Source organism: Crotalus tigris, unplaced genomic scaffold (assembly GCF_016545835.1).
Source record: "Crotalus tigris isolate CLP2741 ecotype Arizona unplaced genomic scaffold, ASM1654583v1 scf7180000017639.5415321, whole genome shotgun sequence".
Taxonomy (NCBI): Eukaryota; Metazoa; Chordata; class Lepidosauria; order Squamata; family Viperidae; genus Crotalus; species Crotalus tigris.
The window spans coordinates 625,106-752,576 of NW_024096532.1; the positions used below are offsets into that span (position 1 = coordinate 625,106).

Below are 127,471 nucleotides of genomic sequence, written 5' to 3' on the forward strand. Positions count from 1 at the left end.
TAGGTTTATTGGTCAAGCCCATATATAAGAATCTAGTCAACTGAAGTTCAAACTTGAATCAATGTCAATGCAATTCAAGGGTGACTGGATTTGGTTCGGTTGTAGCAATGTAAGGACTCTAAGCTGATGATGCATTTAACTCCACCCTCAGCTCTGGCTGCTCTTTTCCTCCACTTTTGTTGCCTTTCCCACTGCTGCACTGAAGCATATCGCACTCACTTGATTTGACAGAAAACTCTATCAACATGAATTGACTCTCCACATTACATCTATCTTGTGTCTACTGCCTCTGTTCCCAGTCACCACAGCCATCTGGAAACCTTCCAAGATCTTGGATGACCATGCCCAATGCAGCTTGCTTAACTGGAGGACACTTTTGGAGGCGGCTGGACTCAGGAGGAACAGGCTGCTATAAAGCTGGAACAGTTGAGGGCAGCCTCAGCTTGAATCACTCATGGGCTGGGGAGGAGATGAAGAAGCTTCATGGGAACATAGTAGGAAGAAGCAGGTTGCCAGTGCAGGTCTGCTTTGTGGTTAGGTTAAGGCCCTTTAGGAATGACAGCTATGATTTTGGAATAACTGTGGCCATGGCTTAAAAATAAAATGTGTGCCACAATGGTTTGCTAATGCTTGACCTGGAACATGAGACTCAGCTAGTAGGTTCAGATTACAAGGAAGCAAATTTAGGCTAAACATTAGGAAGAACTTTCAGCTGGCCTGGATAGGAGAATAAAGACTTTAGAAGTCATCAGAAGATTGCATATAAGTCAGTTAACTGAATAACAGAATTGGAAGGGACCTTGGAGGTCTTCTAGTCCAACCTCCTGCTCAAGCAGAAAACCCTGTACATTTCAGACAAATTTGTCCAGTGTCTTCTTAAAAATTTCCAGTGTTGGAGCACCCACAACTTCTGGAAATAAGTCGTTCCACCAATTGTTTCTGTCAGGATATTTCTCCTTAGTTCTAGGGTTATTCTCTCGATTTGTTTTCCTTGATTTTTTTACAGTGCTGTTGAAATGTCGAACACTCACTAAATGAATGGTTGTTGAGGACTATCAATATTATTTCTTAGCCAAGCACCCAGACAATGTTGTCATCTGACCTAAAACAAGGGTCTCTCTGTTCTGCTAGCCTCCAAGTCAGCACACAAAGTCAAGGACCAGAACTTTATATGCTATTGCTTTTATTGCATAAGATGTTTTTGCTTTGCTGTTGTTTTACGGAGTTGAAGAATATTCACTTTAAACATTATTTAGCTGACAGGCAACACAGCAGAGGCAGCTGGAGACAAAATGTTTAAACTCTACAATACATTCAGACAGATAAACATCCCAAATTACTCCCCCCCCCCTCCAATCTTGTGCCGAGGACAAGATTCTCACAGCTGGAGAATCAGAAAGATGCCTTGGCTAAAAAGGAAGGGGTGGTGGTCTGAGACTGGAACAGCCTCCATTACACAGTTGATGACTCTCTAGGAAGGAGATGGAGTAAGGCAGGAGGAACTAACAGACAAGGCTGAATGCATCAAGGGACAAAAATAAATAGATGCTGTGGAAAGAGAGAATTATGCCTCTAATTAAGATGTGTCTATCCTGACAGCACCATATTCCGGATTTTACAGTGAAGGTTTTGCAGTGAAGGGCCAGAAACTCAAAAAGCAGAATTTGCTAATGGAAAGAGATGTACTGATGCCATTCCCTCCTTTTTTTTTTTTCCTCACAGTTTCTAAAGCAGCTTGGTACAAATTCTTGGCATCTTCAAAAGTTGGCTAAGCCACCTGGAAGCCAGAAAAACTTCTGTGGTTTTTTTTCCTTCCAGATAATGCAAACAACAAAGCCTTAACACAAACCAGGGCTACAAACAGGCAATTTAAATGTCTGACCTAGAAAAACATTACAACCCATAAACAAATAAGCAACCACTCCATTAAAAACAGGCAATAAGCAGTTTGCCAAACCCAGTTGGAAGTTTATTCTACCGACGTGAGATCATGACTGAAAAACTGTGTTTTCAACTTGACCCTTCGCATTGCTGACCCTCAAAGCCCTGGAGTTTATATTCCAGGCAGAAAAAAAATAGGGGCATCCTTTGCAACTGATGGGGTCTGAATGTTGGCTAAAATTGGTAAGCCAAAACTAGTACTTAAAATTGAGCTACAAATGAAACAGCCACAATATGGAGGTTTTGTTTCCATATTGTGTCTAAAGGCTGCCTCAGAAACAAGAATTATATATAGTAATCTAATCTCAGTGGGAGCATTGTATTCCAGAGCCTAAGCAAAATTGGAGATGGGGCAAAAATAAAAATCTTTTACCAATTGAAGATGAGGGAAAAAGTCTTTTAGGCTATGCCATGGGTAGGCAAACTTGGCTCTTTTATGACTCATGGACTTCAACTCCCAGAATTCTTGAGCCAGCCATGCTGACAGGTCAGGGAGAGGTTTCCAAGCTGAGCCATGCTGGCTCAGGAATTCTGGGAGTTGAAGTCCACAAATCATAAAAGAGCCAAGGTTGCCTACTCCTGGGCTATGCTAACCAGACAGAATTGCATCAGAAATGTAAGCTTTTTCCGCTGTCGAAAGGGTAAGATAAAAGAATAAGAAGATTGTGTTTATTTGTGACCATTTACAAAACCTCTGCAAACAGAAAAGGGCACAAGCCAAGTTTTAATTCACACAAACTTAATACGGCCATCCAAAATGGAAATGACACTGTCAGTGTGGAAATGTTTCCTAGGGGTGGCAGTGGGATTGCAAGAAAACATTTCAAATGTCATCTACTGAGACAGCTGAAAGGAACTAAGCTCACTTCCTACTCACAAAAACTACATTTCCCAGCATACACTGCAACCATAAAATTCTAGCAGCTGTCAGCAGAGCTTGGGTTTGAGCCATTTTATTATTTTTACAATGTCTTCTATTCCAACTGCAAAGTATAATATAACCAGCTAAGTATTTGGCCACCCTTTTAATCTATATTTCCTCTTTTTTCTTGGGGGTGGGGATGAAAAATTATTTCTATGAGATATCCTATTCTTCCCCCTTTTTCAACTTTGCTTAATTTCAGCAACCGTGGAACACAAAATCACAAGTGGGGTCATACCAATGCTGCGGTGTGTGTGATAAACATGAAAACCACCCAAGTAATGAGACAGTCTGGAATAATTTGTGCAAGGAGACAAATAAAAACTTCAAAAAAAAAAAAAAAAAAACCCACAGAGAAACAGTTTGGTGCAGGGTTAAAACATCAGGCTAGAAACTGGAAGATGGTTAAGTCCTGCCTTAGCCACAAAGCCAGGTGGGTAACCTTGGGCCAGTCATAGTCTCTCAGCCCATAATCATGCCTAAGGTGGGACTAGAATTCAGTCTTCTGATAATTAATCCAAAGTCACCTAGTTGGTTTTCATGCCTAAGGCAGACCCATATGATGGCCCTCCCATTCTTTTTTTAAAAAAATCCCTCAGCCATCTTATAAAATAGATGAGACAGAAAAAAAGAGTGAGGGGCAGAGTTTATCCATTCAAATAATGAAATATTGAATTGGGATTTAATTCTCTCCAGTAGAATAGAGCCAACATCATTCTTTCTACATAATTGTTCTATCACGGCTGCGAAAAAATTCTATGTTGTTGAGCAACTGATCACTCAAGTCTAACTACATTTTTCTTAATGAATTAACATTTCCTTCAAATAACCAGGATGAAAACAAAACAATTCACTGGAAGACTTGCTAAGGATTCTGGAAGCCCCTTTACAGAATTAATTATCGGGGTCTTCTGATCAGGGATCTTGACAACTAGGGAAAAACTGGTTTAAATGTGCAATGTAAATAAGCATTGATGGTGCAAAATAAAGGTTTTTAATCAAATAATAAATTAATTTAAATTAAAAATAAGCCTTCAGATGGTCCCTACCCCATTACCAATTGCAAGTGTTGCAGGATATTTTTTAAAAAATATGATTCACATTTTTGCCATTTCCCAAAGCTTGTGAAATTGCCAAGAGGCAGGAACATGAATAAGCTCCATGTTGCCTGTGTATCAATTTCAAGTGGTCTATAAGGGATGGTCTCTGGGAAGAGAATTTGGCTGGGAAAACAAAAGATGGAAAGGGAGAGAGGGCTCAAAAAGAAAGAAAGGACATATAAAATGAAAGGAAGGGATTATGAAGAGAATGGTTGGGAGGGAGGGGATCGAAGACATGGAGGAAAGAGGAATGGAGGGAGGAAAATAGGATTTCACGTAAAACTGTAAAAATGGCTTTCTTGGGAAGCTAAATTTTACAGCAAATCCCAGACGAAGATACACAGCCTTGCCTATTATCATCTTTATTTTGAACTGGGCTCTTACTCTGCCACAAGACCAAGGTAGGAGGGGCTTATAAGGCTAGCAGCAAAGAGAAAGGTATTTTCTCACCTTCTAGACTTCCACAAAATTCTTCATTAGGCTAGGGCAAGTATCAGCACCCAAGCACAGATATATACATACTGTAGAAACAGGAAAAAGTGAGAAAAGAGGGGAAAAGGTGAATTCAGCAATTCTACTGGCTTCAAAATTAATCAAGCAATCCAAGAACTACTCCTATGTGCATATATAAGTGACAAGCTGTTAATATGATGACTTTGAGAGAGCACGTCTAGTAAACTTTTCAAGACAGTTAACTGAAGGGGCCAAACGCCAGCACCCCATTCTTCCTTCAGCAAAGTATTACTTACAAATACTTTGTGGTAAGTAATTCAACCCGTTTTCATAGCCAGGCTCAAGCTAAGGAACTTTTGTGCATTGTGCAATATTATTTATAAATATTATTGCAGTTGCTAAAGAGCAGCAAGCAGCTGAGCGGGCAATCGTTCTTAATATCTGCCCATGAGGTTAGCAACAACTATAATCTTTAAAAGGGGGAGGGGTTTTCATCCATGGGAAGGACATGCTCCGACTTGTCACCTGGAGTCCACCAGCACTGACTTTCTGCCATCCTGCTCCCAATGCTCTATTTTATATATATATATTTTGGATACACTTTGAGCTCCTCTCTACATGGTCCAGCAGAGAGAGGGATTCAGATGTGCATTACCCTTTCTTTCGCCTTCCATCAAGCATGTCTGTTAGCAGAAAATCAAAGCATCAATTAGGATGCAACTTAAAAGGCAGGAATTTGTGATGGCATTCAGAAATGAATATACACGGAGTCCTCGACTTAAGACCAGTCACTTAGCGACTGTTTGAAGTTACAACAGAGTTCGAAAAAGCTAATTGCAACCTGGATTTCAAGTTCTAACATCTGCCTCCCCCAAGATCATGTGACTGTATTGTGCGCATTAACAACCAGCCTGCATGTAGTCATTTGCAACCTCCTGCAGTCACGTGACCACAATTTATATCATATTTGTTGAAAACCAGCCTTTATTTCTAGTTTCTGGCAAAAAAACAGCCATAGCAAACAATGGGTTTGCTTAACGACCATAGCATTCACTTAACGATCTCCCCTCCGCAAAAAAAGCTTGTAAAATTGTCCGTGATCATGTGGCAATCCAATTTATGACCATCACAACTAAAATTGCAGGCTCAATTATGGTCCTAAGTCGAGGACTACCTGTATGGGTCACTCTCCATCCAAAAAAATCCATATTATGCTCGGTTCACTTCACTTCCAGCAAGTGGCTATTTTGTTCCTGTTGCTGCTGCCACCAACATTTAACAAGGACTCCCTCCCCCATCTACATTTGTTCAATGGATCCAAATCTACTTTCTGCTCATCCTTGCCATAGACCCAGCAGCATCAGGATGCTTGCAACTGAGGCAAAGTACAAAGCCATACTATGTTTACTGCATGGTGGCAGTGGTAGGGATAGAAACTAACTCATAAGAGTAAAGATTGAACTGGGTCTTGAAAAGACAACATGGAGCAGGGATCTAGTAGCTCTCTTCAAATGCCCAAAAGTATCACGTAGTATAAAGTCAAGACCGCCTTACTCGCATTTCAATCTGCTGGACAGGGGGTAATAGATATAAAGTATAAGGAAGCAGATTTCAACTGAACACGAGAAAAAGAATTCTTAACAAGAGATAATCAGCACTGAAGCTTATGACGAAGGAAGGTGATGGCTCTTCTTTGTAGATAACTTCAGCTGGACCGTACACAGCCTCCTATAAGGGATGTTTAAATTTGGATGTTTTGCACTATGGAAGGGTGGGACTCGGGAGGGCCTAAATATCTAAGCTTCTATGATCTAGTTAACAAAATACATCCCAAGGTATCAGCTTCTGGCCTTGTCCTCTTGTTTTTATGGGCCGGATTCTGTGCTTTCATAATTGGCCCCTCTTTTGCTTCAACATCCTTTTTGCCAGTTCAATCCTCTTGTAACTCTCCCAGAAGACAGACAAACCATGAGGAACAGCCATCTTTACATACTGCTTCTTCACTCACATGCTTTCTTCCAGCTTGGAGCTAGATGACAGAGCCGAGAAAGGCTAGAGCAATAGGATATGTCCAAATTTGCATGACACATGTCCCAAAATGTCCACATGAAGGAGAAAGTCTCAGGCCTTCACATTTATCTTTCCCCATGTTTACAGCATAACCCACGCTCAGATCAGGGAAGCCAAAAGAAAAGGGTTGATTCCTGCAGTGTTTATGTCCACAAAGTTTTCTTGGAAGCATTACAGAAGCAGTTTGCTGTTTTATTCCCAGATTCAGGATATTTTTTACAGCTTTCCTAAAGTTTTGGCTTTCCAAGTGTTAATCAGGCACTCCTGCTCAGCTTTTTGAGATCAGCCAGTTCCTACTAAAGTTGGCATAGAACCTGAAGCAAGTTGAGACTCAATCTAAGCGATTACTTGCTGTAGGGATTATCACTGTATATGAACTTGGGAAAAGTTAGACAAGAGAGATGTTAACCAACTTGGTCTCGTGGTTTGAAATTAGTTACAACAGAGAAAGAGAGGGAGAACACATATTATAAGCTTTGTCACATATGCAAACACTTATCTCTTACAGTTTTGGATCAATTTAATTAATTGGTTGTTAGCCCCCACATGGTGAGGAGGGGAAAAACAACCACCTTAACACAATTCTTCCCATAAGAAAAATCCAGTTACATTCATCCAGTGTATTCCTAAAATGAAGCCAATTTCAAGTCATGATATGAAAGGGAGATAGTATTTTAAGCTCCCTCTAGCATACCATAAGCTGGTTAGAAATCAGCAGTTGTAGGTTGCAGAAAATAGAGTCCTCTTCCTTTCCTTATATGGCTTTGGTCATCCATGGAGAGGAAGAATAGCAGGACCACCCAAACGCAACCCCCTGTAAACCAGGAGAGAAGACAAAACAATTGGCCTTAATTAACTTATCTGGGAAAAAAAACCCAGAGATAAAACACTCCAACAAACAGTGTTTAGCAAGTTATCCATATATTCAAAGTCCAGTTTCAGGGGCCTTCCCTTGGCCTGCATTTAGGCTGGGAAGCCAGGGAAACCTGTGGTCTTCAAATATTGTTCCTTTGCCCCAGCCCATCTGACCAGCAATCAGGGATGGGTTTTGTAGTCTAGCAATATTTGGAGGCACCTACGTTTCCCAACTCCAGTTTATATGGAGGACAGGTGCAAGAGTGCATGTCAAGAGCGGAACTGTCAGGGCCTCTACAGTAAATGAGTCTACCTTGCTCAGTCCCCATCCTCTAGTTCAGTGTTTCTCAACCTTGACAATTTTAAGGCATGTGGACTTCAACTCCCAGAATTCCACAGCCAGCATTGCTGGCTGTGGAATTCTGGGAGTTGAAGTCCACATGCCTTAAAATTGTCAAAGTTGAGAAGCACCGCTCTAGTTCTTTTGAAATGTGAGCAAAAGATGGGCGAGACCTTGGCATAGGGGACTGACCGGCCTCTTGGAGAAAGGGGGCAGAGGAATCCCACTTCAGCAGTGGAACGTCAAGTTTTGCTTAAAGGCAAAGTCCAGTGTTTTAAACCAAGTGCTGAAAAATCAGGCTAATTTGAGTTCGAAGGACTAAAGGGCAGAGGAAGCCTTAATGGTCAATTCCTCTGGAACCTCTCGAGCTAAACCACCATCCCAGCCCTACAGCTTTAAGTAAGCCAGGATTTTTAAGGGACTGGCAAAAATATAGGGTAGATAGACAACTGCTTACTGTCTCTAACCATCAATAGTGAGAAAGATGCCTCTAAGCTAAGGTGACCAACTGTCCTCCTTTTGTGAGTTCTGTCCTCCCTCGAAAAATGTCCTCCTACATGTCCTCCTTTTCGATATTTGAAGACTAATCTGCAGGGCTTTTTTTCTCATAGAACACTCAGAATGGCGTTCCGGCACCTTTTTTTGATGTTTTTTTTTCCAACTTTTGCATGAGCTGTGCTACTCCCACTATCTCAGGGGCTGCCATCAAGAAGAGGGAATCAAGCTATTTTCCAAAGCACCTGAAGACAGGACAAGAAGCAACGGATGGAAACTAATCAAGGAGAGAAGCAACCTAGAACTAAGGAGAAACTTCCTGACAGAACAATTAACCAATGGAACAACCTGCCTCCAGAAGCGGTGAATGCTCCAACACTGGAAGTTTTTAAGAAGAGATTGGACAGCCATTTGTCCGAGATGGTGTAGGGTTTCCTGCCTGAGCAGGGGGTTGGACTAGATGACCTCCAAGGTCCCTTCCAACGTTACTGCTATTATATTATATTGGCTTTCAAAAGCCAATAGGAATTGCTGCTGAGCACGCCAAAACACTGGGCCGGCAAAATTTGCACATATAAGTTGTCTGCAGCGAAGACAAATTGGCAGGAACTTTGCACCCCTCCCTGCTACTCAACTACACCATCTCCTAGTTAATCCTGAAGATACCTGGAGGAGACTGGAGCAGCAATGCCACAGTAACTTTCTCTTGATCTTCGGCCCTGATAGGGCAATAATGGCTGTGGGCGCAAGAGGCAGGGGCGGCGGGACTGCTGCGGGCAGGTGTGAGGGGCGGTGGTGGCCGGCTGCCCCCCGTGCTGTGGGAGCTGCGGGGCCTGCTCTACACGGGGCTGTGCAGGGTGGGCAGTGTGCTGGTGGGGCGGCTGCAGGCAGGGTGTGTTGATGGCGGGCTGCCCCCTGGGGCTGGAGCCGGCGCAGCTGGTGCTTTGGGAGCTGCGGGGCACACTCTACATGGCGGGGCAGCTGCAGGTGGGGGCGTGGCATGTAAGCATAATTACAATATAAAATGTTATTGTTACAAATGTTTTTTATTATGCATTTATCATATTATGGTTTATTCTATATTATTGTTGCAATGAATAAAATGTTTTATTTATGATATTTTTTTTCAATTTATTTGTGTCCTCCTTTTCATTGTAAAAAAGTTGGTCACCTTACTCTAAGCCCTATTGGGAAGATGCCTCTAAGCCCTAGAGGAAGAGCTAATTTAGGGTTGGAAAATTATGACAGAAAGAAATGCTAGGTGGAATTATGGAAACCTCAGGTCAATAACTGAGACATTAAAAATATGTATGAGGGCACTACATTTGTGTTCCACCTCACTCAAACCAAGAGACTTGGAGCCCAGGGGCTTCTGAGTGATGGAAAATCTTGAGGCAGCCTGTCTAGGCGATGAGTTGAAGGAAGGAAGTCATCCTTCAGATTACTGCATCTCTTGGAAAGCAATGGCCAAAACAATCTATAGATGCATTAATAGGATATAAGATGTATGTGCTCAAATGCCTAGAAGGGTAATGAGTCATTTTAAGCATCTTGCCCTCTAGTGGCTGGAGAACAGATCAAAGGAAACAGAAGTCAAATTAGAACTGTTAGTCTCTGCAAGACAATTAACACAATCCATCAGAAGGTAGTCAGCTTAGACTGGTTGATCCCAGTAACTAAGTTGGCAATCCCGTGATGGATTTGTCCCTGAATGGGCCCATATTCCACCCGTTCCCCATCAATGGTAATGATTCCCTTGTGAGTGAGAGGTTCTATGCGGAAAGCTCGGACAGGCAGGTGTGTAAAATAAGGACAGTCATGCTCAAAATGAGTGCCTTTCTCCATAGCTAAGAAGAGGCGAATCATGCTTGCCCGGGAGATACCCGCCCTGATAAAGCAAAGATGGATAAGACCATCATTAAAGCCAGCGATGGGCATGGTGAAGAGGTCTGCCCCTAAGTGAGTCTGATAAATGGCCAAAATCAGCACAAAATCGTCCTCCACCGTCACCCAGGACTTGGGCACCGGTTGTTCAAGTGGGGCCAGAAAGTCATCCAGAGGGCCATGCATTTGCCGGGCAGAAGGCAACCGGTTTGATAGAACTTTGGGCAGATCGGTGTGCTGGGACTCCTTGTCAACTGTCACTTCTGACAAGGTTTCAAAACTGAAGTTGGATGCTTGGAAGCTGGAAGAAGAAGGTGGAGAGCTAGGTGAGGGGGTGGGCTCCTCAGTTGACTCCATCTCACGATGGCAGAAGGCTTGGCGCTCCTCGCAAAGGCCCATATCAGAGACTGTGCGGTGGAGGGGCAGGTGCTGGAAGGGAAGCCTCCGATCGGCGGCTACGGTGATACTGCGCAAAATCGGCCGATGAGTTGCACAACCAAGAGCAGGAAGGTAGGAGAGCCGGCCCCGGTAAGTGTTGAGGGAAACCAGGCGAACCATGGTTCCCAAGGTGAATCGGGCTGGGCCCATGTGCCGGTATTTCTCACTTTCGATGTCCACATCTGAAATGAAGCCCCAGGCCACACTTAGGAAAGAGAAGACACGGGCGCCTGATGCGGTGGTGATGGAGACTAGGTCCAAGGGAGAAACTGCCCCATGGCAGAGCAGAAGGGTACAGTTTGTCAGCAGCTCCTGGCCCAAGACCTGTTCAAACCTGGCCAACGGGACAAAAAAACAGAGACAGAACAATCAAAACTGCTCTGAGTCATTTGCCAAGTGGATGGCAGTCCAGTCCAGTCCAATCTATCAACCTCCATGTCTTTGGAAGGACAGAAAGGGCAGGACAGCATCACTGAATAAGCATTTAGAAACAATACATAGGTAGTCCTCGACTTACAGCTACAATTGAGGCAAAAATTTCTGTTGCTAAGCGAGAAAGTTGTCAAATGAGTTTTGTCCCATTTTGTGTTCTTTCTTGCCACAGTTGTTAAGTAAATCACTGCAGTTGTTAAGTTAGTAACATAGCTGTTAAGTGAATCTGGCTTCCCCGTTGACTTTGCTTGTCAGAAGGGGATCATGTGACTCCAGGAAACTGGAACCGTCATAAATATGAGTCAGTTGCCAAGCATGTGGATTTTGAGCATGTGATTATGAGAATGCTGCAACAGTCATGGGGAAAGTGGTCACAAGAACAGTCACTAAGCAAATGGTTGTATGTCAAGGACTATCTGTACAGGAAATCTACTTTTACCTGCAAATTTAGGAAATAAACTAGGTCAGGGGTAGGCAACCTTGGCTCTTTTATGACTTGTGGACTTCAACACCCAGAATTCCTGAGCCGGCATGACTCAGCATGGAAACCTCTCCATTTCTCCTCAGCATGACTGGCTCAGGAATTCTGGGAGTTGAAGTCCATAAGTCATAAAAGAGCCAAGTTGCCTACCTCTAACCTAGATGGACAATTGTTTTACAGCTGGAGGATGCACTTGGGGTTTTAATTTTTAGTTTTTATCGCCTGGAGGGCTGCCTGCAGTAGTCACTGACCGACATAATTCAATATTTGTCATAATATTTGATTCAGATATGTATCACTTGCTGATAGTTCTCAAGACATACATATCCCTACAGGGAGAGAAATCTGCCTTCATTCCAGTCTCGCAAGCATTGGGAAGTTATTATTATTATTTATTATTAAATAAGAGGGGATTTTCAAAATGCTAGATCTTAGAAACAATTGCTGTGCATAGGGTAGTGGTGGCTAACCTATGGCACGCGTGCCAAAGGTGGCACTCAGAGCCCTCTCTGTGGGCACACGCACCATGCCCCGGAGATGGCAACCGTTCCTCTTCAACCAGCTGCCTGCTAACTCGCTGAGGTCCCATATGGCCAGATGCATCCCAGCACCTGTGTGCTCGCTGACCTGTGTGTGCAGGACTGTTGGTGTCAGGCAGCAGCAGCGCCGGCCCCTGCCTCACCTTGTCCTGTGACAATGACACCCCCACCCTGCCTCACCTTACCCTGCAGGATAAGCCTCCTGCCCACCGCCCCACCTGCCCCCTGGATCTCCCCCAACCCTGCCCCCACAGGCATCCCTCCCCACGAGCAACATAGAAGTGATCACGCCCACCTTGGCCACGCCCACCCAATCTGCCATGACCACCACAGCCACGCCCACTCAGTGGGCCATGCCTACCTGGCACCCAGCGATAAATAAGTGGGTTTTGGGTTGCAATTTGAGCACTCGGTCTCTAAAAGGTTCGCCATCACTGGCATAGGGGCTGAAAAGGTATATATCAGTTCTTAATCACAAGATTTTCCTGGGGGGGGGGGCACTTAAGCCTGTGTGAGCTTTTTCTATTCAAATCTAAAGGAATAATTTTTATTGTAAACAGCTCAGAGTCAACAAGGTAAGATGGGTGGAGTAAAAAATGTTATAAATACATAGATACATGGAGGTTAGGACCAACATTTTCATCCTTTTTGGCTTGGGAGGAGAGTTGGGTAATTACAAGGAAAACATGAAAATGTTGAATTCTTCTAGAGCAGTGGTTCTCAACCTGTGGGTCGGGACCCCATTTGGGGTCGAACGACCATTTCACGGGGGTCGCCAAACAATGCAGTCCGCCATTTTTTTTCCCCTTTTCCTTAGCTGTGCTACTCCCGTTTATTCTATTGGCTTTTGAAAGCCAATAGAAGAGACTCTCTTGAATAGAGTCTAATTCTATTGGCTTTCGAAAGCCAATAGGAATTGTCCAGGCTGTCTCTGCCCTGCTGAGCCCATCAAAAGTCCCATTCTGCAAACGGTGCTGCACCAGTTGAGTAGTCCTCGACTTACGACCTGTTGAGTAGTCCTCGACTTACAACTGGTTGGGGGTCGCGGCATTAAAAAGGTTGAGAACCACTGTTCTAGAGACTTAGCCCATCTATTTTTTTGTCTTTTTTCAAACTCTAAAAAAGGGGGGGAGGCGGGGAATCACATGTTTTTATAAGTACAGAATGAAAGGGAAAGTCTCTGGATCAAGCTCAACTTCTGGTAACACACTTTTTCTTGGTTATATTTCAGAAGTGGGTTGTTTACCACCTTCGTTCTGGATCCTGTTTGAACATTACACTCCAGCCCTGCTATTTCTTGGCAATCTCCCATCCAAGTAGGAGCCAGGCCTGATCCTCCTTAGCTAAGGATCCAAGACATGATCAGCCAGGTATTACTCACTGTCAATGTCCTTACAAGTTACCAGTATTAGGAGGGTGAAACATGGGTGGGGCAGGGCAGGGCATGAGTTTTGCAGGATAGAAACTTAGCAAATGGTTATGATGTTCATTATCCCACACCATAAAGAGGGCCCATTGATGCAAGTGGTTTTCTTTGCCCTCCTAAAAGCAAATGTACCTTCTCAAATAGAGCACTTTTATCTAATTAATTACAGGGCCAGTTTCAAAGCTGTGTACTGCAAGCTTCACTTGTGAATGGCAGGCACACAGAAACTGAAAGTTATTATTTGTGGGAGAAGAAAGAAGACCCTCTGTGCATGCTTCCTGATACTCGTACATGGTTTAGCTTCTCCTATCCAAGGACTGAGCCTTAAAGAACACAGGATACAAATGCTGCCACTTTCTGGCTTGGGTCAGAAGTGCAAGGCTAGGATCATGGTAGGCAATGGCCACCCCTTCCCAGGATTTTAGAACAGAATAGAATAGCAGAGTTGGAAGGGATCTTGGAGGTCTTTTAGTCCAACCCTCTTTTCAGGCAGGAAACCCTATGCCATTTCAGACAAATGGCTGTCCAGTCTCTTCTTAAAAACTTCCAGTGTTGGAGCACTCACCACTTCTGGAGATAGATTGTTCCACTGGTTAATTGTTCTAACTGTCAGGAAGTTTCTCCTTAGTTCTAGGTTGCTTCTCTCTTTGTTTAGTTTCCATCCGTTGCTTCTTGTCCTGCCTTCAGGCGCTTTGGAGAAAAGGTTGACCCCCCCTTTTTTGTGGTAGCCCTTGAGATATTGGAGCACTGCTATCATGTCACCTCTAAGTTCTTCTTTTCATTAAACTAGACATACCCAATTTCAGCAACTGTTCTTTATATGTTTTAGCCTCCAGTCCCCTAATCATCTTTGTTGCTCTTCTCTATTCTTTCTACAATCTGTTTTACACTGTGGTGACCAAAACTGGATGCAGTATTTCAAGTGTGGCCTTACCAAGGCTTTATAGAGCGGTACTAACACGTCATGTGATCTTGGTTCTGTCCCTCTGTTAATGCAGTCCTAAGCTGCATTGGCTTTTTTGGCAGTTGCAGCACACAGCTGGCTCATATTTGATTGTCCACTAGGACTCCAAGGTCCCTCTCACAGTTACTATTATTGAGCCAAGTACCACCCCCTATACTATACCTGTACATTTGGTTTTTCTTGCCTAAATGTAGAATCTTACTTTTTTCACCACTGAATTTCATTTTGTCAGATAGCGGCCCAATGTTCAAGTTTGTCAAGATCCTTCTGTATGTTAGAATAGAATAATAACTTTATTGTCACTTTGAATGCACACTAATCGGCATGCATCAAAATGAAATTTTGTTGCATTCAGCTCTCAAGGGGTCACCACCTACAATATACACTACATAAATATGACAGAAATAAATAAATAAATAAATAGAGAATTATGCATATACCCATATATATTATATGACACAGAGAAATAACAGCCTATAGTAGTTCAGGTTATGTATACATGTGTATGGCAAGAAAAACAAATCTTGCGAGTTTACCAGACGGATGGCATAGGGAACAAAGCTATTGGGTAGTCCTGCTAGAAATACTCTGAAACCTCCTCCCAGAGAGGCGTAACAGAAACAGACCATAAAGTGGATGTGTGAGATCTCTAACAATGCTTTGAGCTCTAAACACATATTAAGCCTGTCTTCTGGAGGGTTGGCTACTCCTGCCAGCTTGGCGTCATCTGAAAATTTGATGAGTTCCCCATCTGTCCTCTTATCCAAATCATTGATGAAGATGTTGAAGAGTACTGGGCCTAAACTCCACTGCATTATATTTTAGAGAGGGTCTCCCACTTACCCAGCACTACAATTAATAGCTGCTGCCACGGCATTCCCAGATCCGCAGGGAAGAATCCCAAGAGGCATTTTAACTGCTTCCTTCCAGTCAGGACGCTCCATCAAACCATTAATAACCTGAAAGGAAAATGGAGGTGAATATAGGTAGCCCTCGACTTATTTATTTATGAGACTTATATACCGCTTTAAGTTCAAGCACTCTCTAAGCGGTGTACACCAGTAAGCAATGTATATATATATATTTACATTGCCCCCAACAATCTGGGTCCTCATTTTACCTACCCCGGAAGGATGGAAGGCTGAGTCAACCTTGAGCCGGTGAGATTTGAACCGCTGACCTGCTGAACACAGTCAGCTAAAGTGGCCTGCAGTACTGCACTCTAACTGCTGCGCCACCTCGGCTTATGACTGGTCCCTTAGTAACTGTTCGAAACTATGACCTATCAAGGGGTACTTATGATCCAAATTCAAAATTACAATGGTTGCCCCTCCCATACTTTGGGGGCTTAGCAACTGGGTCACATTTATAGTCATTTTCAGTGTTTTCTGGTCATAGTGACCAGATTTTACAATGGTTTTGTGAAAACCAGCCTCTACTTCTGGTTTTCTGCAAATCCAGCCCATGATGAACCCACTCAGAGTTAATGACTTAATGAAAATGTTCATAAAATTGTGTAGCCATCATGACTTACAACCATAATGTAGCAGGTTCCATTAACTTGAAGATTACTTGTACTTCTAGTGCAGCTCTTCATCCAAAAAAAAAAAAACAAAACCAAAAACCAGAGGAGTCCATATAAGCATAGTAGGAAATCCAGCACTGCTGTTTTACAGTATTCTTCCAAGGAATCCTATAGGGTTTTTTTTTTTTGTAAAACCCTCCTGATCAATCAACAGGATTCCAAAACGCAACATTGTTCTCTGCGGCGGATATGCAACAATTCAGTGCTTCTTTCTCTGATCTTATGCCCTTCCATTACATTGACTTGACTTGACTTCTATTTAACAATCATTTGAAGTTAGTATGGTGCTGAAAAAAGTAAAACCTGTCCTTGCACTTATGACCGTTGCACTGTCTCCACGGTCACATGAACAAAAGTCACGTGTTTAGCCACTGGCATGTAAAGGCACCCCCTGACTTAGGACCACAACTGAGCCCAAAATTTATATTGCTAAGTGAGACATTTGTTAAGTGAGTTTTTCCCCATTTTATGACCTTTCTTGTTACAGTTGTTAAGCGAATCACTGCAGTTGTTAAGTGAGTAACATTATTGTTAAGTGAATGTAGCTTCCCCATTGACTTTGCTTGTTGGAAAGTCACAAAAGGGGGATCACATGACCCCAGGGCACAGCAACTGTCAGAAATATGAGTCTGTTGCCAAGCGTCTGAATTTTGATCATGTGACCACGGGGATGCTACAACGGTCCTAAGTGTGAAAACGGTCATAAGTCACTTTTTTCATGCTGTTGTAGCTTTGAACCGTCACTAAAGGAATGGTTGTAAGTCAAGGACTACCTGTATTTACAACAGTTACAGAGTCCCACATTATGCCCTTTACGACCTTTTCAAGGGGAACTTCTGACAAGTAAAACCAATGGGGGAAGCTGGATTCATCTGACCACATGATTCATTTAACAACCACAGCAAAACAAAAGCTGTGAAATCAAGCGTGACTCACTTAATGTCACACAGCTCAGAGATGAAAATTCCAGTCCCAACTGTGGTTGTTAAGTTGAGGACTTCTACATACAGAAATTATAACCCAACATATCTGGAGGGAAAGGTGGAGCTAATGTAGGCAAACACCTATCTCAGGAATATTTACATACGATCTCTCGATAATATTTTTTAGGAAGAGGATATCGGGAAGAACATATAAAAAAAATCAAGGAAATTCCAATGTTCTCAATTAGCCTCTTTTTTTCTATCCCCATCTAGACAGAAGGTGGAAGGAGAGAGGCCTTCTCTTCCCCAAACCCCACCCAAATAGATCAGAAAATTTTATTTTTTTCCAGTTTTAAGAGAAGCAACAAAGGAGCTCTACAGGTAACTGGAAGTGAGTATGAGCAGGTGTCTTTTTGAACTTAGAATAGAATTGAGCTGGAAGGGACCTTGGAGGTCTTCTAGTCCTCAAGCAGGAGACCCTTCTAGCTCAAGCAGGAGACCCTATATCAGGGGTAGGCAACCTTGGCTCTTTTATGACTCATGGACTTCAACTCAGAATTCCTGAGCCAGCCATGATGAGGGGAAAGGGAGAGTTTCCAAGCTGGTGGCTCAGGAATTCTGGGAGTTGAAGTCCACGAGTCATAAAAGAGCCAAGGTTGCCTACCCCTGATATAGGGTCTCCTGCTTGAGCTAGAAGGGTCTCCTGCTTGAGGACTAGACAAGTGGCTGTCCAGTCGCTTCTTAAAAATCTCGAGTGATGAAGCACCCACAACATCTGAAGGCAAGCTGTTCCACTGGTTAGTTTTGTTGTTGTTGCTGTTGTTTAAACAATACCTCATGAAGAAGTCCATCTCCTGAAATGACCACAATACCATCCCATTCATCTAAACAGATGCTCTGCACCAGCTCCCGGGCGTGGTTCTGTCTCTCTGGGGAAGACAAGGACAGGCATAACATTAAGTAGCTGAGCTCCTCCAAGTCTCTTTTCTGACCTGACAGCTTGCTTCAGTGTCTGGTGTCTTGGCGACAACTGTGACTTGTCTTCTGTGAGAAGGAAGTGGCTATTTATAAGTATATGGAATGAAGACGCTGTTGCATTAATTACTGAATGGCTGAAGTTATTGCACAAGAGTGTGTGACTGGCACTGTGGATGAAAATCTGGGGCTATAAAGTAAATGGCTGTAATTTCCACATTTTGGTGAACAATTAATTCTAATTGTATTTTAGTGATTATGCAAAGCTTTGGGTGAGGAGGTTTGCGTTTATGACTGCATGCAACGTCAGCAGCAGGAAGCATAATTATTTTCAGTGGTACAGAAAGCTGGAGAGAAGGACAGAGGCGGAGGGGAAATTGTGTTTTTTTAAAACGTTTCTTAGGGAAGGCTTGGCTGGAGAAAGATTTTCCACCTTCCCCCAAAACCTCACAGTTTCCCCCCTCTTGTATACTGTAAGTGTTCTTATGGACACGCCTGTTCTCAAATGTTGCAAGAGCTTCATATTTAGTAAAAACTGGTATAGCTAGAAGATCATTCTGCAGATGCTAGTCAATCCTGACCTTTGGAGAAGCCTGAAGCAAAGGCAGATATAGCAAATTCTAATACCTCATCCTGAATTTTGAGATTTTTTTCCGTTAACCTAATTCACAGATGTTTATGGATTATGCTCCACAGAATTGTCTATGATGATCGTTTCATTGTTTTCTACAAGAAACCACAATACACCAAGCAGGTCATCTTGAAAAAAAAAACCATTTTAACAAAATTTCACTGAATCCAATGGATCCTCTGGCTGTTAGTTTTCTCTATATCTTTTTTAAATATGTGGGTGGCTCTAGAAGACTTTCACTCCCCATGGATGAAAACAGTATTGAGTTTAGCAGCTGGATTTCAAATTTTCAGAAATGGGGCATCAAAACTAAAGAGGCTTTATTTCTTTAGAGAACTGTTGGTTGCAGCCACCACTTCTACACAAAACATGATCTAACTTTTGTTTGGAGATTGATTCCACTATCTTTCCAAGATTAACCTGATGAAAACATGAATAGTAAATACATGTCTATTCTTCCGTTTGGATGAATTTTGAAGCATCGTGGTTTAATTTGCCAATAAAGTAAGTGCACTAACCTGAACTCCCAAAAAATAGAATGCAGCTAATCCTCGATTTACAACAGTTCATTTAGTGACTGTTTGAACTCACAATGGCACTTAAAAAGATGACATGACTGTTTTTCATACTGACGCAAAATTGATGCCTGGCAACTGACTCAGATTTATAATGGTTGCAGTGTGCCAAGGTCATGTGATCACCTTTTGCAACCTTCCGACAAGCAGGGAGAAGCCAGATTCCTTTAACAATTGTCTTCTAACTTAACAACTGGAGTGATTCCCTTAACAACTGTGGCAAAAAAAAAAAAAGGTTGTAAAATTGGGCAAAATTCATTTAACAAATGTTTCGCTTAGCAGAAATGTTGGGCTGAAGTATGGTCATAATTTGAGGGCTACCCATAATAGATTTTATTTCAGTAATGTTGGGTTTTCCTCTCCACCTCATGGTAAACATGGGATGTTAAAAGTTAACTCGATTCACATTACATTTTGTACAACCCACACTTAGTTTTCCCTACTTCTAACTTTCTCCTTTCAGTAGTGTAATCCAGTCAAATTTGGAGCACTTCTGCTGTTCTCGTGGTTAAAAAACTGGAAATGAGAAATCCTTACCACTTGACTTAACATCACCCAGATCACGAGTGTCAAACTCGCCTTGTCACGGGACATGTCACGATGTATTGCGACTTTTTTTCATTGCTGGAGCTGGGGAAAACCCAGCCTCTCTCCGTGTGATGCCACCGGCAGATTGACACCCTTTACGGTCACTCAACTATTTTCTTCAGTTCCTAGAGAGCTCTGTGACCATAACTGCCCCCAAAATGTTATTTTTCACTACTTTGATATATAAAAGAAACAAACACATAATATAAGCAGGATTTTGTATGTGTGTGTTTTTGAGACTTGACTTGACTCCTAGTGACTGCCTAGACAAGTCCCTGACATTTTCTTTGCAGAGATTTTGGAAGTGGTTTACTGTTGCTTGCTTCCTAGGATAATCACCAGCCCACGGTCACCCAATTGGTTTCATGTTTAAAGTGATACTAGAACTCACAGTCTCCTGATTTCCAGTCTGCTGCCTTAACCGCTATAAGAAACTAATTCAAGGTAGGATTACTAGTTAAAAAAAGAGCAAAGAGTATCATTATCCTCACCACCATCGGTATCCTGGAAAATCACAGTCATTGAATATATCCACAAGTCAGCTTTGCATTCTTGTTCCACCCATGATGGCTTCAAAACATCAACTCTTAAAAAATAGGTTATGGTTTGTTTCCCGGGCCAACTTCTCCCATTCTGCTGGCCTTCTGATGCATATGGACTGTGACTCCCAGAATTCCAACTTGCAGGGCCAGTGAGATTCTGGAGGACACCAGCGTGGGGAAGGCTGTCAAGAGATAAAGTCATCCACTATTCTTAAAGTCACTTTTTTCCCATTGGAACTTTTACCTGTTTGGATCAAGTTGAAGCTGACATCTGCCTCAGTAATCATGGGAAGGATGTGACTCTGACACCACTGCAGTGCGTTACCTTTGCCCCCAAAGGGGTTGAGCAAGAGGAGCAGGCGGCGGGAACGTGGCAGTAGATTACGGCTAATCTCTGAAGGGAGGAAAAGACAACAAGAAGATTAAGCATTTGCACTGAGCAAATTATATATATTATATACATACATTAAAAATGAAATTCTGCTGCCTGCCCTCAAAAAAAAGTGTGTGTGTGTGTGTGTGTGTGTGTGTGTGTGTGTACCAGTGGTTCTCAACCTTTTTAATGCCGCGACCCCCCAACCGGTCGTAAGTCGAGGACTACTCAACTGGTGCAGCACTGTTTGCAGAATGGGACTTTTGGCGGGCTCAGCAGGGCAGAGACAGCCTGGACAATTCCTATTGGCTTTTGAAAGCCAATAGAATTAGACTCTATTCAAGAGAGTATATTCTATTGGCTTTCAAAAGCCAATAGAATAAAAGGGAGTAGCACAGCTAAGGAAAAGGGGGGAAAAAATGGCAGACTGCGTTGTTTGGAGACCCCAGTGAAATGGTCGTTCGACCCCAAATGGGGTCCCGACCCACAGGTTGAGAACAATACTGCGGATTGTACACGAGCAGTATATATGCCATGTCCTAGATTAGAAGGAAGTGAACTACCAATAACCTTTTCTGCCGTTATCACCGGGATAAGTAATTATGGACTTATGTTCAATCTAGTGCAAAACTAAAATATAAAATACAAGGTCCAGTCCTATAATAAAATCAGCTTCACATACTGTACACAATAAGGGACTATAAGCAAAAGCTCCTGATATTCTAATCTGTGCATGTACCAAAGATAAGTCAAGTGGATCCTCATACAAGGGTGGAAAAGGCAGAGAAACTAATTGTTATGAGAAAAGAATAGCAACTTTCTAAAATTTGATCACAGTCAACGTTTAAATTTTTAAGAAAGCAATCCTACCGTAGGTGCATGTCTGAAAGGGAAAGAAATTTAGTCAGTTATGAGGCTGAATTGATGAAAATCTGCATACAGGCAGTCCTCCACTTGGGGACACAAGTTTCCAATGCTAAGTGAGACAGTTGTTAAGTGAGTCTGGCCCCAATTTACAGCCTTTCTTGCCATAGTTGTTAAGGGAATCTCTGCATTGTTAAGTTAGTAACACAGTTGTTAAGTGAATCTGACTTCCCCGTTGACTTTGCTTGTTGGAAGCTAGTTGGGAAGGCTATAAATGGTTATCACATGAAGCAGGGACACTGCAACTGTTATACAGATGTGCTAGTTGCCAAGCAACCAAAATCCGACCACGTGACCATCAGGATGCTGCAATAGTTGTGAGTGTAAAAATAAGTCATTTTTTTTCAGCACCAATGTAACTTTGAACAATTACTAAACAAGCAGTTGTAAGTCAAGGACTCTCTGTACAGTATTGCATTCACTATGGGATATCTTCCTAGAATGCAAGGAAAAGCATCACATCACTTCAGCCTTTGCTCAGCTAAACTAGCTAAATTCACATTTCAGGAAGCAGAACCTGCTGTCTGGTTTCTCATGAAGGAATCCAAAAATGTCAGTCCAGTAGTTATAATAATCCTTCCACACTGTGTAAGCTTCCTGCTCAGAATTCCACCCACGAGATAAAAGCAGCTTTTCCTAATTGCAGGCAAGAAGGAAAGACAGATTAATGCTGAAAAAGGAAGCCTGCAGTTCCAAATAACTGATTGATCTCAGGATCTGCAGTTAATCTGCTAATTTTAGGTCACAGACACTCATCTTGACAGCACTAAAACCTCACAGCATTTGAAAGCTGTCTGAATGGTATTTTCAATACTCTGCCCTAAATAATGATATTTCGTGAGGGGGGCTTGATCTCTGAGGATGCTACAAGGCTGGCTGCAGGCGCCGAATTGTATCGTATTTACACACATGGATCTATATATCTACCTACGTACTGATGTATCTGTATGCATAACTATTAAAAAAGTCAGCCTATATCCAGTGCAAAGTGAAGGCATCTATACTGAGAATTGTGAACTTCAATTCCCAGAATTCCCCAGCCAGCTTGGCTGGCTGGGGAATTCTGGGAGTTGAAGTTCACAGGTTTTAAAATTGACAAGGTTGGACACCTATGCTCTAGAATCTGTGTTTCCCACATTCTTACTGTCCCCACATCCATTGCAACTGTTGGTTTAATTCTTCCAACTTTTATTATCATGATCTTGTATTAGTCTATTACTGATTTTAGGGAGGAAGGCAAATCTCCTCTTTTTTTCTCCACTACACTAACCATTAGTACATATTCTTAAACCCAAGAAAAAAAAATTACCACCTTCAGTTCTTTGATGCCTAATATGAATTTGCTAAGAGCCAGTAGGGGTAGTGGTTAGGTCATCATGCTAGAAACCAGGAAACTGTTCAGTTGAAGTCCTGCCGGAGGCAAAACACTAATGCTATTTTGATTTCAGCTGTCATCTATTCCAGTCCTGCCCTTTTAAGATTATATTCAGTATGCAACTCAGTAAACATGAGGTTGAGGTGTGCCCTCATTTCATTCCCTTCCCTAAACCATCCATTTCTCCAAATTCAGTTGTTAGCGTATGTTCTTTTTCCATAAAGAGCTTCTTCATAAGAACAATAAAATCTCCCAATAAGTTCAACTAGCCTTACAATAGTCCGCATTTTAATATGATCACAATTCTTTCTGTGCCATTTTACATCTTGGCTTTTGTATTTATATATCAGCTGTTTGTGGTTAGTTTTTAAATTATCATTAATATTGATAACTTGTAAATTTTAATGTTTTTTAATTTTGTTTTTAACTGTGCTTTTAGTCATGTTATATATTTCTTTATTAACTTGTTTGTAGACTGTCCAGAGTCACTTAAGTGAGATGGGCGGTGTAGAAACTTGACAAACAAATAAAAATATTATTCTATGTTTATGTTGTATGTTGCCCAGTCACACTGCCTGAGTAGGGCAGCCTTATACATCCTTATAAGGATGTATATGGCTGCCTTTTTGTGAAGAAAACAAAGATGAATCTTCTATGTTTTCTTGCTCTTTATTTATCCTGTGTTAGCTCTCTGTTCTTACATTTTTCTGAATCTTGTCTGGCTATTTAGAATTTCTTTCTCAGTACACTGTGTATTCTTCTTTGCAAGTTCTTCACTGAAACTTGATTTTTAATAACGTGCATACTTTTTTTGCATCTCATTTCTTTGGTATAGATATGTAAGATAGTATTATCCAATTTCTTGGTTGCATGGACTTAATTCACATTGGTTGATATAGAGAAGTTAAAAAAATTAACTCTCTTTTGCACTGATGATGTTACCTAGTTTGGGTAAGGAAACATCTGCAAGAAAACAACCAAGCTCAGAGAGTACCAAGGACTCCAAAACTCTTTTCTTGTAACTTTACAAATTCAATAGTAATTCATCTGAGCTTAGTGATTTCTTATTTGATAATAATTTGATAATTTACTTCATTCTTATATGACAATAATTTGACATTAGAGCAATTGTCTATACTACCTTATTGTCTAAGAGTTGTCACTACTTCAATATAATATCTCTCTGCATATGATTCTGTCATTTTTTTGTGAAGTATTTTATAGTCTAGTAAAGGTAGTCCTCAAGTTACAACCATAATGAAGCCTGCCATCATTGCTATAAGTTATGAAGGTTGTAAATGGTCATGTAACCAATCTAACTTTATGACCTTTTTTGTGGTGGTCATAAAGCAAACCAATTGTTTGCTACGAGTGCAGTTTTGCTAAAAGCTGGAAATAAATTCCAGTTTTTGGCAAAACCATTGTAAACCACGGTCACATCACCATGGGACACTGTGATTGGCTGTATATGCGACCTGGTTGCCAAGTGTCTAAAGTATGGTCACATGACCATGGGGTAACCATTGGAACTTTGAAGCTGGGTCATAAGTACCCCCCCAACAGGTTCAACAGAACTTCAAATGGTTGCTAAGCAACTGGACATAAGTTAAGGATCATCTTATTTTCATCTTTCATTTGCTTCTATAGAGAGAGAGTTTTCTTGAGATTCTTTCTCGGCTGAAGTATTTTTAACCTTGAAACCATCCTATTTTTCTCTATTTGTTGACATTTTTGATTGAGATTTCTTTTCTTCTCCTTTGTTACTTTCTGTTGGAAGTCTACACTGAATCCTCAATATCCTGTTCTGGTTTATTTAAGGCTTGTGCTATCCAAATTTCTTCAGCTATCATAATAGCTCATTCTAAAACTCACTTGAATTTATCCTCTTTGAAATTGATGAGATTCCTCCCTCCTCACTTTTTAAAGAGTGCCCAATCTGTTCCAGAAGCGTTCATCTCATAATTTAAGTCTAGTGAATCTGCTTTTAATTGATCTTAGATTCTGACTAGACATCTTCCAAGACAATACTTGTTTAATCAGTTTAGTAATAATAATTTATGTCTATTTCAATCTGCACCTGAAAATATTCTGACTGACTTGCACTTCCAAATTTGGATCCCTATTTGATCTCATTATACGTAGTGTCAAATATTTATGTTGTTTGAAGAAAGTATTGACTATATTGCATTTATGTAATCTAAATTTTCCTGCTCAGCACTTCCAATTTCTTCCATTTCTACTCCAGTCACCACTAGTGGTACTATATGTTTTCCTGGTGTTTCGTTTATTTATACTTGCAATTTGCCATATAATTCATCAGTATGCACCATTATTGCTTCCATAATACACTGTGGATGTTCAGTAGATATCCACTAATTCTAATAGTCCTGTTTTTTATCGGGTTAAAACCAAGGGCTGTACATATTTAGTAATGCTAAATTTTTGAGTTTCACTGCCACACCCTTTCTTCATAGTGCAGGATGACATATCCTAAATAATGAGTCACATAATCATCTGATTTAAAGTAATCTAATCTGCTCTATCAGCAACCACTTATTTCTAAAATATCCATTCATTTTTATTTTGCCAATTCAATGAAGCTGAATACTCCATTTTTCTCTTGCATGAGTTCTCATAAAGCAAAAAATTCCTCTTTTCATATAAGCACTCTTGATGGACTTCCTTACAGCTTTGGTCTAAGGCAGGGGTAGGCAACCTTGGCTCTTTTATGACTCGTGGACTTCAACTCCCAGAATTCCTGAGCCAGCCATGCTGAGGGGAAAGGGAGAGGTTTTTAAACTGAGCCATGCTAGCTCAGGAATTCTGGGAGTCCATGAAGTCCATAAAAGAGCCAAGGTTGCCTACTCCTGGTCTAACCATACCATTACTTGTACACTCACTCCTCATTTAGTGACTACTTCAGTTAGCAAATCATTCGTAAATACTGTACTAAAAAATCATTTTCTGACCAATGCGTGTATTTATGGCCAAATTTCCTGTGCTTGACATGCAGTTGTATGAGAGTAACACTGGCATAGCTGTACAAGAACATTTTATCGGAATGCAAGAGCAACTGGTAGGAGCTCAAGGGAGGGATCAAGTACATCATCCGTTTCTAATCCCTTCACGCTCACAAAAGATCTAAGTCCAGCCCTCCTTGAATTCTGTTGACTCTTATTACTGCCTATTTGTCTTGACCAGGGGTCTTCAAACTTGGGCCTTTTATGACTTGTGGACTTCAACTCCCAGAATTCCTCAGTCAGGCATGCTGGCTTAGGAATTCTGGGAGTTGAAGTCCACAAGTCATAAAAGAGTCAAGTTTGAAGACCCCTGGTCTTGACCATTAGCAGTTCAGATTCTTGTAGAGAGATAGCATGGAATAAACTTGCACTCAGTTGTACAAGTTGTACTCGCTTAGTTCCTGATTTCTTGTGCCTGACACAACCAGTGATTTTCACAGTGTCTTTCTCTTGCTCAATTATGTGTTCCCTCAGTGAACACATTTTCACCTAACAACGTGATTACTGGAAAGAAGTCAGTTGCTAAATGAGGAGTGGGTGTATTTCCTTATGAAAATTCAGTATTTTTTCCTCAGTAATTAGAGGAGTGCTTCCTGATGTGAAGGTCTTCTCATCTGATACCCAAACCTGTCTAAATAATTTAATCAGACAGTTTTCTTGCTAATGGGCTCTGTTGTCTAGGAAGCTACATCTGGTAGTGGACCTTTTTGATTGTGACATACACATTGTGGAATATTCTATCTCACAAGGAGAGGATGGCCTCATAGCTTCTGAAGGTCCCTCAAGACCTGATTACGCCAGCAGACCTGAGGACCTCAAAGGACAGGTGAATTAGTGAGGTGGCTATAATGCACTGAGAGCAAGTATGCCACAAAGCATGACATCATTTCATTCCCCAAAACTATCAGATGAACCTCAGAGAAGGGCAAAAGCTTTCTAGGATGATGCTGGTTTGTGGAAGAAACTCTTCCCAATATTTATTCTGCATGCACACAATGGCACAATAGGGGTGAGATCTGAACAGGTACTTACTTTGAGAAGTAAGCTTAGGTTGGTGCTTCAAATAGTGGGCAGGGCCAAGACAAAGAAATGGGTGAGGCCATACAGAATAGTAAATCTGACCTCCAAACATTTATTGATATTATAATTATTATATATAATTATTCTGTTTATTATGTTTCCCCATATCTACAGTTAGGCAATCATTTCTGTAGTGTTTTGGCTCAAAACCAGTAACCACAATTTAAAATACAATTCTCTGTTTGTTTTCACAAAGCAAACATGCAATGAGGACTAGAGACATTGTGTTCTACTTTGACTTTCATCAGAGTATAATTGGGACAAACCTTTATCCAAGAAGCGCCAAGTAAAATCCACCCTATCATTTCTACATGACATCTTCTGCTGTTTCTTAAAGGTGACCTTACTCAATTTCCTATTTTCCAAATATACAGGTAGTCCTGGACTTACAACCACAATTGAGCCCAAAATTTCTGTTGCTAAATGAAACATTTCATTTCAGTGAATTTTGCCCCATTGTATGTCTTTTGTTCTATAGTTGGTTAAGAGGTGTCCTTGATGCTCTATGAGCTTTGTTGTTTTCTTGCAGAAGTTTCATTACCCAAACTATGATATATCCAAACTATATATTGCCTAGTTTGGATAATTAAACGTCTGCAAAAAATCAACCAAGCTCAGAGAGCACCAAGGACCCTTCATTTCAACCCTGAACTATATAAATATTCTCCTTTATTAGTACAGTTGTTAAGTGAATCATTGCAACTGTTAAATTAGTAGCACGATTGTTAAGTGACTCTGAATTCCCATTTACTTTGCTTGTCTGAAGGTAACAAAAGGCGATCGCGTGACCCCAGGACACTGCAACCGACACAGATACAAGTCAGTTGCCAAGCGTCGGAATTTTGATCATGTAACCATGGGGATGCTGCAGCGGTCGTAAGTATGAAAAATGGTCATGTGTCACTTTTTTTCAGTGCTGTTGTAGCTTTGAATGTCACTCCCAGCCTGGCTCTAATGACAGAAACCCAAGCAGGAGAAACTTACTTAAAGCAAAACTAAGTGCAGAGATGGAATACAGGAAGTCCTCAACCTACAACCATTCATTTAGTGAGTGTTCAAAGTTACAACGGCACTGAAAAAAGTGACTTAAGATCGTTTTTCACACTTATGACCACTGCAGCATCCCCAGGGTCACATGATCAAAATTCTGACACTTGGCAGGTGGCATGTATTCATGACAGTCCCAGTGTCCTGGAGTCATGTGATGCCCTTTTGCGACTTTGTGACAAGCAAAGTCAATGGGGAAGCCAGATTCACTTAACAACCGTGCTGCTAACTTAACAATTGCAGGGAAGAAAGCTTGTAAAGTGGGGCAAAACTCGCATAAGAACTGTCTTGCTCAGCAACAGAAATTTTGGGCTCGGTTGTGGTCGTAAGTTGAGGACTACCTTGCTGAGAGGAAGGAATATCGTCCTTTCCTTTTTTGGCCTGCTTTGTTGGCTGGAGAGGGGGCACTCCTGCAAAAGAGAAAGTCTCCAATTCAAAAAGTGAATGGGGTTGGGTCCCCATAAAAATACAGGAGGATGCCTGTTTAATTTATCCTTTACACCGTGGGAAAGAGCCACAATCAAGAAAGCAGCTCCCTGCATTGAAAGACTGGTGACTCTGCAAATGAGTGTCTGGCTCCACTCTGCAGGTCTCCCGTGGAGTTTCTCACCATTAAACTGCAATACCAGCAGCTCTGTCTGGGATGCACAAAATTAGGATTCTAGGGTGGACAACTACACTTAGCTTATGTCACTCCCAATGCATCTGTGCCTTTTGATCATGGACTCTGTTGCCTAACAGTGGGGAGTGTAGTGCAACACTTTCCCAAAGGAAGAACAAACTGTTCTTGTCTATGGAGATTCTCAGTCATCCAGGTCGTGATTGTCCCAAAGATGCTTTTTCAGGAGGCAACTGGACTTTGTTTTTTCTTTGAAGACATTTAGCTTCTCATCCAAGAAGCTTCTTCAGCTCTGACTAGCTCAGTGGTTCTCAACCTTTTTAATGCTGCGACCCCCAACCGGTCGTAAGTCGAGGACTACTCAACCGGTCGTAAGTCGAGGACTACTCAACTGGTGCAGCACCATTTGCAGAATGGGATTTTTGGCGGGCTCAGCAGGGACAGAGACAGCCTGGACAATTCCTATTGGCTTTTGAAAGCCAATAGAATTAGACTCTATTCAAGAGAGTCTATTCTATTGGCTTTCAAAAGCCAATAGAATAAAAGGGAGTAGCACAGCTAAGGAAAAGGGGGAAAAAATGGCGGACTGCGTTGTTTGGCGACCCCCGTGAAATGGTCGTTCGACCCCAAATGGGGTCCCGACCCACAGGTTGAGAACCACTGGACTAGATGGTGGGAAATGGAAGGATTTATACTCCTTGCAGACAGCTGGTCATTTGCATTCTTTTAGAAAGTCCACATTTTGGACAGAGAGGACCGCTGGTTTGAAAGAGGGTTCAAAGAGGCCATCTATGTCAAAATTGAACAGCCCTCCCTCAACAGAGGGGGAGGGATCAGCCATCATCTATCTCCAGTCTGCAACGTAGTCCTTTCAGCTGTTCCAAGAAGGCTCCACACCCATTTGCACCACTCGGGTGACCCTGAAGACACAGAGAAGCCTCCAGGTAGCTTTAATGACTCTCTAAAAGAATGCAAAGGACCAGCTGTCTGCAAGGAGTATAAATTCTTCCATTCCCCACCATCCAGTCAGAGCTGAAGAAGTTTCTTGGATGAGAAGTGAAACATCTTCAAAGAGAAACAAGAAAGTCCAGTTGCCTTGTAAAAAAGCGTCTTTGGGGAAACTGTTCATGTGTTTGTTTATAGATTGTCCTCAACTTATGTCATATCACCCCAAGCACTTGGTCACATTTATGGCCATTTAAAGCACTCTTCGGTTATGTGACTGCATTTTACAACGGGTTTGCAAAAAACTGACATTTCCACTCTTCGTCAAACTGGCCCACAGCAAACCATCAACTGCTGCAAGAAAAGGTAGTAAAATCAGATCAGCCATGTGATTGATCTGATTTGCGACCATCATAATTTAAAACTGTGGTGGGCAGGCACCATTAAGGTCGTAAGTTGAGGACTACCTGTATTATTACCATTAGTTATACTCCTGTCCCTCTTTTTTAAGACCCTGACTTTCTACAGTAAAGAGCAATGGCAATACATGAACAGACATCTCAATCTAAGTAGCAAATGACATCCTTTAGCTGCCCTCCAGAGGGAAGCCAACAGAAGACGGTTTTATAGAGCCAGGGGGGTTGTCCCGTTGCAAAAGGGGGTCCACATTTTCCCTATCTTGGGGCCATTCCTGACAAAGGACTCTGGGCGCTGCTTTGAAGGCGATGGAAAAACCTGAGGGATCACTAACAAGGAATCAAGTACTCCTAATTACATTTGCAGCTTCTTTGAGCAATAAAACATGTAGCAATAGTACTAAGACTTATATACCACTTCACAGTGCTTTACAGCACTCTTTAAGCGGTTTACAGAGTCAGCCTATTGCCCTCAACAATCTAGGTCCTCATTTTACCGACCTCGGAAGGATGGAGTCAACCTTGAGCCAGTCAGAACTGAATTGCTGGCAGTCGGCAGAGTTAACCTGCAATATGGCATTCTAACCACTGCGCCATCTGTTGTGGTATTATTTAATTCAAAATTTATTTACTATTCAATTCAAGATTTATTTGATATATTTCTAGGGCCTTTAAAGGCTATGCAACCTCAAAAGGTGGTTCACATGACATTATAGAATTAAGTCATAGGATAATAGCCTAAAATGCACAGTCCGTAGAAAAGAACTGAATAACTGGACTCAAAACTTCCAGATAATGTTTGCCAGCTGATTCGTGCAGATGTTCAAAACCAGAGAAGCTAAAATAGAGATCTGAGGCAAAGTCCAGGAGCATGAGATGATATAAAAGTTCAATGACTTCTCAGTCACTGGTGTTTCACCTTCTGGTTACCTGAGGAAATTTCGTAAGAGATTTTATATAGGGGCGAAAGAATCTTCAGAAGCCTGGTTCTGACTGAATGAGCTTTATTTTTATTGATTTATTAATCACATTTACATGGCTGTCCCCCTCACAAGAAGCGACTCTGGGTAGCTTTGTCACAAGATATAAGAAATATATGGAATGGGGATGAGGGGCAGGGGCAGAAATAACCTGGATCAAAAATGAGGGTAAAATCTCACAGTAGGAACAATGATGAGAGGATTCACACACCCCAGTACATCTGAACTAACAGAAGGACAGACAAAGCAGCTGTTTTCTGCAATAATTTTACTCCTTCCTTGGACATTCCTTATCATGGCATCTTACTAAACAGAGAATAGAACTACAGAACTTGCTGAACTCACAAATCATAATAAGTACTAAATCACAATAATGATTTGCATGTGAGCCACAACCCACTGTGATTTACAGTATGCCATTAAATCCTATTAAAACCTCAAGTGATTTAATAACACCAGGTTAAACAGTTTCCTACATCACATTTTGCAACCTACACTGCATGCCCAAAGAATGCCACTGAAACTCATTGGCAAAGCAATTTCCATGCAAGGCAACTTTTTGTAGCTCTCTCACAAAATCAGGAGACAAGCTTCAAAGTGCTTAATTCCTATACAGGGAGTCCTTATCTTACCACCATTCGTTTAGTGTCCATTGGAAGTTACAAAGGCACTGAAAAAAGTGATTTATGATCATTTTTCACACTTATGACCATTGCAGCATCCCCATGGTCACGTGATGAAATTTGGTTGCTTGGCAATTGACTCGTATTTACGACGGTTGCAGCGTCCCAGGGTCATGTGATCCCCTTTTGTGACCTTCTGACAAGCAAAGTCAATAGGAAAGTCAGATTCCCTTAACAAACATGTTACTAACTTAACAACTGCAGTGTTTTACTTAACAACAGTGGCAAGAAAAGTTGTAAAATGTGACAAAACTCACTTTAACAACTATCTGAGCAACAGAAATTTTGGGCTCAATTGTGGTCACAAGTCAAAGACTTTATGTAATTTATACTTTTATATCAGGGGTCTTCAAACTTGGCCCTTTTATGACTTGTGGACTTCAACTCCCAGAATTCCTCAGCCAGTGCTGGCTGAGGAATTCTGGGAGTTGAAGTCCACAAGTCATAAAAGGGCAAGTTTGAAGACCCCTGTTTTGTATCCTCCTCAATAGATCAACAATTTATTACTCAGAAAAAAATGTGTTTTCCTCCACCCTCCACCTAATATGATGTGCACAACCAAACAATGTTTCCACTTCTGGTTTCTTTTCCCAAATGCCTGCTCCATATAAATTGGCATCACCATCTCTTGCCCTAGGCTGATAGGCCAATAGGTCTGGATAACGTTGCAGCCCAAACACCATTATCCCTGAACCCACCAATAAACTCTCTCAAGTCCCAATATACAAAGCACGAGCAAAGAGTTTTATGGATCGATACCAAAGGATTCAGCGATTCTTCCAAGGACAGAAGATGCACAATAGATGCAAACCCTTCAAAGGTTGGCAGCAACTAGTAGCTCTTAATGGGACAGAAATGGAAGCTCTCCTGGAGACTATGAGAATTCCATCAATAATGCATTGGATTCAGTGCAATCAATTTGATCACCCTCAAGTAACTGATCTATCCCCATGTATTATATAGAGACTATTTAACTATACTGATCCCCATAGACAATATGATTAAATACGATTGAATTTAAATGCTGTTTCCTCTTCATTCTGGCACTGCCCACATCTTTCCTGCTGGCCTCTGCTATTTCTCTGCATGCCACACAAAGATCAAGAACGATCCTTGTGGGGTGTGTTTGGAGACTAGAGAAAGAAGATGCAAACAGCCCTTCTTGCAAGCATTCTTTCCACCAAAATTCTGCTTTATGCTCCATAAATACAGTTAGTCCTCATTTAATGACTATTCGTTCAGTGACTGCTCGAAGTTATGATGTTGCTGAACAAGTTGTATTTATGAACAGTCTTCAAACTCCAATAAATCCAGTGGTCACATGATGGTTATCTGGGCACTTGGCAACTGGCTTGCACTTATGACAGTTGCAACATCCCACAGCCAAAGGATTGCCATTTGTGCAACCTTTCCCCTCAACCAAAGTCAATGGGGAAGCCAGCAGAGAAAGTCATAGGTTGTTCTAGTCTCCTCCAGTCTTCCAGCACTTTGCCAGTCACCTAACATCCTCCCCTGCCTGATAGCAGCCATTACCTGTTTGCTGTCCAAACCATTTAGGGCAGTGTTTCTCAACCTTGACAATTTTAAGGCATGTGGACAATTGCTGGCTGTGGAATTCTGGGAGTTGAAGTCCACATGCCTTAAAATTGTCAAGGTTGAGAAACACTGATTTAGGACTTGCTTCATGATCTACAATCCTTGCTTAATAAGCGCAACAGAGAATGCCAGAATTGCTGTCGCTAAGCAATGGGGTCATGCGATGTTGTGCTTTATAACTATATCACAGAGCGATGGAAATCCCAATCCCAATTACTGATGTTAACCAGAGAGATCAGAAAAATAGCCCTGTGTTCTAAGCCAGGAGTCTCCATGGCTGGCTGAGGAATTCTGGGAATTGAAGTCCACAAGTCTTAAAAGTTGCCAAGTTTGAAGACTCTGTTCTAATCTTTTGGGGTCCAATCTCCAGTATGGGACTTAGATACCAGTTGTGCAGTGTTAAGGACTTACCATTCCTTAGGCTTTGCCATGATGATGGGAACCCATGTGGAAAAATATTGATAATCAATCTCTCTCTCTCTCTCTCTCTCTCTCTCTCTCTCTCTCTCCCTCTCCCTCTCTCTCTGTGTGTACACACACACACACATATACATACATACATACATACATACACACACACATACTCACACACACACATACTATGGAGAGTATCAGAATAGAAATAGTTCTCAAATGACTTTTCTTCTATATACTGGAACAGAACGTTATATACAATATTCTAAGTACTGCCAGCATAACAGGATTTCCATCATTATAATGTTATAATTATATGCTGAGTTATTTTGCACTTTGTAAGTAATGATTTATAGCCCCCCCCCTTTTTTTTCTTTCAGCATGCACAGGTGTTCCAAGATTGCTTTCCATCCAGCAAGCTTCAACAAAGTTGTGTCTTCATGTAATTCAGTTCACATTCTTGACATATAAAATGTATCTACAAATACAGCTTTTTATGCTTTGCTGCATAGATTTTAGCTTAGAGGGGAGATCAGCCCCCAGGGTTCATTTGTGTTTTGATTATATGTACAGAAAAAAAAACAATTGACTATTATTAAACTATTGTTTTCTTCTCCTCACTCCATCTTTTATGGAACTTTTCCAACTGGACTGAGCAGCTGAAATTCTTCAGCTTTTTTCTTTGCTTCAGTTGTGTTCAGCAGGTCAGCGGTTCAAATCTCACCGGCTCAAGGTTGACTCAGCCTTCCATCCTTCCGGGGTAGGTAAAATGAGGACCCAGATTGTTGGGGGCAATGTAAATATATATATACATTGCTTACTGGTGTACACCGTTTAGAGAGTGCTTGCACTTAAAGCGGTATATAAGTCTCATAAATAAATAAATAAATAAAAAACATAACGTTGGTACAAAAGCAGAGCTGACAGATTTCCTGTCAATGAAAATGATAGACTGAAAGAGCCTGCAGGTTGAATTCCTGGTGCAACACAACCTTTTAGATTTTAGCCAATCCCACAGAATCTTCTGGATGAGGAGAACAGAGCAACAATGTCTAAGCCAGGGGTAGGCAACCTTGGCTCTTTTATGACTCGTGGACTTCAACTCCCAGAATTCCTGAGCCAGCTAAGGGAGTTGAAGTCCACGAGTCATAAAAGAGCCAAGGTTGCCTACCCCTGGTCTAAGCAAACAAGTCTAAGAATCTAGACTAGAGAATGTACGACAATTCATAAGATAAATGATAAAAGTTGTGTAGCATCATAAAGAAACACCCAAAGCACAAATCCCTCACTAAGGAGGAAACCTGGTAGTGTGTTTTCCCTGGCAGGCCACCCTACTTCCATAAAACCACTAACCACTTCACAAAAACAATTAATCATATAAATCTAGCAGTAAATGTATTCAGCCACCCATCAGCAATTGGGTAACACATCATACAGAAATTCCTGGCCACTTCTGAGCTAAAATGAATGAGGGAGACTGTGCTCTTTCGGACAAATTCCCTTTTAATACAGGCCCTCCTATGCAGTGTTCAGCACTTCCTCTGCAGTTTTTTAATTGCTGGTACAGCTGTCTGTGTTTAATGCATCATCATCATCCCTTAGAAAGCCTGCTCTTTCTCTTGGTACACAAACTCTGAAAGCAAGCACTTCTATTCTATAGTTCTGTACAAATAGTATTGCATGTTATGGAGCAGCAATTACTTTGACTTGGTTCTTGAGAATCTGTCTTACAATCAGCTCATTCCTGACTTCTTTGTGGAATGTGCAAAGCCAGATGCAAAAGGAGGAGAGAATGCTGTATTTGTATGATGTTCTTCGTTAAAAAAAAATCACCCACTAGTTTTAGCTAGTGCTGAATCAGGCACTCGTAGGCTAAAGAGCATGTTGTGATCTGTGAAGTCTCAGAGAACATTTGATCTTGCCATGATTAGGCTCTGGTTAGACAGAGCTGGGCAACTGTGGCCCCTTTACAGCCTGTGGACTTCAACTCCAAGAATTCCTCAGCCAACCACAATGGCTCAAGAATTCTAGGAGTTGAAGTCCACAGGTCATAAAGGGGCCAAAGTTGTCTACTCCTGGGTTTGAGGTTAGAAACTCAGTCACTTTGGGGACAATTTTCCCTACAATTCTCTATGGAGATTCTCAGTCATCCAGGTCATAGCTATCTCAAAGGTGCTTTTTTCAAAAGGCAACTGGCCTATTTTTTCCCTTGAGGAAGTAGCTTTGCTTCTCATCCAAGAACCTTCATCAGTTATGACTGGATGATGATGGTGGTGGGGTGGAAGAATAGGTTCTGACAGGATGGTAGGAGGGGGATGGAAGGATTATATTACTTTGCAGTCATCTGGTTGTTAGCACTCTAGAGCTGTTGAAGCCACTTGGGGGGTTTATTCCATTTGATAAAGGTTTTTAAAGCAAGCAATCTCTTCTTGGGAGTTAGAAGCTTTTGAATCTCCTTGAACTTTTGTAAATGACATTGCCATAGGTGTATACTATAGGCCACCCAACCAAACGGAGGAAATAGATGAACTTTTTGCTAGTCAGCTAACTAAGGTATGTAGGAAGCGAATCACAATAGTAATGGGGAAGTTTAACTACCCTGACATCAACTGGGAAACAAACTCTGCACCAAGTGGAAGATCAAATAGATTCCTGACAAACCTAGCAGACAATTTTGTCTCCCAAAAAGTAGAGAAGGGAACTAGGGGATTAGCCATACTGGATCTAATTTTCACTAACAGAGATGAAATAATAGAAGGTGTTGAAGCCACAGAAAGCTTGGGAGGAAGTGATCATGCAATATTGGAATTCAACATTATGAAAGCATAAACAATAGAAACACAGTCAAACTAGAGCCGTGGTGGCACGTGTGCCACAGGTGGCATGCAGAGCCCTCTCTCTGGGTACGTGCGCCGTCGCCCCAGTCCTAGGCCTTCAGCTGGGTTTTATAAAACCTTTTTGGTTTAGGCCTCTGCCGCCGTGTGCAAAAAAAAAGGTTCAATCAATCAATCAATTTTAACTTCTCGCGGGAAAAAAAGATCTTGCAAAGTTGGAATTGATTGATTGAACTTTTTAGTCCCACCAATCTGCCATTACCATGCAGCCATGCCCACCCAATGGGCCATGCCCACCCGGCACCCAACGATACATAAGTGGGTTTTGGGTTGCAGTTTGGGCACTCAGTCTCTAAAAGGTTCGCCAGCACTGAACTAGTCTTTAAGAGAGCTAATTTCAATAAAGTCAGAGAGGGCTTGGGAAGGATTCCATGGATGAGAATCCTCCAGGGGAAAACAACTCAAGAGGCTTGGGAAATTTTGAAAAATGAGATAATAAAAGCCCAGTCTAGCACAATACCAACAAAGAAGAAAAATAACAGCTCTCAAAAGAAGAAGGAATCAAGCTATTCTCCAAAGCACCTGAAGGCAGGACAAGAAGCAACAGATGGAAACTAATCAAGGAGAGAAGCAACCTAGAACTAAGGAGAAACTTCCTGACAGTTAGAACAATTAACCAGTGGAACAACCTGCCTCCAGAAGCGGTGAATGCTCCTACACTGGAAGAAACTGGACAACCATTTGTCTGAAATGGTATAGGGCAGTGGTGGTGAACCTATGGCACTCAAGCCAGAGGCGGCACTCAGAGCCTTCTCTGTGGGCACACGTGCATTGCCCCAGCCTCGCCTCCCCCCGCGACCCACTCACCAGCAGCTCCCCTGGAGGAGAGTTGCCCCGAGTGTGGCCCCATGTGGAGCAGCACAGCCAAGGACATGGCAGCCAGGCAGCGTGGACAAGACTCTGCCCTCATGCCCCATCACGCACAGTTGATGCTGTGGGGTGCGGGCATAGGGAGAGGCTGCCATGGCGCTGCTGGGCTGCCTGGACGATCTGTGGTGGGCCCTGGAGGCGGTGAGTGGCCCTGCGGGCAGGGAGGGCAGGGGACAGGGTGGGGCGGATTGGGGTCGGGGCAGGGGGTGGAGCTGGGTGGGGCCAGTTTTTGGGCACTCGGTCTCTAAAAGGTTTGCCATCATTGGTATAGGGTTTTCTGCCTGAGCTGGGGGTTGGACTAGATGACCTCCAAGCTCCCTTCCAACTTTATTATTATTAATTTCAGAGGCACAGCTCTAACTCAAGTAATCATTCCACTATTAGTATTGACTCACATCATACTTTGATTCTGTAACCAATTCTGAGGCCTTCATAACTTTTAATTTTATGTGCTGTTTACAGGTAGTCCTTGATTTACTCCACAACTGAGTCTGCCAAATATAATCATCATGGTTGTCAACTGAGTTATCACATGACCAACCCAATTTTACAACCTTTTTTTGCAATGGTCATAAAGCAATTGCCATGGTTGTTAAGCAAACCCATTGTTTGCTATGGGGTGTTTTTGATGGAAACCAGAAGTAAATGTTGGCTTTCAGCAAAAATGTAGTGAACTGCAGTCAAATGATTGTGGAATGCCTTAATTGGCCAAAAATGCAGGCTGGTTGCCAAGTGCTCAAAATGTGGTCACGGGGACTGGATTATAAGTATCTTTTAGGAGACCATCTTTAACTTCAAATGTTTCTATTCTATTTAACTTTCCTGCCCCTCTGTTATACATTGAATAAGCTGTTGTAAATTGTGCTGATAAATAAGAATACTCAGTGAAGAATCACTATCAGTCTGATATTCTAACAAAATATATTCTGTATTCTTTACATTTGCTGTGCTGATTGGAAATTACAAAACTGAATTCAACACACTTGACTTCAGAGCTACAGCTTGTAAGCAAGTTGTTCAACATAAATGGATTTTCTCCTTCAGGTTTCCATGTACACGAATTGCAAGTTAAGCACATTTCAATGTGGGACATATAGCCATTGCAGCATTTGACTCCATACTTCCCAGGACATTTATGCTCACATTTTAAACAGAAAGTTCATTCAGTTGGCAAAATATACCTTTAGACTGTTTATATGATAAAAGGAAAAACAGACAGGTATATATTCTCTTCTAGCACAAGACTACCCAACCCCGATTTGTGGACCCACACCAATCCACAGCATGCCAGCAACTGGGCCGCACAAACAAACGAAGCCCCACCCACGGGATTCAGGCAGTATGCAAAACCACATCCCCTCTGGTCCGCAGAAAAAACTTTCTCCATGGCACGGATCCTTGATGCCCAAAAGGTTGGGGGCCTCTGTTCTAGCAGACAAGAATGGAAGTTTTTTTTTTTTTTTTTTAAAAAAACCAATTTCAACGAAACTTGACATTTCCAGCACTCAAAATCGCTCAGGGAGAAGAAAGATCTAATACAATGTAATCTGAGGGGGCCTTAGCTTCACTACCTTTGAATTCTGATGGGAGTTGCCTTCCATTATACAAAGGCAGGTCAACACAGCAATAATTTTATTCAAATGTGCTGTACTTATTAGGAAAGCTACAACTTGCTTCCATCTCACTTACCAAACACTTCAATAGCTAGTAACTCCCTGGAATGCAAGTTTGCATCTTTCCAGGGCATTCCAACATCATGGATTTGTAGATCAGGAGATTAATCTACTCTGTAATCCCAGCAACATGAAAGTAAGTTTACAATAGGATTATAAAAATGATAATTATTAATCTTGCAGTACACATGATGCAAAATTTAGAAAGGAACTAAAGACAACAGAGATAGATTTATATTCTCTAGTTTGTATTAATTAATTCTGACTTTTTAAACTAAAGATTGACACATCTGCCAGCAGGTATACTCTAGTCTAAGCTGATGTTCGGTTTTTCAGATATCTCATAAAATTATGTGGCAGGTCTGCACAATGCTGTATTTATTAAACTTATATGCCATCCATCTCACTGCTGAGCCATTCTGGGGGTTCTCCGACATTTAACCACCACCACCCCAACACTTTTATTCTTTACCATCCAGAAAATCATCCTATCAGGCTAAGGACTTGTTATGAACTCTCTCCTAATGAGCTGATTTCGATTTTTTAAAAAACAGATTGATAAACACACAAGTACCCATTTGACTTGTTGTCCACAACAATACAGTTTACGGAATGCCATCGCGCAGAAACAGATAACATTTACCATCTCTCCAGGTGAGAAGCAATACTCCCCAATACAGGACACCCCTTACCTGTTTCACTAGAAATTGGAATCCCCAACACTAGGCACTTGATGGCAGCTGCCCATTTTTCGGCAAGAGCCTGGTTTTCCTTGTAGCGCTCTGCTCCGTCCACTTGAAAGGTCTTTGCAATCCGCTGCCGAGCACGTCCTGAGCCCACGGCCACCTTTTTTTTCTTCAGTGGATAGGCAAAGATGCAGAAGAATGCTGACTGGTTTGCTACTGTATGACTGCGTAGTGTGTGGCAACCAACCACATCTATCAGCCGTATCACAGTCCGTTGATCAGTGTCCGGCTTGGGTACTAGGCGCTGGATATGCAGTTCAGTCCGGGTGAGGCTGAGGGCATAGCGGATCCCCTTAGGGGGATAGGACCCAAACTCCCCATGGAGGATGGCCTCAGAACCTTCTTGACAAGGCTTCAGTACCAGATTCATCTTGTCATGGAACCCCAGTTTTGCAATTGTGCTTTAATATCTGTCAGATAGCTGGTTCCAACCCATCACTACTTAACCTCCTTTTTCACCACTCCTCCCATCACCCAAGATTTGAAAAGCAGGATTTAAAACCTTTCCAATCACACAGATTTTTCTTGGGTCGGCTGAGCGGATAATGCAACTTACTTTTACCAAGAAACTTGCTTCCTCACTAGAGCTTAAGTATTTTCCAAAGTATTGCTCTTTTATTGAGCAAGAACCTTTGTGTCAAGGAAATAAAACAAGAGGAAAAAATACTGACATGTACATACCTCCCCAACTTTTCTGAAAAAAATGTCATCCAAATTCTAGAGGAATGAACACAGACCTGTATGACCCTAACACTAGGGTTAATAAATTTAAAGAGAGGCTTTTCTTAGCAAAACAAGTGCTTCTTCAGAAACATATGTAGAAAATCTGGTTTTCAGCATGATTTCACCTTTAGATAAGGAGTTTAAATGTTTAACTAGGAAGCTGTCCAACCTGTAAAAATCTAATCAGAACACCTGGCCACAAAAACATACTATTTTTAGTAAATTCTTTCCCTTCTCTTTTACAAGTCTGCTTCCCAAAACTTCAGAGAAGGGAGAAGAAAAGAACTTCAGCTAAAAATTAAACAATAAAAAACATTGATCTGTTTAGGGGACACTCAGGAATGAAAAAGAAAAATACCCAAAAAAGGAAAGTTGAGTTTGGAAAGAGAATGCAGACACAACATTCTACCCTTCAACTAGCGGCAAACAGAAATGAAATACTTTTATTAAGCACCCCATTGGTCAACCTAACTCAACTGTTTTCACTCCCGAGGTTTAGAAAAAAATAGTTTCTCACAAATGTTTGCAAGAGCGTGTCATCATAAAAGGGGGGAACAGGAAAAAGCTTTTGACTAAAAAAAAGTGGAGGGCAATAGAGCTGATCATTATTACACACACACACAAATATACATTTATACTGGGGGGAGGACGTTTGAGATAACCCCCCCAGAAAGGACCCTATTCCCTTCTCACCGGGCACGCTTTGTCCAAAAAGCCAGATGACCTTAGGAAGGAATCTGTGGGGAGAGGGAGAAAGGAGGAGAAGCTCCCGGGCACTTCTCAAGGTCTGCCCATCCTTAACAACCTCCAATCTTCAGCATCTCTCCCACACTTCTTTCCACGCCATCCTCCTCTTTGCTCAACCCCGGCTCTTCTTGCTTTCCGAGCCCAGTTCTCGCCTCTGTTCTGAGCTGCACACTGCCTCGCATGCTACATCGGGAAGTGTTCTTTTCTACCAGGGGAAGGTTGAGCAATGGGGTGGGGAAAGCTTTCTCCCTCCCTATCAGAGGTCAGCAAACCGTGGCAGTCCCGCCCCTCAACGGCACTCTCCTCGGACATTGGTGAGTGGGTTTTGCCATCTTTGACGACAGCGAGGGTATAAAGTAGCAAACCGGCCATCTTAATTAAGGGATAGGCGCCAACGAAGGGGCTCAACTTAAAAAAAATGTTGAGTCCTTAAAAGTGCTAACGAGAGAGCTTGCTTCTTTCAGCGATGATTGGTTTTGCTGAGGGGAGAGGGACAATTTGAGCTTTGGGCAAAATCAAGGGAGAGAGAAATTCCCAGCTTCCTCCAGGACTGCCATCTTTAATAAGGGAAATAAAGGCAGACTGTCTCGAGAAGAGTGATGCGGTGGCAGCCATTTTGGATCAGGGCAATTTTATTCTTCACAGACAATTCCCTAGCCTAGAACATTTAAAGTTAGGGAAAGTTCTGTATGCGTCACGTAGTGTTATCCATTTTGGATATGGGCAAAGCGTGGCACTTTCACCTCGAATTTTTTTATGGAACGCAAGCCTTGATTGGCTGCTTTTCAGCTTAGACACTAAAAAGAGCCACTTATAGTCACTGTGGAAAGACTTTCATTCCAAAATTGGCATATAATTGTAAATATACAATGTACAGTCTCTACATCATACCTATTCATATTATTACACTCAACAGAAACAAAGTGGTATGCAGTAAACATGCTTATATACATATACAAGTAGTGCTTTTTAGACACCAGAACTGTGACTGGCAATTTGGTCATTAAGCACAGCAGTCACTAGGTGAAATCACAATTACTTATAATTTTACTTCAGCTTTCTCTTGTTTTACAGACCTAGAAGGATTATATATATGAGGACAGATTGCAAAGTTACTTTTCATCACAGTTGTAGCTAAATGAGGACTACCTATATAAAAGTATTAAAGCCAAAACTAATCTGCTGAAAGCGATTTAAAAGACTTTGTAGTTTTTCTAGACATACTAGGGCCTAGGCTATTTACTAATCCAAAGGAAAATATATTCCACACTTTAGGAGAAATATAATTCTATATTTTTCTTTTATACCTAGTTATCAGGCTTCCATGAATAAAAAAGACACTATGATAGATTCTTCTTCTGTATTTAATGTATTAACAGATTTATACCATACGATTGATGGGCTGGATGCCAAAAGAAAGCAAAATTATGACATACACTCAGTGGCCAGATTCAGCTGGTTTGCACCACTTTGGCAGAACCCGTAGCTAATTTTTTATTGCCCAGGCCCAGAGTGGACTTCCGGAAGCGGCATCCACACAGAGAACTGGTTGTTCACATATTTGAATCCCACCACTGCATACACATGAAAGGAGATCAGGATGTCTGTAATTGAGGAGTTTGTCTGGTAAGAATAAAGAATGCTTATTTACACAAAATATGCAAATGTAAAACTTGTAACAATTCTGGATTGTTAGAAAGCTGAGAAAAGTAACAAAGACTTAGGCATCTTGCAAGCTCAGCTAAAAGTTAGGAATAGAGATGGCCTGGATCAAATAGGAAGTATATTAGATAACTTCTGAAGCATTCATTGGCTAAGGCATAGGAATAGGGATGGCTAGAGACCAATAGAATAATTGTTAGATTATTATTGAAATGTTTATTATATGATATTTCTTATATATCCCACCTTCTCCTTAGTGAAAATGTATAAAGCTTTCTTAATTCTGTGGTTCGAGGTTCCTTGGCATTTTGGCCAGGATCCATAATAATAATAATAATAATAGTAGTAGTAGTAGTAGTAGTAGTAGTAGTAGTAGTAGTAGTAGTGGTAAAGTTGGAAGGGACCTTGGAGGTCATCTAGTCTAACCCCCTGCTCAGGCAGGAAACCCTATACTATTTCAGACAAATGGCTGTCCAGTCTCTTCTTAAAAACTTCCAGTGTTGGAGCATTCACCGCTTCTGGAGGCAGGTTGTTCCACTGGTTAATTGTTCTAACTGTCAGGAAGTTTCTCCTTAGTTCTAGGTTGCTTTTCTCCTTGCTTAGTTTCCACCTGTTGCTTCTTGTCCTGCCTTCAGGCGCTTTGGAAAATAGCTTGACACCCTCTTCTTTGTGGCAGCCCCTGAGATATTGGAACACTTTTCTTGGAGAGCTTCAATAAAAGAAAACAAAACCTGCACCTCATGTCTGATGTACTTCATTGGCCTCAGCACCAGGTTCAAACCTGAATTGGGGACAAGAAGATGGTGTTTTTATTTTGCATGTATCTATATAACTATGTTCAACACAAAATAAAAATACCTCAATAAAATTGATGCATCACTTGTAAAACATCAAAAATTTTACAATAATTACAATGTAAGATCACAACTAAAATATGCAGACTTAGTAAACTGGAGGGCCCATATTCTTTTTTTTTCTTCTGTTCAACTGTGTCCAATTCTCAGAAACCTCCTGGACAAGCCTCTTCATTTTTTAAAAAAGGTTTTTCAAAAGTGGCTTGTCCATACCTGCTTCCTAGCAATGAGAGAAGGTGACTAGCCCAATCTTAATCAGCTGATTTATACCTAAGGTGGGACTAGAACACATATCTATCCCATTATCTAGCCTGATGAATTCACAATCAAGTAATTCCGGATGGTAAATAAATCTTTTATTCACAGAAGTCAGCTATGCATGCACATAGCAACAAAGGTACCTAAAACAACACTGAGCACCTACGGAAAGATATATTGTTAACATACAGAAATTAATGTCAGGTGAGAGACCAGGTATCGGCTGACTAACAACTGTTCTTAAAGGCATAATCCTCATATATCACCACTAATACTTAAAGGACTGTGGTGGTAAAAGGTTATGGACATTATGGGCTCTGTTGCAAATAATCAGTGTTGAAAGAAAGGCAAATGGCTGTATCTAATGAAAATGTCTAATGAGAGACAGTTTGGTCTAGTGGTTAAGGCTAGAAACAGGAGTCTGTGAATTCTAGTCCCACCTTAGGCGTGAAAGCTGGCTAGGTGACATTGGACAAATCAGTAGGAGATGGTGAGTTCTAGTCCTGCCTTAAGCATGAAATGGGCTGGGTGGCTTTGGGCCAATCACTTTCTCTCAATCCAACTCACTTCACACAGTTTTTGGGTAAAAATACGAGTGGGGAGTATTGTGTGGGTTGCTGCCTTGTGTGTAACAAAAGTATTTGACAAAGAGTACAGTAGCCAGAATGAACGAATGAATGTGAACTAAATCTAAGGTGACCAACTTTTTTACAATGAAAAGGACATAAATAAATTGAAGAAAAAATATAATAAATAAATAAAAGAAACATTTTATTCATTGCAACAATAATACAGAATACACTATAATATAATAATGCAGAGTGGGCCTTGTGACTCCCAAAGCACCAGCCGCGCTGGCTCCGGCCCCGGGAGGCAGCCCGCCATTGACACACTCTGCCTGCAGCTGCCCCGCCAGCACCACCGTCCACCCTGCGCAGCCCCGTGTAGAATGGGCCCCGTGGCTCCCACAGCACGGGGGGCAGCCGGCTGCCACTGTCCCTCACACCCCTGCCCGCAGCAGCCCTACTGTCCCTGCCTCTTGCGCCCATAGCCATTATTGCCCTAGCAGGGCTGAAGATCAAGAGAAAGTTACTGTGGCATCGCCCCTCCAGTCTCCTCCAAGTATCTTCGGGACTAACTAGGAGATGGTGTAGTTGGGTAGCAGGGAGGGGTGCAAAGTTCCTGCCAATTTGCCTTCACTGCAGAAACTTGCATGTGCAAAGTTTGCTGGCCGCGCTCAGCAGCAATCCCTATTGGCTTTCGAAAGCCAATAGGGGGAGTAGCACAGTTCATGCAAAAGTTGAAAAAAAAAACCCCATCAAAAAAAGGTGCCGGAATGCCATTCTGAGAGTTCTATGTGAAAAAAAGAGCTCTGCAGATTAGTCTTCAAATATCAAAAGGGAGGACATGTAGGACACTTTTCGAGGGAGGACAGAACTTAGAAAAGAAGGACTGTTCTCCCTAAAGAAGGACGGTTGGTCTATCAAAAGGAGTACACCAAGTGGTTGGTGGTGGTAAAAAAAAGAGCATGAATGATGCAATTGGAAAAATAATTTCTTCTTTCATGAAGATGAAAGAGAAGACTGAGGCCATTGTGATGGAATTAGAACTTATCATATTATGAAAAATTGCAGGAATGTGAAACTTTTTAGAAAATTTGTCTGAAAATTCATTTTGATTTTTGGCTATAGTAGACTAATATTATTGTTCTCTTACAAGGAAAATATAGAAGACAGAAAAATAGATTTTAACTATTCCTCTTTCCTTTACTTGCTTTAATTGAGGGGAGGGTGGGTTACTATATCTTATATATTTTCTGCTTATTCGTTGCTTTTCCAAAAGGTGTGATATGCATGTAGGTTCATTCCACAAAGCTTCAGTGAAACTAATATTATCAGGTTGATCGGCCATAACTAAGTTTCATCCGATATCGAACAGTTACTTATCTCTCTAACGAGATATAATTAATCAGAAAGTTAACCCGGAAGCTTGGTTTCTTGACAAAGGAATGTCGCTCTACATTACGTGCACAGTCTTAACATCACCATAGAGCAGGGGTAGGCAACCTTGTCTCTTTTATGACTCGCGGACTGGCTCAGGAATTCTGGGAGTTGAAGTCCGTGAGTCATAAAAGAGACATAGTTGCCTACCCCTGCCATAGAGAGATAGAATTACCCGTTTCTCTGCCTCATCCTTTCGTTCCCATAGTTCTTTGCGTGTCGGTGGCCTCTTCCGGTCTTTCTATTTTCCAGCCGTGCCGACGCCACCATGGTAAGAATTGAGAGGGAAGGGAGGCGGGCTGTTGAATCGGTTGTAATCTTCTCTGGGGAAGCAGCCTGGAGTGCAGGTTGTGTTGTGTTCGTAAAGTGGGAAAAATACAAGTTCTGGGGGGCCAGGATCGAACCCCGATACTAGAGAGGGCTGCCCGCAGAGGGCGGCTGTTGTTGCAGGTTGGAGTTCGGGCCTAAGAAAGCTCCCAGTTTGCGGGCTCTCCTAAAGATCGGGCAGAGAAAGGCTCGAACGTGTGTGCGCGACAAGCCAGAGTTGCATTCTTAAGTGTTATTTAATTACTTTGGTTCTAATAAAGTAACATTAGATGAAAAACGGAGAGCCTGGCGTCATAAAAATTTGCTTCGGATATCCTCTAAAACAGGACGCTATTTTAAAAGTTTTGGTGCCATGTGACTATTACAAAATAGTGATAGTAGAATAAAAGACTTTTGTTTTTGGTTTCTTTATGTCTTGTTTGAGCAAACAGGCATAGGATTCAACGAGATTTGTTATATACAGTGTAGTAGCAATAGGTAAAGCGACTTTTCTGGATATAGGAATAAGTTACAGTATAGAACAAGAGAAAAAACTTTTAAAAATGGTGACTAAACCTGATATTGGTACTGTAGTGAAAACAAAGATGGGGATGGGTCTTTTCATCATGAAATGTAGATAAACCTGAAGGATGAACACAAAATACAGTCTATAATTTGAGAGTAACACACAGCTAAAGTAAAATGATCAATCTCAATTGAATGGCTTGGAGCAGTGGTTCTCAACCTGTGGGTCTGGACCCCATTTGGGGTCGAACGACCATTTCACGGGGGTCGCCAAACAATGCAGTCCGCCATTTTTTCCCCTTTTCCTTAGCTATGCTACTCCCTTTTATTCTATTGGCTTTTGAAAGCCAATAAAATAGACTCCTTTTTTTATTGAAAATTTTTAGGTTTTACAAAACAATTCCCTTCCCCAGACCCTCCCAACCCTCCCCAACCTTCCCAGAGCTGAATACAGGCTTAATTAAAAAAAATTTAAAAAATCTTAAGATACATATAAACCATAAGCAAATCTAAATACATTAATTAAACTAATTATAAAATAGTTAACAACAATATATAAAAAAATACAAGAAGAAAGAAAAAAAGAAACAGAAAAGGAAAAAATCATATAAAATCAGGAAAAAAATGTCTATAAAATATCTTAAATTTTAAATATAAATTATTCAAAAACTAAAGCCGAAATCTTTGCTATTTCCGCCAAATAAGAAACTTTAAGAAACCACTCTTGCAAAGTAGGCAAAGATTCCTTCTTCCAACATTGCCCTATTAACAACCTGGCCGCTGTGATTAAATTTAACATCAATATAGTCTCTTTACTATCACAATCAGAAACAATACCTAACAAAAACAATTGTGGGGTAAATTTTATCCTTCTTCTAAAAATTCTTTGAATATTCCACCATATCTTAATCCAAAAAGCTTTTATATTTTTACATGGCCACCAGATGTGATAATAAGTAGCATCCAAACATCCACATCTCCAACATTTAGGTTGCAAGTCAGGATACATACGAGACATTTTTTGTGGATCAAGGTGCCATCTATAAAACATTTTATAAAAATTTTCCCTTGTGTAAATTTAACATTCCTCACCCAAATAATTTCCCAGGTATCTAATGGAACCGGTTCATCAAAATTTTGTGCCCATTTAACTATACATTCTTTAACTAATTCTGCTTCTGAATCTAAAATAGACTCTCTTGAATAGAGTCTAATTCTATTGGCTTTCAAAAGCCAATAGGAATTGTCCAGGCTGTCTCTGCCCTGCTGAGCCCGCCAAAAGTCCCATTCTGCAAATGGTGCTGCACCAGTTGAGTAGTCCTCGACTTATTACCGATTCAGTAGTCCTTGACTTACGACTGGTTGGGGGTCGCGGCATTAAAAAGGTTGAGAACCACTGGCTTGGAGGATTGGAAAATGAACTTGTACTTTGATATAGAGAGATATATAGAGAGATATATATCCTGCTCACAAAAATAAAGGGAACACATCCTATAGGATGTCTTATAGGATATGTTCCCTTTATTTTTGTGAGCAATATATATTGATTTGGGAAGAAATGTACTCAATTATTTACAAGATGCCTCAAACACTGCTTCAAACAGCACATTTTCCCCTATGAATTAGTTGATGCAAAGCTATAGGAATAGAATGGAATAGAACTGGAAAGGACCTTGGAGGTCTTCTAGTCCAACCCCCTACTCAAGCAGGAGACCCTATACCATTTCAGACAAGTGGCTGTTCAGTGTCTTCTTAAAAACCTCCAGTGATGGAGCAGCCACAAATTCTAGAGAAAAGCCATTCCCCTGGCTAATTGTTCTCACTGTTAGGAAGTTCCAGGTTGCTTCTCTCCTTGATTACTTTTCATCCATTTCCTTGATTAGTTTCCATCCGTTGTTCCATCCAACATTAGTAGTATAATTCTAGTATAGTTCAGTTTAGTTTATTGTAGTCACCTATTTATCTATGTGTGTTTCCTAGGGCTGAGAGAATGACAGGCCAAGGTCACTTTGTACCTAAAGCAAGATAGATCTCCCTGTTTTCCAGATTTCTATCCTAATGCCTGAACCATTAAACAAAACAGTAATTTCTAAAGAAATGCAATTATTAAATAGTACGTAAATCTATCAATACTAAAATAGAACTGCGAAACCTAAATGTGAATAACTTATTAAAAAATGAAATGAAACTAAGTGGCTTGTCTGTGCAAACTCCCCCAAACCTCTTTTTTACCTATTGCTACTACAGTGATACCTGCCTGTATTCATTGGGACAGAGCAGATGAGTCAAATTGATGTTTCTAATACTCAACAATTTTAAGATTGGTGGACTTCAACTCTCAGAATTCTCCAGCCAGCATCTGATTGGGGAATTCTGAGAGTTGAAGTCCATGCATCTTAAAAGTTCGTGAGGTTGAGAAACACTGGGTCAGATAGCAATGGAAATAGATAAAATAAGTCTGAATAACTCTGGCATTTGTCTAAAAAAGGGACTAACAGCTACTTATGTGACCCAACATAATAGGGATAGTATGGTGCAATATGGTTGAATGTCTATTGCTGTTGTGCCATATATCATTCTAATGTCATTTACATTTTGTTCATTTAGTTTTACATACATATCTGACCCTAACCCTACAGGGAAAGGGCATATATAAGATATGTCCATTAACCTGAATATTTCTCTTATTTGTCACCAGGGAATTGATATTCGCCACAACAAGGACCGTAAGGTTCGGCGTAAGGAGCCCAAGAGTCAGGATATTTATCTTCGTCTCTTAGTAAAGGTGAGACCCAAGTTTTACATTTACATGAAAAAATATAAATATATGGGTATGGGGGGGAGTTACACTTGACAGCAATGTACTGTATGTATAAAGATTCTAAGTGACATCATTGATCACTTTTGCATGATATGATCCTTAGTTGCTGGGAAATCCATTAGCAATGTTTAGGTTTAATTTTAGACTCTTCATTGGGCAATGCACCTCTTTCATAATGATTCAGGCGATTTTAGGAGATAATAGGCTCTTCTTTGTGGTGATATTTGAGGAAAGTGTGGACTTCCGTTTCATTTGCAAAGGTCATATATTGAGTAAGGTTGCTGTAAAGTGCTCTAAATTTGAGGCTAATTTCTAGATACCTTGGTGCAGGATGAGAGAATAACATAGTGTATTTGGAGGTTTTAATTTCCACCCTCTCAGCTCTACAGATTCCTGGCTCGCCGGACCAATGCCAAATTCAACAAGGTGATACTCAAACGGCTATTCATGAGCCGCACCAACCGGCCTCCATTGTCTGTGTCGCGCTTGGTAAGTGCAGACTCTTCAATTCTCTTATCGCTTTTCTGTTTCTTGGTCCTTCCGCTACCCTCTTAGTTTTAGTCTTTCCTCTTTGCTTTAAGTATGCTTTGTGATTGTGATTGTTCCTACTCTGTGGAAAGAAGAAGGGATGCCACCTCTGCTGTGGCTTTAACCAAACAGAGAAAAAAGAAGAGTGGAAATTGGTATAGTGATGAGCTGAAGAGGCGAACAGTGGTAATATTCCACTAGGAGAGAATATTATTAAGTCAGAGTGCTTGGTGTTCTCTGAGCTCAGTTTTCCTGCAGACCTTTCATTATCCAACTAGAAATGTCTGCGGGAAAACAATGACGCTCAGCACAGCGATATTCCCCTCCTGATTGAAGCCTCTGTTTATAAAGACAAATTGGTCAGGACAGGCAGGCTAACTTGATCACTCTTTTATTCTCTAGATCCGTAAAATGAAGCTCCAAGGGCGGGAAAACAAAACAGCTGTTGTGGTGGGCACCGTGACGGATGATGTTCGCATCCAGGAAATTCCCAAACTGAAGGTATCCTGACTGGTGGCAGAGTAATTCTTCAGATGGGAGGGGATAGAGCAATGGATGGATGGATTTCTTGACAGCTTAAATTTCATAAAACTAGAGGAAAATAACAATATATAGGAGCGGACAGTAAATATAGAACTATATGCAAAAAGCTAGTGTGTATCTTCAGTAAATATTTATAGTTGCTTTGCTGCTAATTCTACCCAGAGCAGAAATGCAATTTTTACAAGTGTTTTTCTTTAAAATATTTTTTAATATTCTGAACCTTGGCTTCCTGACTAATCGTTGAGTGTCTCCTTGTAGTCAGTTGATTAAAGGTACTGAGATGTAGGTGAGATTGTAAATAGAAATATCCTATCGTTTGCGTGGGTTCAATTACTATAATGGAGATGGTAAAATTTTTTTGTTACATATGTACACAAGCTTGTTCCCATTTTATCCATATGCAAAATAATCTAAAATTATGGATACATAAAACCCTTTCCTGCGGGGAACAAGGTCTCATATTTTCTAAGTGTGGACAAGCCATTTAGGGGCAGCAGTTAAGAGACCAGGCTAGGAACCAGAGTTTTAGTCCTGCCTTAGACACAAAAACCAGCTGGGTCACTTTGAGCCAGTCACGCACTCTCGGTCCAATCTACCTCACAAAGTTGTTGTTGTGGGGAAAATAGGAGGAGGAAGGAGTATTAGGTACATCCATGCCTTGAGTTATTAAAGTAATAAAGATGGGACAACAATCAAAATAATGACCCCATGGGTAATGATGGCTGCCTATGCTTACATTTTTTTATTGTTGGCTTTGAGGATTCTCATGTTGCAGACTGTTTTTTTTTTTCCCCTCCTCAGATTTGTGCCCTCAGAGTCACACAGGGAGCCCGCCGACGCATCTTGAAATCTGGAGGCCAGATCATGACTTTTGACCAGTTAGCCATGGCTGCTCCTAAGGGCCAGGGAACTGTTTTGCTTTCTGGTGAGTTGGGAGAGGACATTAAAGACTTTCAAGAATTTTGAAGCTTTTATTGGTCTTAGTCCTGTTGATGTCTCAGCCTGACTGAAAGCTCTCTCTGAACTTGCCTCCTGCAGGACCCAGAAAGGCCCGCCAGGTTTATCGGCATTTTGGCAAGGCTCCTGGTACCCCCCACAGCCACACTAAGTGAGTATTCCAGACCATTAGGTTTCCTTCTGGGCATTTGGCTCTTACCCTATTTTGTCTGATTTACAAAGTCAAGTCAAGAGATGGTGGTTCAAAATCACGACAACTTTTTAAAAGACTTAATTTGAGCTGAATTTGTGCTTTTGCTTAGTGCTTACTCTTCTGCAATGACACCTTTGGTTTCTAAACTTACGGGTAGTCGTTGACTTATAACCACAATTGAGCCCAACATTTCTGTCGCCAAGCAAAACAGTTGTTGAATGAGTTTTGCTCCATTTTATGACCTTTCTTGCCACAATTGTTAAGCGAATCACTGCAGTTGTTAAGTTAGTAACACGGTTGCTAAGTGAATCTGGCTTCCCCCTTGACTTTGCTTGTCAGAAGGTCAGAAAAGGTGATCCCCTGACCCCTGGGACACACTGCAACCATCATAAATACATGCCAGTGGCTAAGGGTCCAATTCTGATCATGTGACCATGGGGACGCTGCAACGGTAATGTGAAAACTGTTCATAAGTCACTTTTTTCAATGCTGTGGTAACTAAATGGTCACTAAACAAATGGTTGTAAGTCAAGCATTATCTTTGCTGCTTGCTTCTCCTAATCTGGCTCACTCTTTTTCTGGTGCTTTGCCTGCACCTTGTTTGGAAAATATTGAAAAGGGACACACTGCAAAGTGGAGAGGCAGAAGTAAAAAGTACTTCCAGGCCATGCAGCAGCAGTGTTTTCTGGAAGGCTGGGGGGGGGGGAATTATATCAAAGGCTTTCCCTGCGTATCTGCAAGCTTCATGGTAGTTCTGGAATAGTTAGCAACACAGCTATGCATACACCATATCCAGGAACAGTCCCTGGGTCAGCTGTGTTGAGCATGCTGAAAGGCATGGCTGTTTAAAGGATGGATGCTTTGTGAAGGACTGTTTCCAGATTTTTAAGGAAATCTGGACTCGTATAAAACTTTGAGTCCAATATTATCCTGGAAAGGTCGGTTAAGTTAATGCTTCAGGACAATGCTTTGCTATTGGAAGGCATTTTCAAAGTTTCCCTGAATGATTAAATATATTAGAAAGATTTGAGAAAATTGCTCGATGGCCTTTTGAAATTATGAGTTTGTAAAGCACTTCTGGCTGTCAAAAAATGTTGCGCCAATACACACAACATGCAATTGCATTTTAGGTGCTTGGCAATTGGCTTGCCTTTGCGGCTGGTTACAGTAGCCCACTGTTACATGATCATGATATATGCTATTCAGAAGAGTGGTTTCACACTTATGACCACAAGGTTGGCAGAACAGCTGCCGATTCGCTTAACGATATCACAAAAAGTGTTGTAAAATCATGTCCAGTCAATTGGGTGCCTCAGCTTAACCATCCTAATGACTTCTGACTGGAAATCCAGTCCGAATTGCAGGGATAAATTGAGCGCCATAAATGCAGTCATGTGACTGTTGGCATGACATTTTATGACAGCCAGAAGTGCATTACAAACTCGTAATTTAAAGTGGTCATTCAGCAACCAGTGTAAATTGAGGATTACTTGTATAACAGCTGCTTTCATCTTTTAAGACTTTTACAAAAGATTTGCTCTTAGAATGAGAGCTGAGGATTTTTGCCCAGTTGGCATAAAAAATAATAAGTACCAGAATGGAGAAGTCTGCTTTAAATTCCTGAAAAAACTATCAGGATCCATAATTTACCACACCAGATTATTAGATTAACTAAAGCTTTAATTCTCTGCTTACTTTTTTCTTTGGAGAAAAAATTTGTACTCAGCAAGATTAATACCTGAATAGGTATGCCTCAAACTAAATTGAAAGAGATATTTTTTCCTCATCTTTCAATCTCACTATATTTTTAGATCACCTCAGAAAATATTAGTCCTTCCAGCTTTGCCAGAAAGTAGGATGGAATCTTTATGACATGTTTACGTACATCACTGTTCCTGCATTTGTATATTTTGCAGTAACTTTAAAAAATGGTGCTTAACATGAATTGAAGAGCTATGACTTGCAATTACTTGTTTCATGTAATATGTTGAGGGATATTTTCCCCCCAAGCTTACCATGTGGAAATAATGAATTGTGCTTTGTAATATCTGCAGCCATTGAACTATCTCAATTTATTGACAGGTTTGAGCTGCAGTTCTTACATAGTTTTCTGTAATCTACTGGCTGAGTATTTTAGGAATAAGTAAAGTCCCGCTGAATACTTATTCTTGGAATTAGAGGACCTTTTAAAAGCTAAAAATTAAACAGTTTGAAAGCTAGAAACTAGTTACTCCTTTTTCCATTTAAGAGAGAATCCATTTGGATTAGGGAGTGAAGAAAAGTGACTAGAAATAGGAAGCCACATTTTGTGGCTTTTTTGAATTTCAGAACATGTATGTGTTTTCTGTCCTCTGCATAAAAGTGGGATATAACAATAGGCCATTTATCTTACTCCCCCCTCAATCCCTTTTCTTTTTCCAGGCCATATGTCCGATCCAAGGGGCGGAAATTTGAACGAGCTCGAGGTCGCCGTGCCAGTCGAGGCTACAAAAACTAGAATGTTTCATAAAAAATGTAACGCCCAATATAAGACAATTAAAATTTTTTTGTCTCAAATTAATATTCTGACAGTGTCTGCTTGTTTGCTCAGAGTCCAGCATGCAAAGATCTGTTGAGTCAAAACAGAATTTGAGACTTCACTTTAAAATACATTCTTCTCCCAAGAAATCTTTACCTCCTGTAATTAATAAATAACTCACATTGTAAACAGGGTTGTTTAAAAAAAAAGCCAGTTATTGGAAGACCTTTAGTAGAAATGTTGGCTAGTTAAAGTCAAGGACCAAATAGTAGGATTAGGTCCTTACTGGGAGTTGGAAAAATATTCTGAAATTGCAATAAATTTCAGCATAGAGAGACATCCTTGGAAGATTTAAAAAAAATAGAAGTAATATGCCAACCTAGTCTTTAAGCACTAATTTGTTAGCCATTGGTGACCCCAGAATTAGAGGCAGTATCTGAGAACAGACTGAAAAAAAAAAGGAATGAAATTTACCACACTTGAATCTGGGATCTAGAACTGTTTGCTTTAAAAAGAACAAGATGATAAAAAGACCATGGAACTAGTTTGAAGTACTGGTTAAAATACCAGGCTAGAAACAACAAGCTGAGTCCCATCTTGGATAGGATGCTAGCTGGTGACCTGGGGCCAGCTACTCTCTCAGCCCTAGGAAAAATGCAGTGTCAAACTACTGAAAATGTTGCAAAGAAAACCTTAGTTGCCAGTAGTTAAGATTTGACAAAAAAAGGAAAGGGGGAGAAAAAAACCAGTCCCTAAACATTTCTAGGAAGGAAACTGGAAAACATGATGTTAACAATTCAGGAAAGTAATTTGGGGAAGGGAATTTGAAATAAAATTACTGGATTGCTGGACTGTGCAGGTAATATGTGAATGTTGCTTTTGTTTTATCCATGATCAAGGAAAGCAGGAAAGTATTAACTCCGAGGAGGGATTCATCTTAACTGAACAGACCTGTGATCAAAACGTTCACAAGTAAGGCGGTTATTAAAACGAAAGTCCTGAGGATACTGGAATCCTTGCTCTAGATTAGACCCATTGGTTCATGCAGCAGGCAGGCCAAGTAACAGGAGATGATCCAGGCCCTCCTCACTTGGTCTTCCATATTTTGAGGGTGAACCAGGCGCAGGAAACGGAAGCCCAGAGCCTTGTCTGTCAGGCTACGTAAACTCAGTACCTGCCTCTTGGCAGCCTCTTGCTGAGCCGTCAGCTCCACGGGTCCCGCCTGCAGGAATGGAGGCAGTGAGGGCAACTCATGGCTCCTTCCTGCACTGAAAGTGAGGAAGCCGCTAGGCGCCGCCAGAGCGTACCCATGGATTGAATAGTGGGCCCGAGGACTCCGGGAGCCATCTCGCTTGCCTCGCTTCGTTCCTTGGGCTTCGAAAAAAAGCTCTGCGCAGTCCAGAGCCACCAGCACCGTGTCGTGATGTCGAAGTTGCTGTTGTGGCTTGAAGGCATCTATGTAGCGCTGACTGAAGGCAACTGGAACCTGCCAGTGGTGAGAAATACTCATTTGCTGTAGGCCCACAGACAATGTAGGCATCTATAGGCAAAAAGATTAGGGGGGAGGTGGTATACGATCTAAGCTGGATGATTAGCAACAGGAGTAATAGTTGAGATTCAACTAATAAGTCTAGCATCCTGTTCCCGTGATGGTAAAGCAAATGCTTTGGGGGGGGGGGCATAAGAAGAATGGGATCACAAGGCTATCCCTCCTATTTATGTCCCCCAGAAGGGGTGTTGAGAGGGCCACATAACCCTTCCCTTTTTTGCTGTTGCACCCTAAAGATCAATCCAGTTTTTTCCAAACCCGGCAACTTTAAGACATGTGGACTTTGATGCTTAACAGTTGAATTAAATTCAATAGTTGAAGCCCACACCTCTTAAAAGTGCAAGTTTGAAAAACACTGATTTACTTTGATAAAGGGATAAATGAATATATGGGGGTAATACATATAATTAAAAGTTTGTTTTGGCCCTGCTTATTTTTTGGAATATAGTCCTTGGTTAAGCCAAGGCTTAGTGTACCCTTGATCAGATACAACCAAATAGTAGCAACTTTGTAAGCGATAGTGGATCATTAGTATGATTTGCGAATAGGAAAGTCTTCACAATAGGAATGAGATTCTGTCTTCACCCAATGTCCCAATTGCTGAGATGAGAGTCTTGCCGTCTAAGTCCTTTCTCAATATAATGCTTCTGGGGATCATGAACTAGGATAAAATATTTGCTGTCCAGGAAAATATTCAGTGACATTCAAAAAGTCACAGATTGACTTTCTGCAAAGACATATTGGTGAAGGTCTTGTTTTTATTTTGAATGATCAAAGAAGATTTGGAAAATTGGGACATAAATGCATAAAAGAGTCCAGGGAAAGGGTTTAGCTCTCATTAAAATAAATAGAAAAAGTCTGTGGCAATTCAGTATATTCCATTAATTTTAAATGATACTTCAAAGTAATTCAGATTTGAGTCACCATACAGATCAAACAGAAGAGCCAGTTTGAGGCAGTGATTAAGGCACCGGATAAGAAACAAAGAGACTGGGAGTTCTAGTTTTAGCTTGGGTACTAAGCCAGCTGGATGATCTTGGGCCAGTCACTCATTCTCAGCCCTAGGAAGCTGGCAAGGGCAAACCGGAAAACTGCAAGGTCTTATCCAGGGAGTTGCCAGGAGTGAAAAACTGACTCAAGGGCACATACAAAAAACACAGATCAAAAAAACAATTTTTTATTCATAATTCCAGAAGTGGGAGCATGAGGCAGCCTAAGGTTTGATCTTACAAGGAAAATACACAATAGATCTATATATGGGGTTGGGTTAAGTATGTTTGTTGTGTGCTTTATAGCCTGATCTACTACGGGGGCACTGCAGACCTATACTTAAAGAAACTAATCCCTGTTCTGTCAGCCAGCTGCCCTGAGGCAAACAAAGCTTTGAGAGCTAAAGTAATTCTTAACCTCAGCTCACCTTCCATTACTGTTCCCCCCCACACACATTTATTCCTTGAATAAGCTTTTTTTAATGGGATAAGCTTCCAACTCCCAGAATTCCCCAGCCATCCATGCTAACTGGGGAATTTTGGGAGTTGAAGTCCACTGATCTTAAAAGTTGCCAAGATTGACAAATCTGCTTCAGAAACTATCAAAGAAAAAATTAAAAGACCATCACATATAGAAAAAAGTTTTTTGAAGGAGCACATAAAATAAATAATCCAAGTGCCATTTTAAGGATAGACTGAGGGTTGAGAGAAATTCAGATAAATACAATAAGCAGCCATTGAGGAAGATTGAAATCACTTTTTCTATGCTGCTTCAGTATCTGAACAGTTCCCATCATTTTCAGCTATGAGATCTTCGCTCAAGAAGTTTAGGACAGCTCATCTGGACTGGGATGGGGAAGCAAGGCAGGCAGAAAAGGAAAGGAAGGAAGGAAGGAAAGGAGGGAGGGAGGGAGGAAAGGAAGGAAGGAAGGAAGAGAAAAGGAAGGAAGCACTGGAAACAGCCACTCACCTGTCGTAGTTTCTGTTCCATCAGCTCCATCCAGCTCAGCCAGTAGCGGGAGGCTGTGGATTCAGAGATATGGAAGCGAAAAGCCAGATCTTGAAGAAGGAGGCCCAAGCGCAACCGGACAAGCACCAAGAAGAGCTGGTTCTCGGGACTGAGGGCACAGGGGGGACCATTCTCCAGATTCTCCCCCTCCTGGAGGAAGTCCAAGAAGGCCTTGAGGCGAGGGTATCTATCAAAGCCTGTATAGAACCTCAACCACTTGCTGTGAGTCTTGACACCCTCCAGGGAGAAGACTTCATGTTGCGCTCGGTCCTCAAGCTGCCCCCTCGCTTGCTTGCTCAGCGAGAGGACAGTGGCACTGTAGGCATCCTGCTCCTTCTGTAAACATTGCCCCCTTGGCTCCAGCTGGTACCGCTGGCAGCACAGGTTCTGCTTCCCAGTTTTGAGTTGAGAAACATGGCCTTCAAGATCAGCGAGAACCTCACATTTCTTGGCTTCTGCTTTTTCCTGGAAACAAAAGCCACACCACAGGGGTTTTTCTCTCCTCACCATCCCACTGTTGGTCTATTACATGCACCAGGTTATGCAGGGCTGGCCCTTACCTGAAGTTCCCGACACTGGAGTTCCTGGTCCTCTACAGTTTTCTGCAGGCTGAGGAGGAGCTCACTCTGGTGGGACACAGTGTCCTTCAGTTTCCTCACCAGGTTCTTCAGAGCTGCTGCTTCCTCAGGGATGCAGTACAGAGCATGATCGTGGAGAGCTGTCCGTTCCAGTGGGCTGGGCTGATGGTGGAGAGGCTGGCTGCCATGGTTTGTCTCCTCAGCTGCTACGGTCGGGTCACCAAGACATGGGGCAGCTTCTGCTATTGACAGATGGGGTTCCAAGGACTTAAATCAGGGGTCCTCAAACTTGGCCACTTTGAGACTTGTGGACTTCAACTCATGGCTGGCTGGGGAATTCTGGGAGTTGAAGTCCACAAGTCTTAAAGTGGCCAAGTTTGAGGACCCCTGACTTAAACTATCACTCTGATGGCCCAGGACCTGAGCATCTCTTGGTATCTTGGGCAAACTCCAGGAGAGGGTGGAGGACAGGGAGGCCCTGCCGTGCTCTGGTCCATGGGGTTGCAAAGAGTCAACACAACTTAACAACTGAACATTACCACCACTACCTACAAATCTACTGACATCCATCTCAATTACTAGTACAGGTAGTCCTTGAGTTGCAACCATTCATTTAGCAACTATTCAAAGTTATACCAGCACTGAAAAAAGTGACTTATGACTGGTCCTCACACTTAACACCAGTCACAACATCCCCTCGGTCACCTGATCAAAACTCTGGTGCTTGGCAACAGGCATGTGTTTACGACAATTGCAGGATCACACGATTGCCATTTGTGACCTTCCCAGATGGCTTCCGACAAGCAAAGTCAACGGGGGAAGCCGGATTCACTTAATGACGGCAGGAGTCACTTAACAGTTACAAGTAGCCCTCGACTTACAACAGTTCATTTAGAGACTGTTCTAAGTTACACTGGCACTGAAAAAAGTGACTTATGACCATTTTTCACACTTACGACTGTTGTAGCATCCTGTGGTCAGTGATTTATATTCAGATGCTTGACAGTTCATATTGCTGACGTTTGCAATGTGTCCCAGGGTCATGTGATCATCTTTTGCGACCTTCTGACAAGCAAAGTCAACGGGGGAAGCCAGGTTAAATTACTAATTTAACAAATGCAGTGATTCACTTAACAAAATTCAAGAAAAGTCATAAAAGGGGGCAAAACTCAACAAATTTCTCACTTAACATAAATTCTGGTCCCAATTATGGTTGTAAGTCGAGGACTTAACTATGCTATAGTGGGAAACTGTTTCCACAATACGGTTCTTTTCAAGTATTATAGAGCTGAAGTGTTGAATTGGGACAGGGCAGAATCAGAGTGACAAAAAGCGGCTTTCTCAAAGACTTGACTGGATAACAGGCTAGTTATTAGGATAATGTTTACCCAATCCTGCTTACCATAACTAGCCAGACCCATTTAGTCTAGCGTAGTTGATTTACTATGTCATGTAATGGCAGAAAATTGGATTAAAATAAGTAAGCACATGATGAAACACTCTCATCTTCAGAAATTGTGAAAATAAGACGAAGGAAGCATCCCTGCTTTGATATATGTGCCACTCTGAGCTCTCAGGAAAAAAAAGAATTTAAATGCATCCATTAATAATAAAAAAACAAGCCAGCTTGTTATGACATTTCTCAGTCAGATGAATGCTAAATTGCTGGAGGGAAGAAATAAACCTCTTTGAAACTATCCAAATGCATACGTGGTGAGCCATTAAGATCTTAGTATAGCATTTCCCAAATAACTCGTACTCTGTTCTTTTTAATTAGCTAAAGCCTGTTCTTTATACATCACTTCTAGAACTGTTTAAGAAATCTTATCAGGTGAAGTTTTTTCTTTTTTTAAAAAAAATGTTTAGGCCACTTAGATTTATGTTAACGATGATAAGGGTTGCACCTGAGCTTCTTTTATTGCGTTCCTGCATTCGCTTGATTTTTATTATGTGGTTAAAAAAAGTAAAATAAATGTTGTTTGTTTTTAGTTGGTATTTTCCATAAATTTCTGTTTGATATCAGAGGGTAGGAAATTTATTTAATGTTGTCTTTCCCGGAGCAGGTAATCCTGCTGCATTCTGCAGCGGGAGTGATGGATGTTATTTATTGGCTAATAACCAATCTTCAGCAGCTGGTTTTGTAGCAGATGTGCAGAGAAATGAAATATTGAGATGCACAAAGTTCTTGCTCAAAGCTTAAAGAAGGGCGTGAAAGGGCGAAGAACAGAGCTACCTTTCCCAATTTGCATCTTCAGAAGCCTTGGACTTCAGTTCTTGTTGTCTCCCACTTGATGGCTCTGCTGGCTGATTTTAAAACATTGAAATCCGCTAGATCGGCAAGGCACTGTGATGGGGAGGCCTGAAATAGAGGAGGAGGGATGAGAGTGCCAGAAAAAGGTAAGTTTTTTTGGGGGAGGGGGGGGACAGCTTAATTTTTGTTCTTTGGATACAATTGGAATCCAATTGCTTTTCTTTAGTCTTATTTCTGATGGATCAAGGTCAGGGGTGGGCAACTATGGCCCGTTTATGACCTGTGGACTTCAACTCCCAGAATTCCTAAGTCAGGTCACAGTTGCCCACCCCTGATCAAGATGGAGCCACAACTCTGTAATCAAAGCCATTTGATTATATGGTTGGGGCTGCCATGTTAAATTTTTTGACGGATGGATTCCTCAGGCATGTCAAACTCGCGACATCACATGATCTCGCGACTTTTCCCCCATTGCCGGCAATGGGGTGGACGCGATTTCGACGTGACGCATTCGGCCCACAGTTTGACATGCCTGCTCTAGATCCATCCAATCATGCTAATCCAGTGATTTTTTAATCTCCGCCCCTCTAGGTGAAGATAGAAGGAACAGGTGCTCCAGTTTTGTGCACTCCTTAACATATAAATCAGGGGTCTTCAAAATTGGCCCTTTATGATTTGTGGACTTCAACTCCCAGAATTCCTCAGCCAGTGTGCCTGGCTGAGGAATTCTGGGAGTTGAAGTTCACAAGTCATAAAAGGGCCAAGTTTGAAGACCCCTGATATCAGTAGTCCTGGAGTTATGACCACAAGTGGGATCAGAATTTCCATTGCTAAGCAAGGCAGATGTTGTGAGTTGTCCCCAATTTTATGATCTTTTTGCCATGGTTATGTGAATCACAGCAGTTAAGTGAATGATTTAGTTGTTCCCCCATTGACTTTGCTTGTCAAAAGCTGGCTAGGAAAGTCACAAATGGTGATCACATGACCCCAGGACACTGCAGGTGTTGTAAATAGGTGCCAATTGCAAAGCACCCAAATTTTGATTATGTGACCATTGGGATGCTGTGGGGACTGGTTGTAAATCACTTTTCAGTGCCCTTGTAACTTCGAATGGTTGCTAAATGAATGGATGAAAGTTGAATATCTATCACATGAATTCCAGAGCAGACTGTAAATACCTCATCTTACTTGTCGTATGATCTACACCTGATATTTGGCTATGCGCAATACACCGTGGTGCATTTATTTGAGGCTTAGCATTATGCTTTTACCCTGCCAACTGTGGTTTATTCAATATGCCATGGTTAAACTTAACATTATACTAAACCAGGTCAGAATAGCTCCGGGACTGTAGTCCATTCTCTGATCATGGAGCTGGCTCGGAAGCTGCTGATTAGGCAGAATGTGGCAGCAATTACGTGATGCTTGCCATTCTTTAGGCCAGGGGTCTTCAAACTTGGCCCTTTTATGACTTGTGGACTTCAACTCCCAGAATTCCTCAGCCAGCACAAGTCATAAAAGGACCAAGTTTGAAGACCCCTGCTTTAGGCATTGCCTCACATTAGTTCTATGAAAACTACGGTAGTTGCCTAGCTCAGGGCCTGGCTCAGGAATTCTGGGAGTTGAAGTCCACAAGTCATAAAAGAGCCAAGATTGCTTACCCTTGGCCTAGGTGCTTCTGCTGGCCTTTTTTAATAGTAATTATGTTCACATGTATACATATGTTGCTGAACTAGAAACTGGGGGCCATGAGTTCTAATCCTCCCTTAGACATCAAAGTTGGCTGAGAGACTTTGGGCCATTCACTCCCTCTCTGGTCAACCCTGAAAACTAGTAGTTAAGGCCTAGGCTGGAAAGCAAGAGATTGTGAGTTCAAGTTCTGCCTTAGCCATGAAAGATGTCTGGGTGATTTTGGGCTAGTCATTCTCCCTCAGCCCAACCCATCTCTCAGGATTGTTGTGGAAAAAATTGGAGGAGGAAGCTATACTGAATATGTTCACCTTGAGTTATTTGTAAAAATAATAAAGGTGGCACACCAATAAATGAATAAACCCACCTCATAGGATTGTTGTGGAGAAGAGAGGAGGTGGGAGCATTTTGTACAAAATACTGATAGTCCTCAACTTATGACCACAATTGAACCTCAAATTGCTGTTGTTAAGAAAACATTTAAATAAGTTTTGCCCGTTTCATGACCTTTCTTGCCAGTTGTTAAATGAATCACTGCAGTTGTAGTCAGTAACATGGCTGTTAACTGACTTTGCTTGTCAGAAGATCACAAAAGATATCACATGGCCCCGGGACACGGCAACTGTTATAAATATGAGCCAGTTACCAAGCATTCAAATTTTGATCAGGTGACCATGGGTATGCTGCAACAGTCATAATTGTGAAAAATGGTCACAAAAGCCATGATGGGGCAGTGGTTGAAATACAGTACTGCAGGCTAACTTACTGCTCACTCCAGGAATTCGATTCTGAGCGGCTCAAGGTTGGCTCAGTTTTCCATCCTTCTGAGGTCGATAAAATGACCCAGATATTTGAGGGCAATATGCTGGCTCAGAGAAGGCTATAAAGCACTATGAAGCGGTATATAAGTCTAAGTCCTATTGCTATAATCATTTTTTTCACTGCCATTGTAACTTTGAATGGTCATTAAATGGACTGCTGTAAGTCGAGGACTACCTATAAGGGTAGGAACTGCAAGAATGCCAGAGATTCTCACAGTGAAGATTTGCAGAAAAGGGCTGCAAGGGTGTCCCATGTTAGAAGAAACATGTGGGTATATGCTGTGTCACCCTAGTTTGGGAATCCTTTTTCCCTAGATGCTAGGCTGGCATTGTCATGGCTGCCCTTTCAGTGCCAGTCAAAGTTTTTGGCTTTTCATTCTGTTTTTGAGACTTAAGGGTCCAGGACCTGATAGAGCCTCTCTCTCCTTTGTATGTTTCAATCAGTCTTACTGTGTTTATTATTCTGTGTGTTTAAAGTAAGTTATAATTGATCTTAATCTTTTTCATGAGCTGTGAACTGCCACTAGACCCCCCCTAGCTAGACCATAAATATTTTAAATGAAAAAATAAAATCAATGAGGATGGAAAAGACAGAACGTGTGTCTCCCAGAGAACCTTGGCAGATCAAGGTAGCTCAGGGATAGCTACATCGGCCAAGCCTCTTGCCCAATGTTTCACAACGTTGGCAACTTGAAGATGTGTGGACCTCAACTCCCAGAATTCCCCAGCCAGCCATCTCCAAGTTGCCAAGCTCAAGAAATACTGTTCCTGCTTATTATTTTTTGCATAGCTGTGCAAAAAGATCAGAGGAGATACCAAAGCCATCCTGCAGCTCGCAGCTCAGCTTTTTCTTCTTCCTTCTCGGTGGAGAGGATCTGGTAGACACCTTCATCTCTGGCCCAGAGTGTGCGTCATAATTGCATGGTGTATCTGAGGGTGCCTGGGGGATTCAGATATGAATTAAGAGTTAGATAGCACTAATCTGTCAGGTGGCAAAATTGCTCTAATGCTCAAGATAACTTTGATTTTGTGAATGGCAACGGTCAATTATCATGGTCGGCATGTGCTCCATTTTATTCCCTATTCCCACTTCCCATTACAGATCAAGGTGTTTAATATACACCTCTCTCTCATCCCAAGATGTCACGCCTCTGATGAAGAGGACTTGTATAGTAATAGATACATTAGTAATTTTTTTTAAGTGTCACAAGATTCTGCCTCTCTTTGCAATTGCTTAATCTAGCTCAGGTCCCCAGGAGTTGCTCTGACAATCAGGCGGGTTATAAACCGAATACAAACGGCAGCAACTTCGAAAGATTCACAGGATCAACCAGTTTTTCCTAATCTGTAGCTGGACTACGACTTCAATAACTGGCTAAGATTCGTGGGAAAATATAGTTAATGCATCAGGAGGACCTTCTTATAAGGGAGACGATTGTGTTTAGAGAACTACAAACCCGATCATTGATGCAAAGGAAAAGAGAAAAAAAAGGGTTGGGGTTGCAAATATGAAACGGCATGCCTAGAGTGTGCTAGGATCCCATGTGCTCTTGGCAATAAATACCTGCGAGAAAATGCTGCTGCTGTCCAATGACTCCCGCAACCTCGTTTCCGATCCAAAATGGCGACAGACGTGAAACTGCCCTATCTCTTTTGGTGGCACCGTTAAAGTTGGAGCGGGTTGCAGCCGAGGTTCCCACAACCAAGATGGGGGATTGCGCTTAAAAGCCTTGAAACGGGAGGAATGTGGCAGGCGTTCCGCCAGAAGTCGGGTCCTAGTTGCTGCATATAAATACTTTTCCTTCAACGAGGTCTGGAAGAAAGTCAGAGTGGATAAAAACGCGTTTTAGAGTTAGCAGTTCTACTTTTCTTCCAGTATTGTAACAGAAACAGCCGGCATCGTTACGGCTAATATGTCCGAAGTCACTTACTATTAATTAAAAGATGTTCAAAAGTTCTACTAACTGATGTTTTTCAAATTTCAGCCTAAAAATATGATGAGTCATAAGATTTAGAGACAACAGGGTTCATAAATTTGAAGGGGATGGGATGAAAACAGAAAATAAATTAAATTATGCAAATCTAGGCTGCCAAGCCTGCGGACAGTTGAGGGAAAGAAAGAAGTAGACAGTTTACAAGGTTATAATATGTGAAAGCTTAAATGAGTGTTGTTTAGACAATCCAAAGTAATAATAAAAGGATACTAAAAAAGCTGAGCAATATTTTATTGTAATGCTATGCTTGTCAGATTTGGGATATGAGGACAAAAAGGAGGAATGTTTTGTTGTATGTCTGATAACCCTAAACTACCCCAGCCTGTTTTTTGTGGATTGTAGCTGTTGATGTCCAACACATCTGGAAGATACCAAACTGAAATATGAGCATGAAAAAAGATAGTAATTATACCCCATATTTGTACTTCTCCCTTCATGTGTTTGGCAAAACCTTTAAAGGACCTTGATTAAGCAATCTAATATATACAAGGAGGTTGTATGTGATCCAACCTTCCACACTCATGTTTGTGTGGAAGTTTGGTTCCTAGTGTAAAGAGGAAAGATGGTCTTTCTTCATCTTTCCAGAAGTTATTGCTGGAAGAGTAAGGTGGAATATTGGAAAAAAGAAAAAAAATCAAGTCCCGGTGAGTCACAAGCTTCATTGGTCATCAAATCCATGTTCAGATAATGGCTTTCTTTGGATAATTTGGTGGCTAGATTTGGTTCTGTCAAAGTTGGTAACAATTAAAAAGGTAAGCTCTGCAAAGCAGGGCTCTCTTGAGACTTAGCTACTGCATGTTCTGAGCCAGAAAAACAAAAAACCTACCATAAAACCCCAATTTCATCAAAAATCGTACACAAAGTGTTTTTGAATGCTAGCTACAACTAAGGAAATCAGTAAGATTAGTAGACAGTATGATTTTTATCTCACAACCTTTTCTCCAACCTTTTTCCAAATTATTCTCACCTTACAGAGAGGTGTGGCCTAGTACCTGAGTTGGGCTGAGCTCTAAGTGACTTCAATCACATAAAATCTGGTTCTCCAATTTAATTTTAGCATCTCCTTTTAAGTTCTTTGTTAAAGAATGGTAGCTTTCATTTCTTTGCAATGGCCTTGGAGATGGAAACATTCCTTGCTGATTTCTGAATGTTGCCACTTTCAGTGTTGGAATTGTGTCCATTTATTTTACTTTGGCTCCGGGAATGACTCTAGGACTGACTTATCCTATGCAAAGGGCTGAAGAGATAAGACATTTCATTCTGTAAGAGAGCAAAGAATTTGGGCGCATTGTGTGAATGTATATACAATCCAACCTTCTCATCTGCTTTGGCTGCTGACAGCACCCAGAATCAAGAACAGAGACAGCTTTTGAACCAAATTAAAGGTAAGAGCTATTGTTTTTTTAGAATGAAATCATTCTTTTAAATGCACTACAGTACCACAGCTGGAACTGATGGATAGAATGGATATTAGGGGAATATGATAGTTGTTGGGTGAGGTGAAGACTCCATGTTGTACAGTTTTAAAACTTGTATCTTGCTTTCTGTACGGTTAGTTATCAGATGAAAAACAGGTGGGGAAAATGCTGGGTGTGATTCTGGAAGAAATTAAGAAGTCTTAATGTCAGGATCAGACAAACATTTGTGGGCTGGTGGAAAAGGACACACCTAATCTTTTGGGAGGAATGAAGACTACAGTGGATGGAGTGGGTACAAGGTTGTACAGGTAAGTAGGACTAGGAGTTTTTTTCATTCTTTCCCTTTTGGGGAGGAATTTTTTTTAATTTTGATGATGATGGTGAGACAGCCTCAGAATGGCAGAAAACAAAGCCAGAATTCAGTAGTTATGTTTGAATGGATTCTATAAGGCTACCAGCTCAGTGCTATAAAACTCTGAAGAGGTATATATTTGTGAGCTGCTACCTATTGAAGATCTGGATTTTTGTAGTCCAGATCTACAGCAGACCTCGATTTATAACCAGTTAAAGTTAAGATGGATCAGAAAATACGGACTTACAACCCAGATGCAAAGTTCTGATGTCCAGACCCCCACCTGTGACTGCATGGAACTGGCCCATATGTTACAGCAGTTTGCAGCGTCCCATGTTCATGTGACTGCAATTCACAACATTTTTTTCGGGAAACCAATGATTACTTTGGGTTTCAGCCAAAAATGGCCCATAGTGGCCCATATGAGCCGAGGTGGTGCAGCAGTTAGAGTGCAGTACTGCAGGCCACTTTAGCTGACTGTGTTCAGCAGGTCAGCGGTTCAAATCTCACCGGCTCAAGGTTGACTCAGCCTTCCATCCTTCTGGGGTAGGTAAAATGAGGACCCAGATTGTTGGGGGCAATGTAAATATATATATACATTGCTTACTGGTGTACACCAGTACTGGTGTACACTTAAAGGGGTATATAAGTCTCATAAATAAATAAGTCTCATAAATAAATAAATAGTGAACAATGGATTTGCTTAACCATTGTGACATCTGTTTAATAAGCATGAAGTTCACTTTATGACTCCTGCGTTCTCTTAAAAACAGCTGCAGAAAAGATCATGTGATTATCTGTTTTATGACCATCACAACTTACTATCAGAATTGTGGGTTGTAAGCTGTGGTGGGATTCAAATACGTGACCAACCGGTTCTCTGTGTGGATGCTGCTTCTGGAAGTCCATTCTGGGCCTCGGCAACAAAAAATTACAGTAGCTACCGGTTCTGCTGAAATGGTGCGAACCAGCTGAATCCCACCACTGGTTGTAAGTCAAGGAGTATCAGTACTTCTCTTAAGGTTTGAGGTACTGGAAAAAAATTGGTTTGGGAGCCAAATGCTGCCTTGTATAGCAGGGCTTTACTTTTGCATAAAATATGATAAAGAAAGCATTGGGCAGGCTAGTCTTTGCTAAGTGCAAAATAATGTCAAGAAATATTGAGTCAAGAAGTAATGCTGTCTTGTTGAAAAAAACAAGGTTAAAATATATATAGAAGTTACATATATATATATATTTAAGAACTCATTACTCAGACCTGTCACTTGGTGAGAGAAAGCAGTAAAAGAAAACGTGACAGCATCTTGGGATGTTGCAGTGACAATAAAATCTCTCTTCCAGTAGCTTTGGTACAGCTTAAATTCTGTTTTGCACTTATTCAATTAATCTGATTCTTAAGACTTTTACAAAATTCTGCATTCAGAGTCCCATTTCGAAGGCTCTCCTGTTCCTGCCTTGCTACTCTATTCTGTTTTACAGAGGATCTTTCTTTGTTTGAAAATAAACTTGTAGGGTCCAGAAAATATAAGAAGAAAACTGCCTCAGATTTGTCCATCCAAAGTCAGCTCCTGTGGAGGAGATTTAGGATTTCAATGTTTACAGTCATGTACATTTATACATTACATTTCTTTTTAAATGAAAACCATTCTTCCTAAATGCATAAGTGTTCACTTCATACAGATGGGTCTCCTCTTTTTAGGGATGCCTTTCCAGGCCTTTGAGATACTAAGAGAGAATCCAATGTGGGTGGGAGAGAGTCCATTAGAACATCTCCTCCCCCTTCTCTTTGCAATTTGTCCTAATGAATTCTTTTCCTCCACTGAAGTCAATGACCCATGGAAGGCTGGTGAACGCCCAAGCATTGAAATAATTCTCGGTACTAGATTTCAGTTGATTATAGTAGTTGATCTGCTCTGAATGGGAATTATGGTTTTGTATGGACAGGTTCGAACACGAAACCGAATGGATGAGTAATTCTTGACTTCCAAACGGTCATTTAGTGACTGTTCAAAGTTACCACAGCACTGAAAAAAGTGACTTACAACTTGTCCTCTGACATGTGCCCATCACAGCACCCCCATGGTCATGTGATCAAAATTCAGATGTTTGATAACTGACTCATACTTATAACGGTTGCAGTGTTCCGGGGTCATGTGATCAGCTTTTGCAATCTTTTGACAAGCAAAGTCAATGGGGAAACCAGATTCACTTAACAACCGTGTTACTAACTTAACAACTGCAGTGATTCACTTACCAATTGTGACAAGAAAGCTTGTAAAATGGGACAAAACTCATGTAACAACTGTTTTGCTTAGCAATTGAAATTTTGGGCTCAAGTGTAGTTGTAAGCTGAGGACTACCTGTATTTTAGAGGATTGAACTACTTTTGTGACCTTCTGACTTTCAATATATTCAGCAATTTCAGGCCAGCATCTCCCTTTGATGTTCCTTCGTTGAAGAAGAGTTACTTTGACATCTGCAGATATCTGAAATCTTCTGGCACTGGTTCTTGAATGTTGCTATTTCTGATGTTGGTTTTGTATCCGTATATTATTCTCCAGCATAGAGATTTGCAATAAAAAGAGGGTAGTTGGGGTGAGAAATCTCATTTCTCAGTGGACTAGGAATTTTAGGGCATCTTTAAGCACATGCACTTATATTCTGACCTTGTGACTTTCTTTGTCAGCTGCCTATCTTTCCTAGCATGGGTAGGAATTAACTCTTGGAGTCTGGGATACATGTCTGAATCAATTATAGATTTGAAAGTATCAGGATAAAAGGAAGTCTGCATGATGTTGCACGACATCACTAGCGGTGCATCTGTATAAATGAGACAGTTCACTTAACTTGATGGCAAGTCTAAATTTAACCATCTATGTTGGCTCTATGTATTTATTTGAAAGTCATAGAGAGATAAGGAGAGGCAGAGACTTCTTGGTAACTGTTATGTCCTGGGCCTGCTGAGTGACTCAGCAGGTGCAGGAAGCTGCAGAAAGGCCCGGGCAGACCACATGGATGCCCGGGATTAGACAGGCTGTCTCTAGCCTATTGCGCATGCGCAAGGTGGGAGAAATACGTTGCATTGATTGGTTGACACTGTCCCTGCAAAGGGGTATAAAAGTAATCCGCGCCATTTTGTTTTTGTTCTGTTGGAGAGTAATAAAGAGAAGATTGTTGTTACTCCTGTCTCCTCTCAATGTCTTACATCGGAAACAGAACACTGGCGATGAAGGTGGGATTTGCTGCAAGGGAAATAATGAAAAGAAGATAGGCTGACTCACCACAGAAGGCCTGAAGCACTGGGAAGTTCGGCATCTGGAGAGTGCGACTTTGCCTGCCAGTACGAGATCACTGGAGGAGAGCTCGGCAAAAGGGACCCCTTCTCAAGCCTTGTAGCATGAGGCATTGATGAGGCTACCCGGCAGTAACGATGTCCAACATAGGCCATCTGTCGGAATTTGACACAGCTCATCCGGAACGTTGGAGTTGTTAAGTGGCCTGGGTAGAGAACTACTTTTTGGTAAACCAAGTTCGGGAGGACGGTCTTAAAGCTGCTACGCTACTGTGTGTCTTTGGGCAAGAGACTTTTGGTATTGCGGAGAATCTGGTCGCCCCAGCACCACTTGAATCCATTGCTTATGCTGAGCTGAAGAGGATGTTGCGAGAACACTTTGAACCGAAGCTTTTGTGATTGCAGGGTGACACACATTCGAGCAGAGGGACCAGAGACCTGGTGAGTCTGCTGCGGACTTTATTGCGGCGTTACGACAAGGAGCTAGGCCATGCGAATTCAAGGACCTGGAAGAGAAACTCCGGGATCATTTAGTTGGCGAACTAAGAAGTCGTGAGCTGCAACAGAAGATCTTTGCAAAGGAAGACGTCTCTTTCCAAGATGCTTTGAGAGAAATTTCAGCCGAAGAAGCTGCGGGTGGAACTGTAAAGACATTGCGGCTTGCCAAGAACCCTCCAACTTCGATCTCCATCCAACAAGAGGTCGCTCGAGAAGTATCCGAACAGGATCCTGAGATGGAGGTTGACCAATTGCAGCAGCCAGCGGAGAGAAGGCCGCAAGAGCGCAAAGACAAGGCAGCTACATTCCCTCGGTGTTTCGGATGTGGAGGACATCATAAGCGCTCCGATTGCCGTTTCTGTTCTGCTGTTTGCCAGACATGTGGCAGGCAAGACCACATTGCTGCCGTCTGTTTAGGTCGCCAGAAAGACCGGTCTTCGGAAGAATTGCTTCAGAAAGATACCAGGGTCCCCAGCCAGAATAGAATGGGCTTTTGCGTGTACTGTAGAAGCATTTTTAAAACTGGGGCCCATAGGCGGCTAAGAAAGAAGCTTCACATTGATGTCAAGTTACAGGGGGTTCCCCTTTTGATGGAGTTGGACATAGGATCAGCTTTATTGATCATTTCTCAAGACACTTTTAAGAAAATTTGTGGTAGAAGTGGCCAGCAAGTCAAACTCAGGCCGTTGAATTTAATTCTTACTGACTTCCAGAATTCCCGTCTCAGCGTGAAGGGGAAGGCCATGCTCAAAGTGCAGCATAGGAATTTTGAGGGGTTGTTGGATGTAGTTGTGGTCGGGGGTGACCGCACGAGTCTCATTGGTTGGTTCGAGGCCCTTGGGATTCAAGTAACTGGACTCCACAGTTTGCAAACAACAGGCCTTACAGCAGTTTGCAAGGAGTTTGCTGATGTGTTCAGTCCAGAACTTGGATCATACAAGGGGCCTCCCATTGCTTTATGGTTAGACCCATCCGTTGTCCCCATTAGGATTAAACTCTGTCGGGTGCCCTTTGCATTGAAAAACAAAATTAATGCTGAGCTGGACAAGCTGCTTCAGCAGGGAATTTAGAACCCGTGGACAGTAGTCCATGGGGAATTCCCATAGTTATGCCACTGAAGGCCAATGGAGAAGTCTGCATTTGTGCGGACTATAAGTGTACACTTAACAAAACATTGCAGTAGCATTCATATCCGGTGCCAGTGGTAAGCCACATTCTAGCCTCTCTCAAAGGAGGCCGAGTTTTCGCCAAATTTGACTTGGCTCAGGCCTATCAATAACTACCAATTGATGAGGCAACGGCAGAGGCCCAAACAATTGTAACACACCGGGGAGCATTTAAGGTTAAAAGGCTGCAGTTCAGGGTTAACATAGCCCCTGGCATTTTTCAAAGTGTGATGGAGCGAACGCTCCGAAATATTCCAGGGGTTTGCCCTTACTTTGATGATGTCCTCCTCGCTGGGGAATCATCTGAAAATCTGGCTGACAGGCTTAGGGCTGTCTTGCTACGTTTCCACCAAGCGGGATTGAAGCTTAAGCAAGACAAATGTAAAATTGGAGTCACTTCCACAGAGTTTCTGGGGTTCTATATTGATGAAGGCATTAATCCTGCTGAATCCAAGCTCAAAGCAATTCAGCAGGCCCCAAGTCCCAAGTCCAAAAGCGAACTTCAGGCTTTTCTTGGACTGTTAAACTTTTACCATTCATTCCTCCCTCACAAGGCTGCAGTGGCTGAGCCATTACACCAGCTCTTGGATAAACAGGCCCCATGACAGTGGACAAAAGTCCACGAAAGGAGTTTTGCAGAGGTCAAAGCCTTGCTGTCTTCAAATGCAGTTCTAGTGCATTTCAATGAGCAACTGCCTGTGTGCATAGCTTGTGATGCATCCCCTTATGGGATTGGGGCTGTGTTAAGTCACTTAAAGGCTGATGGGACACAAGTCCCTGTAGCTTACTATTCTAGGACTCTATCATCTGCTGAGCATAATTATGTGCAGATAGATAGAGAAGCCTTGGCCATAGTGGCTGGAATAAAAAAGTTCCATGACTTTTTATATGGTCACCATTTCACGGTCTTTACAGACCATAAGCCACTCCTGGGGTTGTTTACAACCAACAAGCACCCCACACATAATTTCTCCTAGAATGCTGAGATGGTCAATTTTCCTTTCTGCATATGACTACTCACTGGTTCACAAACCAGGCAAAGAAATGGGCCATGCAGATGGCCTCAGCAGACTACCTCTACCTCACATACTGTCTGTTATGTCCTGAGCCTGTGAAAGCAGGCTTGGGGCATTGCAACGGTCCCAGGCAGGTGCAAGCTGCCCGGGACCAGACTGGCTGTCACCAGCACTCGCGCGCATGCGTGAAGTGCAAGCGCGCCAAATGTTGCAGTTTGGCCCGGGAATCACCTATAAAAAGGGCAGGGAGACTTGGGCATTGTCAGCCTCTTGTAACCAGTATGCTGAACAGAAATAAAGAGGCTCCTGAGAACTACAACTGCTTCTCGTGTCATTGCCATTTCGCGAAGGACTTAACACTGGCGACGAAGGTGGGATTGCCTTACACCGACGGAAGACAGGTGTAAGCTTACCCTAGAGTCCTGAGCAGTAGGAAACGGCGTTAACTCAGCAGCTGCCCGCCAATCCAGCGAACATCGGGGGTAAGCTGGCTGATAGACCCTTCCTGTTCTACAAAAATGGCAAAAGTTGGAAGACTTTCAGAATTCGACGTCTCGCATCCAGAAAGATGGGAGTCCTACGTAGCCAGGGTGGAAAACTATATTAAAGTCAATCAAGTAAGAGAAGATAGTTTAAAAGCCACCACCCTGCTGTGCGTTTGCGGTCAAGACGCATTCGAAATCGCTGAAAACATAGCAGCACCTGTACCTCTAGAATATGTTAACTACACAGATCTCAAAAAACTACTAAAGGAACACTTCCAGCCCAAGTTCTCCATCATCGCTTGGCGCCACACCTTCGAACAGAGGGATCAGCGGCCCGGAGAATCAGCCAAAGAATACATTGCTGCGCTGAGGAAAGCCGTTAAACACTGCGAGTTCAAGGATCTAGAAGAACGGCTGAGAGACAGATTCGTATGCGGATTGAGGCATAGAGAATTGCAGCAAAGACTTTTCGCTAAAGAAGATTTATCATTTCAAGATGCCTTGAGAGAGGTTACTGCAGAAGAGGCAGCAGGAGACGCCATCAAGAACATGAGGCCGATCAGAAGCACTCCAGAAGCTGTGTCCGTGCACCAGGAAGGAGTCCAAAGGAACCCAGAGGAGGATCCTGATGATGAAGTAGACCATCTCTACCCCACGAAAGAAGGGAAACAGAAGGAAAGCTCTTCAGCTCTCCCCAAGTGCCTCGGTTTTGGAGGTCACCACAAGAGGACCGACTGCAGATTCCGCTCCGCTATCTGTAGAGCATGGGGAAAACAGGGACACATTGCAGCTGTGTGTCTGGGCCGTCAGAAGGTACAACCTCGGGAAGAATTGTGCCTGAAAGGTACCAGGGTCCCCAGCCAAAACAGGGTGGGTTTCTGTGCTTCGCGAAGAAGCATTTATAGGACAGGCACACAAAAGCCCATTAAGAAAAAGCTGTCACTTAAAGTGAAGCTACAAGGGGTTTCATTGGCTATGGAACTGGATATGAGGTCTGCACTTTCAATCATTTCCATGCACACGTTTAGGAAGATTTGTTCTGGCAGCAGATTTCAGGCCAAGCTGAGGCCTTCCGACATTGTGTTAACAGACTTTCAAAACTCCAGAGTGTGTGTTAAGGGGGAGGCCACCCTTAACGTGCAGTATAAGGATTTTGAAGGTCCACTAGATGTAATAGTAGTAGGGGGTGAGCGAACGAGTCTCATAGGACTCGATTGGTTTGAAGCCTTGGGAATACACGTCACAGGGCTCAATAGCTTGCAAACAGTAGACCTACAAGAAGTCTGCAAAGAATTTGCAGATGTTTTCAGCCCACAGCTGGGCACGTACAAAGGACCCCCTGTGTCACTAAAACTAGACCCCACTGTCACCCCTATTAGAATTAAAGCAAGAAGGGTTCCTTTTGCCTTGAAAGGTAAAATTGACACCGAATTGGACAAATTGATTCAGCAAGGAGTTTTAGAACCTGTCGACTCCAGTCCTTGGGAGACCCCCATTGTCACGCCTCTTAAGGCAAATGTGGACATTCGCATCTGTGCAGATTACAAATGCACTCTGAATAAGGCATTGCAGCAACATGCCTATCCTGTTCCCGTGGTCAGTCATATTCTGGCCTCCCTCAAGGGGGGACGTGTTTTTGCAAAGCTTGACCTAGCTCAGGCGTATCAACAGTTGCCTGTTGATGCTGCTGCTGCTGTAGCTCAAACCATTGTGACCCACAGGGGGGCATTCAAGGTAAAGAGGTTACAATTTGGAGTAAATGTCGCTCCTGGGATTTTCCAAAGCATAATGGAAAGCACACTACGGGGTATACCAGGGGTTTGCCCCTATTTTGATGATGTCTTAATTGCTGGAGACTCTACACACAACTTAGCTGAGAGATTAAGGGCTGTCCTGCTGAGGTTCAGGAAAACGGGCCTCAAACTTAAGAAGGACAAATGTAAAATTGGGGTGCCTTCTACAGATTTTCTGGGATTCAAAATCGATGCTACCGGGATTCACCCTGCTGAATCCAAATTGAACACTATTATGCATGCTCCTAGGCCAAAGTCCAAGGCCGAACTACAGGCCTTTCTGGGCCTTCTGAATTTTTACAACTCCTTCCTTCCAAACAAGGCTAGTGTAGCCGAGCCTCTTCATAGACTCCTGGACAAACAGGCAGTGTGGCAGTGGTCACAAAAACATGAAGCAAGTTTCAATGAGGTTAAGGCCTTACTCACTTCTAACAGTGTGCTTGCACATTTCAATGAATCCCTTCCTGTGTGCATTGCTTGTGATGCTTCTCCTTATGGGGTGGGAGCCGTACTAAGCCACCTCAGACCAGATGGAACTCAGGTTCCTGTTGCATATTACTCCAGAACCTTGTCTTCTGCAGAGCGAAATTATGCTCAAATTGACAGGGAGGCTTTAGCTGTTGTTGCTGGAATCAAAAAGTTCCATGATTTCCTATATGGCAGGCATTTCACGGTCTTCACTGACCATAAGCCTTTGTTGAGGCTGTTTACCACACATAAGCAAACTCCCCAAATCATCTCCCCCAGAATGCTGAGATGGTCTATCTTTCTGTCTGCCTATGATTTTTCCTTATTTCACAAACCTGGGAAAGAAATGGGCCATGCTGACGGCCTCAGTAGATTACCCCTGCCAGTAATAGAGGCTGACCCTGCACCAACAATCAATATCCTCTCAATTCAGGCCTTGCCTGAGTCCCCTTTAGATGCCAGGGATGTGGCTGCTGAATCAGCCACAGATCTCACACTTTCTCGTGTCCTATCTTGGGTTTTATCTGGATGGCCAGAGAGCTGTCCAGGCACTGAGTTTCAGAGTTTCTGGTCCAAAAGGAACGAGTTATCCACTTTCCAGGGTTGTCTGCTTTGGGGGAGCAGAGTTGTCATTCCTGCCTCAATGAGGACTAGGGTCTTAGGTTCCCTCCACGAGGGTCATCCTGGCATTGTACGTATGAAGGCGCTTGCGCGCAGCCATTTGTGGTGGCCTGGGTTAGACAGAGACATTGAAGCTAAGGTGCATGCATGCCACCTTTGTCAACTCTCATGCCCCGAAATGCCCCAAGCTCCTGTACATAGATGGGAGGAAACACAGTCTCCATGGTCTAGGGTGCACATTGACTACGCTGGGCCCTTTCAGGGTCAATTCTTCTTGGTCTTGGTTGACAGCCATTCAAAATGGCTTGAGGTTGTACCTGTCTCTTCCACCACCACTGCAAGGACTATTCAAATACTGAGGGGGATTTTTGCTGCACACGGGCTTCCTGATGTCCTCGTATCTGACAATGGCCCTCAATTCACTTCTTCCGAGTTCTAAGCTTTCTTACAGGCCAACATGATTCGTCATGCCACCTCTGCGCCTTTCCACCCGTCCACCAACGGTATGGCTGAACGCATGGTTCGCATCACCAAGGACGCTTTGAAGAAAATTACCTATGGAGACTGGCATCACAAGTTGGCTGACTTCCTCCTTTCTTATCGCACTACACCCTCCACTTCTACCGGGAGGAGCCCAGCTGAACTTCGTTGGGGGCGCAAACTGACTACCAAGCTTGACCGGTTGCACCAGGACAGACTACCTTCCACAATCACACACCCCAGGGCACCTAGACAACTGCTTGTGGGTGCCCCGGTTTGGACTCGTAACTACGGGCCTGGTCATTCATGGGTCCCTGCCATTGTGTCCAGGGTCACAGGTCCTTTGTCCTACGAGGTTTCCCTGGACGACGGTCGTGTCCTGCGACGACACATCGACCAGCTCCGCACTAGATGGGACCTTCCCACTGAGACTCCTGGGTCTTTTCCAGGGGGGGAAGGGGACCCCTTTGGGCAAGGGGAAGAGTGCAGGCTGCCACCTATCATTAATGAGGGAACTACAGACAGCTCATTCCGAGATTCCGCAAGTGCTCCAAACAGGAATTCATGGAGCCCAACTAGAAATCAGGCACCAGTGCCTATTCCAGTCAGGGAGGATATCCGGGAGCGTCCAAACAACCCACACCCTGCAAGAGAGCTGGCACACATTCCGTCTAGTTGGCCCAACACTGCCCCTGTCCCTAGAAGGGGGCAAGCACACAGGGAGGTGGTCGAGGAACCGAATCCCGACTACAACACCTCTGACATCACTCAGGGGATAACTGAGTTTTGGGACAGTACTGAAACCCCAGTAAGCCCGGTTACAGAACAGGAACACGGGGGAAGACAACCTCTTGACAGGTCTAGGACAGACCTGGGAGGTTCTACAGAGTTGTCCAACAGTGACAGTCACTTAAGAGGGCCAGAGAGCCTGCAGCCAGGCAGGACAACCAGGTCAAACAGAGGACGAAGCCCTGGCCTGACGAGCCCGGTGGGCAAGCAAGCAGGCCAGGCATTGGAGCACAGTCCTTGGGAATCACCAGGGCGTAGCAAGGGGGACAAGCATACATCACCCCTCAGTCAAGGGGTATTTGGAAGGTACCCAGAAGTCAGGAGGTCACAGAGAGCTAAAAGATCTCCTAAGTATTTAGAAGATTTTGTAACCCTACTGGCAAAACAGAGTTAACAGAGAGTATTCCTGTACACATAGGAAAAATGGAACACTGGGGAACAATAGAAGCAAAAGAGATAACTGGTGCAAAGATAGTATGGGTACCACACTCGTATTGGGTTGTATATTATTATTTGTATGATCATAGTCTTGGCTGGGGGGGGGGAAGGGGTGTTATGTCCTGAGCCTGTGAAAGCAGGCTGTCGCCAGCACTCATGCGCATGTGCGAAGTGCAAGCGTGCCAAATGTTGCAGTTTGGCCCGGGAATCGCCTATAAAAAGGGCAGGGAGACTTGGGCATTGTCGGCGTCTTGTAACCAGTATGCTGAACAGAAATAAAGAGGCTCCTGAGAACTACAACTGCTTCTCGTGTCATTGCCATTTTGCGAAGGACTTAACACTGTCCATTCAGGAATTGCCTGAATCTCCACTCAATGCTAGGGACGTGGCTGCAGAAACAGCCATTGATCACACGCTAACACGTGTGCTGACATGGGTGCTATCAGGATGGCCTGACATGTGTCCTGGCACAGAGTTCCAGAGTTTCTGGAAGAGGAAGCATGAGCTATCCACCTTCAAGGGTTGTGTCCTATGGGGTAGCAGGGTAGTGATCCCAGCCTCATTGAGGACTAGAGTCTTGCCCTTTCTGCATGAGGGACATCCAGGAATAGTCTGGATGAAGGCGCTTGCATGAAGCCATTTTTGGTGGCCTGGGCTCGATAAAGAGATTGAGGCCCAGGTCCATGGGTGCAGTGTTTGCCAACAGTCTGAAATGCCTCAAGCTCCTGTACATAGGTGGGAGGAGATAAATGCTCCTTGGTTGAGGGTTCATATCGACTATGCTGGTCCCTTTCAGGGGCAATTCTTCCTTCTCGTGGACAGCCATTCCAAGTGGCTAGAGGTCGTTCCAGTCTCCTCCACTACTATTGCCAGGACCATCCAGGTATTGAGAGGGATCTTCGCCTCTCATGGGCTTCCAGATGTCTTTGTCTTCGACAACGGCCGCCAATTCACTTCTTCTGAATTTCAGGCTTTTCTACAGGCCAACTTGATCCATCATGCCACATCTGCACTGTTTCATCCAGCATCCAAAGGCCAGGCTTAGCGTATGGTGCGCACAACTAAAGATGCTTTAAAGAGAATCATTCGTGGAAGCTGGCATCACAGGTTAGCTGACTTTCTTCTTTGCTACCGCACCACACCTTGCACAGCCACTGGAAAGAGCCCAGCTGAACTCTGCTGGGGTCGCAGACTCATTACAAAACTGGACAGGTTGCACCCAGACTGGGTGGCTTCACCGGTGTCACAGCCGTGAGCACCTAGGAGACTACAGGTGGGTGATCCGGTTTGGGCAAGGAACTATGGACCTGGACATCTCTGGGTGACAGCAGTGGTCTGCAAAGTCACTGGGCTGCTGTCATACGAAGTGGCCTTGGATGATGGTCGGATGTTATCGACTAACTGTGCTGGAGGCTTCCCACTCACACTTCCGTTCCTAACTCTGCTCTCGGGGGGAGAGGACCACAATTACGATCGTGGGCCACAGTCTCTCCACGAAAGCAGAACTTCACAGGCACCAGTAGGGGGGTTTGCCAATGGGGCGGCTCCTGACTCTGGCACAGGCACTGGGTCCATGGGACATTGCTTGCAACTGGCATATATCCCAACTTTAATTCCAAAGCCGTATTTGGTGTGAATTTAATCACTTCTGATTCCTATCAGACCAGGCCATTCCACCTGCTGGGACAGTGCTCCCAAGAAGGGTCCATTGTGGACTTGGGGAATTCCACCCCACCAAGGAACTTTGGTCTGGGTTCACAGGATCCGGCCAGTCAGCAGGTTGGAGAGTCGCCTGAGTAAAGGGGGCATCAAAGTCCTGGCCTGCCGAGCCTGGCAGGCGAGCTTGCAGGCCAGGCAGTCACAACCGTTCCAAGAAGGTCAGAGAGAACCAGAGGTCCACCCAAGTACTTACAGGACTATGTAAGACTCCTGTCAGTAGGTGGGCAGGCTTAAGGGTACTTAGAAATAAGAATGTACTCAAAAGAACAAGTGTTCAGTTATAGTAATGCAAAATAGTATCTTTGTGTTGGGAATAAAGAATTGACAAGGTATTAGATTTATAGTATTGTAAAATATTAAGTATCTGGTTTTGAAATTAGGGGGAGGGGTGTTATGTCCTGGGCCTGCTGAGTGACTCAGCAGGTGCAGGAAGCTGCAGAAAGGCCAGGGATGCCCGGGACCAGACAGGCTGTCTCCAGCCTATTGCGCTTGCGGAAGGCAGGAGAAATACGGTGCATTGATTGGGTTACACTGTCCCTGCAAAGGGGTATAAAAGGAATCCACACCATTTTGTGTTTTTGTTCTGTTGGAGAGTAATAAAGAGAAGATTAAGGGTTGTTACTCCTGTCTCGTCTCAATTTCTTACATCGGAAACAACAGTAACCATTTGATATTCAGAAAGAAATGGATCATTCTGGTCTGATAGGAATCAGAAGTGATTAAATTCACACCAGATATGGCATTGGAATTAAAGTTGGGATATATGTTGACAGTGGTAAGAATCTTATATGCACAAAGATGAAAAAAATACACTAATTCCCACAGTGGAAGAATGGATGGTAAATGGGAGCTGGAGATCGCAAAAATTAACTGTTTTATTAAGGATAATAATTTATCTAGTTCAGTTTCCATTTCAAAACCACTTCCTGATTTTGTACTCAGCTGAAAAAAAATTGAAATTCTAATTTTGGGCTTTAGCGATTAGAATGACTTTGTTGTTATAGAAATGGCTTTAAACATTTAGAAATGTAAAACAAAAGGTTGAGACTGTAACTTTTTTGTATTCTATTGCACTGGAAAAAGTTGGAAGTCATTACTTTTTTCCTTTCTTTTTTTACTTCTTTCTGCATTTTTCTTCTCCTCCTCTCTTTAACTTTCTTAATTTTTGTTTGTATTCGTATTTTATCTTATAATCCACTTTAGTAAAAATTCAAAGAAAATAAAATAAAATTGGGCATTTGCCCTGGTTTGCACTAGGCACTATTACACTTCCCTTAAGACATGAACCTCTCCTGAAGTTCTCTCTGCCAACACGTCAAAGAAAAAGAAAGAATTTAACTCAGGCCCAGTGTAATAAAAAGCTTTACAGGTAGTCCTCAACTTGCAACCATTCCTTTTGTGACTGTTAAAAGTTACAACACTGAAAAAAGTTCACTTATGACCATTGCAGCATCCCTGTGGTCATGTAATCAAAATTCAGATGCTTGGCAACTGGCATGTATTTATGACAGTTGCACTGTCCTGGGGTCATGTGATCCCCTTTTGTGACTTCTGATAAGCAAAGTCAATGGAGAAACCAGATTCCCTTAACAATCATGTTACTAATTTTAATAGCTGCAGTGATTCACTTAACAACTGCGGCAAGAAAGATTGTAAAATGGGGCAAAGCTCATTTAACAACTGTCTTGCTTAGCTACAGAAACTTTAGGCTTGATAATGGTTATAAGGACTACCTGTACAGATTTTGTCCCTCATTACTCTAAGAATTCAATCTCCTTTCAATATTGCAAAGAATTTCAACAGGGTGTTTTTTTTTATTTTGTTTTTTGCTTAATTCAGCGTGTTTCTGTGCATTAAAACACACTATCTTCCTTTTTCATGTTTGGGTCCTGCAGCTACAGTGCTGGAGATGCTTTCATCTACCTGTTCATCTACCTGAATGGTATGGGATGCTAAGCGTCTAATTTCTTTCCAAGAAGTCAACACACCCAGCACTGCAATAGTCTCTTGGTGCGAGTGTCTATAGTCAATCAACTATATAACCTTGGGGAAAATGCTCGAACCATAAAATCTCCTAGGTATTATCTGGGCAAACAGTTGTGCATTAACCACGCAAGCACAAAAGAGAGCCTGTGGGTGGAATAGGCAACCATACCAAAGCCTGAAATAAGAGTATAAAGAGAAAACATCTGTCTTCGCTGGACTTGTTTGTGATTCAGACAGGTGAGTACTTGTAGGAAATAGCAGAAGGCAGAATTGGGTTACAATGTTTATCAGGGGAAGTTTGTGTAAGAGGTACTGTACGTGTCTGTAATTGCACATAGAATGACTGCCGAAAGGACAGTAGGCTCTTCTACATCTTCATCTCTTGAAGGTTGTACAGGAAGATGTAGGGAAACTGCAGGCTCTGTTTCTTTGAGAGGGAAGGGAAGATGGGAACAAAGAATGAAAAAGAAGATGAGAAAAAGCAAGAGGAAAAGAGGGAGAAAAAAAAAGAAAAATAATGAAAAATGGAGAAGGAGATGGGAAAAATCCAAAATTAAAACAGAAAGAGGGAGAGAGAATGAGAGAGAGAGAGAGAGAGATAATATAAAGTAGGATAGGGGACTTTGGGGGAAGGTAAGCCACAAATCCTGGCTTTTCTCACCACTAGCCAGATAGGATAGGAATCCTGAAAGGTTGGTTTGCAACAGCTGGAGGTGAAAATAATAATAATAATAATAATAATAATAATAATAATAATAATAATAATAATACCACGTCCTGGGTAAGGACTTGATAGGTAGACAAAATGCCAAATCCAGTCTGAACATCTGACTGTACGATGATTAGTAGTAGTAGTAGTAGTAGTAGTAGTAGTAGTAGTAATAGTAATAATAATAATAATAGTAGTAGTAATAGTAATAGTAGTAAAGTTGGAAGAGACCTTGGAGGTCATCTAGTCCAACCCCCTGCTCAGGCAGGAAACCCTATACCATTTCAGACAAATGGCTGTCCAGTCTCTTCTTAAAAACTTCCAGTGTTGGAGAATTCACCACTTCTGGAGGCAGGTTGTTCCACTGGTTAATTGTTCTGTCAGGAAGTTTCTTCTTAGTTCTAAGTTGCTTCTCTCCTTGATCAGTTTCCATCCGTTGCTTCTCGTCCTGCCTTCAGGCGCTTTGGAGAATAGCTTGACTCCCTCTTCTTTGTGGCAGCCCCTGAGGTATTGGAACACTGCTATCATGTCCCCCCTCATCCTTCTCTCTATTGAACTAGACATACCCAATTCCATGGATTCTCAGTTTCCATTATAAACAAAGGGGAGGAAGTTTTCCTTCACAAGTGGATTGATGAAAGGAAATGACCATTTATATGCTATAGATAAATTGGGATTTCTTCTACATCCAGCTGTCCATAAAAATCAGAGCAAGGAAGGATTCATGCTCCTGGGCAAAGAGTGGGTGGCAGCAAGGAGGAACACAACTTTTGAATTCTTTGCACAATCTCCCTGTTGCCTAAATTTTGTAGCTATGATAGCATAGCCTTTTTTCCAAGCATAGGTGGCAATTTTGGGCAATTTCTATATTTGTTTTTGGTATATAAAGACCATTTATTGGTCATGGTATAGTAACCTCATCTGAAAGAAGATAGTTGGAGTTTTCAGCCTTGAATTTTCTGGGTTGGGAGAGGTAGTTTAGAAACATAAACACATATTATACCTATTGGAGTTTTAATTTAAACTGCTGCATCTTGGTTAGATGGGAAGAAAGGATATCTTTGCACACCCACATTGGGTGAAAGGTCCAAAGACAGCTGTGCTGTACATGAATTATTTATTATTTCTTATAAATGACTCAAGGTGGCAAACATGCGTAATACTTGTTTGCCTTGCTGTTTTCCTCACAACAACAACCCTATGAGGTAAGTTCAACTGAGAGAGAGGAACCAGCCCAAAGTCACCCCGCTGCCTTTTATGTCTAAGGTGGAAGTAGAACTCACAGTTTCCTGGTGATTGATCCAAAGACAGCCAGCTGGCTTTCATGACTAATGATGAGATAAGAACTCACTGTCTCCTGGTTTTTAACCTAATTACTTAACCACTGACCAAACTGTCATTTGATTAAGATCGCGTTTCATTCTGGGAAGGGAATTAAGATGGCTGTTGTAACCTTGCCATATTGGGTGGAGATTTAATATACCTTTTTCCAAACTGTTTCTGTGTGAGCTGTTTGGTATGCTGTTTTAATGGCCTGAACCTCTCCTCAGGACAGAGAGAAGGAACTATTTCATCTATTTTGGTAGGAGCATTTGATTATCAAGGGGAGGGCAAGCAGATTGGAAATGTCCATCCCCTGGGACTACAGAGATTTGGGTTGTCAAGACATCTAGCCAGCTCATCAAATGCAAGGATCTCTTTCCCCAGGCAAGTAACTTTGGAAAATGCACTAATTGCTGTACATTTAGAGCAGCAAAGCTGCTGGAGTGGCAAGGACAGAAATAGAGCTAGATGTTTATTTTGACTTCTTTAAGTTCGCTCTTAATTTCTCCAGAGAATAGCCTGTGGGAGAAAGAGTTCCCAGGTTGCTTGAGATTTGCAGCCTCTTTGGGGTTTTTTTTTCTCCCTGAGGAAAAACTTCCAGTCCCCAAGTTATAGCAAAGAAAGGGGGATTGTCAATCAAAGGGCAAACAAATTAGCCAGGAAAAACAGCAGTAATAATGATACATACCAATGACTGGTATATGCTGATATATCAATTCCTTTGTTTATCCTAGTGTTACCAATAAAATATGTTGGATTGGATTCAGATGAAAGATGCTTCCTAAAGGCACTAGTAATCAAAAATCATCCTGCAGTTATTTTGTCTTTCCATCTTTCTCAGTTTTTCTCCACTAAAAAGAAAAGAGAGGGAAGATCTGGTGAGCAAACCTGGCAGTTTAGAAACTATTCTGCTGGGCATTAGTTCAATAGGCTTTCAGAGAATACTTTTATTGTGAACAATGTAGTTGGTAAAATTATATGGAAAAGATTGGATGATTGCATAATAAAACCACAGTAGTTAGGGGAGCTGTTCTTTTAATTTGTTATAATAATAAAATAGGTTAATTGCATTAATGTTTTTGAAGATGTATTTTGTTTGATAATTTGAGGCATACTTCCTCCTTTATATAATTTTAATTTTAAGAAATTAGCAGGAAGATTAAAAACTAATGTAAAGTAATTAAAAGAAAAGAAAAAGTAAGAAAGAAATCAGAAAAGGCTAAAAATGCAAGAAAAAAAAAGAAAAACATAAAAGAAAGAAAACAGATACAAAGAAGGGGCTTCCAATTCTATTTATAGCCATTATAAGCTTACCTGTTACTCTGTGGCACCTCTCTTCTTACTGTAATGTAAATCTAATTATCAAAATCATAAATCATAAATTCACTTTTTGTTTGCTTTCCCAAAAACAGTCCATATGAGTATCTGTGACATAGTTCCTGAGATGGAAACAGATGAATTATCTGTTTTTCCAGGATTTATTTTATCTTATTTATTTATATGCCCTCTTTATTATTTTTAAAAATACGGTAACTCAAGGAGGAGAACATATCCAGCGTTCTTTCTGCGTAACAGAAATCCTGTAAAATTACTTGGGCTGAAAGAAAGTGGCTGCCTCAAAGTCACCCAGCTGGCTTTCATGACTAAGGTGGGACTTGAAGTCATAATGTCACACTTTCTTGCCTGGTGCCTTAACCACTAGGCCAGGGGTCCTCAACCTTGGCAACTTTAAGACTTGTGGACTTCACTCCCAGAATTCCAGGTTTGGTGGCTGAGGAATTCTGGAAGTTGAAGTCCACAAGTCTTAAAGTTGCCAAGGTTGAGGACCCCTGCCCTAGGCCATGGGAGATAAACGTTTTTAAGGGAGTTGCCTCTGATTCAGTGACTCAGCTTTGCATTCCTCCCCTTGTGAGAGGCACTTTGGAAGAAGCCATGGACAGAACAGTGAATTGATCTAAGTACTTGGCCTATTGAAGCACCCAACTCCAGAGATGCAGTGGCTGGATCAGAAGATGACAACTTGAGGAGCTGGGGGGGGGGGCATTTTCAACATTTTGATATAGGATGAGGATTGTGGTAAGTGGGCACGCGTACAGATGATTCCAGTACAGACATTCCTTGACTGACGATCAGTTGTTTAGTGAGCGTTTGAAGTTCAAACTGATCTGAAAAATGGGACTTGCGACCTGGATTTGAAGTTCTCATGGTCAGGTCCCTCCATGACCACATGACTGAACTTTGAACATTTGGTTACATGGCCACATAATTTGCAGCATCCTATGATCATGTGACTGTGTTTTATGGCAGTTTTGCCCCAAACTGCTACTTATTTCCAGTGTTTGACAAAACTGTGCCCACAGTGAACCATTAGTTCACTTAACAACTGCAGTGTTCATCTAACAACCTGCCTCCAGATGTTGTGAATGCTCCAACACTGGAAGTTTTTAAGAAGAGACTAGACAACCATTTATCTGAAATGGTATAGGATTTCCTGCCTATACCAGTTAAAACAAGTTAACATTGGTTTCTGTTGAATATATTGTATGGAGTCAGCCTACTGGAGTTTATGGCACCACCATTTTGTGAATCCAACCAATTGTAATTTAATGTGATAAATCATAAATAACCAACCTGATTGTCTATGGAGATTCGCAATCATCCTGGTCATGGTTGTGTCAACGCTGCTAACATCAGATGTTTTTGCTTTGACAACAAATGGAGATGCAACCACTTTCTTCTTATGTTTTACTTTTAGAGTTAGAGTTAGATAATGCTGGGGGGAGGAATGTGCATGAGAGTTTAGCTAGACATAATAATACTGAACCTAGTGTGTGAACCAAGGTTATTGAATTTAAGAGATGATAAGAATTGGTGGGCTGGAGAACTGGAGGGAAACCTTGCATTTCAAACTAATTGGAGAATGTGATTTATGACTGTTAATTGGAGGAGGGAATTGTGCTTTAATACTATGTGCTCAGGGGAGGGGAATCCAGTTTTTGGCTTCGATTGTGTTAGTGCCAATACTATACTTCTCAAATAAAGATTCTTTAAGGTAAACAATGCCTCAAAGTTCTTTGAAGAGTTTCATCTGTCGGACCTATGACAGATTGTCCCAAAGATGTTTTTTTCCAAAAGGCAACTGGTCTTTCTTTGTGTTTTCTTTGAAAAGGTTTTGCTTCTCATCCAAGAAGCTTCTTCAATTCTCTTCTTCAGAATTGAAGAAGCTTCTTGAATGAGAAGCAGAATATTTTCAAAGAAAACACAGAGAAAGACCAGTTGCCTTTTGGAAAAAACACCCTTGAGACAACCAAACTGGTTGTTGGATGAACTAGTCAACCATGCTATGATTCTATTTACATTTGGCTGATCATATACAAGATGATTAGTGCCTGATTTAGTTTAGTACTTGGATGGAAGACATGGTAGCACTGTAGTCTAATTTGGGAAGTTGAAAAAACACCTTAGAAAAAGACTATGGGAAGCACTTCCATCTTACTGTTGAGAAAACTACACAGTTTCTCCATGAAGATTAATCTGAGGAAGAGAAGATCTAATTACTATGCTTAAATTATTTTGATTATGAATGCAAACTTCAAAGGATAATTTATATCAATTAGATAGCTGTAAATGTTGAGCCTCCCTCTTTCTGATGCTTGCATCCTCTAATTGTCAGCATATTTTTGCATCTCTCCATCTAAGGTCCACCTATAAATCCCTCACAACCTTGTTATGTATTGACATTTTTCCTTGACATTGTGGCTGGTGGGTGGGAAGAAAAACAGAAAACAGCTTTGCTGAACAGCTGAATCTTGAAATACATCAAAACATCCTTCTATGTTCTGTAGCTTCCTTATTGTATTAGGTGCATGTCCAGCCATATTAATGGCATTATCACAGTGGTTGCTTCCTGGTTTGCTAAGAGCTGCCTTAACACCCAGTTCAAATACATCTCCCATAGAAGTCATCACTGCCTTGGTATTATTTTTGACAGTGTGTAGGAAGAAACATCTCCAGCTCAGGTTCAACTAGCAGGGCAGGTTTCTCCTAAGCATTGAAATATTGATGCCTGCTTTTTCCAATGTCACTTGAACGCTTGTTTTGGGTGAGAAAGAGGGGAGTAGCCCTTCAGAGAACCCTGGTTGATTACAATAAGTAGAAATCAAAAGCTTTTCCAGTGCTGGGGTGTGCTTTCATCCCACATCCTGTCTTTGGTATTCATGGCAAGGAGCTTCTCTCTCTCTCTCTTTCTTGTAACAGGTTAACATTAGAAGATAGGATCATTCAATGACACTGGTTGATGCTTGGATTCAAATAAGAAAAAAGTAAGTATTTCTTCATGTTCCATCTAACCAGCACGTGGAGCTTATTTCAGGTGGCTTTAGAGAAAAAGAATGAAGCAAATGATTTTTAAGTGACTCCTGTTGACTCCCATTTTCAGAGCAAAATATCTTATAAGACAAGGTGCTTGGGCAAACAAGGCATAAGTTAAAGCATTATTGTGGATGGATGCATAATCAGCCAAATGTTTAGACTGGAATTGGCATTTTTATCCTTACTAAGGACCTGGGATAGGCAGATCTTGTTTGATGGTTGCAGGATGTAAGCTGTTCCAAGTAAAGCTGCTTTTTGCAATTGTCTGATGGTCATTTTGTCAATGCCAATGGTACTCCAGATGTTTGGGATTGCACCCAGGAAGTTTTACGATTGGTACTACTTTTACTTTCTTTTGCTAATATCATTCTACTTCTGTTTGCAAATCTTTGCATTTTGTGAACTTATTTCTTTCTCTTCTATTCTCCTGTTTCCAGCTACTGCCACATCCACTGTGTGGACGTTTTTGTCTTTTCTTATCAACAGTTGTTAAGTCGGGAGTGTAATGTGGCAGGTGCTTGTCTATTAGTATTCTAAAGATGCAGAGCACTTTAGTTTCTTTATTTTCTATTACTTTGTCTATTTCTTGGTCCGAACAGTTCTTAACTGGCAGCAAAGTGAAATTTTTGCTATTACATTCCATTACCTTGTTGCTACTTTGTCATGCCATTGTTTGTAGTCAGTCTGTCTGATCTTCTTGCAGCAACTAACTAGATCAGTGGTTCTCAACCTTTTTAATGCCGCGACCTCCAACTGGTCGTAAGTCGAGGACTACTCAACTGGTGCAGCACCGTTTGCAGAATGGGACTTTTGGTAGGCTCAGCAGGGCAGAGACAGCCTGGACAATTCCTATTGGCTTTTGAAAGCCAATAGAATTAGACTCTGTTCAAGAGAGTCTATTCTATTGGCTTTCAAAAGCCAATAGAGTAAAAGAGAGTAGCACAGCTAAGGAAAAGGGGGAAAAAATGGCGGACTGCATTGTTTGGCGACCCCCGTGAAATGGTCGTTCTACCCCAAATGGGGTCCCGACCCACAGGTTGAGAACCACTGAACTAGATGGTCCACTGTTTTTTGAGATTCTTTGCAGAGACAGTATTTGCTGTCTGTTGCTGTTTCCTCAATTCCGGCTTTATAGGCATTTGCTCTTAAGGTTTGGTGCAGCCAGAATTAGCCCCTCTGTATCTTTCTTCAACTTTTCTGCTCTTAGCCCTTGTTAAGTTTTGCAGCTAGTTGCTTTGCCTGTTAGGGTTTTGTTGTTTTTGTTTTTTGTATACTAGCTATGTAGTAGTTTGCCCTGTCATGTCTCTTTTCAAGTGTTCATTCATTCTTTCTTATAAGCCAGTCTGGTTTCCCTCTGCACCTTAATAGGTCTTCATGATATACCAGCCTCACTGCATATTCTTCACTATCCTTCAGATATTCTTCAATCTCCTTTTTATTTCTTCAGCTGTCTGGTGTCCTTGCAACATTTCGCCCGCATATACTCCTTGGTAAGTAGGCTCTGTCAACATCAGTGCATAAATGAAGGGTATGATTTATCGTCATTATTTTTCTAGTCATCTTATCCAGAGCTTTTAATTCTGCTTAGCTCCAGTCCATTATTCCAGCTGTGTACCTGATGATTGGAATTGCCCAGGTTTAATTGCCTTGATGGTACTTCTTGCACTGAATTTGGACTTTCAGACTTTCTTCATGATGTAATCACTTTGTCTTGATTTCTGTCCAGGTACCACTTTATTTGTGTGGTTGATGTCAGCTTGAAGGATTCCTGGATATTTATAGTGAACTTCTTCATCCACACTTTTTAAATATTGTTATAATTATAGATGGCTGCACCATCAGCCAGATGTTCAGATTGGATTTGGCATTTTTATTCACCTATTTTATTCACCTGTGACCTTCCCAAAGATTTGGGATAGGCAGAAGTTGTTGTATGATGATGTTAAATGTATTACTACTACTACTACTACTACTACTACTATTACAATTTATATTCTAATGCTATTAAGCACCCAGTTAAGGCAATTCTTTTTTCTTGTCTTTCTTGTTTATGCTTTCTAGAACTATCTGCTCTAACAGCACCAGGCCTAGGAGACAAGTAACTTTGGGTCAATTGCTACTTCTCAGTTTAACCTACCTCACAGGGTTGTTGTGAGGATAAAACAGGGAAGAGGGAATTCCTGCTCTTAATTCCTTTCAGGAAAGGAAGGAAGTACAGATATAAATAAGTACAGGTATAAAAAAACTGAAGATGAATTAATCTATTAATTTTGCTTTGTCCTGTATTTTTTTTAAATCTAGTATTTTCAATCTTGCACTGTAATGAAATATACATAAAACATTACTTTTGATCCTGTTTATACATAAACATATGAAGGTTTTTTGAAGCACTTATCTTAAAAACAAACTTAGCAAAATTCTCACTAATCTGCAACAGCCAAATGCAATAAATCAATGTATTTCTAGCATAGAGTATGGAGTATGTTGTATCTAACAGCTTCCTAATATGACCAGACACTCCTCAGAAAAAGCTTAGGGTTTCCTTCCCATTTTTGAAAGGAGTTACCAATTCTGTAATTTATTAAAACAACATCAACCATAAACCATATATGAATGAAATTCTCATTCTATCCTAGATGAGATTTTAATTTGTTCCAGTAGGGATTTTTCTGCTATTTTTTATGAAGCCTGAGAATTACACACAGCATCTAAGCTTGCTGAGAAGCTGTTTAGGTGTCCCATTGTCTGTGTTTGCGTGTGTGAGGGTGCTCAAACAAATTCTTACTGCCTCAAGACAGAACAAATAAAAAGAAAAAAGCTAATGAGGGAGAAGAGATACTTTGCTATAGCCTATCAGCTTTCCATAACCTCCAAATTGAAGCTCTGGCTGTTATAACTGTAATTGGACATATCCGGAAGGTCTTGAGGGGTTTTTTTCTTCTTAAAGTAGCAAATAGATCGTGAACCAAGACGATTTGAGTTCCAATTTTTTCTCTGCCACTCCATGCCACTGCTTTTTCTCTTCCTCATTGTCAAACATTCATAAATCTGTTCTCATTTTCAGAGGACACAACTAATTCTCCTGGTGGAAAGGGAGACTCCTTTGAATTTGGTTTTGCCGCCAAGTTTCACACTTATTTTCAAAACTTTCCTTATCATCTGCTGGGCTCCAGGATGTTCCAAAAGTATTTCCAATATAAAGGGATCAGTTTTCCTGAAGTCATCTATGCAGGACCTGTGTTGCAGATGGTAGAAAAGGATTTCCAAGTTCGAGATGACGATATTTTCAATGTCACTTATCAGAAGTCAGGTAGAATTTTTTGGGCTACTTGTGGGGAGGGAAAATGCTTCAGATTAGTGCGGGAAAGCAAGTCAATTCTATTTGTGCATGCGTGTGTTTTAAAGAAAAATAGACTTGGTGTCCCATTCAGTTTCCAAATGGGATCTAATTCTTAGTAAAAGCATAAACAACTTTTACAAAACACTGCTTTTGGAAAAAAATCAGCAACAACAAAAAACAACAGCAGACAGCACTAGCAGCGAATATGTGACATTTAAAAACAGCTAAAACTTTTAAATTTGTTTTAATATTTGACTATGTAAAATATTTTAACTTTTACCTTGGAGACTTTTACCTTAATAAAGCACAAGATATGGAGGCAAATGGATGATGTTACATGGCTTGGGCTTAGATAATAATATGCATAGCATCAGTGGTGGGATTCAACTATGTGAACAACTGGTTCTCTGTGTGGATGCCGCTTCCGGAAGTCCATTCTGGGCCTGGGCAACAAAAAATTAGCTACCGGTTCTGCCGAAGTGGTGCGAATCGGCTGAATCCCACCACTGCATAGCATCCTTTGGAAGCATTTGTACCACTTTGTTAATAAATAGAAATAAATATTTGTAGTTTCAAAAAGTTCAAACAAGCATTCAGGAAACTTCAGATCAAATCAGCTTTTTCAACCTTGACAATTTTAAGATGTGTGGACTTTAACTCCCAGAATTCTCTGAGAAAATTGGGTTGGGGAATTCTGGAACTTGAACTCTATACATCTTAATTTGCCAAGATAGAGAAACATAGGATTAGACACCAAGAGAGGTCAGATGAGATGGGGTCTTTTGGCTTTCACATACAGGAATTTTCTTAGCTCTCTCAAAGAACTATTAATATATGTACTCTACAAGCGTGTAGATAATTACTGTGTGATTGCTGAGATAAAAAGGAGATGTTCAATTATGTATATACAAAAGTATTTTTTGTTGTTCAGAATTAAACTGAGCAATTGTACAATTGGGATTCTGTTGTTTTTTGGGAAGCCCTGTTTGGATGGCACGAGGGAAAAGCAGAAGGAAAATATTGAAAATAAGCTAATGGCCTTAGTTCACCATTGTCTTCCCCAGATGTGTGACTTCAACTACCTGAATTACACAGCTGGTGTGGTTATTGCTGCACACATCTGGAGAGTTAACCAGCTTGGGAAAGGCTGTTCTAATTTTGATTTTATTAGGCCTGGGCAATTCTATCCAGATGATTGGCCTGGCTTTGCTAAATATTAAGAGATCAGGTAGCTATCAAAGCAGCTAAGCAAGGTTTTCTACCCCTGAGTTAAGAGATGTATAAGTAGTTCTCAAATTACGACCGTAATGGATGTTGTCATGAATGCCAACATGTTGTTAAGTGAACCAAAGGTCCAAGATAGATGCAATTTTGCTGAAAACCGGAAGTAAATGCTAGTATTTGGCAAAACTGTCATAAAACAACACATGAGAGTAGGATGCTGCAGACGGCCGATATAATGCGGTCCCATTACCAAGCACCAAATTGTGTTTAAGTGAATGCTGGTTGTTACATAAATCTGGTTGTCAATATTCCCCAGACAGGTCTGTCAGAATTTCAAATGGTTGCTAAGCAACTGATCATAAGTCGAGGACTACTTGTAGACCAATTCAGTAGCATAAAGGCCGATGATGCAATTTTCTGGCTGAAACTAAACGGGCCTTGCTTAGGTCACAGCATATTTAGAGAAATACAGCTGTGATCTTCTGGGTACAGGTAGTCCTCAACTTATAACAGTTTATTTATGACTATTCAAAGTTACAATGGCACTGAGAAAAAGTAACTTATGACCATTTTTCACACTTACGACTGTTGCAGCATCCCCATGGTCACATGATCAAAATTCAGATGCTTGGCAACTGACTCATATTTATGACGGTTGCAATGTCCCTTTCTGACAAGCAAAGTCAATGGGGAAGCCTGATTCACTTAACAACCAGGTTACTAACTTACCAACTGCAGTGATTCACTTAACAACTGTGTCAAGAACGGTCATAAAATGGGGCAAAATTCACTTAACATATGTCTCATTTAGCAACAGAAATTTTGAGCTCAATTTAGGTTATAAGTTGAGGATTACCTGTACATCATCCTGATTTTTATTCTAGAAAGATGGGGCATATATATAAAACGAGGGGCATAAAGTAACCAGGATTCAGATGGATTAAATACTGCTTTCTTGGAATGGTGGGGACTTTTTTTTAGGAACAGTGTGGATGCTGGAGATTTTAAGTCTCATCCGTAGCAATGGAGACCCTACCTGGTGCCAAACCACGCCTAATTGGGATAGAGGTCCCTGGTTCGAGACAGTGATAGGATACAGGACAGCTTTGACCAACGAGTCGCCCCGCATTATTAGCTCTCACCTGCCTGCACATCTTTTTGCCAAGTCTTTCTTCAAATCCAAAGCTAAGGTAAGAGGGAAATTATGATCATGACAGACTTCCATCTTGGGCGATTTAATTACCTTGACCTGGAAAGCTGCTTGGCAAAGAAAGTTAGACTTTGCATTACTTTCACTTTAGTATTGTGTATTTCTGTCCCCAATAAAAAAATTAAAACGCCGCTTCCATTCACATCCGGAGGCTTTAAGCTTCTTGGGAGCCTTTCCCAGGAAATTCAGTTGTAAAGAAAGGATCAATATTCTCACCCAGTCCAGACATGCTGTTTACGATGTGCTAATTAAAGTTATTGTTCTTCGGTTGTCAGCAGCTAATGGCCGGCCTGCAGAGGTATGGCTGGTCTTTCCCCTACCAGTTTAGAGGGCTTTCCTTGGATCGAAAAGAGACTGCTGTCTCTCCATGATTGACAAGGCATCGCCACAGATTATTTAGTGGCCCCATTTAAATATGATGTCTAAGTTCAGCAAATTGGGGGGAAAGGCTTCTGATTGGGCTCACATTCCATTCCCAGTGGTCTCATTTTAGATGTAAAACAATAGGCTTATTACAGGTAGTCCTTGACATACAACCATTAGTGAGCATTCAATGTTACAACAGCACTGAAAAACCTATGACCAATTCTCACACTTATGACTATAGCAACATCCCCATGGTCCTATGACCAAAATCTGGGCTCTTGGAAACTAGTATGTATTTATGATGGTTTCAGTGTCCTGTGGGTCATGTGATCTCTTTTGGGACCTTCCCACCCAACTTCTGACCAGCAAAATCAATGGGGAAAGCTAGATTTGCTTAACAATTGTGTGATTCACTGAACAACTGCAGTGTTTCATTTAACAATCATGACAAAAATGGGGTTTGACTCACTTAACAATTGCCTTGCTTAGCAATGAAAATTTTGGACTCAACCATGGTTCTAAGTAGAGGCTACCTGTATTATAATTATTATTTTGCCCTGCCACGCTTATCAATAGCTGACTTGCAGACCAGGGGAGTCAGCTATTGGGAAAGGAATAAAATCTATTTTTAGGAGGGCATGTTTGCCTAGATGGGCTCTGCTATTTTCTGATTTTGCATCTAATTATTTTTCCAACCATCCCGCTTTTTTATGTACATAGATAATCTACACAGTCAGAAATCCCAAAGATGTCTTGGTGTCCCTGTATCATTTTGCTTCAATGTTTCACCCCTATAAAGATCCTGGCACCTTGGATCAATTTCTTGAGGGCTTTCTAAAGGGAGATGGTAAGTGAATGAAGGAATGGGTGTAGAAAAACATTTTGGTCTTCTTCCCTCCCCATATGTCTTCTTTTCTCTCAATCTTCACATCGAATTCCTCTTGTGGTTACAGTGCCTTTTGGATCCTGGTTTGACCACATTAAAGGTTGGATGAACTTGAAGGACAAAGAGAACTTCTTCATTACGTATGAGGAGTTGCAAGAGGTTGTTATTATGTTATTTTGCTTGTCAATTCAACTGGGTGCTATACAACCACTAGGGGCAGCAGATTCCTGGATTTGACCGAGATGGTCAGATTCTGAAGTTCATTAAAAAGTGCGGGAATCCTCACACTATCCTTTTGGTGATAATCAGCAGGGATGACTGTCCTGCTTTCACAAATCCTTGGCTAGTTCAATGCTTTATGCTCTCCAAGGTGCAAAATGTGTGTGGAGGAGATCTTCTCACTGTTGGTGCCATGAAGACATAGCTTATTCTTTGCTAGATCATTGAGAGGGTGATTATTTATTTACTCGCTATCAACTGACTTTGGACTGCTTACAATGCCATAAATAACAGTATATTATTTGCTGTTTCAAGCAAAATACATGTATGAATCATGTTTTCTTGTTTGCCCAGTAATCACAGTGCCTTTTAATGTCTATAGTCCCACAGCACTCAAAACCATGGTTAATTCAACCACAGTGTAATGTTAACCCAATTTTCTTTATTCCCATAAAAGATTGAACCAAAAACTGATCACACCATCTAGGTTTGGTGGTTTTTTGATTAAATGAAAACATATTAGTTTATGATTAATTTTGTCTCAGAGGTATGTGTACTGTGTATGGAGTTCTTGGTGTTCTCTGAACTTGGCTGTTTCCTTGGAAACACTTCATTACCTAACAAGGAAACATCTTCAGTACAAGTTATGTATGGAGTTTGCTGCTGATAACAATGATGATGTTACCTAGTTGGGCAACAAAACTGCAAGCAAACAACCAAGCTCAGAGAGCATCAAGACCTTCGTTGTTCAAACCCAAGTTTTAGATATTCTCTTCTATTGTTCTGTGTATGTTTACACAGGCATGTTATAGAATTGCCAAGTCTGAATATATGTACAACTCAATTCTCCATTTAACATGATACCCTACCATTAAGAAGGAAATGAAGAAGATTGAATCTGTGAGGTCCAAATGCCTCTCTGTATACAACAATGTTCAACAGTGGCCATAATAGTAAGCACTTTATTATCCAGGTTAGGAGTAAAGAAGAGAGGACTGTAACTGGCCATTTCCTCCAAGGTAGAAAGAGGGATTAAATAAGTTTATTGTATCCCAGGGTTTTTATGTCTAGGCCAGGATCTCTCAGGTTCAGGCAACACAATTCAAACCAGCTTTGGAAAAAAAGGAATGACTGAATTCTGACTTTCTAACCCTCCACTTGTCTGATTCTGGTTGGGCTTGTTGTGTTGACTTAATCCATTGAGGCTCCTTAAAAGACACCAAATTAAACATTCCTAAGTGCTATATATGTCTGATGAATTTGAATGCTTTACTGAAAAAGCCTTCTGAAAGCAATATTGTTGTAAAGGCTTGGGGGTGCAATTGTTTTGATCCACTCCCTGGACTAGAGTTCTTCCATTGGTGTAAGGGCATTGATGGTTTTGAAAGAAGTATGCTAGCTAAAATTGAGTTTGAAACACTTTCTGTTTTGAGCAGAACTAAGGATGCCAGGTGTTATGCTTTCCAGGGTGGTTTTCAGACTCTCTTGTCTGGTTGTCCTCCAGGATCTGCGAGGAAGTGTTGTTCGTATCAGCCAGTTCTTAGGCAAAGACTTAGATGATGCAGCCATTGACTCCGTGGTTGCAAATGCCTCCTTCGAATCCATGAAGAGGAATAAGATGTCCAACTTCTCACTCACACCGAAGTTCATCATGAACCAAAAGAAAAGTGCTTTCTTTCGCAAAGGTGATGAAGAGATGGAACGGGGAAGGATTTGCATCTGGAACAGCCTCAATCAGGGTGATTTTCCAGGACAGTAGTTTCCAACCTTGGCCATTTTAAGGGGTATGGACTTCAACATCCAGAATTCTTATCAATGGCCGTGCTGGCAGTGGAATGCTGGAGGCTAAAGTCCACCAACCCAGAAATGGTCAAGGTTGGGAAATACTATTTCACAGGGATGCCACTAAACTCCAATCTCTTTGCTTTCCTTGCCAGCTGCAGGGTTTTTGAGCTGTAAGACTTGGCAGGATCCTCTTCTGTCCTTCCAGTTCCCTCAACTCCTTTCTGGGGTTCTCATCTCATCTCTTTAGCATTTCTTTGGAAGCATTTATGCCACCTTGCTCATATCCTGTGTTGATATCAAATGATTCTCAAGATTAGCTTTCTTCAACCTGATTCACTTGCTTTGGACTACAGCTGTTAGGATTCACAGCATCAATCTGAATTCTGGGGTTCAGTTTTGGCTTGTCTGCATGGGACCAGGTTTGTGAAAAACACTTAAAAATAGTGAATTAATTATAATGGGGCACACACACATATTAACATCACACCGTCAAGCCTTTTGCCATTCTCTGGCTAAGAAATCAGTCTGAGGCATATTGTCTTCAGGACTGTAGTTACAGCTTTTCGGCTGGTGTCGATCAATAATTTGATCTAGCCAGTGGTACAATGTTGTTCTTAGAAAATAGGGTTTCAACAGTTCCTGGTCAGTAGGCGTAGAAGGTTGGAGACACTGATCCCCAGCTTTATAGTCCAAGGTTTGTTGTACTCTGTGGTGCCATGCTTAACAGAAATAGTTAAGAAAAATGACATATGAGTCTTTTCCTTTGCTGGTCTGATTATTTGGCTTCTTATATTTACATTGAAACATAAAATCATAATTGTAAAAGACAAACTAGAAATAAAAATTAAAACAAGCAATAAAATATTAAGAGAACACCTGTCTGACCTTGATGAATATAAATCACCAGGACCTGATGGATTACATCCCAGAGTTCTGAAGGAGCTGGCAGATGTTATCTCAGAACCATTGTATCATATCTTTAAAAAACTTGGAGCACTGGATAACAACCAGAGAATTGGAAAAGAATTGATGTGGTTCCCATTTTCCAAAAATGAAAAAGAAAACTGGGAAATTACAGGCCAATCAGCCTAACATCAATACCTGGGAAGATACTGGAAAAAATAATCAAAAAACAGATCTGTGAATATCTAGAAACAAATAAAGATGTAACTAGAAGCCAGCACAAGTTTGTTAAAAACAGATCATGCCAAACCAATCTTATTTCATTCTTTGACCAAGTGACTAAATTAGTAGACCAGCGAAATGCTGTTTACATAGAATATTTAGACTTCAGCAAGACATTTGACATTTGACAACCTTACTTCTTGGTAAGTTAGAAAAATGTGAGCTAGACAGCATCACCATCAGATGGATGTGTAACTGGCTGACAAATTGTACTCAATGAGTAGTCCTTATGGGTACTGCATCTACATGAAGGGAAGTAAGCAGTACCACGAGGTTCTGTCTTAGGCCCAGTATTCTACAATATTTTCATAAATGATTTAGATGAGGGAAAAGAAGGGGAACTCAACAAATTTGCAAATGACACTAAGCTGGCAGGAATAGCCAACACTCCAGAAGACAAGCTCAGGATCCAAAAAGATCTTGACAGACTTGAACAATGGGCCCTATCCAACAAAAGGAAATTTAATGTGGAGAAAAGCAAGATTTTACACCTGGGCAGATAAAAACCAAAGGTACAAGTACAGATTAGGCGAAACCTGGCTCAAAAACAGTAACTGTGAGAGGGACCTTGGAGTCTTAGTAGACGATCATTTAAACATGAGCCAGCAGTGTGCAGCAGCAGCCAAAAAAGCTAATAGAATCCTTGGCTGTATAAACAGAGGCACAGAATCAAAATCACATGAAAGATTAGTGCTGCTTTATAAAGCCTTAGTAAGACCATAGCTGGAATATGGCATCCAGTTTTGGTCACCACATTACAAAAAAAGATGTTGAGGCTTTCTAAAAAGTACGAAGAAGAGCAACTAAGATGATTAAAACTAATCTTGATGACATTGTTCTTAAGAATTCTATATCAAGGGCCAAGTGATACCCCTATATAGAACTAGGATTTCCAAATGTGGAAGAAAAAATAATTTAGAAATCCAAACATTAAACTTTCAGGGACACTCCTAGTTGCTCAATTCTTCTTAAGAGCTACAAGAGATCTGCATTTATCCCAAAGGGGAACAACTCTGACTTTAAGATAATAATCTTCCCGAAAATTAAGATTAGACAGAAAAATATTTTCTATCTCTGTTTTTGTTTTCTTAGTCAATTTAAGACGATTCTCTTATATTTGAGGGCAAATTATTTGGGGAAAACCTCCTATTTATTTTGGGTAAATACCACAGAACAGGTCTTTTCAACCTTTTCACAGATTGTACCACTTTTAGGACATGACAATATTTGCGTACCAGCAGTACTTAGCAAGGTGTCAAAAACTTGATGACTAAAAAAAAGGGGAGGATTTTGGGCTTTACTGGTTAGATTCATTTGTTATTATAGAAATGGCTAGTTTATAATATTATGGAAATGTAAAAAGTTGAGGTTCAATGTTCATGCTTCCTTCCTACTGTAACGGTGGAACTCAGAAGTCTTTTTTTTTTCCTTCTCCCCCTCACTTTTCCCTTTTTCTCTCACCCTTCGCTCGCAATCCTCCCCTCACCCTTTGCTAGCAAAAGCCTCTTGCTTGCTCTCATTCACTCACACGTTGCTCGCACATGCTTCTCTTGCTCATTCACTCATGTTGCTTGTACAAGCTTCTCTCTTGCTCAATCACCCACGTTGCTCATTCACTCATGTTGCTTGTACAAGCTTCTCTCTTGCTCAATCACTCACACATTGCTCGCACAAGCTTCTCTCTTGCTTTCACTCACACGTTGCTTGCTCGACAAAGTTTCTCTCTTTCACTCATTCGTTGCTTGCAGAAGCCCCTCGCTCGTTCTTTCACTTACCCTTCGCTCGCAGAGGCCGCTCATTTGCTCTCTCGTTCGCTCGCATAGGTCGCTTGCTTGCTCTCTCCTTTGCTAACAAAAGCCTCTTTTCTTTTTCTCTTTCTCCGTTCACTCACACATTGCTTGCACAAGCTTCTCTCTTGCTCTCATTCACTCACATGTTGCTCGCAAAAGCTTCTCTCTCGCTCTTTTACTCACATGTTGCTCGCAAGAGCTCACTCTCATTCACTCACACGTTGCTCACAAAAGCTTCTCTCGCTCTCATTCACTCACGTTGCTTGACAAAGCTTCTCTCTTACTCTTTCACCCACATGTTGCTCACAGAAGCCCCTTGCTCACTCTTTCACTTACCCTTCGCTCGCAAAAACCGCTCGCACTCTCCTTCGCTAACAAAAAGCCTCTTCTCTTTCTCCATGTTTTTTTTCTCTCCTGACAAAACCTGCTCATTTTATAACTTCTCCTCTTTCCACCCTTCTCCTCCTTCTTTTCTCTTCTGGGTGCATTAGAAGCTCCAAACAGCATGCAGTCAAGTGCGCAAGTCCTGGCAGTTCTGCTGAGCCCTGCAGCTCCAGCTGGTCTCCTCCAGTCCTGTGTGGCACCACTTTAGCTCATTTCCTTCCCCACTACACTTGGCTAGGGGTTGTGTACCATCTGCCAGGTGCTAAAGTACCACTGGTGGTATGCACACCATCGGTTGAAAAGCCCTGCCATAGAATACTTTCCCCCACCATGTCTGACTCTAATGAGTTATTATTTTATGTTTTGGTTTCTAGGGATTTCTGGAGATTGGAAGAACCACCTGACTAAGGCACAGAGTGAATGTGTTGACCAAATCTACCAGGAGCGTCTGAAAGATTTAAATGTCACTTTTCCCTGGAACAAGGACTAAATTTGCCTTTTTCCAGTTGATTCCCTCCATTACTGGACTGAATAAAGACTTATCAGGATACTCATTCTCTAGTGCAAGACATAGATTAGTGGGAACATCTATGGGAGGTACAGGAGATATTCAGAGGGTTCTTCTGAATTTCATGGGAAAAGAATGGGACTAGGTGAGGACAATCATTAAGTCCAGGAAATCAGAGCTCAGGTAGTATGTGGGATGGGATGGATTAGATTCCAGAAGTAATCAAACTATAGTGCTGATATCTTGTCTCAATATATGGTTTTGAACATACATGGTGCTGAACATCTGAATCTGGCTAATGCCTAGATGGAAGATTAACCTACTATCTGTGAACCCCCTTATCCATGATGGAAACTGCATTGTGAATATAATATAATGAATAAAGTCAGGCGACCAATGCTTCTTTCTTTTAAAAAAGCACAGATGAACACATCTGCTCCTCAAACGCATCATTGGTTTCTGATTCCAGTTATCTTGGGGAGATAAGACCGACACCATTTTCTGAAGCTGTAGCCACCTGGGGTAGAACTTCAGGGAACAAGTAGAACATTTCCTGTTGCCATGACAGTTCTGCTCCTTTGTCATGGTAATAGGCCACCACATCTTGGCCCTGCCCCAACAGGAGACCAAGAGCAGACCAAGTATTTAAAGCAGGGGTGCACCACTTTCATTAGATCAAGGGTAACACTTGGCTATATTGGATTGGCATGCTGGATTTAGATTCAGAAAAGGGGGTTATGTCAGATAAAAGAACTGAGTTAATTGAGGGGGGAACCTTGAATGAATTTAAGTAGTATTAGAAATTCATGTCATGCAATTAACTCCTTAGTCCTTATATATTCAAGAATGTGGATTTTAGCTAAATCAGTGGTTCTCAACCTTTTTAATGCCGTGACTCCCCCAACCGGTCGTAAGTCGAGGATTACTCAACCGGTCGTAAGTCGAGGACTACTCAACTGATGCAGCACCGTTTGCAGAATGGGACTTTTGGCGGGCTCAGCAGGGCAGAGACAGCCTGGACAATTCCTATTGGCTTTTGAAAGCCAATAGAATTAGACTCTATTCAAGAGAGTCTATTCTATTGGCTTTCAAAAGCCAATAGAATAAAAGGGAGTAGCACAGCTAAGGAAAAGGGCAAAAAAATGGCAGACTGCGTTGTTTGGCGACCCCCGTGAAATGGTCGTTCAACCCCAAATGGGGTCCCGACCCACAGGTTGAGAACCACTGAGCTAAATCGACTTTACAGTTCAGAGGTAAATTTTGAAAGGATTCTGGGGGGGGGGGCACACCCATGTTTTGGGAGATACCTCTGACCCTGGGGCTGACAGCGTTACACTCCTCACTTGGAGATAGATAGGCAATGCTGAGAAAGATTCCTGGGGTGTCAAGAGGTTGCAGTAGAGTAAGGATCAGGAAAACTGAATTTTCTCAGCACAGGTGGTCCCCAGCTTATGACCAAAATTGAGCCCAACATTTCTGTTAAGTGAAACATTTGTTAAGTGAGCTTTGCCTGATTTTATAACCTTTCTTGTCACAGTTGTTAAATGAATCACTGCAGTTGATAAGTTAGTAACCCAGTTGTTAAGTGAATCTGGCTTCCCCATTGACTTTGCTTGTGACAAGATCACAAAAAGTGATCATATGACCTTGGGACACAACAACGGTCACAAATATTAGCCGGTTGCCAAGCGTTTGAATTTTGATCACATGATCAGGGGGATGCTGCAAAAGTTGTGACTGTGAAAAACGCTCATACGTCACTTTTTTCAGTGCCATTGTAACTTTGAACGGCCACTAAATGAACTCTTGTAAATCGAGGGCTGTCTGTACTGGAGCTTACAGAAGTAGATGCCATTATATCACAACAGGCCAGCTTTTGATGTCTTCCCCTTTTCTCTTGCCACCTTGAGCATTTTTCTAAGGGGCAGTTGTGGTTGTGAGTTTCTGCCTCTTAGACAACAGCTCTTCCCGCACTTTCAGAGTCCAGAGCTTTCACTAGGAACAAGTTTCACAAGAGGGCAGTAGAATCTATCTTTATGGATTTTCCCACCAGCTAAATCTTAGGCTGATTCATACTTAATTCTTTTTTTCCTCAGGTAATTCTATCTTACGGGATAACAGCTTTACACATAATTATTTCTGATGGCCCAGTTTCTCAGTTCTTGCTTTTTGCACCAGGAAATGACTAGCCCCATGGGAGCGGTAGTTAATAAGGTCACTCTAACCATTTATTTCTGATCTGCAGAATGTAAATCTTGAAATCCAGTAGGTGCTTCCTTTTCTAATGTTGGAAAAGTAGACCTTCATGAGGAAATTAAATTGCTGTGAATCCCGATATGCTAGAAGGCTAGAGCATACTCTATAGATGGGCAGAATGAATAAGGAACAAGCAAACCACAATTTCTTATCTCAGTCTTGCATTTAGGACCTGTTTACTCGACAGACTTACTTAGTTAAGCCTTGACACCCTCAGAAGCTGCTTCCTGGCCTTCAGGAAAGTCCTTACCTTAGTAGCTGAAAATCACTGTTTTGCGCTACAATCTAGCTATATATATCTATATCTTCTATATAAATAAACATGTAAATGTTTGTTTGTTCAAAATCTTAAATCTCCGAAAGTTCTTCACCAATTGCTTTGAAATTTTGACACAATGTTGCATTCGAATACGCGCATGTTTTTATATACCTATATTATATAGATGTCACACATGTGACAGGTAAAAACATGCTTTTTTAAAAAACAGCACCATCTGTTGGACATAATCTCTATATCTGCACACACAATGAAACAACAAAAAATATTGTATACCCACAAGCATTGTGAAATTAAACATATTACAAACGTGCGCTTTCTCTTTTCTTTCTTTTCCATTTAACCACAGTGAGCCACAGCAACGCGTGGCTGGGTACAGCTAGTTGTACATAAAAACCTTGCTTTGTTCATTTGTTACATTTCCATTGGGTCATTCTTCTACCAAAGTCAAGGTGGTTTATCCTTCTTGTTTGAGGTAGGTTAGGTTGAGAAATGTGACTGGTTTGAAGTCACTAGTGAATCCTGAGATGGGATGAGAATTCAAATCTGGATCTTCAGATGCTCATCCAACCCTATTTCTAATTCTGAGACAGGAATGGAAAAATTCTCCTTTGGATTCAAATGCGATGAAACTTTGGTGACTTCTCAGGGACACCACTGGTTATTTATTCCTGAGTTATGGAATTTGCTTTGTCTACTCTGTGCTTCCCCAAACTAGGAAACACAAACTCTAGATGGAACACTAGATAGTCACTGGTTTTGATGAAGGTAAGATAAACACAGAGATCACTGAGAAGTCATCCCAGCTCCTTGATCTGTGTTTCTTTTAAAACAACCATGATATGTGGACTTGAGGATCAGATTTTCTTTTTAAGTATCACCTTCAAGTGCCCGATATAAAATTGTCTACTGGTAAGTATTCAAAGATTTATCTTCCCAGTATTGTATCTCAATTAGCAAAGCTCAAGTCCTTCCATGCCAAAAATGATTTCTGAATTACTAAAACCATTTTTTTGCAATTATTTTGAGGAAAAGAAGTTCTGAATGAAAACGAATGAAAAACTAACAGGCAGAAATCCTCATGTGCTTATTACCCAGATATTGGTTGGCTAAACCAGTTCTGCCTTCAGCTCATCCTATTTTAAAACAGAGGTGAAAGTTTGAAATTGCCTTGCTTCCAAAATAAGAGCTTACCACTGCTTTGGCATTTAAAAATATATGTAATTATGGATATTTCAGCTGCATCAAATATTACCTCAGGAAAGCTCATTTTTACTTGCAGTGCTAAGTTAGATGTGTGAACAGGGTATTTAACTAAGAGGTTTGTGGTGGAGTGGCCAACAGATATGATTCTCAAAGAGGGCTGAGGTTTTTGTGGAGTGGATTGTGGTAGAGTTGCGAGAGGATTGTGGAGTGAATAGCAGATATGATTCTCACACAAGTGTTTGTGAACAGCAGGGCCAGTTTACTCTTAAGGGAAGAAGAGGCAGCTGCAGAGAAGCAGTGAGAAAGAAATGGAGAACACAGAGTGGGTATCACACGGTCTATCTGGCTCTATATTAGTTAGCAAAAAAGGCTATCCTGTGGTTTTGAAGTTGGGTTGATCTACCAGTTCAATCAGATTCCAGATGTATTATCTCAAGCAGCCAAAAACCCAGAGGGCCGAAGAGGGATCATTTCTATCTTTTTGATGCCAGATTATACCACATTGGTGAGTGGGTGGGTGTAAAATAATATTTTATCAATTGTTCGGGAGACTAGTAGAAGGGCATTATATAAAAATTTTAAAGCAAAAAGCCTATGGCTGTAGAGTTGATATATTAATTTTGTACTTGCAATGGTCCCCTTGAGTTTTGGTAGATATTTTTTTATCAGGATCGCCAACACCCAGTATAATTTGTGCATACAGTTCATCCATAAACAACTCTCCATGGAGCTGTTATAAGGAATCTTAATTCTGAACTGAGTAGGGGTTGTCATTGAAAAACTATTAAGTCTGTGTATCTGCTCAGAGTTTTATCTAGGAAGCATGAATAGGCTTTCTCTGTATAGGGTAGGAGGAAGGCACACTTTTGCTTGTGTGCATGTGTGCATGTGTGCGTGTGTGTGTGTGTGTGTGAGAGAGAGAGAGAGAGAGAGAGAGAGAGAGAGAGAGAGAGAGAGAAAATGTGATAGTGTGATCCTTGGTTTTCTCTTTGGTTGTTTTCTTGCAGAAAACAAAGCCTAATTAAGCAGCCACCTAGAACACTCATATAATACCGACAGGACAAGCCACAATAAAACCTGCTTCCTTCTAACACTGATGATATTACCTAGTTGGGTAATGAAACATTTGCAAGAAAAAAAACCAAGTTCAGACAGCACCAAGGACCCCACAGTTCAACCCTCAGATACAAATATTCTCTTCTATCGATATGTGAGAATTGCAGTTTCCTATGTATGCATGCATATGCATGATGTACAGTATAGGGGTGTGCATGTAAATATAAATATATTCCTACTTTGGGCTTGCAGGCCCACCCCACAACATCAAAAAAGGGGGCAGCACTTCAATCATGCAGTTGCAGCCACCAATTTTTCTTGGCCCTTCTTGAATATCTGTGTAACCATTTCAACATGGTGTGAATTGGGCCCTGCCCCTTAAAAGTGACAGATTAGGCCCTTGCCTCAATGAAATAATCACTCCAACGAAAACAAAGCTTGTTTGGAAAACCAGTGTTTTTCTTAAGTTAATAATACTCATCAATATTCAAAAGGTGGGTTCGTTTGGCAATAAAAATATTCCCTCTCCTGTTTTACAGTTAGGGCTGTTGAAGGCCATTTAGAATGAAGTGATAAGCACAGATCCCTTATTTTACTGGTTCTCTCAACCCTCCCCCCACCCCAGGATAGAGTAGGGAGGGAGATCATATTTGTTTTCCACCCCAGATTCTCTCAAGTTTTACCCAGATTAAAGTTCCAAGATAACTCTTCTTAAAAAGAACAATTGAAGCTTAGAGTTTGTGGGGTTACACCCATGTAATGCAATTCCCCCCCTCTTAAACTTCCTGAGATTCATGGCATTTTAAAATCTTGGAGAAAACTATCTCACTATAATTTTTAGTCCCAAGGCTCCTGTGGGTCTCAGAATGTCCCCCCAAACATATTGGAGTCTCACCAGGATATTATAAGGATGTTCCTCTGCATTTCTAAGGAAACATTCTAAGGCGCATTCAGTATTGGGAATACAACTGTCTGCCTGATACAGTTTAGTTCTGTATATAATTTGGAGTACATTGCCTCCACCTAATAGAGATTTTGAATAAATCTGATCTCCAGAACAGACAATCTTTGCATTGCCTCCTTTAGCAGGGAGGCAATGCAAAGATTCTAATCCTCACACTCCTGGATGCTCCCGCCTTCTTTAAATATTAGGCTATAGCACTGGGGGAGATGTGCCTTATTCTGCAAATTAATAGCCCTCATTTCATTGTTTAAGCTTTTGGCAACCCAACCCTATTGTGATCAAAGTTTTCCAAACACCCCAAGGCAAGAATTCCAGCCTGGTTCCCTGGTACCCCACATGTTGCCTTTCCCACAATGGAAGCTATGGCAATCATTCAGAGATGGGAGATTGTAGCTTCCTCAGTTGGACACTTTGAGCATTTTGAGCGACGGACACACTCAGACATTCAGGAGCTTGCAGCAAAACTACATGCCTGGTTTGGGAGGCTGTGTTCCATCAACTGCAAAAAAGAAGAGGAAGAGAGATGAAGAAAAGAATTAGCAACCACTAACTCCTTTGTTTCAACTGCATTCTCTAGGGCAGGGGTAGGCAACCTTGGCTCTTTTATGACTTGTGGACTTCAACTCCCAGAATTCCTGATCCAGCATGGCTCAGCATGGAAACCTCTCCCTTTCTCCTCAGCATGGCTGGCTCAGGAATTCTGGGAGTTGAAGTCCACGAGTCATGCTTGGCAACTGACTTGTATTTATGAAAATTTGCAGTGTCCCGGGGTCAAATGATCCCCTTTTGTGACCCTCTGACAAGCAAAGTCATTGGGGAAGCCAGATTCACTTAACAGCCATGTCACTAAGTTGAAACTACAGTGATTCGCTTAACAACTGTGGCAAGGAAGGTCATAAAGTGGGGCAAAGTTCACTTAACAAATGTCTCACTTAGCAATAGAAATGTTGGGCTCAATTGAGGTGGTAGGTTCAAGGACTACTTGTACCACGAGGCAGGAGTTCCTTCCTGAAATGAACATCTCACTGGTTCATCCCTTTCACTCTTCTTGCTCTAGCTTAAATAAGAAAGGAAAACTGACTAACTTGAGGTAATTTCACTCAAGCCCCTGCACTCGATCCAAAGAGGTGCCTTCTTCTAGCGCTTATAAGCATGACAGGAAAGCTTCAGCAAGCCAAAAACATCATGGTATTTTAGTCCAGGAAAAATGGGAGGTACATCCATACTGGGATAAGGAGGGGGGGGTGGGAACTGGCCTTTCTTCCTTTTCTTTACAGTTGTCAAGAAGTTTAAAGTTGTTTGTTTTCTTGTGCTTGCATTCTCATGTGCGCAACCATATATGCACACAAACAGCCTACTTGCAGTCTCTCCTGTTCTCCTACCAGCCTCCCGTCTTTCTGCCATTTCCCTGCTTTGGGTCATTTTCATAAGGCTGATTTAAAAAGAAACAAAGTGAATAAGTTAAAGAAAAATAGATAAAAATCTCCAAATGGTTCATAATTTTCCCAGTATAGCAGCCTAGGATGAAATGGACATGGAAGATAATGGTTAATGACTAGAGACATGGAGGTGTGTTGTTATAGCACACACTAGGTGTGTGTTCGCCTACAATGAAATGAAGCACAGAAGGCAGATGAACGATTGTCCCTTGTCCCTCCCCCCTTTTTGTGCCAACAGGGGTTGGAGAATGCTGCTTTTTGATATGTGGGTGAGGCCTTCCTGGTGGGCTCAGGATGGCTAGAGGAGGATAGCCCTTCATGGCATGGGTCCAGGCTACTTGTGGAATCATCTCACCCCACCGGGATTACCCCGTACCACTCGTGCCAGAGGAGGAGGCCTGCTGCGAGTCCCGTCAGCCTGAATATTCCAGCTGGTGGGGTCCAGGAAGAGGGCTTTCTCTGCTGTTGCTCCTGCCCTCTGGAACATCTTGTCCCCCAATGTGAGGTTGGCCCCAACCCTCCTATCTTTTCGTAAGGGACTAAAGCAGGGGTAGGCAACCTTGGCTCTTTTATGACATGGACTTCAACTCCCAGAATTCCTGAACCAGCATGGCTGGCTCAGGAATTCTGGGAGTTGAAGTCCATGAGTCATAAAAGAGCCAAGGTTGCCTACCCCTGGCCTAAAGACTTGGCTCTGCCAGACAGTTTGGGGCACCAGTGGGGGAACAATAGAGCTGGTTGATTGAGTAGTAAAAGATCCCACCTCCCCCCACCCTCCCCATGTGTCTTTGTTTTAATGTTTGTTTTTATTTTTTTATTTTTTAGCTCAGTGGTTCTTAATCTGGGTGATATTGCTCCCCAGGGGGCCATTTCGTTTTTCAGGGGGGCAATGGAACGAAAAGGGGTGACGCGGGGGCAAAGGAATGAAAAGGGACAATATGGGGGCGATGGAGCAAGAAGATTTGGGAACACTTTTGAGCCTTCTCCTGCGGCTCCGAGCCTCCTCCGCCATTTGCAGAAAGAGACAGAGACAGAGAGAGGCACTTGTGCTTCTCTCTCTCTCTCTCTCTCTCATGCGGATTTGCCCCCTCGCAGGGTTCCTGAATGGCCCTGCGCCCGGGTGCCCTGCCACCTGGGAGAAGCATGGCCAGGAAGTCCATTTCCCTGGCTGGCCCCGTCCGAGGTGCACGTGGCTGGGGAACCACGTGGGGAAGCCCCGGGATCCCTGCTGGGACAGCCTGCCAGAGCCTCAGCTGAGCGGGCCAGCCTTCCTGCAAGCCCCAAGGGAAAACAGCCCCTGAGATCCCCAGCTGCGGAACCGTTGGCTCAGTTGGTCGGAGTCCCGGCTACTTTGTCGGCGAAGAATGTGAGGTGAGCAAATGGGGGGGAATAGAAAGGGAGGGGGGAGGCATTTTCCAACCAGCAGCAGAGAGCCCCGGCTGGACCGGCAGGAGTGCCTCCTCCTGGGGCCTGGCGCTGGCTTCCTTGCCCTCCTCCTCCTCCCCTTCTTCCTCCTGCTGCCCCCTGGGTGGCAGTCCTGGCTGGGGTGGCGGCTGGCAGGGGCATCGTTCCCTGGACGATGCTGGTGGGTCGCGGATCAGCAGGAGCGCCGCACGGTGCAGAGTGGCCCCAGCTCCTCCAGCACGACAGACCTACCGGCAGCATGGGAGGCTTCAGCATTGGTCCTGGCGGGAGGTGGATCATTGCTCCAGTTCCGACCGAGGATGCCGGCGGCGCGGGAGAAGGTTTGGCAACGCAGCTGATGAGGCGTTCCGCGGATGCCCCACGACTTAAGCCTAGGGACGCCAGCGGCGCGAGGGGAGGCTTGGCGATGCATCTGACAGGTGGGGCATTCCGCAGATGTCCCGTGGCCCCGAATTGAGCCCGGGACATCAGTGGCATGTGGGACAGCCTGCCAATGTGACCGTGAGCTGGGGCCTCCCCGCAGGCCTGGCGGGCAGCGGAGCTGGGTGCCTCCAGCTGCAACAGGAGGTCTTCTGCTGCCTCCTGCCCCCTCCCCACCCCTTCGGCACCCTCTGCCTTTCATTCTCTCTCTCTCTCCTCACCTGGAGAAAGAAGGGGGGAGGGAGGGAGAGGAAAGAGAGAAAGAGAAGGGAAAGAGGAAAAAAAAAAGAGAGAGAGGAAAGCGAGAGAGAGGAAGCACAAATGCCTCTCTCCCTCTCTCTCTCTCTCTCACACACACACACACACTGAGTGGAGGAAGAGGACTGGCAGACCAAGGGCAGAAAGAGGGAGAGAGAGGGAGGGAGGGAGGGAGGGAGAGAGAGAGAGAGAGCTTTTAGACATCTAAAATGAAAATAACACTGAAGATATATATATATATATATTGAAGGTAAAAAAGGATATATGCAGTGTTATCTTTATTTTAGATGTCAAAAGGGTTTTGCGGCTCCCAGTGTTTTGTTTTCAGTGGTCATTACATTTAAGTGTCTTGAATAAATAAGATAATAATGAAATACATGTATCACAAAGTTTGGCAATTAAGTGACGGGTGGCACCAAAACCTTTTACACAGTTGAGATATGGGAAAAAACTGGGAATAAATTATTTGCATCATATGTCCTGATAACAATTTTAAAGAAAACAAAAAAAGGGTTTGCATAAATTGAAGAATTATTTCCTATGTTGTGATTGAGAGGTTATGTTGGGGGAGGGGGGCGATAACAATTTCCTCATTGGCTCAAGGGGGCGATTCGTTCCGTGCAGTGCTCCTGGCGATCCGCGACCCTCCAGCATCACCCAGGGAGTGATGCCCCTGCCAGCCACCGCCCCAGCCAGGACTGCCACCTGGGGGGCAGCAGGAGGAAGAAGGGGAGGAGGACAAGGAAGCCGGCGTCGGGCCCCAGAGGAGGTGCTCCTGCAGGTCCGGCCGGGGCTCTTCTGCTGCTGGTTGGAAAATGCCTCCCCCCTCCCTTTCTATCCCCCCCCATCTGTTCACCTCACATTCTTCGCCGACAAAGCAGCCGAGACTCCGGGCATGACTTCCTGGCCAGCTGGGCCAATGGTCCCGTGGCTGGGGATCGCAGGGGCTGCTCTCCCTCGGGGCCGTAGCTTGCGGGAAGGCTGGCCCGCTCAGCTGAGGCTCTGGCAGGCTGCTCCCAGAGGGGAATCCCCAGGCTTCCCCGGTTTCCCGGCCACGTGCACCTTGGACAGGGCCAGCCAGGGAAAGGGACTTCCTGGCCGTGCTTCTCCCAGGGGCAGGGCAGCCGGACGCAGGGCCATTCAGGAACCCTGCGAGGGGGCAAATCCGCATGAGAGAGAGAGAGAGAGAGAGAGAGAGAGAGAGAGAGAGAGAGAGAGAGAGAGAGAAGCACAAGTGCCTCTCTCTGTCCCTGTCTCTCTCTGCAAATGGCGGAGGAGGCTTGGAGCCGCAGGGGAAGGCTCAAAAGTGTTCACAAATCTTCTCGCTCCATCGCCCCCATATCGCCCCCTTTTCGTTCCTTTGCCCCCGCGTCACCCCTTTTCATTCCATCGCCCCCCTGAAAAATGAAATCGCCCCCTGGGGGGCAATATCGCCCAGGTTAAGAACCACTGATGTAAATGACAAAAATCAAAATATGTTTTAACTGTTTTAAATAATTCAATTGAACTGTTGAATTGTCCCGCAGCAAGTTGTCCTGTGGTGAGTTGACCAATGCCAGTTGTCTCCCAGCGAGTTGATTGTGACAAGTTGCCCCATTCCGCCAGAGTTATCCTATGGTAAGATGGGTGGCCAATAAATATTATAAACAAACAAACAAACAAATAAATATCATATTCTAATGGTTGGTCTTTGCATTAGGCAAGAAGGACAAATGGATAAGTCCTAGGCCTGTTGTCACTGGTCTTACAAAGGCTTTTGAAATCTGACAGGTTTATTCTTGATGGTGCAGAGTCATCAAAATATTCTATACTACAGGGGCCCACAAATTATTTCCCAATTGTTCTTATTTTCTGACTGGGATAAACCATTTTACTTCCCCAGTTAAAGGACAAAATAAACTCCCCCCTTCCCAATTGCATTTATAAACCAATTGGATTGTCTATTCAAGGTGATAACGTTGATGGTGATATGGTGACATCTGAGAGCAGCAGTTTAGCTTATATATTTCAGGGCACATCCCAGAGTGTTATAGTTCAAGATCTGGTCTGCAAACATATGGATGACCACTAGGTAGTGTTAAAGTGTCAAGAGTTCTTGCATCTCTTTCCTGCCATCTGATTATTTTCAGCCCAAATACAATAGCTATGAAAGCTGGGGTGGGGGCGGGGAACTCAGATTGCTCAGCCCTGAAACTCCCAACTTATTTTGCATTAGCCCCTACCACTCAACCAAATAAGGGACTTGAGAGGGTAAAAAGGAAAAAGATCTTCCAGTTTGAGCAACTTTAGGAAAACTTAAAAAAGAAGAGAGACTCAAAATAAAGAAGTGGAATGGGAGTGTAGTGGAAGAGCTCTTCGTATGGGATTCCAGGGTCGCATACCATGTAGCCTGTAGGAGGCTCCTTTGCAACGTTTAGTGGGGCGCCGTGGGTCTCGGTTGCCCCGAAGGCTTCGGTGTAAAAGGGGCTGGAGAGGTCTTGAGTTGTCACTCATGCTCCGGAAAATTTGAGAAGGGAGGTTCTGACTGAGAAGACGAAGGGAGTGAATCTGAAGAACAGAGGGATGGGAAACAAGTGCTCAGGAATGGTGGAGGACACCAGGACAGCAACAGGGTCAAAGAGAGCAGGGGAAGGCAGGGAAATGACAAAAGGGAGGTTAAAGAGACTTTGTCCAGGATTGATGCGTCCTAGGGTCCTACCTGAACGGAGGTAATATTGATGGGACGGTCAATGAGAATCCAGGTTACTGTTTCGTAGCATGGAGGGGTTGACATGGATCCTTGGTAAGTGATAAAACCAAATGTCTCTGGATAAAGGTCTTCCAGGCTCAGATCGTGTAGAAGATAAGCATCATCTGTTGAAATAGATATCATGGCTACCTTAAGAAGGTGGGCAGAATTCTGCTAATAAAATCCATTTAGTTACCGGTTGTGATCTTTCTGACACTTTCAAGAAACTAATGAATTGGTTAGACCTTGGTATCTGAATATAAATCTTTTAACATTCATATTTAATTGTGTTTTTTTAATCTAGGTGAAATGTTAATATATTCTGCAAGTCCATGTATGATATGCCATATGCTAAATAAATAAATACTAATGAATAACCCGGTGATGGCAAACCTTTTAGAGACCGAGTGCCCAAAAACTGGTCCTGCCCCCGCTCCACCCCCTGCCCTGCCCCCACTCCGCCCCCCCATCCCCTACCCCCGCCTGCCCACAGGACCACTCACCGCCTCCAGGGCCCGCCACAGATTGCCCAGGCAGCCCAGCAGCGCTGTGGCGGTCACACCCTCTGCCCGCGCCCTGCAGCATCAACTATATGATGGGGTGTGAGGGCAGAGTCTTGTCTACGCTGCCTGGCTGCAATATCCTTGACTGTGCTGCTCCGTGTGGGCCACGTTTGAGGGCGACTCTCTTTCAGGGGGGCTGCTGGAGAGGAGGGGGTCGCGAGGAAGGCAAGGCTGGGGCAACAGCACGTGTGCCCACAGAGAGGGCTCCGAGTGCCGCCTCTGGCACCCATGCTATAAGTTCACCACCACTGGAATAACCCATCGAAAGTAGCAGTTCTACTATTTGACCACAGAATCATATATTCAAAACCTTCATGCTGTCATATTGAACAGTCTTTTCCACCCTAAATCTTTTGTTGAAGTAAAGAAGTTACTGGATACAGTCAAGCTTTGCTAACATCAATATTCCAAGAGGAATCCTTGTGTGTATTAATTCCCACTTAGTCCCCTCCAGTCTTAAAAATTTTTCTCAGCCACTTTTGCAAACAGCTTCCTTATATGATCCACATCTTTCATACTTGCTCCACTTACTCTTATAGGAGATCCGGGTAATTGTTTCTCGGTTTAACAGCCTGGTCAGGAAAGAGTTAGGATTTGGTCCAATCTGCAAGTGGAAATCCATCCAAGGTATTGTTCCTTGCTGCCTAAATTCCCATCTCCCCTTGCCCCACCTGATGCCCCCTTGCTGTCGCAGCAATGCACTTACATTGGCAAAGATAGAAATGACAGCTAAACCATTGGGATTGCGCGAAGCCTCAGAAATATTGGGGTAGAGTTCTTGGTTGTAGTGGATCAACTGTACCTAAGGGAAAGGACAAAGGAAAAAGTGATTCTTTCCAATTCAGTTTTACTTAGTAAAAGTAATGTCACAAATGGCTTTGGAGCCAGGCTATTTGAAAGACTGCATCTCCCCTATTACATCCACCCTGCTCACCAGGATGGAAAGTTAAGGGTATGTTATAGGCCCCATCTAGTAGAGATATACATCTGGTGAAACCACGAAAAAGGGCCTTCTTGGTGGTGGGCCTCTCTAGGGAACATCATTCTCCCCAATGTATGATTGGCCCCCACCCTGTTGCTTTTCCAAAAGTTCCTGAAGTTGTGGTTTTGTCAGGGGGCCTGGGCATTAAAAATGGAGATATATCCCATCAAGATGATAATAATAATAATAATAATAGTAGTAGTAGTAGTAGTAGTAGTAGTAGTAGTAGTAGTAAAGTTGGAAGGGACCTTGGAGGTCATCTAGTCCAACTCCCTGCTCAGGCAGGAAACCCTATACCATTTCGGACAAATGGCTGTCCAGTCTCTTCTTAAAAACCTCCAGTGTTGGAGCATTCACCGCTTCTGGAGGCAGGTTGTTCTACTGGTTAAAAGAGGTTGATTTGATTGTGTTGTTGATGACACGGATGGGTTGGGGTTTCGTGGGTTTTGATGTTGTGAATTTTTAATGTTGTGAACCACCTAAAGTCACCTTTGTATGAACTGGCTGGTCATGTACATTTGTTTAATAAATAAATATTTATTTACCTTGTTTGGCTGTCAAATTCAATTCAATAAGCTTCAGAACTGTTAACAATTTATATCTCTTCTTAAAGCATACTTCTTGAAACTTTCGTTTTTGTTTACAGTTTTGCTTAATTCAGTTATTGCAAACAATTCTTCCTAATATGGTGCATTTTTGTACTATCATGGTCTGGTATTAAAAGTTCTCATTAGATGAAGACAAGGAGCAAGAGGAAACAAACCACATGCAGCTAAGCCCAACAATAATTCTGAGTTGATTTGTGGTACTGCTTACCAAAAATTGTGAGATAAATTTGCATTCTAATACAAGCAAAACTAATTTTACCTCAGTACCAGTATATATACACTGACCTTGTTTGCATAACCTATTTAAATGACTGAGGCTAATGGGTAGCTGAACACTACAAAGCAGCCAACTGCAGAGCTACGGGAGATTAATTTTAGCCCAATAAAGCCCTGAGGTTGTTTCAAACTAAACTAATGCTTCCTCAGCTGAGTCATGCAAACAAAAAAGAGGACTATCAGGAGGTAAGCTACCCTCTCTTCTTGCTCCCAACAGAAAGGCAAAGTCCTAGAGTGACCAATGTAAAAAAGGGACTTTTCCAGGATTCTCCCTCCCTCCCTCTTTCTCCCTCTCTCTTTTCTTGCTACCCTTGCCATCTTGCAGATTTTGACCACTCTCCCCCTCCCATCAACACCCCTGACAAAACTTTACGTAAATCTGCAAAAGACCCCTTCAGTGGTGTTGCTCCTGTTTGAACGAGAGTTGTATTCACCTCAGCAGAAAAGCTGTCGCCATCTATCCGGTGTTCTGAGCCAAATCCATCTTCACTGCCAAAATGCAGCCGTATTTCTTGGAGCCGGTGACTGTATGGCAGAGGTCCTCCTGAAACATTAACCAGCTGTACTGGATCTGGACGAAAAGAGACATGTCGGCCTGTGTTGTACATGGTTCCACTAATCTGCAGGAGGAGACAATAGTGACAACAGTTTCCACACAGTTTCACTTATAGGATATTCAGATAACTTTCCAGTTGCCATCCCAGCATCTTCTGCAAAACGTTTCCTAAAAAGGGAAGGTCGATGATTGGAGAGAAGTTCTTTACCAGTGCTGGATCAAAAGGGAGCATCATCATCATCACTTATTTCAAGGAAGCAGGCATCACTATCTTCCTCAGGGGCATTAATCATCTTCCAAATCCAACTGTTTATCCTACCTTTAACAGTCTGAAGAAGCCAGGCAGCTGGTCAGTCTCCAGCATCAATCTGAAAAGTTGGAGACTTCCAGATCAACTTGAAGACCATGTCCTACTGCCTTCTATCAACATAGAATGAACACGAGCTGATTTTATCAATGAAATGTTTAGCATACTTGTTGTGGCGCTCCCAGAGGGCATCTCCGGTCCTATCGTGCCCCCAAAAGGTTGCCTTAAAGAGGGCCAGTTTAAGGCATAGCCAATTCACCGCGACCAACTTGCCACAGGACAATTCACTGAGGACAGTTCAACAATTCAATTTAATTATTTAAAATAATATTTTAATTTTTGTCCTTCACATTTTATTTTGTCCCTCCTTTGGCATCCTTTCTTTACTAATTCTGTTCATCCACTTCTTCAGTATTAGTGTAACTCTTGTCCTGCAGCGAATTGGTTGTGCCACTTTTATCACCATATGTGGCCCTGAACACAACCTTGTTTTGTTGTTTTCTGCCACCTGCATTTCAGCCAACATTTCTGCTGCTTCACCTCCCAGGGTTCCTTGATGACCATGGAGCCCTGCCAGGCTGTGAACTGAAGAGAGGATTTATATAATACCCTCATGTCCTCCATATTCCAGACATTAATGAGGGACATGACTGAACTTCCCTCCATAGCACTGTTTGCAGGGAGGGGTGAGAAGAAACTAAGTGCCTGTTGGAAGCTGAGTGGATCTACAATACAGGTGACAAACTCAATCATGTCACGTGATGTATCATGACGTATTGCGACATTTTTTGCCTTTGCAGAGCCGGGGTGGGTGTGGCCTGCGCGTGATGCATCTGGCCCATGGGCCGCCAGTTTGACACCTCTGAGCTACAATAATTATTACTAATACTGATGATGATGATGACATCTATTAAAAATCAACTCCTTCCACACTGTTGAAGGCTAATGCTCCTTGCAATCTGTTTCATGGTCAGGAACATTTCAAGTAGCACCTTCTCTACAGATCAACTTCCTTTTATGTTTGTATCTTGACAGCTGAACTTCGTTTGGTTTCAGATCATAAAATGGGTGTCTAGGATAATTTTGCTGCTAAACAAACCCAGTTTATGGTTCACCATGACCTCTGAAGAGACCCAGTGCCCCTTGAGATGTGACAAAAACAATTGGCAGCATTCTGGTGAGGGCAGAGAAGATGTAATTTCTTTCCCTGACTGGGAAAGAAAACTGGGATAATTGGACTTACGAAACTCTCCAAACCCTAACTTGGGTTTAACAAAATGCAGTTGCTGTAGTACATAAAATATTATATCAAAAATGTTGGACTTGGAGATGACTTCCAGTTCTGCTTCAGCCATACAAGGTCCCTGCGGGATTTGGGGCCAGTCCCTCTCTCTCAGCCAACCTGCCTTATAGGATTGTGATTGTGGGGAAAAATAGGAGGGAGTGTTACATATACTATCTTCAGCTCCTGAAAGAATGGCAGGATATACAAATAGTCCTTGACTTACAACCATTTGTTTAGCGACTATTCAAAGTTACAATGGCATTTTAAAAATGACTTATGACCAGTCCTCACACTTATGACTGTTGCAATATCCCCAGAATTATGTGATCAAAATTCAGGCACTTGGCAACAGGCATGTATTTAGAACTGTTGTAGCATTCTGGAGTCCTGTAATTGTCGTTTATATCTTTCCCAGCTGGTTTCCAACAAACAAATCTTTGACTCCGGGAAGCCAGATTAACTTAACAACCACAGGATCCACTTAACTGCATTGATTTCCTGAACAATCAGGGCAAAAAAAGATTCTAAAATTGGGCATGACTCACTTAACAACCTTCTTGCTTAGCAACCAAAATTCTGGTCTCAATAGGGTTGTAACTCGAGGACTACCTGTATTTCCCCATTATTGCTGGAATGCCATTCTTTCCCCATAGCCTATTTCCAAAGAAATGAACCTTGGAGCAAACAAAGCATCTTTAGGAATTCTGAGTCCATGGAGAATTGGGAAGGAGCAGATATTCCCAGGACTTTAGTGGATTTCTCTTTGCTCACACTTTGGGGAGGAGGGCGAAACAAAAGGGTCGATCTCAGATTTTGTCACCAAGTACGGTAATATGAGAAAATCTGGAATGAATTCAAACGTTTCAATGCTGAGTGAAGTTACTTGCACTTAGGTGCTCCAGAAATTAGCCATTAGTGCAACTTATTTTTTTTTTACGATAATAGCTGCACTCCTGATCACCGATGCTTGCGAGAATAGTCTTCCCCAACCTGGTGCCCTCCAGAAGGCTTGGAGAGGCAATCCCCCGATTCCAGCTTCAGTCAAAGAAGGCTGAGCTGGGAATTATTTTCCATCAACCTTAGAGACCAGTGTGTGCATCCAGACGCACCTTTTTTCCACCAATACTGAGCCGAAGTGGAGGGAGGAAGGGATCAAAAATCATTTGACTTGTGTTGACATCCACAGGAGACTGGCGTTTGCCAATGGCACAGAGGCTCCATGCTGAATTCACCAGACCCCAGAAGGGAGGACCTAAAGAGAGAGAGAGGGAGAGGGAAAGGGAGAGAGGAGAGAGAGAGAGAGAGAGAGAGAGAGAGAGAGAGAGAGAGAGAGAGAGAGAGAGAGAATAAACATATTCTGTCAGCCAAGGAAATATTTTTATCCCTGGCTCTCTAGGGTGCAATTACAGACAAGGGAGAGTGTTGGCATCAGGGGAGCCATTCAGCAAATGCACCTCTGTGTATGTGTTTGTGCGTGCGTGTGCATTTGTTTGAAAACAGCCTCCAATATGTGTGGGCGGCTGAAGGAAGATTACAAGCACTTCAGTGTGCTTCCTCCTCCTCTGGTTGCATCTGTGCACATAGCTAATGTAAAGAACCACAACACAGAAGAGAAGCTGGATGGAACTGCAAATCAGTGTAGGATTAAATCCCATGCACTGAAGGACAGCAATGGGGCAGGGATGCTGGAAGTGGCCACAGCCTTTCTTGATCATTTCTGAGCTGCCTTAGGAGATATTCCTGAATAGGCATGATATTGTTGTAGCTGTTCTTGGGTTCTCAGGCAGTCCCAAACAGATACTCCCAGTTCTGCTGACTGCAATGTCCATCCTCCCCAGCCCAACGATCATAGGAGCCCTAAACCACCAGGATGGGCAAGACTGTGTTATTTTGATAGAATGCAAATTGTCATCAGGTGGTGCATTAGAATCAATACACACAAACTGTATACACTGAAGTAAGTGTGTGCCTGCACAAATACAGAGATTTTTAGTAGCCTCCTTCACTCTGGGGAAAATGTGTATGCACACCATTTAGTCAAACTATGTTTCTAGGCTGTCTTTCCTGGGCATACTTCATTTTTGTATGTGTGTTTGCCAGCTTGTTTCAGTCTCAGTCCCTCAATGGTTCTGGCAGATCTTTGTATCATCATCTATATGTGTACACTTAATTATTTATTTTTTCCTTTCCAATGGGCTTTTTCCACATTCCCCCAGGCAGGTCGAGAGGGTGGGGTGATGGAAGAAAAGAATCCTGTGGCTTTGTGCCCCACACTCACAAGCCCACCCCTTCAGCCCAGCCACCCACCCACCCATCTACTGTGTTTCTCTTCGCCTCCTGTTCGCTGCATTGCTGGAACAAGCAAGGGAGATATTAAATATTAATGCAGCCTCTTGCAGTTGCCAAGCTGAGCCCAGCCCCCACCTTAGCTCTGCACTGTGTACAGCTGCGGCGCAGTAGCGCTCTCCCCCAGCCACGTCCCCTCCCTCACAGGAAGACCACAACGTTTCTCTTCCTCTTCCTTGGCACCACCACCCTTGGGACTCTGCGCGGCATCCCCAGCCTTCGACAGACAGAGGGGGTAATTGGTGAGACAGCTGTTCTCCTCTGGCCTTCCCTTCTAACGGGCTGCCTAGAAGGGGAGCCAACATCCCGCGCTGAGGAAACCCCATTCCTGAGCTCAGAATAAATTATGCAGATGTGCTCCAATTTGCGTGGACTAAGCCTGCCTAAATGAAACGGGGAATTGGTTTTCCCCATCACCATGTCTGGAAGTTTGGAAGAAGCCAAGAGCCCTGGAGGGGAAGGAGAAAGGGAAGGTGATCTACTCCTGGCTGAGAAATGAGATGGAACAGGAATGAGAGGGAGAAAAGCTATCAATGCTTCCAAACAGAAGGGTGAGAAACCAACCAACCGTCTATTCCTGATCAAGGGGAGTATTCCCTCATGCTCAAAGGAATCTGTGGGGAGAAGGTCCCAAAAATCAATATTGTGGCCACCAGCACGTAATCAAAATATCACTCCTTTTTTATGTCTGTGGCAACTGTAGCATAATATAAAAGCATATGATTATGGCCACCATCTTAAATTTGTTGTCCCTCTCCCTGCACAACACCCCTGCCTGCACCCCATCCCCACTATTATCAGATGCTGATTGCCCTTGGACACACTCTTTTATGTCAACTGATGAGAGGTAGGCACGCCTTTCTATTAAATAAAGGATGTGTTGAATTTATTAAAAGGCCAGTGTAAAAGACTGCGTTGGTTCTGACTGAGATATGGCAAAAAAGCAAACTTTGAAAATTGGGTTTAGGAATGTCATCACAGGAGCAAAAATTCTTAACTTAGAAGGTGATCCAATCAGAGCAATCCAATTCCTTTATCAGCCTGCTGATCTGTCATCTCTCTCATCATACATTTGGTCATTTTCTATATACTTCGATTTTGAACTATCTGCAGATATCAAATTGCCTGCCAGGTCAGAGGATTTTAATCTTTCCATTTGGCCTTCTTCATGACAATTCCCCATTCTCTCCCCACCCTTTTTTTTTTTTTTTTTTTGAGGTATGTTTAGAAGGATCAGGGTAAGGGGTCGTTTCTGGCAGTGATGCTAAAGGCTTGCAGGCCAATGTGACAGGCCTTATAGTGGCCTAATGCATCAGCAATCAGAGGAATGCCTCATTATCATGGAAGCATCCCCCAGCTTGGGCATAAATAGAACCATTTCCCCCAAAATAAAATTAAACATTTAAACTAATACACAGTTTGTCTTCTTGGTCCCTCTAACCTTCCATAATGGCAAGTAAAGCTAAAGGGATTTTTTTGTTTTGTTTTTTGGAGTCACGGTTGACTCCTAGTGACTTTATGGGAACTGCCATATCAATATCTTGGCAATGATACTGAAGTGGTTGACCATTGCCCTATCTTGGAAGCCTTTTTTTGACTTTCCAGACTAGCCAAATTCCTTAGAGCAGGGGTCTTCAAACTTAGCCCTTTTATGACTTGTGGACTTCAACTTCCAGAATTCCTCAGCCAGGCACGTTGGTGAGGAATTCTGGGAGTTGAAGTCCACAAGTCATAAAAAGGCCAAGTTTGAAGACCCCTGCCTTAGAGTTTCCTGATAGTCTGTTCTGCAGATACAAGCCATGTCCAACTCTGCTAAACCTTTTGAAATTAGCCAAATTTGGCTTAGTGCTGCCCCCTAGCTAAGCGTTAAGAATGTATGAAGCTCCTTTAAATCATTTTAAATGATTGGGTCATTTGTCCCCATACCAAGTAAAATCCAAATGTGTTGGTCTACATTTCCCAAAATTTCCATGCCATCAGGGAATCTTGGAAAGGATTGTCCAGCACATCTGGATGGCACCCTGTTAGAAGTAACATCTGAATTTCCAGCATAAGTTTTCTTATCAATCACTCTTTGAATCTTTTAGCTGGATTTCTGAATTCAAAACAAATATTTTTTTGCTGAACTCTCTTTGAAATCATCAGTCAAAGGAAGAAATATCAGTTCAGATTCAGATGCTGATCTTTGCCATATCCTGTGGCTGTAAACCATATAGCATTGGTCAATAGGATGTAGTAAGAAAAAAATAAAGACATTTATTAAACATGAAGGATATTCACTGGCCTCAATACATGTTTTGGTCACAAGAAATGTCTCCCTCATGAAGAGGTCACAAACCTGGAAGGAACATCTAGGATGATGGCATCTAGAGGGCATCTAAAGAAGACAAGCTATTCTTGGTTCTTTGGAGCGTTCTCCACTACCACTATCCAGGCATGGAGAATTTTGTACCTGGCACAAAGCTTCCGTGAAGTGTTTCCTTGTATGCCCACCAGTCCTCGTAGGTCTTTGCAGGAACAAATTGCACTAGAAAAGGAGGAAGGAGAGGAAGATGGATGGAAAAATGGTAAAACAGCAAAGGCAATTGGTAAGAGGACAGGAGCATATATCTTTCTGTTTATCATCTCATAAAGATTATCTAAACTTCTTTTCCTTCTCTTTGTCCTTCCTGAATAGACAGTCCAGAACTCAAAAACTGCAAATGCTGAAATGTTAAGACAATAGATAGATACTCAGACTGGCAGGTTATATCTCCAGCCACTGGAAACCTGTAAGATGAGGACAAATCAAAGCTGCTCTTCAACAGTAGGGAATATGGAGAAAGATACTTCACATGCTCAGAGACACCTTTGCCTCTCCTTTGGTGCCATTTCTTCAGGTCATGCCCTGAGGCTGAGACAGAACAGCACAGTCTGGGGAGCAATTTAAGCTGTGGCTGATCAGGTGTTGGAAAAGATGCATTTACAGTAGATAGATAAAAAGCGAGAGAGAAGGGAAAGAACGTGACAGAGAAATTTCCCCCTCAGAACTGATTTTATCTCCGATTAACGGATGTCCATAAATGAGGGGGCAGACGCACTCCCCTGCTCACAAATATGAATGAAAAAAAAAAATTGGGCAGGTGAGGAAGAGTTACCCCTGACTGGGATTCCACTGGGACTGGCTTCATCCTCTTCCAGAGAAATCCCTTTCTTTTTACAACAAACAATTCAATCTCTCCCCCCCCCAGCCAAAAAAACATTCCAAGCCAATCTCTCTCTCTCGCCCCCTCCCCACTTTCTCTCTCTCTTACCAGCCATACAAGTTGCTCTCAGCACCAGCAGCAGCAGCAACCCCGGCGCTCCCAGCAGGCAGAGCCCTCTGCCAGGTCCGGTCCACATCCTGGTAGGTCAGGAGGGGGCTTAAAGCCTGAGCGGCCCCCTCCTCAGCATCCCGCAGCAAAGACCCCCTTCACAGGCTCCGGAGACAGGCGGAAGTCGAGCCTCCTGGCGGGCGGCCCTTATGCACCCAGCGAGCGAGCCCTCATCCTCGGAAGCCCCCTGCCCTTTCCATGCCCTCTCGCTCTCCCGCTCCCTAGGTCTCTTTCCTCGACGCCTCCATCTTCCTCCTCCCGCCCTTTCTCCCGGGGATACCACCAACTCCCCTCCCCCCGCCGCCCACGTCAATTAGATGCGGAAGATGCTCGGGTGGTGTCCGGGGAGGCGAAGGAGCTCCGGCCGTGAAGAGTTTGCACAGCCGGGGTGGGGGTGGGTGGGAAGAGCGGGTGGAAGAGCTGCCTCCCCTCCGCCGCCTCGTCCTCTCTCTCTGCCCCCCCCCAGGCGCCGGAGTGGCGGGACTGCCCGCTCCGCGGCTAGGGTCGCTGGGGCTGGATCTGGAAGGTGGCGGGAAGAAGACGCTGCTGCCCGCGAGGCGTCCTTAACTTTACTTCTTTCTCGCTCTCTTCTCTTTTCTTTCTTTCTTTCCCACCGCCTCTCCCTGCCTCCCAGCGGACTAGCCTCTTCCGCGCTGCCCCCTTCTTTCCCCGGCTTACCTTCTGCTTTCCCTCCCTCTGCTCTTCTAGCTTTTCTTTCTCTACCTGTCTTTCTCTCCCCTTTTTTCTTACGTTCCCCCCCTCACTCTTTCTCTTCTCCTTCCACCTTCCCTTTCTCTGCAATCGCTCCTTCAGTCTTTTCTCTGCCGTCCTCCTCAGCCGTTCTTCTTTCTCCCCACTTCTTCTTATAGAGGGTTGGTTTCCCTGCCTTATCTCAGATCTCTCCCCCCTTCTCTCTCCCCCTCTTTTCCTCTCCGGCTCCCCTTCTCTTACTCTTCCCTCGCCTGTTTTTTTCTCTCTTCCTTCTCTGCATCTCCTAGCCAAAGCCGCCTCCCCCTCCTCCCCCCCCCACTCCTAAAATGCACAGATCTTCTCTTCTCTCTTTCCCTTCCTCACACCCAGGGGACCCTGGGGAGATGCAATTGAGAGAGGGAGGGGAGAGGAGGGAGATCTTTTAAGGTGGATTGAAGGACCGGTGGATTCCCCAAAATTGGTGATCTCAACTTATCTTGATGCAGTGAGATAACATTTCTCTTATCCATTATGTCATTCTAGGGGAGAGGCTGAGCCATTCACCCAGCAAGATGCCATCTTACTCCATTGTTGCAGAAAAGGACTGGGAAAGATGGGTGAGAATCAGGCTGCAGCCCTAAAGGTGGTGTCCAGCTGATTCACAGGAACATAAACTAGAGGTCACCAACTGTCCAAAGAGGCTGAGAGTGCTGGCCAAACTGCTCAGGAGCCAAATTGGTCCAGAGGTCACCAACTGGAGATCTCTGGACCAATTTGGCTCCTGAGCAGTTTGGTCAACACTTTCAGCCTCTTTGGACAAGTTGGAAGCAATAGAAGATCTGGGGTCAAAATGGAATCTCTGGCAAAGGATAAATTGACATCTCCAGCTTGTCCATCACTTCTCAAAACCCTTGCAATATGAGCTTGTGAAATTAAAAAAAAAAAAGATGCTATCACACAGTTCCATTGCCATCTTGTCTTTTTTAAAACCCCACTCCACCCTAGACTACCCCTGACCCATTATCCAACTAGGTAGCATCATCAGTGCAAAACCCATTTCTTCTAGCACTGATGATGTTACCTAGTTTGGTAATGAAACAACTGCAACAAAACAAACAAGCTCAGAGAATATCAAGGACCAATTTTTTTTTCTACCTGAATGGGTCAAGGGTGGCCTAGGGTGGAGTGGGGTTTAAAAAAAAGTCAAGAAGGCAACTGCAATTGTGTGATAACATCTTTTTTTTTAATGTCACAAATGTGTAGATAAGGCAAAACAGCTTCTGAGGAAAGTGAATGTACTAGGAAGATAGTGGTCTGGAGGAGAGGCAGACCAAAGTGGGAACAAGCGGGAAGTTTTGAGAAAAAGGTGAACTTCGATATACTTGCATTCTTTTTGTGCCTAAAATCTCAGTTCCTGTTGAATAAGACTGCAAACTAGCATCTTCTTTCATTGTGCCCTAAAATGGACATTTGCTTAGGGATGTGTTCTGTTCTAATCAATAAAACAAATCTTTTCTGTGGATTTATAATTGCTATACTTAATGAAGCTTTATCATGAGTGCCAAAGAAACGTTATAGGTGGTCCTCAACTTAACAATAGTTCGTTCAAAGTTACAGTAGCACTGAATAATGTGACTTAAAACCGTTTTTCACAGTTATGACCTTTGCAGCATCCCCATGGTCATTTGATCAAAATTCAGATGCTTGGCAACTGGTTCATATTTATGACTGTTGCTGTGTTCCAAGGTCATGTGATCACTTTTTGCTACCTGCTCACAAGCAAAAACAATGGAGAAATCAGATTCACATAACTAGTGGATTACTAACTTATCAGCTGTACTTAAGTGTGGTAAAAAAGGTCATAAAATGGGGCAAAACTCACTTAACAAATGTCTCACTTAACAGTAAAAATTTTGGGCTGAGTTGTGGTTATAGGTTGAGGACTATCTGTATTTTGTTATCCTTAAAATACAGCTAAGCAACAGCAAAGGGTGATTTGAGTTAAGAGTACGAGAAATCAAGCTTTACAAGTATGAATCCTAGATCAGTCTACATGCTTATTTATTTAATCTTCATCCTCTTTTCCCTTGTCTCCATGGAGTTCAAAAGAGTCTACAGATGAGTGCACAGAGCATAGTAGGCTAATGTGGTTGCTAGTTTGTGGCTCAATATTTGTTGCATCTTTATGGTTAGTGGTTAATTTACGGTTCAGTGGGTTGTGTGAATCCAAACAATTTAGTTAATGTAGGAAAACAGTGCTGTCATCCACAATTTGTTTCAATTAGTTCATCCAGATGTTTTGCTTGCCACGGCTGAGGACCTTCCTCATGATATAGATTCCATCTCATTACAAGCTTCCTATAAGGCAGGTTGAAACTGATCCAAGGTCTCCTGAAATCAAAGTTGGACTTTGTCCAACATCCTGAAAGAAGACCTCCCATGTAACATCTAGGGCAGTGTTTCTCAACCTTGGCATCTTGAAGATGCCAAGGTTGAGAAACACGGGCTTTCTGGAGTCGACCAGCTTAGAAATTCAATGAACAAACAAAATCACTTGCAGGCTATTTCTTTCAGGGAGTGGAAGACCTGGACACGGAAACATCACCTTCATGGAAGATCAAATCCAGGTATTTTGGAAGACTGATATTCCCATTGATAAAGCAAAGAAACCTAAGATACATTCATTCCATGAAGATTCAGGAGGGCTAACATATTTAGGGGTCAATTGTTCGTATTGTGTGAATTGCCCTGTGTAAAGCAGGGGTGTCCAACCTTGGCAATTTTAAGACTTGTGGACTTCAGTTCCCAGAATTCCCAGCCAGCATGTCCTGCCCATGGCTGGCTGGGGAATTCTGGAAGTTGAAATCCACAAGTCTTAAAATTGCTAAGGTTGGACACCCCTGATCTAAAGACTTTGAAACCAGGGCTTTTTTTTCTCATAGAACGCCCAGAACGGAGTTCCGGCACCTTTTTTGGATGGAACCCTGTAGGATAGGCAAGGCGGGTTGTATGATGTGTGTGAGTTCCGGCACCTTTTTTTTTTTTTAGAAAAAAAGCACTGTTTGAAACAATCAGACATTTGAGAAGGACAGAAAAAAACATAACTGGTAGTGGATTGTGAGTCTCTTAAGGTATCTCCCTCCTTGCCCCTTCAAAACTTTTACAGGTAGTCCTCAACTTATAGCCTATCTGAAAAAGGAGATTTACAACCTGGATCTGTTCATCCCCCTCATGACTGCATTTTGGGCACTCAACAACACCGCTGCATTTATGACTGTTTGCCACATCCCATGGTCACATGACCTTATTTGATGATGGCCAAACTG

General features: G+C 42.4%; 5 protein-coding genes and 1 long non-coding RNA gene across 22 annotated transcripts; 2 read left to right on the forward strand and 4 right to left on the reverse strand.

Moving 5' to 3' along the window:
- Positions 1-1,166: 1,166 nt before the first annotated feature.
- On the reverse strand, positions 1,167-41,848 carry LOC120304440. 2 transcript variants are annotated; one of them, XR_005555720.1, is made up of 2 exons: positions 41,231-41,848; positions 1,167-7,300 (listed from the first exon to the last, which is right to left on the reverse strand). It is a non-coding gene; the product is annotated as an uncharacterized LOC120304440 (long non-coding RNA). The 2 variants fall into 2 exon arrangements; XR_005555721.1 differs by having other exon boundaries at positions 1,167-5,099; positions 41,231-41,794.
- On the reverse strand, positions 9,311-41,231 carry SPHK2 (sphingosine kinase 2). Its single transcript, XM_039334995.1, has 5 exons — positions 39,761-41,231; positions 20,404-20,553; positions 17,683-17,777; positions 15,184-15,299; positions 9,311-10,832 (listed from the first exon to the last, which is right to left on the reverse strand). The coding sequence occupies exons 1-5, from the start codon at positions 40,182-40,184 to the stop codon at positions 9,815-9,817; spliced, it is 1,803 nt and encodes a 600-aa protein (XP_039190929.1). The 5' UTR covers positions 40,185-41,231; the 3' UTR covers positions 9,311-9,814.
- A 4,406-nt stretch (positions 41,849-46,254) lies between the features above and the next one.
- Positions 46,255-54,491, forward strand: RPL18 (ribosomal protein L18). The gene is made up of 7 exons (XM_039335003.1): positions 46,255-46,329; positions 49,588-49,674; positions 50,092-50,199; positions 50,641-50,739; positions 51,583-51,706; positions 51,820-51,889; positions 54,353-54,491. The coding sequence occupies exons 1-7, from the start codon at positions 46,327-46,329 to the stop codon at positions 54,426-54,428; spliced, it is 567 nt and encodes a 188-aa protein (XP_039190937.1). The 5' UTR covers positions 46,255-46,326; the 3' UTR covers positions 54,429-54,491.
- On the reverse strand, positions 54,339-65,123 carry LOC120304441. Of its 6 annotated transcripts, none has more exons than XM_039334997.1 (7): positions 64,900-64,914; positions 64,152-64,275; positions 60,808-60,933; positions 59,531-59,639; positions 58,557-58,813; positions 57,958-58,461; positions 54,339-55,935 (listed from the first exon to the last, which is right to left on the reverse strand). In XM_039334997.1, exons 4-7 carry the CDS (start codon positions 59,616-59,618, stop codon positions 55,471-55,473), a joined length of 1,314 nt encoding a protein of 437 aa, XP_039190931.1. In that variant the 5' UTR covers positions 59,619-59,639; positions 60,808-60,933; positions 64,152-64,275; positions 64,900-64,914; the 3' UTR covers positions 54,339-55,470. The 6 variants fall into 6 exon arrangements, with proteins under 6 accessions (XP_039190931.1, XP_039190930.1, XP_039190936.1 ...); XM_039334996.1 differs by having other exon boundaries at positions 58,557-58,816; XM_039335002.1 differs by lacking the exon at positions 59,531-59,639.
- Positions 65,124-66,549: 1,426 nt separating this feature from the next.
- SULT2B1 (sulfotransferase family 2B member 1) lies at positions 66,550-101,570 on the forward strand. 10 transcript variants are annotated; one of them, XM_039335006.1, is made up of 11 exons: positions 66,552-66,714; positions 79,116-79,252; positions 81,760-82,087; positions 88,140-88,204; positions 89,622-89,743; positions 91,318-91,563; positions 93,799-94,007; positions 95,114-95,240; positions 95,347-95,438; positions 97,003-97,237; positions 101,017-101,570. In XM_039335006.1, the coding sequence occupies exons 6-11, from the start codon at positions 91,428-91,430 to the stop codon at positions 101,130-101,132; spliced, it is 915 nt and encodes a 304-aa protein (XP_039190940.1). In that variant the 5' UTR covers positions 66,552-66,714; positions 79,116-79,252; positions 81,760-82,087; positions 88,140-88,204; positions 89,622-89,743; positions 91,318-91,427; the 3' UTR covers positions 101,133-101,570. The 10 variants fall into 10 exon arrangements, with proteins under 10 accessions (XP_039190946.1, XP_039190947.1, XP_039190948.1 ...); XM_039335004.1 differs by having other exon boundaries at positions 89,701-89,743; XM_039335011.1 differs by having other exon boundaries at positions 66,557-66,714; positions 89,701-89,743; positions 97,003-97,183.
- A 4,813-nt stretch (positions 101,571-106,383) lies between these two features.
- CA11 (carbonic anhydrase 11) lies at positions 106,384-124,162 on the reverse strand. Of its 2 annotated transcripts, XR_005555722.1 has the most exons (10): positions 123,396-124,162; positions 122,555-122,629; positions 118,866-119,008; positions 116,043-116,228; positions 114,449-114,544; positions 114,274-114,346; positions 113,150-113,304; positions 112,833-112,998; positions 111,937-112,063; positions 106,384-107,408 (listed from the first exon to the last, which is right to left on the reverse strand). XR_005555722.1 is itself a non-coding variant. In XM_039335015.1 (9 exons), exons 1-9 carry the CDS (start codon positions 123,481-123,483, stop codon positions 107,374-107,376), a joined length of 1,017 nt encoding a protein of 338 aa, XP_039190949.1. In that variant the 5' UTR covers positions 123,484-124,162; the 3' UTR covers positions 106,384-107,373. The 2 variants fall into 2 exon arrangements, 1 of the variants encoding a protein (XP_039190949.1); XM_039335015.1 differs by lacking the exon at positions 111,937-112,063.
- Positions 124,163-127,471: the final 3,309 nt, after the last annotated feature.

What these genes read in the sequence shown, in the direction of transcription:
- SULT2B1 (XM_039335006.1), top strand. Translation starts at nt 91,428, where the DNA reads ATGTTCCAAAAGTATTTCCAATATAAAGGGATCAGTTTTCCTGAAGTC. An exon ending in TGTCACTTATCAGAAGTCAG is followed by an intron (nt 91,564 to 93,798) that starts GTAGAATTTTTT and finishes ACTTTTTTTTAG; the next exon opens with GAACAGTGTGGATGCTGGAG. An exon ending in TCTTCAAATCCAAAGCTAAG is followed by an intron (nt 94,008 to 95,113) that starts GTAAGAGGGAAA and finishes TTATGTACATAG; the next exon opens with ATAATCTACACAGTCAGAAA.
- LOC120304441 (XM_039334996.1), bottom strand. Translation starts at nt 59,618, where the DNA reads ATGACCCTGGGACACATTGCAAACGTCAGCAATATGAACTGTCAAGCA. An exon ending in CACAGGATGCTACAACAGTC is followed by an intron (nt 58,817 to 59,530) that starts GTAAGTGTGAAA and finishes ATCTGTCAATAG; the next exon opens with CAGAAGCTGCCCCATGTCTT. An exon ending in TCCAGTGTCGGGAACTTCAG is followed by an intron (nt 58,462 to 58,556) that starts GTAAGGGCCAGC and finishes TTTTGTTTCCAG; the next exon opens with GAAAAAGCAGAAGCCAAGAA.
- CA11 (XM_039335015.1), bottom strand. Translation starts at nt 123,483, where the DNA reads ATGTGGACCGGACCTGGCAGAGGGCTCTGCCTGCTGGGAGCGCCGGGG. An exon ending in GAGAGCAACTTGTATGGCTG is followed by an intron (nt 122,630 to 123,395) that starts GTAAGAGAGAGA and finishes CTCCTTTTCTAG; the next exon opens with TGCAATTTGTTCCTGCAAAG. An exon ending in TCACGGAAGCTTTGTGCCAG is followed by an intron (nt 119,009 to 122,554) that starts GTACAAAATTCT and finishes CTCTCTCTTTAG; the next exon opens with GTCCTCCCTTCTGGGGTCTG.
- SPHK2 (XM_039334995.1), bottom strand. Translation starts at nt 40,184, where the DNA reads ATGAATCTGGTACTGAAGCCTTGTCAAGAAGGTTCTGAGGCCATCCTC. An exon ending in TCCAATTTCTAGTGAAACAG is followed by an intron (nt 20,554 to 39,760) that starts GTAAGGGGTGTC and finishes TCCTCCCTTCAG; the next exon opens with AGATTAGCCGTAATCTACTG. An exon ending in GCTATTAATTGTAGTGCTGG is followed by an intron (nt 10,833 to 15,183) that starts GTAAGTGGGAGA and finishes CCCGTTGGCCAG; the next exon opens with GTTTGAACAGGTCTTGGGCC.
- RPL18 (XM_039335003.1), top strand. An exon ending in ATCTTCGTCTCTTAGTAAAG is followed by an intron (nt 49,675 to 50,091) that starts GTGAGACCCAAG and finishes CCACCCTCTCAG; the next exon opens with CTCTACAGATTCCTGGCTCG. An exon ending in AGGAAATTCCCAAACTGAAG is followed by an intron (nt 50,740 to 51,582) that starts GTATCCTGACTG and finishes TCCCCTCCTCAG; the next exon opens with ATTTGTGCCCTCAGAGTCAC.